General features: G+C 54.3%; 37 protein-coding genes across 37 annotated transcripts; 18 read left to right on the forward strand and 19 right to left on the reverse strand.

Annotated features, from left to right (window-relative positions):
• Positions 1–592: 592 nt before the first annotated feature.
• CTAM01_07277 (uncharacterized protein) lies at positions 593–1407 on the forward strand (the record flags this gene model as incomplete). The annotated part of the gene is made up of 2 exons (XM_060523300.1): positions 593–623; positions 1055–1407. 2 exons carry the CDS (start codon positions 593–595, stop codon positions 1405–1407), a joined length of 384 nt encoding a protein of 127 aa, XP_060382038.1.
• A 2018-nt stretch (positions 1408–3425) lies between these two features.
• On the reverse strand, positions 3426–3827 carry CTAM01_07278 (uncharacterized protein; the record flags this gene model as incomplete). The annotated part of the gene is made up of 1 exon (XM_060523301.1): positions 3426–3827. The coding sequence occupies one exon, from the start codon at positions 3825–3827 to the stop codon at positions 3426–3428; it is 402 nt and encodes a 133-aa protein (XP_060382039.1).
• A 614-nt stretch (positions 3828–4441) lies between these two features.
• Positions 4442–4810, reverse strand: CTAM01_07279 (uncharacterized protein; the record flags this gene model as incomplete). Its single annotated transcript, XM_060523302.1, has 1 exon — positions 4442–4810. The coding sequence occupies one exon, from the start codon at positions 4808–4810 to the stop codon at positions 4442–4444; it is 369 nt and encodes a 122-aa protein (XP_060382040.1).
• A 437-nt stretch (positions 4811–5247) lies between these two features.
• Positions 5248–5916, reverse strand: CTAM01_07280 (uncharacterized protein; the record flags this gene model as incomplete). Its single annotated transcript, XM_060523303.1, has 1 exon — positions 5248–5916. The coding sequence occupies one exon, from the start codon at positions 5914–5916 to the stop codon at positions 5248–5250; it is 669 nt and encodes a 222-aa protein (XP_060382041.1).
• Positions 5917–7031: 1115 nt separating this feature from the next.
• On the forward strand, positions 7032–8462 carry CTAM01_07281 (mannose-1-phosphate guanyltransferase; the record flags this gene model as incomplete). Its single annotated transcript, XM_060523304.1, has 4 exons — positions 7032–7038; positions 7188–7231; positions 7353–7499; positions 7566–8462. 4 exons carry the CDS (start codon positions 7032–7034, stop codon positions 8460–8462), a joined length of 1095 nt encoding a protein of 364 aa, XP_060382042.1.
• Positions 8463–9236: 774 nt separating this feature from the next.
• CTAM01_07282 (glycerol kinase) lies at positions 9237–12089 on the reverse strand (the record flags this gene model as incomplete). Its single annotated transcript, XM_060523305.1, has 3 exons — positions 9237–9655; positions 9711–10957; positions 11440–12089. 3 exons carry the CDS (start codon positions 12087–12089, stop codon positions 9237–9239), a joined length of 2316 nt encoding a protein of 771 aa, XP_060382043.1.
• Positions 12090–13413: 1324 nt separating this feature from the next.
• Positions 13414–14179, reverse strand: CTAM01_07283 (uncharacterized protein; the record flags this gene model as incomplete). The annotated part of the gene is made up of 4 exons (XM_060523306.1): positions 13414–13645; positions 13703–13777; positions 13834–13992; positions 14070–14179. 4 exons carry the CDS (start codon positions 14177–14179, stop codon positions 13414–13416), a joined length of 576 nt encoding a protein of 191 aa, XP_060382044.1.
• Positions 14180–14704: 525 nt separating this feature from the next.
• CTAM01_07284 (uncharacterized protein) lies at positions 14705–15352 on the forward strand (the record flags this gene model as incomplete). The annotated part of the gene is made up of 2 exons (XM_060523307.1): positions 14705–14992; positions 15050–15352. 2 exons carry the CDS (start codon positions 14705–14707, stop codon positions 15350–15352), a joined length of 591 nt encoding a protein of 196 aa, XP_060382045.1.
• Positions 15353–16960: 1608 nt separating this feature from the next.
• CTAM01_07285 (uncharacterized protein) lies at positions 16961–18088 on the reverse strand (the record flags this gene model as incomplete). The annotated part of the gene is made up of 1 exon (XM_060523308.1): positions 16961–18088. One exon carries the CDS (start codon positions 18086–18088, stop codon positions 16961–16963), a length of 1128 nt encoding a protein of 375 aa, XP_060382046.1.
• Positions 18089–19583: 1495 nt separating this feature from the next.
• CTAM01_07286 (ion channel protein) lies at positions 19584–21977 on the forward strand (the record flags this gene model as incomplete). Its single annotated transcript, XM_060523309.1, has 2 exons — positions 19584–19861; positions 19967–21977. 2 exons carry the CDS (start codon positions 19584–19586, stop codon positions 21975–21977), a joined length of 2289 nt encoding a protein of 762 aa, XP_060382047.1.
• A 745-nt stretch (positions 21978–22722) lies between these two features.
• On the reverse strand, positions 22723–28402 carry CTAM01_07287 (general negative regulator of transcription subunit 4; the record flags this gene model as incomplete). The annotated part of the gene is made up of 7 exons (XM_060523310.1): positions 22723–25169; positions 25448–25483; positions 25882–26115; positions 26182–27950; positions 28001–28113; positions 28189–28255; positions 28359–28402. 7 exons carry the CDS (start codon positions 28400–28402, stop codon positions 22723–22725), a joined length of 4710 nt encoding a protein of 1569 aa, XP_060382048.1.
• A 639-nt stretch (positions 28403–29041) lies between these two features.
• On the forward strand, positions 29042–29955 carry CTAM01_07288 (NADH dehydrogenase; the record flags this gene model as incomplete). Its single annotated transcript, XM_060523311.1, has 2 exons — positions 29042–29393; positions 29447–29955. 2 exons carry the CDS (start codon positions 29042–29044, stop codon positions 29953–29955), a joined length of 861 nt encoding a protein of 286 aa, XP_060382049.1.
• An 892-nt stretch (positions 29956–30847) lies between these two features.
• On the forward strand, positions 30848–31135 carry CTAM01_07289 (uncharacterized protein; the record flags this gene model as incomplete). The annotated part of the gene is made up of 1 exon (XM_060523312.1): positions 30848–31135. One exon carries the CDS (start codon positions 30848–30850, stop codon positions 31133–31135), a length of 288 nt encoding a protein of 95 aa, XP_060382050.1.
• Positions 31136–32677: 1542 nt separating this feature from the next.
• CTAM01_07290 (uncharacterized protein) lies at positions 32678–35164 on the forward strand (the record flags this gene model as incomplete). Its single annotated transcript, XM_060523313.1, has 1 exon — positions 32678–35164. The coding sequence occupies one exon, from the start codon at positions 32678–32680 to the stop codon at positions 35162–35164; it is 2487 nt and encodes an 828-aa protein (XP_060382051.1).
• A 1186-nt stretch (positions 35165–36350) lies between these two features.
• On the reverse strand, positions 36351–38121 carry CTAM01_07291 (uncharacterized protein; the record flags this gene model as incomplete). The annotated part of the gene is made up of 2 exons (XM_060523314.1): positions 36351–36787; positions 36855–38121. 2 exons carry the CDS (start codon positions 38119–38121, stop codon positions 36351–36353), a joined length of 1704 nt encoding a protein of 567 aa, XP_060382052.1.
• Positions 38122–39647: 1526 nt separating this feature from the next.
• On the forward strand, positions 39648–41719 carry CTAM01_07292 (serine carboxypeptidase; the record flags this gene model as incomplete). The annotated part of the gene is made up of 2 exons (XM_060523315.1): positions 39648–40073; positions 40136–41719. The coding sequence occupies 2 exons, from the start codon at positions 39648–39650 to the stop codon at positions 41717–41719; spliced, it is 2010 nt and encodes a 669-aa protein (XP_060382053.1).
• A 2561-nt stretch (positions 41720–44280) lies between these two features.
• Positions 44281–45733, forward strand: CTAM01_07293 (formamidopyrimidine-DNA glycosylase domain-containing protein; the record flags this gene model as incomplete). Its single annotated transcript, XM_060523316.1, has 4 exons — positions 44281–44299; positions 44350–44524; positions 44582–44631; positions 44685–45733. 4 exons carry the CDS (start codon positions 44281–44283, stop codon positions 45731–45733), a joined length of 1293 nt encoding a protein of 430 aa, XP_060382054.1.
• A 97-nt stretch (positions 45734–45830) lies between these two features.
• Positions 45831–46616, reverse strand: CTAM01_07294 (uncharacterized protein; the record flags this gene model as incomplete). Its single annotated transcript, XM_060523317.1, has 4 exons — positions 45831–45946; positions 46034–46048; positions 46126–46266; positions 46406–46616. The coding sequence occupies 4 exons, from the start codon at positions 46614–46616 to the stop codon at positions 45831–45833; spliced, it is 483 nt and encodes a 160-aa protein (XP_060382055.1).
• A 1591-nt stretch (positions 46617–48207) lies between these two features.
• On the reverse strand, positions 48208–48988 carry CTAM01_07295 (vivid PAS protein VVD; the record flags this gene model as incomplete). Its single annotated transcript, XM_060523318.1, has 3 exons — positions 48208–48618; positions 48668–48802; positions 48860–48988. The coding sequence occupies 3 exons, from the start codon at positions 48986–48988 to the stop codon at positions 48208–48210; spliced, it is 675 nt and encodes a 224-aa protein (XP_060382056.1).
• Positions 48989–50137: 1149 nt separating this feature from the next.
• On the reverse strand, positions 50138–50545 carry CTAM01_07296 (uncharacterized protein; the record flags this gene model as incomplete). The annotated part of the gene is made up of 2 exons (XM_060523319.1): positions 50138–50362; positions 50405–50545. The coding sequence occupies 2 exons, from the start codon at positions 50543–50545 to the stop codon at positions 50138–50140; spliced, it is 366 nt and encodes a 121-aa protein (XP_060382057.1).
• Positions 50546–52562: 2017 nt separating this feature from the next.
• On the reverse strand, positions 52563–54742 carry CTAM01_07297 (oxidoreductase FAD-binding domain-containing protein; the record flags this gene model as incomplete). Its single annotated transcript, XM_060523320.1, has 2 exons — positions 52563–53740; positions 53821–54742. The coding sequence occupies 2 exons, from the start codon at positions 54740–54742 to the stop codon at positions 52563–52565; spliced, it is 2100 nt and encodes a 699-aa protein (XP_060382058.1).
• An 898-nt stretch (positions 54743–55640) lies between these two features.
• CTAM01_07298 (uncharacterized protein) lies at positions 55641–57569 on the reverse strand (the record flags this gene model as incomplete). Its single annotated transcript, XM_060523321.1, has 3 exons — positions 55641–56980; positions 57029–57452; positions 57504–57569. 3 exons carry the CDS (start codon positions 57567–57569, stop codon positions 55641–55643), a joined length of 1830 nt encoding a protein of 609 aa, XP_060382059.1.
• A 174-nt stretch (positions 57570–57743) lies between these two features.
• On the reverse strand, positions 57744–59277 carry CTAM01_07299 (uncharacterized protein; the record flags this gene model as incomplete). Its single annotated transcript, XM_060523322.1, has 3 exons — positions 57744–58186; positions 58386–58537; positions 59000–59277. 3 exons carry the CDS (start codon positions 59275–59277, stop codon positions 57744–57746), a joined length of 873 nt encoding a protein of 290 aa, XP_060382060.1.
• A 1664-nt stretch (positions 59278–60941) lies between these two features.
• CTAM01_07300 (uncharacterized protein) lies at positions 60942–62390 on the forward strand (the record flags this gene model as incomplete). Its single annotated transcript, XM_060523323.1, has 2 exons — positions 60942–61790; positions 61854–62390. 2 exons carry the CDS (start codon positions 60942–60944, stop codon positions 62388–62390), a joined length of 1386 nt encoding a protein of 461 aa, XP_060382061.1.
• Positions 62391–63140: 750 nt separating this feature from the next.
• On the forward strand, positions 63141–63869 carry CTAM01_07301 (uncharacterized protein; the record flags this gene model as incomplete). Its single annotated transcript, XM_060523324.1, has 1 exon — positions 63141–63869. One exon carries the CDS (start codon positions 63141–63143, stop codon positions 63867–63869), a length of 729 nt encoding a protein of 242 aa, XP_060382062.1.
• Positions 63870–64369: 500 nt separating this feature from the next.
• On the reverse strand, positions 64370–66361 carry CTAM01_07302 (uncharacterized protein; the record flags this gene model as incomplete). Its single annotated transcript, XM_060523325.1, has 1 exon — positions 64370–66361. The coding sequence occupies one exon, from the start codon at positions 66359–66361 to the stop codon at positions 64370–64372; it is 1992 nt and encodes a 663-aa protein (XP_060382063.1).
• A 1805-nt stretch (positions 66362–68166) lies between these two features.
• CTAM01_07303 (uncharacterized protein) lies at positions 68167–69170 on the forward strand (the record flags this gene model as incomplete). The annotated part of the gene is made up of 2 exons (XM_060523326.1): positions 68167–68991; positions 69144–69170. The coding sequence occupies 2 exons, from the start codon at positions 68167–68169 to the stop codon at positions 69168–69170; spliced, it is 852 nt and encodes a 283-aa protein (XP_060382064.1).
• A 4250-nt stretch (positions 69171–73420) lies between these two features.
• On the forward strand, positions 73421–75201 carry CTAM01_07304 (major facilitator superfamily transporter; the record flags this gene model as incomplete). Its single annotated transcript, XM_060523327.1, has 2 exons — positions 73421–74459; positions 74537–75201. 2 exons carry the CDS (start codon positions 73421–73423, stop codon positions 75199–75201), a joined length of 1704 nt encoding a protein of 567 aa, XP_060382065.1.
• Positions 75202–76483: 1282 nt separating this feature from the next.
• Positions 76484–77716, reverse strand: CTAM01_07305 (uncharacterized protein; the record flags this gene model as incomplete). The annotated part of the gene is made up of 1 exon (XM_060523328.1): positions 76484–77716. The coding sequence occupies one exon, from the start codon at positions 77714–77716 to the stop codon at positions 76484–76486; it is 1233 nt and encodes a 410-aa protein (XP_060382066.1).
• A 1051-nt stretch (positions 77717–78767) lies between these two features.
• CTAM01_07306 (uncharacterized protein) lies at positions 78768–80155 on the forward strand (the record flags this gene model as incomplete). The annotated part of the gene is made up of 2 exons (XM_060523329.1): positions 78768–78959; positions 79043–80155. The coding sequence occupies 2 exons, from the start codon at positions 78768–78770 to the stop codon at positions 80153–80155; spliced, it is 1305 nt and encodes a 434-aa protein (XP_060382067.1).
• Positions 80156–80324: 169 nt separating this feature from the next.
• Positions 80325–84090, reverse strand: CTAM01_07307 (uncharacterized protein; the record flags this gene model as incomplete). The annotated part of the gene is made up of 3 exons (XM_060523330.1): positions 80325–82174; positions 82224–83772; positions 83824–84090. 3 exons carry the CDS (start codon positions 84088–84090, stop codon positions 80325–80327), a joined length of 3666 nt encoding a protein of 1221 aa, XP_060382068.1.
• Positions 84091–85143: 1053 nt separating this feature from the next.
• CTAM01_07308 (uncharacterized protein) lies at positions 85144–86755 on the forward strand (the record flags this gene model as incomplete). Its single annotated transcript, XM_060523331.1, has 4 exons — positions 85144–85216; positions 85284–85405; positions 85468–85630; positions 85686–86755. The coding sequence occupies 4 exons, from the start codon at positions 85144–85146 to the stop codon at positions 86753–86755; spliced, it is 1428 nt and encodes a 475-aa protein (XP_060382069.1).
• A 741-nt stretch (positions 86756–87496) lies between these two features.
• CTAM01_07309 (phospholipid methyltransferase) lies at positions 87497–88351 on the forward strand (the record flags this gene model as incomplete). Its single annotated transcript, XM_060523332.1, has 4 exons — positions 87497–87557; positions 87657–87696; positions 87760–87776; positions 87837–88351. 4 exons carry the CDS (start codon positions 87497–87499, stop codon positions 88349–88351), a joined length of 633 nt encoding a protein of 210 aa, XP_060382070.1.
• A 1135-nt stretch (positions 88352–89486) lies between these two features.
• CTAM01_07310 (metal ion transporter metal ion transporter) lies at positions 89487–91379 on the forward strand (the record flags this gene model as incomplete). Its single annotated transcript, XM_060523333.1, has 3 exons — positions 89487–89895; positions 89956–90469; positions 90527–91379. The coding sequence occupies 3 exons, from the start codon at positions 89487–89489 to the stop codon at positions 91377–91379; spliced, it is 1776 nt and encodes a 591-aa protein (XP_060382071.1).
• Positions 91380–95269: 3890 nt separating this feature from the next.
• On the forward strand, positions 95270–96180 carry CTAM01_07311 (uncharacterized protein; the record flags this gene model as incomplete). The annotated part of the gene is made up of 3 exons (XM_060523334.1): positions 95270–95618; positions 95713–95841; positions 95909–96180. 3 exons carry the CDS (start codon positions 95270–95272, stop codon positions 96178–96180), a joined length of 750 nt encoding a protein of 249 aa, XP_060382072.1.
• A 635-nt stretch (positions 96181–96815) lies between these two features.
• CTAM01_07312 (phosphotyrosyl phosphate activator protein) lies at positions 96816–98434 on the reverse strand (the record flags this gene model as incomplete). The annotated part of the gene is made up of 2 exons (XM_060523335.1): positions 96816–97259; positions 97316–98434. 2 exons carry the CDS (start codon positions 98432–98434, stop codon positions 96816–96818), a joined length of 1563 nt encoding a protein of 520 aa, XP_060382073.1.
• A 728-nt stretch (positions 98435–99162) lies between these two features.
• Positions 99163–99993, reverse strand: CTAM01_07313 (cutinase; the record flags this gene model as incomplete). Its single annotated transcript, XM_060523336.1, has 3 exons — positions 99163–99333; positions 99390–99569; positions 99628–99993. 3 exons carry the CDS (start codon positions 99991–99993, stop codon positions 99163–99165), a joined length of 717 nt encoding a protein of 238 aa, XP_060382074.1.
• Positions 99994–101134: the final 1141 nt, after the last annotated feature.

Below are 101134 nucleotides of genomic sequence, written 5' to 3' on the forward strand. Positions count from 1 at the left end.
CACACACACCACCTTCAATACTCCGTACACGCACACACTCACAAGTAACAACACATCAACACCCCTTCCACCGACTTTCTTCATCTTGTCCCCCCATACCTCTTCAGGCTTTTACTTCTCCAACCTGGGAACCACGAAAACATCGAGAAACTTGGCCGATTCCAGCTCACTTTCTCCTACCTTACATCTCGTTGAACAACTCATACCTTACATACTTGCCTACCCTCGACCACGCCCCGGATTTCTGCCCTACGCCTTACATACGACCCTCCCAGCATTGCTTTGGCGCGTGGTGCGTAGAGTGCGTGCCAGCTCAGCCCAGCCCATCCCATCCCATCACATCCCCGACCACAGATCTCTCTGCTCGCCTCACCGTTGGGCTCGATTGCATCTCACGGCGTCCGCATCTTTGGTCCCCTTGTCTGGATAGGAATCAACCCTCGTCGCATTGCTTCACTTTTTCTTCCTTCTTGCTCTGAGACAACTGCTCTCCCCTGCTACGGTCTTTCCCGTCTCCCCCGCCTGGATCTGGACCTGCATCTCAGAACCACCACCGCTTCTCTTAATCGACCCATTGGGAATAACTGCCAACATGGGCGGCTTCTACATGCAGTACCTCGAGAGTAAGTCATCAATTGAGTTTTGTAGATGGATTGTTGGAGCCCAATGCTTCCCTGAACCTCGTCATCGCCATTGTCCGTATAAGTGGGGCTGTCCATGATGACCTGGAGAACTGGGTCAGATCGTGTGCCCTACCCCTGCATTCTGTCAATGGCGGGAATGACATGCGTCTCCCGTTTCGTGGTGACTCTCAACGAGTCGGGACGTGGCATTATGTCCGGGGATCGACGTCAGCTTCTCGCTGCGGCTCTCTTCAGGAACGGCATGCAGGGTTCGCAAGGGGGGAAAAGTCTGTGAGAGTGGATTGGGCTCGGATACAGATGGCATAACGTCGTTGAGAGGCGTGTATCCGCTGTTCTCCCTCAGCTGTGCCATCAAGACTGGCTCAGAATGACTTGCAGAAGAAGATCTGGGGCTAACCGATCCAATCTAGGTCTTTGCCGGCGACGAGGATGGAACGACCCTTCTTACGAGTGTTACCGCGATCACAGCGGCTACACCTGCTTGGTTCTGGTCAACGGACGCGAGTACCAGACGGATCTCGCGTATCAATCCGACTCGTTGGCCCAGGAAAACGCCGCCATGCGTGCCTTCATGGTGTGCCGCAACTTCTCCGTCAACGGCGGCATGCTGGCTCGCAATGGCATCGTTCAGGGGCTTCCGGCCACTGAGCCTGCTCGCCGCTCCAAGAAGAGCCGCCACACATCATCCAGTCACAGCTCGCGAGACAGCCACCGTCGATCTGGTCACCATTCGAGCAGCAGCTCTACGGCCTCTTTCGACTAAAGATAGGCAGGTAGCCTGAATCCCTGCGTTACGTGGCGGCAGGGATTCGAGACGACGACTATTATAAGGTGGAACAGCTTCGCAGCTGATTGAGCCTATGAAAGAAGACGACGCCTCCAGACGGCTGCTCTGGGAGGTCACAGGGTCAAAGAGAGATGTTGGGGGAGAAAACAAAACGGGCAAAAAGCGACGCATATTTTCCAACTGCGACGACTCTTCACGACTTAATGAACTAGAATCATGGTTTCCGCGCGGCACATCTGATTTCTGCACTTCATAACTCTTCCGGCCGGTCTCCTTCGAATTTCGGACAAAATGCGTTTCTTCTCTCGTCGCCCATTCTCGGATTCGACTTTTTTTCTCTCTTTACTTTCAAGACTTTTTGATGACCGCGCGCTTGGCTGGGATTGTACAGTACCAGTCAGGGGCTGTCCTTCATTTATCCGAACGGATCAACAACCGGAGGCGACTCTGGCCGACCGACCATCTTTCCTTCTTGACAATTCTTTCTGCATTGCGCATTTTGTTCCTCCTGCTCAGGGTACGCCCTCGACTAAGCTGGAACCACATTCTTCCTTCATTGCTTGCTCGAAAATGACGAATTACCACACAGATTGGAACATATGACGATGATGGGGCGGTTAGACTCACATGAGCTTGAGACGTGGACTCGACATTTTGGTTTTTTCTTCATTCTCTGCTCTTGTTTTCGAGACAAAAATCAGGGGGTCATTTGGGGTGGGAGGATGGCTTAAAGACGGCCAGAAGAGCCACGCCCCCTTACGCATTGCCTCAAAAGCGAAGCATACGTTTTTTTTTCTTCTTCTTTCTCCTGCATCTCCGACGAAATTGATGGTGCCTGGGAGAGGTTCAGCATCTCGAATTACATCTTGATTCCTTTTTCAAGGGGGTTCATTTACGATTATTACGCTTTTCGTACGACTTTTTGGGAGGATCTGACGAGACTGGATGAGGGCCTTTTGGCCAAGCTGAGAGCACGATGGATATGATGAAAGACTGGCAGAACCAAGATAACATGACGAGAGACGTTTGAAGGCAACGAGGCTGATAAGACTGTTGGTGCGAGAAGAATAGGCGAGAGAGAAGAGGGGGGGGGGGGGGGGTGGGGGGGGAGGGGGGGGATGATGATGAATTTCTCATGATCCTACGCCTTTTTCCTATCTTATATGCGGACGCCTCTGCGACGCTCATGATGATGATAACGACCAAATTTTAACGACAAAGACTTCATGGTATGGATGGCAAGAACAAAGACGATCACAAAAGAAATAAAAACAAAACGCTTTCAAGCTCCTTTTTTGCAAAGACTGTTGAACTTTATGCTAGGTGACTATGACATGGGAGGGAGGTTGAAGGAGAAGTGATGAATCGGATGCTGCTGTGGTCATCTCGTAAACTTGGGTAGAGGTTCGTGAAATTGACATTGACGTGGAGCCTCGATGGAGCCTGGTACCGGCAGCTTGCCGGATTCCCCGGAGGGTGTAGAGAGGCAGGACGGGATTCAACGGTGATGGTCGGTGGTGGGGAGCTAAGTTCCACCGGAGCCGAGGAGTCGGAAAGTGGATGATGTCTCGGTGGTTCCAATCTGACCGGCAAGGTAAGGTACTAACTAAGGTATCAGGCGGCGCGGTGCTTTGCCATGTACGCACCCGCCATTTAGCGAGTAAGCCCACCTTGGCTTATAGTATCAGATCGTTCTGACGAACCGAGCAGGGGTGATGAGAGAAGGGAGATGGACGTGTGACAATACTTGGTGTTTGCATGCTTCTGTGTTCGCGAGAAAGTATTCGAGGTACTTGTAGCTTTGGATTGGGACGATACCGGTGCACTTGAGCAAAGTACCTTGGATAAACGTCGTAGATAACCTCAGCATGTCATCCGCATCATTCTTGTCCCTGTTCTGGACTGCCGATCCTGCCTTGCCAATTATGCATATTCACTTTTCCTTCCGTTCTATCCTGTGTGCTCGAGCTGGATGGGAAGAGGGCGGGTGTTGTTTATTCAATCACGGGTGAGAGGATTCGCTTGGTATGTTCCGTCCATTCCAGAACATTATCCTGCCTTGATATGCATTGACTATGCGTAAATGATCTCGCATTGCTCCACAGCGGGAGTGTACTCCCGGCATCTTTGCACAGAAACCACGCAGGAGGGAGAAGATGAAATGCCTGGCTGGAAGTTTCGGATGATCTGCTGTTTGCCTTTGGTCGTTGAAAGTTTGAGTGTATCCGTGGGATGGGACGGACGGAGCGGGAGTCCGTGTGGCGTGGTGCGGATCTCGGGCCGGGGTTTATTCGGATCTTAGCACGGAAGGGTGGGGAGGACCGGGCTACCCCTTCCAGAAGTTGATTAGTGACAGAGGGATCCAACGGACACGGTGAGAGATCATGGCTCGACATTAGGAAAGAAAACCAAAGATGGAACTGAAGGAACCTGTCACTGCCCACTGCCTACAGGCTTGCGAGACTAGTTGCAGGCTGGTATGCTGAGGAGCAGCATGAGAAGCCAAATGGCAAAAATGACCACGGCCGAAATTCGACGCCGGGCAGTCCCGGGATGTGGATTGTGGGTTTTCTTCTCATTCAAGTTTGAGGTAGCATGTCACGTTGGTTCAGTGACCCCCACTTATCGGCGGCGTCAAGCGTTCTGGAACTGTGACTGCCTACGTTGCCCCCTACTCCATACACAGCAGAGGCTTGGGATGATGGATCGTGGGCCGTGACGCGGTTGTTTGAAAGGAGAGGAGGTGAACACGTACGTCACGTCGCATGTTGAGCGATTTGAGGATCCTCTCCGCCGGGCCCATGGCACAAAGGCATTCCCCTCTCAAGGCCCCCAGCGTGGGTGGCTCAATTGACGATTTTCCTGGAAATCAATGTGGCTTTGCACAGAGGGGCGACTTTCCCTACTACTCCTCCACCCCAGCTTTCCTAGTCACGAGATGGGGATTTCTGCCGCGGCATTGGACGACGTGTAGCATGAGGTGGGATGAGCGACTCCACTAGCTGAGGCGTCAAGGCGAAATCTGTCCTGACTTGGCCATGATCATTGAGAGCTGTTGGCCTGTTGCAGCGCAATGTGGGCGAGGCGCTGCTTCTTGAACGCGCCGAGACATGCTCACCAATCGAAGAGGAAAAAGGATGCCAAGGGAGAGATGTGAGTTTGAAGGCTTGATAGCTCCAAGGAAGGGATGCGACGCTGGCATTCGTCGTAATTGCGGCATGGATTCGTAAACACAACACGAGCGGCCGAGCCCTGCAGCTGAAGAAAGCTCGTGTCCCGGGCGTGAGCATCCTCTTGTCTCCTCCCCAAGGCTTGATCTTCCCGGTTCCCCAGCATCTGTTCCCGTGATGCTGACGGACGGGCAGAGATGCGCATCCATGATCCGGGGCACAAGGGGAGGCAAAAGTCGCGAATTTAGTACGGGCCCGCCGGTCAGCTGTCTTCGAATCTGTAGGGAGAGCCCTTGCAGTCTAGGTTTCGAGCGAGCCAGACTCTAGAGACAGTGGCCCCCGCGGCACGTCCAGATGCGGACTTCATACGGGCGGTCCAGTATCGGCTTGCGGCGTACGACGGTCTACCGTTTTGACGTCTCTCCCCTAAGGATGGTAGAGATGCTGTGCACCGTCAATTGGCTTGGAGTTTGAAGACGAGACTGCGAGCGGCAGCGACAAGCAAGGGAGGGCGGAGGGCAGGCATGGGCAAATTCGTCAATCTCGGCAGGGGAAATTGGGGGTAAGGCTGGGTTGACGAGGCCTCGCGGAAACTCGAATGTGTTTGGCAGGATGAGGTGATGTGCTTGTGTGCCAATGCAATGTGCTATGCGCCAGGAGTTATGTTGCCATTGGGGCCGACGAGTCGCCGCAATCTCGAACTGGAACGTCGAGTCCTCAAAGTCCCCATCGTGCAGCTACACCTCCACTTTTTTCTCTCTGTTGCGGCCATTGAGAACCTGGAAAGGCTCGGAGGGCCGAGTATAGTGCCTCTTCCATTGCCGAACGTGTTGTGAACTTGTGATGGTGTACCTAGTAGGGAGTACCGGTACCTATCCCCACACACGGATCGCCGGGAGGGTATGTATGTTTTCGTGCTTGTATGTAGCTGTTTCTGTAGTCTCGTCGGCTGTGCTCGTGCTTTCGTGCGGATAGTGGTTTTTTTGAGTTTGGAAATCGATGCTTTGTACAGATAGAGTAGAGGAGCGTACTCGGTAGGACGGGAGCGAAAGTCGAAAAGCTGGAGAAAGTGATGGGTGGCAGCCCCTGACAGCTGGGCCTTGCCTGAGCTTGGGGCTGGGCTGGGCGTTGCGGCGTAGCGTTGTTGCATGGCAGCATGGTCCTTTCCTTCCCTAGACTTTGCGACTTCTTCTTTTTTTTCCCTCCTCTCGCCTCGGAGCCCCACTCTAGTTGACGGGATGGGATTGGACGATGGGATCACATGGGGGCGCTGCGCACGGGGAGAGGAGGGAGGCCATTGGATGGGATTCCGCATTGGCCATGGGACGGTACGTCTTCCGGTCTACGTACCCTGAATTTCGATGAACCAGGAAAGAACGTTGAACAGTCCTACCTTCCTTTGGTAATCAACAACCTCAAATCTCTCGAGTACCTCATCCAGCTACAAGAGTATTTCTGTCTCTAGGCTATAATTGGAACGTCAGAGTTCGAGCATCGCCAAATTATCTAGTCCATCCGGGCAGGCAACGTGGAATGGTGAATGGCTCTGATTGGGATAGGTATAAAAAAGTCTAGAACAACGTATCAAAATGCCAGACACTTTGCAGCCCAGCATGTTGGTGCTAATCCCGCCCGTTAGTGTACCCGTTCGAACCCCCCATTCCGCCCCTGGGCCCCTTCTCTTTCCCCCCTTTGGGTGCCCTGTGCTTCTTGCCGTGCTGCCCCCAATTGATTGCGATCGCAGGCAGCCCGGTCAAAGTACCGCACCATAGAAAACGCAGTGTTGAGTGACTTGCAGCTTGCAATTGACCGGGACCTTGGGGGGTACAGATGTCGTGTCATTTTTGAAGGTGCCTTCTCCCTCACCACCCTGCGCCTCTTTTCGCGTCTCTCCTGCTCTTTCTGCCTTCCCATCTGTGACCACTGACCACTGACCAACCGTGGACCTCTGACCTCCCTTTTTTCCCCATCCCAACTTTCTGAACTCCCCTCGTGGCTTCCTTCACTGCACTCGCTCAACCTCTTGCCTTTTGCAACTTTCTCCTCCCAAAAGGTCTTCTTCCACTTTCCCATCTTCGGGTTCTACTTTCCACAAGCAGGATTCCATTGTATACCCTTTTCGAGAAAAGGCACGCCTGTCTCTCTCTGTTTTAACAACCTTCTAATCGTCCATTTCTGGAACTGCAGAGCTACCCTTGTGGTCACCTCAATCAAATACACGCCTGTCCTCCTCTCCGAAAAAGCGCAGCTTCCCCTTGTTGCCAAATTCAGTCACACCGACCAGGCCAAGAGAACCTCTTCCCTCTTTCAACTCTTCACACACTCGTTTACATACGCACCTCACCCACGGAAGCTACCACGTCTTCCTTTCTCTGCGTCGCACAACGATATCAAACCATCACCTAACCCTTCAACTCCAATACCATCAACATGAAGGGTAAGCACTCGCCCCATACGAACAGCTACATGCGCTTCAGCCCGCCCCAGTCCCAGCCTTGCCCATCGATCTGCGATACTCGAGGCTGGCCGGCGGCAGGCGCAATATGTGGTCGGCAGTGACGCAAACTTGCTAACTTGCTCGAACAGCCATTATTCTCGTCGGCGGCTTCGGCACTCGTCTTCGCCCTCTGGTACGTTCATTCCTCTCCCTAGCTTGAACACAGCATACAGCAGCAGCAGATTTCTGCCAGCGGCTGCTTTACCTTCCACACTGATCGAATATGTTACTGACCTGGTATTTCCAATGCGCAGACCCTCACCCTCCCCAAGCCCCTGGTCGAGTTCGCGAACAAGCCCATGATTGAGCACCAGATCGAGGCTCTTGCTGCTGCTGGCGTCACCGATGTTGTCCTCGCTGTCAACTACCGCCCCGAGGTTATGGAGAAGCACTTGGCAGAGGTGGGTCTTTCCATGAGCTTCCCCTCTGCAGCTACCATAATAAATACTGACTTCCTCCATCCATAGTACGAGAAGAGGTTCGGCTTGAACATCACCTTCTCCGTCGAGACCGAGCCCCTCGATACCGCTGGTCCCTTGAAGCTGGCCGAGAGCATTCTTGCCAAGGACGACACCCCCTTCTTCGTCTTGAACTCGGATGTCATCTGCGACTTCCCCTTCAAGGACTTGGCCGAGTTCCACAAGAACCATGGCGATGAGGGCACCATTGTGGTCACCAAGGTCGAGGAGCCTAGCAAGTACGGTGTCGTTGTCCACAAGCCTAATCACCCCACCAAGATCGACCGTTTCGTCGAGAAGCCCGTCGAGTTTGTTGGCAACCGCATCAACGCCGGCATGTACATCCTCAACACCAGTGTTCTCAAGCGCATTGAGCTTCGCCCCACCTCGATCGAGAAGGAGACCTTCCCCGCCATCGTCAAGGATGGTCAGCTGCACAGCTTTGATCTCCCCGGCTTCTGGATGGACGTCGGTCAGCCCAAGGACTTCCTTACCGGCACCTGCTTGTACCTCACTTCCCTCACTAAGCAGGGTTCCAAGGAGCTTGCCTCCCCCTCAGAGCCTTACGTCCACGGCGGCAACGTTCTGATTGACCCCTCTGCCAAGATTGGCAAGCACTGCAAGATTGGGCCCAACGTGACGGTCGGCCCCAACGTCGTTATTGGCGACGGCTGCCGTCTTCAGCGTTGCGTTCTGCTGCCCGGTTCCAAGGTCAAGGATCATGCGTGGGTTAAGAGCACTATTGTCGGTTGGAACAGCACTGTTGGCAAGTGGGCTCGTCTTGAGAACGTCACTGTCCTCGGCGACGACGTGACTATTGGCGACGAGATCTACGTCAACGGTGGCAGCATTCTCCCCCACAAGAGCATCAAGGCCAACGTTGACATCCCCGCCATCATCATGTAAAACCAGAACCGAACAACCGGAAAAAACACTATACCCGGGCCTGGACGAACACTCTGAGGGTCCGCGCTCTTCACACTTCTTGTCTGCACGCCTGTTCTTATCGACTTTCTAATTTCAAGTTGCGATACGATTCACCACTCCACTCATGAGTCTTCAAACTTCAAGAAACGGGGGCGGAAACCAAACACTACATTTTTGGCTGGCGTCGGCAGGGGGAAATCATTTGGCGAGCACAGAAAAGCACTTGGCTTTGCGATGTTTTACTTACTTTTTTGCGTTTGGGAAAGATGATGGTCCCCAATTTCGTACGAACGGTGTCGAGGGCTGTCACCCAGCTTGGAGGATATCTCCCTCGATGTGCCGTGGACATGGAAGACTCCCGACCGTGGGGTCATCTGTGAGACAGATGAGAATAAAGATGATACCTCTGAATTTGAGACCGCGAACGTGCTTTGAAGATGGTGACAATTCGTCGTGTTGCTCATGCGCATGTCATGCGAGTATCTCGTGATTTGATGTGGGGGGAAGGAGGGGTGGAGGGATACCTGAGATGACGGATCACATTTGCGCCTTCCCCGTGTGGATGGGTGAGTGGGTGCGAAAGGCAAGCAAGACAAGAAGCTGACTTGATAGGTATCCTGTCTAAACGAAACCAACTTTCCCCCAATATCATACCACCATCCAAAAAAAAAAAAAAATAGGCTTCTTTCTCCTTTTCTGTATACCCAAGTACTCCGAACAAAATCTTCAAACCCACATGCTTTCTACACTTTTCTACTCCGCATTATCACGCACCCAACCCCTAGACATCTCGACAGCCTGCTCCCACTTTTTGAACATCTTTTGGCTCGTCTCCCTGTCGAGCGCGGGCGTAAAGATCTTACGCCCGTTCTGGTTGACGTGCTTGAGGTCCTCGAGCTCGTCCCAGACGCCCAGCGCGAGGCCGGCGGCGATGGCGGCCCCGAGGGCCGTCGTCTCGCGCATGGCGGGGCGGTCGACGCGGATGCCGCTGATGTCGGCCTGGGACTGCATGCAGAGGTCTGAGTTGGAGAGGCCGCCGTCGACGGCGAGGTTCTCGAGGGCGTGGCCCGAGTCGTTGGCCATGGCGTCGAGGATGGCTTTTGTCTGGTAGCATGTCGCTTCGAGTGTCGCGCGGGCGATGTGGCCCTTTTGGGTGTGGGCTGTGATGCCGACTGTTTTGGGCATGTTAGTAAGGTGAGTGGTATTGATTGGGAGATAATGACTTACACAGAGTTCCCTTTGCGTCGTCTATCCAGTATGGCGCAAAGAGGCCGCTAAAGGCCGTCACGAAGACGACGCCGCCGTTATCAGGTACGGTCTCAGCCAGCTCCGAGATGCGAGACGAGTCTTCCACGAAAGAAAGGTTCTTGACGAGGAACTTGACGCCCGAGCCTGCGACTGCGATGCTGCCCTCGAGGGCGTACACGGGCTTTCTACCCTTGCCGAAATCGTACGCGACGGTAGCCAGCAGACCCGACTTGGATATGACGGGCTCCTCGCCAACATTATACAACAGGAAGCAGCCCGTACCGTACGTGTTCTTTGCCTGGCCCGGGGAGAAGCCGCACTGGCCGACGAGAGCGGAGGATTGGTCGCCCAAGCAGCCCGCGATCGGTACGCCCTTGAGGACGCCGCGAGCAAAGGAGCCGAAGGCGGTCGGGTCAGAGGAGGGGACGATCTTGGGGAGGTGGATCTTGGATTGGTCGATGCCGAAGAAGGAGAGGAGGGTGTCGTCGTACTTGAGGGTGCGGAGGTTCATGAACATTGTGCGGCTGGCGTTCGTCGAGTCGGTGACGTGGATCGCGTCGTCGCCCTTGTCTGCGCCGCCATTGAGGCGGTAGATGAGCCAGGAGTCGACGGTGCCGAAGGCGAGGTGGCCCGCATCGTAGGCTTCGCGGACGGAGGGGACGTTGTCGAGGAGCCAGCGGAGCTTGACGGAGGAAGGGTAGGTGGACAGGGGCAGACCGCACAGGTCCTGGAGAGCGTCTGCGCCGGGGCGGGCGCGGAGTTCGCGGACGAGGGAGGTGGTACGGGTGTCGGGCCAGACAACGGCGTGGTGGAGGGGTTCGCCGGTGCGGACGTCCCAGAGGACGGTGGTCTCGCGCTGGTTGGTGATGCCGACGCCACGGATGTTGGCAGCGGAGTAGCCTTGTTCAGCGAACTGGGCCATTGCCTTTTCGACGCATTCTTCGACGGAGGAGAGGAGCTCGAGGGGGTCGTGCTCGTGCCAGCCCGAGTGCGGGTAGTGGTTCTCAAACTCGATCTGGTGGCTTGCCACAGGGTCACCGAGGCCGTTGAAGATGAGGAAGCGAGTCGAGGTCGTGCCTTGATCTATGCTGCCTACGAACCAATGTTCTTTGAGTTCTTCTTGGGTCTCTGTGATGCCGGCTGGGAGGTGTTCGGCCGGGTCTGCGGCCACGCGCGGGCGCTTGGTTTCTCTCGTCTCGGCCATTGTGTTGTCGGTGCCGCCGCTGCTGTGGTGGTAGGTTGTTGGTAAGTCAAGAAGAGGAGGGAGAGGAAGAGGAGGACAGAAGGGGAGTAGGAGTGAGAGTGAGACACAAAGAGAGGAAATACAAGGGGTATCTTGAGGGAAAAGGTAACGGAGACAAGAGAGGGGCCGAGGAAGAGAAGAAGAAGCTAAAGACTAAGCAAGCTGGGGCTCTGGGGACTTCAATGGGGAACGAGGAGGGTCGGGGGGACCACGGGGGGTATCACGCGGAGAGAAGAGCAAAATCGACAGCGCCCCTGGGGTTGTACGGGATTTGTTTCCGCAAGCACGCGCAAAAGCAAAGGGGGCCGTAGGAGCCGGCGTGGGAGGCGGGGCGGGTACGGGGGGAGACGGGAACAAGTCGGGATCGTGGATTTCGCGATGGAGCACGAGGCGATAGGACTCGGGAATAGGATACGTGTGTGTGCAGGTATAGGTTGTGGTTCTTGTGTGTGGATGATGACTGACTGTCTAGCTAAATATGCCGTCCCACGAGGAGGCTGGTTGGTGGTATTGGTGGTGGTAGTACGAACGGCGGGGGACTGAGACTTTGACTGAGACGAGGTGTTCTTGGTAGACTGTTCGTCTGGTGAAGCTCTGGCGTCTATTCCAGCCGCACGAACACCGTTGCCGTTGTTGGCCTCTGCCGTGGCATTATTTCCCAGGGTCGTCTTTGTTGTCTGTGTTGCCCGCCGCTGCGACGACAAATTTCGGACGGACATGTGCTGCAGCAGCGGCGGCCCCAGCTGGAGCTTCGCGCCGGCGCTCGGCATGATGTCAGAAGCGGGCGTGGGGCGCTGATTGGAGGAAGAATTGAGGGGTTTGGGCCTCGCGCGAAGCTCCCGCTGCTGCTGCGGCGTGCGACGAACCGTTTTGCACGTGTAATATCCCGTACTGACTATACCATTCTCGCCAGCGTCGCTTTCACCTCTGCGGCCGTGTATACAACGTCTATGGGCCGTCCATGGTCTCAATGGCTTCGTCCTCGTCCTCGGACTCGGGCTGAAGAACTTGTCTGCCGGCTCGCTGGTACCGGAGACGACGGGACCCAGAAAGGGGGAAATCCTGGGGAGTGATTGGGGGGTTTTAAGGACGCGTGAGAGGATTTGGGGATGCATTAGGGAAACTGGGCCCAAGACTGGGTCTCTGTAGTCGTAGATCGAGCTCGAGGGGGCTCGGGAATCGAAAGGGATTTGCTGCCTGCATACGGAGTACAACGCGGTAGCGAATGATACAGGCGAATCATGAATTGCTGTTGAAGGATGTGGTCGGTCGTTCGTCTTCGCGAAACTTTTTTTTGCGCCGCTGGGTCGCTGGTTCGCGGGAGGGAATCCCGAGGTGCATTTGATGGAGACATGGGGTGGCTCTGAGTTTCGGGCATGGTCGGGGTTTAGGAACCGAGGATTTCTCCATTTTTAGGTAAAAGGTAATGGGTCTGCTGGGGTCTGGGGTCGAAGAGTTGACGGGCCTTCACCGAGGTGAGGGTGGTGAACGGACTGTCACCGACGCTTGGTTTTGACTACATCGAGGCGTGAGTGGAAGAGGGAGCCAAGTGGGTGACATAATCGTTTGCCGTACTATGAACCATAGCTCTTTTTCTGCTATGTTTCTTTCTGCTGTACGTTCTCTAGTGATGATACATAGTGTATAAGTAACAATAGAAACGTAGCTAAAAAGGGGGGTTTTTTTTTCCTTTAAAATGAAATAAAAAAGAATGATGATGATGAGAGAGCTAGAAAGAATGATCAGGTCGTAAATAAGTATTACGATCTTTTGTTGGCCGGTATTTGATCTTGTCACCCACTTAACTACACCGCAGCCATAGTCTCTATGAGAGCGTTTAATTAGGGGGCCGCATAAAGCAAGGTGGTAATGGTCTATCCATCTATTCGGACCTTGCGGACGGGGGCATTCCCATATTTCAATCTGTCAATGGTGGGATTGGCCGCCCAGAAGGGGTAAGAATGTCCAGACTCTTCTGCTGCTGCGGTCTCGACTTGTCTATAGCTTGAGAGACTATTGCGATTTACCGTGGAGATGATGAACGACATGAGATTGTGAGTGTGGACTTGGTACCTGGTAGCGGCTGTATTCAAGTAGGAATGGAAGGCCTGGTAAGAAACGGTGATGGAAGTTGCTGATTGGATCGGTATTAATCCTCAAAAGCATACCAAGAAGCGCAACATCACAGTTAACTTTGAAAGTCCAATTGATTCCACCCCTGGACTTCGTCCATAGCTACTGTGAAAATCAAATATGTATATTTTAGTCATCAATCGAGCTGGTCAAGATGACCCTTCAGCTCCAAGACTCCGGTTTGTAAATGCGGTCTTGCCGCGACCCTTCTTTTACCCGACTGAAATCCCTGTTCTCCTAGTACTTACATCAAAATTACTAGAAGAAGTACTTCAACCCAGCATCTCCACCCAACTCCCAGCCCGCTTACACCAGACAAGAAGAAATCGCGTCCCAGGCAGCACGGTCTCCACGCTCCACGTCCAGAACTGATGGGATCATGATGCTTTCATGTATGCTTAAGAAGAGCGAGGCGAGGAATGCCCCTGAGATGGCAACAAGAGGGAGCACCGGCAGGACCCTGTCGAGGACCAGCTCCGGTCCCTTTAGTAATGTGGTTAGAGTCGCATAGGACATTAGGATGAACAGAATGGAGTAGCTGGATTCAGACTGTAAGTTTCGTTGTCTCTGTTATCGCTTGGGGGCTAACACGTACGCGTTGGGCATCTTGGACATGTGACGCCATGTGAGAAAGAGTACACTGTCCACAAGTGCAGCACTGCACCAAAGGCTGTTTACCCTCGTTAGTAAATAGATACCGAAAGCCTTGGTGAAGACCAGACAGACCAGTTGTAAAGCAGCGGGGCAATAGGCTCATCGTGCACGACCGCAATATAGACAGATATGGTTGTTCCCGCAACACCTCCGACTTTGCGCAGTATCGTGAGGGTACGGCCGTGGCGAAGTCCACCGATTCGACGCCCGATACCGATATGACGCCAGATTCTAGAGAGACAATTGGTCTTCGTGTCAGTAAGTCTCCCTTTTGCTCACGAAGTTTGAAAGAACAAATCAAAACGTACTCGATGCTATAGATTACCGGAAGCCCCAGGAGTCTCTGAGGCAAAGACACCGACCTTTCTGGTGGAGCCGGCTCCCCAAGCTGCTGGATCTCTAGGTCTTGCATTTCCATCAAAACGTAATTGACTAACTGTAGATTTACTGGGGAGAATGCAGTATTCGATGTTGGGTTCCAGTGTTGATAAGAACGATGGGCATGGCTGTCTTTCGAGATGTCAAAGTTAGGAGGGGAGGAGGCATAAAGAGGGAACCCAAGGTCTCTTTGGGCAGCTAGCCTGATTGAAATGCTGTGTAACGCGGTGGAAGTGAGGCCGACTATGTGGTTGGCCCTCGATTACGTGGCAGTGCTCAATACGAATACCTAGTGCAACAGTAAGGCTCGGTGAGGAGTTGGGCCGCACTTGAGTTCTGAAGAGGCGTTGAACCAGCCAGCAACATTGCTAAAACAACAAGAAGCAACTCGAGATACTCTGTAGGGACGAAAGCTACAGACAACCTATCGAACATCTACGAAATGGCTGATCGAGTCAACTCATCCGCTCCACGAGGGGGGCAAATTCGCATTGCTGCGCTTCTCGACAGGGCTCAACCAGCATATAATTCTCAGCATCGTGAACTCAGGCCTACATTCCTTTCCATGGACTTTGTGGAAAAACTGGGCTTGAAACCCTTGCCTTCGACACCTGGCGCCTGGAAGCAGAGATCTGCCCGCTATTCAAAGAGTCGCATGGCGAAGTTGGCAGCAGAGATGGGGACGATTTTTGGCTCGATGATTCTGAAGGAGAACGCTGTTCTTGGCCAGACGCGAGAACCTCTCGAACCTCCGACTTCTTGGGACGCTGTACTTTCCGCCCAATTTGAGGTATCCGGCGAGGGATGGCACTCAGGGATAGGAAATCTCTTAGGAAACTCCCCGAAACAAATGGTCCGTGGCATAGTATACTCTCTTCTGAAAACTAGCTAACGCATACCTTCTGCGCAGGTCATCCAGATCCTCGCGACCCCGACACCCCGCATGCTGATGGTCGGCCTGATCACCTATGGCATCGGGGCGTCGATGCTGTATCACATGAACGACAGACACAAACATCAAGATGCCGTTATAGCGACGGGAATCGTGATCGGGGTATGTCTGGGAATATTCATGGATATGGATGGACAGGCCATACTACTGCGCATTCTTCCGTGGGCAGTGCTCATAGCCTTATGGCTAAGCGATATGGGGCATCAATACTTCGGGACTTACAATGCTCAACTAGCAACGGTTAGCACGGCGATTTGGTGAACTTGAAGGGTTCACGATTTGGAAGGGGAAACACACGGTTATCGAGACAGCGGAGAGGCATCCACTCGTGTTATGGCCGAAGGAGTGAAGGATCCCTTATGTATCACACGTATGTTTGTGCAATATAAACCGGCGATTGAAAACCCATTGCGAGATTGCCCCCAGTGATTTTGGCAACACGCCATGAGATCCTCCCAGCCACTACGGGCGACCGTCATCAAAGAAGGCATAGCTGGAACAAACATTGGGGGAGTATTCAATAAAACGGCGATACACGATGGTACTAGCCAAGGAGTTAAAAGGGGAAACCAAAGGGTTTTCTGATAACTAAGAAGCCTGAGTAGGTCATGGCAGTCAAGTGGGTGACAAAATTGATTTCCTGCTATACATCTTAACAAGCACCCCTTTCACCACTCATATCATAATCATTACCTCTTTCGCATCAAAGTCTTTCTTATGTACGTGATATTACATACTCTTTTCAATAGATATTAATCCTAGTGATAATAGCAGTGGAACTGCTTGTCGGATGTGTCGAGCGGAAATCAATTTCGTCACCGACTTGACTGTATCCCAACATCCAAAGACTATGTATGAATTTCCCTGACGTTGTCGATAGTCTCCGGACATTAGCCGATCCGACGAATACTAAAGCGAACCACTTCATCAATAATCAGATCGTAGCTATACTATGATCTCGCTCAGGGGGCTCTTGAAGGATGAAATGAAGATCTGGCGTTAGGGCCGAGAGCAGGCGTCCTCGTGCCACCGGAATGAGCCATCGTCTTAAGATATACATCGAGCATTCCGTTCAAGCCTTGACAATAAGCAAGCTACTCGCGGTAGTCGCCTATATTCAGCTTAGTGAATCGCTTGTCCTGAGCTTTAGGAGAAGAGGAGGGCTACAATCACAACATGAGGCTATTCACAATTATTACCACTCACTCAAATTTGCCAAAACCAGTACGAAAGACACCTTTTACATGAAGCCAAATAATATTTAATACATTAACCGTACTTCACAACAGTAGATAAGAAATTTGAAGTCCGAAAAAACTGCAAAAGATTGGTACACGCCCAATTTCGAGCGAGGCTCGAACTTGCGCGTCCCGCGAGGCAACCAGAGAGGGCCCGATCGGGATATTTGCTTTCCCTCAGCATGCTGAGGTGATACCACTAGACCAAGTGCACTTGATCTAGCGGTACCGCCTCATCTGGTGAAAGCAAAGCGAGTTGGAGCGCCTCATGAGGGTATGGACGGGAGATGGAAAAGACATCCGGGTGTGGAGCATGGAGGTGAGGCAGGTAGGTGAACTTGCGCACAGCCTTGGGAAGAAAGGTATGCCAGTTCAATCCAAAACCTCCCTGCCATATAACCCGGTCGTCTATCTACCCAAGGTATATACAGCCCTAAATTGTGTGGATGGACCGGCTACTGAGAGCTCAAAGTCAACCCCCTGATGACCACGTCTTGCTACGGCACCATCAGCATGCCCCATGCCATGGCCGTACAGAAGGTTCGAGACGAAAAGCCCATTGCGCCATGATAAGTTCTGATCGGTGCCCTTCAAAGGGGAGAAAAAGAATTGAGAGGAGAATTGATGGGTATCACAAACGTATCCTGTCCTCCAACCAATTCGCAATGGCATCCTCCCCACGTTCACCAAGCTCAAGCCCCTCGTTCGCACCAACCTCGACGACAGTCACCCGCCTCTCAGCCTCGGCTTCCACGTCAAAGTCCTCGTCCCACTGCAGCCTCGCCTTGAACTCCAGCTTCTCCAAGCTCCGCCTCATCAACCCCGCCAGCTCCGTAGCCTGGGCTTCAAACGTGTGCCCTGCCACCTTCCGTCTCCTCGCCGTCTTAGAAGCGAGTTCTCCAGCCATGGAAGATGCCAAGCTGCTTTTCCTCGTCGTCGTCTTACGCCTCGTCACAGGTTCAGTCGGGGTATCATGGAGTAACAAAGCATGAGGCAGCTTGAGCGTCGACTTTCTCGGCGGGAACACAAGCGCACTCCGCCTCGGCGCTGCCATCATCACCCCTTCTGTAAAGCCAAGGATATCAGCCGGCTTCACGTCCGGGTTGACAGAGGAAAGCCGTTCCAATAACGACGACACGGCCGCCGCCTGCATGAAGCTTGACGGCGCGTTCATGCCGGGCGTCTGGAAGAGAAGACTAGGGCTCACAAACGGGTCGAACAGGTCTACCGGTGAGCGAAACAGGTTCTCCATCTTCATCTGCAGCATATGCAGCGCCGACCCTTCCTCAGGCCGTGGCGGGAGTTTCTTGCTGCGCGCGGTGGCGGGCCTGTTGATCTTGTGGTCCGGGAGAAACATGGACCAGTTGTAGATGCCGTTCCAGGCGATCAGTCCACGGACGGCCATGCGGGCATGGTGATGGGACTCAGTCAGGGCTAGAGAGGTGGCCATGCTGGCGCCGGCGTGGGAGCTGTATACGTATATGTCGCGGCGGGAGTTGGTGCCGGAGGGTAGGAGGTTTTCTGTGATCCAGGTGTAGCCGGCGAGGACGTCGTGTAAGGGGGTGGGCCATGTGAGCGGCGTGGTGAAGTTGAAGTCGGGTTCTGGGTCGTGTTCGGCTTCCGGTGGGGTGGAGACCGGAGACTCGGACCGGGACGGGGACCATCGGTAGTTGATGACGGCCGTTGGGTACGGCATGAGGAAGTGGGGGATGGGGGTCAGGTATCCCGGGGTTGGTGAGAAGGGCGGGATGTACACCATCAAAGGAGTTACGGCGGGATGACGGTTCACATTGTGAAGACTGATATTTGCGTTAAACAGAAGTCATGGCATGGGGGGATGGAGTGAGATATACTCTACTGTGATGGCCCCTGAGGAGCGACAAGGCACATCGACGGACTCGATGTCAGGCCTGTCAAGATGGAAACATCTTCGTTGAAAGACATGAGTTGGGCGCAGACGAGACGACAGCCAAGGTGCCGGCCATCTTCTCATCGTCTATGAATATGAGACAATAGCAGGACGAGCTACTGAAACACTCATGTCCAGTTGTTCGCTTACTCACTCACTCACTCACACACTCATACTCATGTGAGTACCTTGGATGTAAGTGTATGATTTTGAGTGAGTAAGTTATCCGAGTAAACAACCAACTGCAATTCCCCAGACGCGTTTTTTTCTCACTAAGTTGTAAAGGGACCACCCTCGGACCAACCAGCGGCCATTCCGTCTCCTCCACACCACCATCATCTCCCATTTCTCCAGCCTTCGTGTTTGCACCGCCGCAAACTGTCCCCCACACGTCACCTCTGCTAAGCTTCGAGTTCTGGGTCAAGGGTCCCCTTCGACTCCCACATTGTTGCAGTAGCGTCTACGTCGTACTACTGTGTCCTGGCACCACCTGAGAATTTGACCCCAAGCGCCGGAGCAACCACCGCTGAAATGGAGCCAAGGGATCGCTGTTTCGGGAGAGATCATGAGCTCTGTCCTACTGCAGGCATGGGTGACCTGATCTGTCTGATGATTGACACCAATCTGTTGGCGACATGCGACCTGGGGGGCATATTGCATGCCAAGCGAAGAAAGATATATATAAGTTCAAATGCCAAGGACGAATGGTGCAAACGGTCACGGCGTAACTGGCGGCCAAATATTTCTTCAAAGACAGAAGATCGCCGAATCTCGCGAGGGAAGCACACACTCGAGAATTTGAGATGGTCAGACAGAGATCATCCGGCCGTTTACAATCTAAACTAGGCCACGCAACAAAACGCCCGTCCGTTGCGTTCCTCGCTACGTATTGGAGCACATTTTTTGACATGTCTCAGTTATCTGATCAGTAGACGCGAAGAGGAAGAAGAACGAGAGGAAAAACAAGGCGCGAGTGCACACCCTCTTCGGCATCCCCCAAACAGACGTCATCGCGAAGTGCCTTCATCCCCCTCCGTCTGGGGCACCCCGGCTAGCACGGATACCGGTAGTATTTTCAGGAGTCTAGACTCCCGACTCTATGGATCCTCAACCTCGATGAGAAAAAGAAGATTTCGAGAATTCCCCTCTTCTTCAACTCAGTTACTAACTACGGCCAAGAATTGTCAAGACAATCGTTCACAAGACTCTAGCGTCGTGTTCTTGAGAAATCTTACCTAGGTAGCTTGCAGCAGTCGGGAATGCCTTCACCTTCGGCGGATCCACCACACCGCACCCGCTCATCTGCCCCGCGCGGCTCGCCGCTCGATCCAACCTCGACGCCGCCATGAACGACGCCGACCTGGGCGATAACATTGACGAGCGCATCGGCCAGCTCGAGCAGTCAAAGAACCCCCGCAGCAGCGAGAAGCGCTTTGCCAACGATGTCGCACATCTCGACCCGAGCCGATGGTGGTTCGCCTCCTCCGCATTTCCCATGATCGCCGGCACCCTCGGCCCCGTTGCCTCGGCGTTCAGTATTTGTGCCCTCGTCCGGCCTTGGCGACAGCACTACCCGCCCGGTACCGACATCACCACCGCCGCTTTTGAGCCGGATCCGAAATGGTCAGCCCCCCGTCTCATCCAGACATTCGTGTTATTCACGATTCCTCACACTCCTCATGTGTGAGCCATCCGTCAACACTGGCACGAGGCTAACGATGTTTGCAGGCTCATCATCGTCAACGCCATCCAGCTGGCGATAGCAATCATCTCAAACGTCTTCCTCCTCCTCAACATGGCCCGCCGCGTTCGCTTCTCCCTGGCCCAACCCATCACCATCGTGGGCTGGTACATGTCCGCCATCTGCCTTGTCGCTCTCAACGCCACCGCCGCGGGGCCTCTCGTCATCGAGCCCGCCGAGGAGTACATCTTCTCACAGGCCTTCTACTACGGCATGTTCGCCGCCATCCTCTACTTCCTCACAGCCTCCCTCATGGTTGTCACCGTCTACGGCGCCGCCACCAGTCACTACGCAAAGGACTTCCAGCTCACCACCGCCCAGCGCACCCTCATGCTCCAGACCATCCTCTTCCTCTGCTACCTGCTCGTTGGCGCCCTGGTCTTCTCTACCATTGAGAGCTGGTCCTACCTCGACGCCGTCTACTGGGCCCAGGTCACCCTCTTCACCGTCGGTTTCGGCGACTTTGCCGCCGCATCCCCCCTCGGCCGCGCCCTCCTCATCCCCTACGCCCTTGTCGGCGTCATTTCCCTGGGTCTCGTCATCGGCTCCATCCGGAGCCTCGTCCTCGAGCGCGGCCGCCGCAGGCTCGATGCCCGCATGGTCGAGAAGAAGCGCCGCCAGCTCATCCGCACAATGACGCGCAAGGGCAAAGACGAGATCCTGAAGCCCATCCACCCAGATACCAACGACACCTCCGCCTCGGCCGCCTCGTCTCCCTCTCTACCCGGCACGGAGCTCGCGCGCCGCGAGGAAGAATTCAACCTCATGCGCAAGATCCAGCACCAAGCCTCGACCCGCCGCCGCTGGATGGCCATGTCCGTCTCCTTCTCCTCCTGGCTCGTCCTCTGGCTCGTCGGCGCAAAAGTCTTTCAGGAGTGCGAGCGCCCTTACCAGAACTGGTCCTATTTTGAAGGCTTCTACTTTGCCTTTGTCACTCTCACGACGATCGGTTACGGCGACCGCACCCCAGTCTCTAACTCGGGTAAAGCTTTCTTCGTCTTCTGGTCCCTCCTCGCCCTGCCCACCATGACGGTCATGATCTCCAACGCCGGCGACACCGTCGTCAAGGCCGTCCGCGACGCTACCCTCGAGCTCGGAAACATCACCATCCTCCCCGGCGAACGCGGCTTCCGCAAGGATCTTATGTCCGTCCTCCACCGCCTCACCTGCGGCTTCCTCTTCCACCCCACCGACGGAGATTCCGATGAAGACTCGGATGGCGAAGACGACGCGCTCCCGCCGGGCTTTCTCTCCAACGCCCACCGCATACGTCGGGAAGAAAACGACGACGACGATAACGACGAAGAAAGCGACGAGACAGAAGCCTACTCCACCGTCCTAGACCGCGAAACCTCCCGCGCCCCTCCACCATTCTCGCCAGAACCAAAAGACTCCCAGGCCCGTCCATCACCCCGTGACCGCCAAACCACCACTACAAACAACAACACCAACACAACCCGCCGCCGCCGCCCCTTCTCCCGCGTCCGAGACCCCACCTCCGCCCTCCCAGCCTCCCGCGCAGACTACCACTTTCTCCTCATCTCCGAAATCGCCGCCGTCCGCCGACACGCCAAAGAGAACCCCGCGCGGCGATACACCTTTGCCGAGTGGGCGTGGTACCTCAAACTCATAGGCGAAGACGAATCCAGCTCCGCCACGCACCGCAAGGCGCGCCCGCACATCCACTCCAAGAAGAAGGCGAAGAAGGCAGCCAAGAAACGACGGCGGAACGGGGTTGTCGATGAGGAAAACGCAGAGCACACGGAGGCGGAGTGCCCCGACGAGGATAAGTGGTCCTGGGTCGGCTCGCAGTCGCCGCTGATGGGCAGCCAGGAGGAGTGCGAGTGGATCCTGGAGAAGCTTACCGAGAAGCTGCGAGACGAGCTTGACGTTGTCCGCGGCGAGGAGCTCGAGAGGAAGAGTACGGTGGATCGGAAGCGGGATCTGGCTGATGAGAGAAAGGGGAGGGACAAGGTTGATGAGTTGTTGAGGTCGTGATACCCCCTTTCTGAATTGTCATTTGTATTGCGATATTCACCACGTATGTAATTTTGAGACACACTTTGGCCGGTTCAGACATTTCATCACACTTAGTGCTCATACATGATAGGATAGCTACGTTTTCATGATCTACATAACATACAACATACATACATAAAAGAGGTAGCATAATTTTAAAACCTTGAGCATCATCCACATCAGACTCGTGTCAAGCAAAAGCAACTTAATCCACAAAACCACGGGTCACACAGGTCAGACACACAAAGAATAACCTTGATATCTCAGAGCGAGAAGGGGGGTATCAGTATCATTAAGTTTTATCCATCCCCACGTGAGGGTGCAGAAGCCTCCAACCGTGGGAAAGGCTATCTGGTATGCCAGTAGTCCTAGGGCATTGCCTTTCTCAAGAATACAAATATACATACACTACCGCTACACGTATCCGAACATGCAGCAAAAAACATGCTCATATCAAAACGCTTTCTCCAAACGCTTTTGAAAGGAACATCCAACAAACCCCCTCCTCTGTCTGTCCAGAAGGTGTTCTTCTCCACTTTCATCTTGTTAACGATATTGTTCTCCTATTCAAGAAGAAAAAGACGCTTCACCATCTCATTCCACTTCCCCCAGCGCCAGAAAGCAAATCCACCACGGTCCTAACCATGCCAACCCCCAGCACCAGGGTCTGCACGGCAACAGCCACAACGACTCGCTTCACGAGATCTAAAAGACTCACGGCTAGTCATCTACTGCCCAGCAGAAGCCTCCGGTTGCGCTTCATAGCCTGATTCAGCCCCTTCTCGAGCTTCTCCGTCTCCTTGCGCGCAATACCCAGCGCCGACTCGGCGTCCTCGACACTCATGAGCGACATGGCATTAAGTGGTGTGCCAGGCAACTTAGGGTGCACAGCCCCAGTTCTCTGCTGGGCGTCCACCTGTGCGGCGGCGGCCGCCATGGTGGAAGGGGAGGCGTCGGTGACGAAGCCCTCGCTACCCTGCTGGTGCTGTGGCGAGTCCAGACCGCCAAACGGTGTCTCGTCTTCGGGAATGTCCTTGCCTGAGCCACCGCTCTCGGCGGAGTAGATGCCTGCGCCCGCTGCTGCGTCGTGTCCATAAATGTATGGAGCGAGAGAGTTAAGGCTGGCGGCGGCTGTTTCTCGTGCAGATAAGGCGTCCTTGGCACCAGGCGCAGATTTCCAGCTGCCCGGGAACAGGTTGGTGTTACCCAAGTTGAGTCGCGGGAGAACAAACTGGTTGATGTAGCTGATGGCCTCTTCACGCTGAATCTTATTAACAGGGTCATCGGAGAACATCTTTTGTGCGTTGGGCGAGGGTGGAAAGTAGGATGGGGGCCCGTTGGGTACCGCTCTGCCTTTGATCAGGGAGAAGCCACCCGGACGGGCCTGATGACGAGGCGCAACAAAGCTGTCGGGCTGGTCACTACCAACTGCTACAGACCTCTGAAGCGCAAGATATCTGCCTTCTTCCTCTTCGGTGAGATTTCTCAGGCAATCCCCGTTAGGCGTAATGAGTACACGCTGACCTTCCATGATCTTGCGCACCGGCTGACCAGTAAGTAGGATAGCATGGTCTGCCTCGGACACCATATTCTTGGTCGTAGCCGTAGGAGGCGGGTTGTTGCTCAGGGTCGCAGCGGAAGGCCTGTCAAAGCGAGAGTGAGCGTCGAGGAAAGGCTTGAGGAGGGCAAGTAGTTCCGCGGTGGGAACCTCGCCCGCCTCATGCAGGGCATGGTAGACAACTTCAGGAAAGGTATTCGGGTTGTCGGCAATATCCTGAGACTCCTCTGGCACAGCAACAGCTGTGGGTACAGGAGGCGGTGGTGTTGGCGTTGAAGGTGTTCCTTCTTTACTCTTGCCCTTCTCCTCCGCTGCCTTGGCCATCTTGGCGGCTTGCTTAGCAGCCTTGCCCTTGGGAGGAGGTAGATCCACCACCGTTCTCTCGACGATAGGTTTGGGAGGCGGAGTTGGCTCCTTGGGAGGAGGGGGCGGGGTGGCGACACGCTCGACGGGCTTCTTGACTGGTGTGGGGGCCGATGTGACCGGCTTTTCCTTCTTCTGCTTCTTCTTGCGTCCGAGGATGGGAGCCTGCTCTTCGGTTTCCACGACTTTGGGCGCAACAGTAATGGAAGCGGACTGCTCCTTGTGCGCCTCCTTTCGCTGCTTGCGCTGCTGGCTCTTTGTTGTGTTGCGGACAGGTGCAGTTCCCACTCTGGTAGGGGGTGGTGAGCTGGTACGAGAAGCAGACACAGATGCGGAGACGATAGAGGCGCTATCGCTAATGATTTCGCTAGCCGGTGTTCCAGGACGTCCAGAGGCGGAAGAAACAGCCCTTGCCGCCGCAGAAAATGCGGCACCTGATGGTAGAGCTGGCGGCACTTCAGCTTTGGGTGTCGGTACAACTCGCAAAGTCTTGGGCGCTGCTCTCGCGACAGGTGATGCTACACTGGCAGTCGTTGGTGTTGGCAAGGCTGGGAAGGCCGAGACGTCAGATTGCTCCGTGGTGGTGGTCTCTGGTTGCTTTGGCTGAGCTGCACTGGTAGCGGCGGCAATGTTCAAGATACCCGGTACGGGCTTCTCCGTGGCCTTTGTAGTTTTGGGCGCTTCAACAGCCAGCACGGGGGATGGACCTGAAGCCGGCGTCGCAGCCTCTGCCGGTTGGGGCTTCTTGATGCTCGCTGGGGCGATCTTTGGAGTTGCAGCTGCTGACTTCGCTGGGGTCGCAGGCCGTGGGGCGTTTCCAAGTGCTGGGAAATCCTCTTCCTGCAACTGCAATACAGACTTCCCCTTGGAGGGAGATGCTTGAGAGGCAATGTCCTTTGATAGCCCACTCTCAACAGCCAAGGCTTTGATGTTCTTCTTGGCTTCTGTCCCACCGGCTTTCTTGCGAGAAGCCTGATCTGGTGTGCCAGTCCGCACGATATTAGCCATAGTAGGGACTGCTGGCTTGGGAGCCGAGGGCGTCAGTGGCGTGACTGGTATTACGGGGATTGGTGCTTGTCGTGGAGCCGGCGATGCGGTTCTTTGTGGAGGGCCGAGACCAGGTGGAGGGGTCGGAGCTGCTGGCCGTGATAGTCCGCCCAGGGTACCGACATAGCTCGGCAAGGGGTCGTCAGAGACTAATTTGTCTACCGATAGAGTGGCCTCATCGTCGAGCGAAAAGAGATCGTCATCTAGGGAACCAGTTAGCCAAGGGGTTCCCTAGAAGTGGTGTTTTCCTTAAAGACAAGTAAGGAAAAGAAGAGACAATAAAGCATGGTAGCAGCACGAGAGACAACAGTTTATATACATGGACAAATGTTTACAGGAACAAGACAAGTCACGGCTGCCATCATCGTCTTCCATGATGATTTGCGAGGACAAACGAGCGGTAAGTATGAGCAACGTGCTATATTGGTCCTTGTGCCACCCCCATCCTCATAACTGGAGGACGGTCTGCGAGTTAACGTACATTGAGGCGACTGGAAGACGATGATGGCTTGCCTGACTGACGTGACCCCATTAACCATGACGACGTGCGGTCCCAAATGAAAAAAGAGGTATAATGCCGAGACGAAGTGTAGGTGTCGGTCCTTGCTTGCCCAGAAGAAAACGTGAAGCGACGCCAAATGCAACCCTTTGCCACTCTCCCCTGAGCAGCCCTGATGTTTTCCGCAATGCTCGCTGAATCAATGCGCGTGTAATGTGCGGTGCGCTCTCGGTCCCTTTGAAGAGCGGTCGTCCGCCTGTGATATGCCGCGACGCCCTCCCCCTCATGATACATGAAGTGTAAAACAAAACCCGTAAACGACCAACACCGACACCTCATCTATCGCGTTGTCTCTCGAGGCTACCAGCCTGCGCCTGGGAAACGCGTATTGTACATCATGTTCGGGTTGTACCCACCTTGGCTCTGTCCACCGAACAGTCCCTGTCCGACTCCGGCATTGCTCTGCGACTGGTGTTGCATTCTCGCTTGCAGGATACTCGGGTCCGCAAGATCAACTAGACCACCTCCTCCAGAGGAGGAAGTGTTAGCATGTCTGTGCTTCTTCCCCTTCTTCTTCTGCTTGGGACCGAAGTCTTGGAATGCTCCAGGCTGGTTACCGTAGAGCGACGCCAGGAGGCCCGAAGCAGGAGCTGGGGTGGAGGAGGTAGAGGATGGGTACTGATTAGAGAAAGAAGATAACATGTACTCACGCTTACCAGCATCATGACCCTGTCCATTGGTTCCCCGACCCCGAATCAACGTCTGGAGAAGCTCGGCGGAATCCTTGGAAGTCGCACCGAAGGCGCCACCGAACTGGCCCTGTCCAAACATGTTTGGCGGAGTTCCTGTCGATTTGAGACCTGGAGGAGGTCCGGGCATGGAGGATGCATAATACTGGCTGCCTGGCTGCGAGTGGAAAGCGGAAGGCATCATGGCCGTCTGCTGGGCCATGATTCTTGGGTTGGCGGCAACCTTGACTGAAGCTGAAGTGCCGGCGGTGTCATTAGCAAAGCTGAACCTAGATCCTTGTCTGTTGTGGCCGCCACCTTGTTGCTGAACCGCAGAAGGCTGCGCAGTTGGGATCCCAGGAGGCAAGTGATCGCCGAAGCCGCTCTGAGATCGAACGAAGAGCTGTTGTTGAGGCGTCATGGATCGGCTGCCACCAACAGAACTAGCAGAGACGGAAGCTTGACCAAATCCAGAGCCAAGTGCGGGACCGAAAGGGCCGTCGTTGTTGTTGCGCTGGATGGGAGGCTGAGTGCCAGGTCTACGCTGCTCGAAGACGACGTCGCGCGCGACATCTCGGTCTTCGGGCTCGCCACCGAGCGCCAGACTGCCCCCAGTCTCCGGCTCGCCTTCCGAGGCCTCTTGAGGTTCGGATTGTTGCTCCTGGTCCACGCCGAGGCGCGACTCCTCTTCTTCGCGCATGGCTCTTCTCTTCTCGCCTCCGCGGGTGTCGAACATGGGAGGGTAAATGGTCTCGATCTGGTTCGTATCCGGCGCATTGTATGAGAAAGGGCAGCCCTGCATAGCCTTGAGCAGCTGTCTAAGAAGATTCTCTGGAAGGCTGTTGGACTTTCGGTTGTCAGCAGGAGCAGTCGGCTTCGGGGCCTTGGTCTCGGTCGGAGGTGCGGGGGTTTCCTTTCTCGAGGGGGTCTCGTCGATGGCCTCGGGTACTGCCTCGGTGGTGACGGGGAGGGCTGTCGAGATTGCAGGGCTTGAAGCGGCGCCACTAGTGGCGTGGCTTCCCCTGCGGCTGCGCTGAGGATTTCTTGCCCAGTTGGCAGAGGCAGGCAGAGCTGGTCCGTCGCCGCCATTCTCGGAGCCGTCCTTGCTTGACGATCGTGCCATGGGTTGAGAAGCGGGAGCCGCAGGCGGTGCGGTATTCTGTTGTCGAGAAGCGGTGCGAGACGGTCCGCCACCGCTGCTCGAGGAACCACCCCCAGGGAGGGGCCGCTGAGAGCTTATGCTGTTCATCGAGGATAGATCCTGTCTAGTGTAGCTGTCCTCCTCGTCACCCAGCTCATGCAAGAACATGCACTGCCTGTTGGTGCACTGCTCATGCCGCAGCCAGGCCGAGCAGTACTTGGTGGTACCGAGCTGGGCTCTGAGAACGCGGTCGCCATTCTGAGAACCGTTGACAGCTTGGATGCAACGTTGGGCGTCTTCCTTCTTCTCGAAAGTCACATAAATTCCGAGAGATTGGTGTTGGCCGTCCTGGCTCTTCCGACTGCTAATCGAGATTTTCAGGATGTTGCCGTATTGACCGAAGAATTCGGGCTTGCGAAGTGTCTTGAGTAGTTCGTCCTCTCGCACTGTAGGTGTCAAACCGGTCACGTAAACCAGGTTCTTCTGAACGACCCGGACGCCGATGAGGTTTTTGCGGTTTTCCTTCTCAACCTCGCGCTTCTGAACCTCCTTCTGCTTTTGTTCCACAGCTCGCTTCTTCTGGTTCTTCTGGATGTTTGCTCGGAACTCGGCGACCCTAGTGTTTGTCAGTGTGGCGTCGACCAAGGTGGTAGGAGGGGTACACACTCTTCCGTAGTGACAACCTTCCACTGAATTGTCTTCTCGTCGTAAGGTCTTCGGCATGCAGGACACAGGCCGTTCATGTTGTTCTTGATATTGTTGAAGCAGAACTGGCACACCTATGAAACTGTTAGAGGTCGAGGTTCTTCGTCCGAGGCAGGAACGATGGAAAATGGAAGTCGCTGTCGCCGTACCTGGTAGCCGCAAGGGCATGGTCGGAAATTCCGATCTGAGAGGTCGAACTCCTCGATACATAACGGGCTGTAGTGGAGAGAGTCAGTTCACGATGCCCAATACCTCAAGGTCTCACGCATGGGTTGCACGCAAGCAAGATGCGCGCGAGGTCAGAAATAAGATATCATACCATGTATCATCCTCCTCGTCGATGAATGTGTCTTGGGGTGCCATGGCGACGATCTGTGGCAGTAGGTATATTTCGTGGGGTTGCGGGAAGGTTGGGTTTCGATTTGTGAGTGGAGGTGGTTAGGAGAGGGAAGTTGTTCAATACCAGACAGAGGTGAAGCCAAAGCCTTTCTCGGATGGGTCGTCTGCTGCACTAGAGCGTGGTGCCTTAGGTAAGATGGACCCACTGGTTGCCGTCACGTGCTGGTTACCAATGACAAGCCAATCAAGGGACCGAGAATATTGCAAGTCAGCAGAATTTAGATCCACCCCTCCCAGTCGCTTGGGCAATCGTGAAGGAAAGAACGCTCTTGAGTAACGGCAGGTGCGGTTTCTTGGATTCTTGAAAGGAAATCATAGATTTCAGGAAGGTGCTCAATATTGGCAATTGTATTTTACCTAAAACTTTGAGTCCTATTGAATTTGCTGCAAAGTTTTCAATCGTCAAGACACAGAGGTTGTGAGCACCTCGTCCAGCCAGTTTGCCGGCACCTTCAGGTCCGCATCGAGTGTCAAAAGTACCACCCTGGGGGTGGACCTACCGCCGGTTAGCTTCTTTCAATCCCCAAGCATCGCGAATGCACAGCATCATCAATCAACTTCCCCAGAGGCAACAAGCCCCCCAGCACTGCAACAATCGCAACAATGGCAACGAAGCTCTATCGTAGTAGAGCTCTGGCGGGCTTGCGCAACTGCCGCCCCAGCGAGATCCGATCTTTCTCAACCTCAATCCCTCAATTGGCCGGCTTCCCGACCGGCTATCCCAAGGATGCCGAAAACCTGAGGAAGTCTCCTCGCGAGCACATTGGCACCCTCAAGGCTCCTCTCATCAACCCTGCCGACAAGTACGGCTCCAAGGCCGATAACCTCCACAAATACGGCTCTTGGATCATGGGCTGCTTGCCCAAGTACGTCCAGCAGATCTCCGTCTGGAAGGACGAGCTCACCATCTACGTCTCTCCCTCGGGAATCATTCCCGTCTTCACCTTCCTCAAGTGTAAGTGTCAATTGATCCACGATATAGCGTCACTCTCATCTAACAATACGTAGACAACACTTCGGCCGAGTACACCCAGATTAGCGACATCACTGCCGTCGACTACCCGACCAGAGACCAGCGATTCGAGGTCATCTACAACCTTCTCAGTGTCCGCCACAACTCGCGCATCCGCGTCAAGACCTACGCCGACGAGGCGTCCCCCGTTCCCAGTGTCACTTCCCTCTTCGATGGAGCCAACTGGTACGAGCGTGAGGTCTACGATCTTTTCGGCGTCTTCTTCGCCGACCACCCCGATCTGCGCAGAATCATGACCGACTACGGTTTCGAGGGTCACCCCCTGCGAAAGGACTTCCCTCTTACTGGCTACACTGAGGTCAGATACGACGAGGAGAAGAAGCGCATCGTTACCGAGCCCCTTGAGCTTACCCAGGCCTTCCGCAACTTCGAGGGCGGCTCAAGTGCCTGGGAGGGAGTTGGACCTGGCACGGACAGACGCCCCGACACCTTCAAGCTGCCTACGCCGAAGCCAGAGGAGAAGAAGGAGGAGCCGAAGAAATAGATCAGAAGATTCTGATGTGTATATAACTGACTCTAGAATCTTCTTTGTTGTACAACCATTCTGCGTCCCATTATTTACTTGAACCTTATGTGGCTGCACTGAAATGCTGGTGAGGAGCGTGGGCCTTGCTGGCTCTGCGCCAGTGACTAGAACGCCTCCCGAAATTGTAACGGTTTTCGAGTCCCATGGTCCTGGAGAAGTCTCAGAAAACGGACTAAAAGCCTTGATTCAAAAAGGGACCCAATTTCGAGCATAAGACTGATCTTCCAAGGTCGACCAATTTGGACTTGGTACTGACTGTGTCACCCTCTTCCGCCTACGTTACGTTGGCTGTAAACCAGTGCTCAGAACGCGTCTTCGACCGAAATGGCATCGAGTATGTTTTCAGGTTACAGTGAAGCATGATCAGGTGCCTAATTCACGATTTCAAACCCAATCCAGCGAGGGAAGTCCAGAGTGAGCCATGATGTGACTACGTGCGTAAGTAAAGGACATGGCTACTTGTTGTCGAGGAGGTTATAAGGGAAAGTATCATGGCTCGATACCAGCACTTTTAACGGCTTGTTGCCTTGAACCGCGAGGGTACCAGACATGTCCCATGGTAACGGAGAAACCCCCCGAGTGCCACCCAAACTATCAACCCAAACTATCAACCCAACTTCTAAGGCCAACCCAGTGTTGCACCTGACGTTGGTTGTATTTCATTTCCTCATCATATATAAGGGCAACTGGTCTGCTACAAAGTCGTCAATGGTCCCTGGTTCCTACGTCCTCGTCACTCATCTCAGACTCAATATCTCTGCTCATCACCTCTCACTGAATACTCCGAAGACATCACGCTCTCCATACCAACTACTTCTCTCCTCAAACTTCACTCCACACTACAGCCAGGATGTTTGTATTTGCCGTTTCCAGGTCCCAGCTCTTGTCTGCGGACATGCTGGAGGAGTTGAGATACAAGGCCAAGATGCAATACCACCAAGCCCATGTCCTCGACCTCGCATCTTGTGACGTTGATCTTGAGGACCATATCAATGGCTACATTGAGGGATACTGCAAGCAGCAGACCTGCGCTACTACATCATCGTCTTCAGTCTCTCTCGCCTCAAACGACACTTCCACGAAGTCCAAGTCTAGGCTGAGGCGCTTTCTTCACCGTATCACCGGGAAGAAGCTCTAGATGAACAGTCTGCTCTCTCTCAGAGCCACCAAACAAGTCACACGTACACAACGACGGCCTGCTCCTAGTACAGTCAACGGGCCTCACAATCTCTTCAATTCGTTGAAGAGCTGTGAGATGGGTTCTCAAGGACTCACAAAGGGTCGATGTCATGCCCATAGGATCTTGAACTCTGAGACACGACATTGACCCTAAGGAAGGGATTCACATCCTCTAAACAACAGAAGACCTTCCCGCTCGAAGCATACTCTACCATGTCTCGGAGGCTCATGAACAATATCCGACAGAGAAAATACCAATCTCGACGATCGTCACCTCAAAGAAGCCAAGTCGGTCGGCCATCTCCTCCGATCATCAACACTCGAGTGCCAAGGCATCGGTGTGTCCGGAGCAAGAGCCTAACGGCCGAAAGAGCCCGGCACTTTTGTCAGCTCCATTGCGTCGTCGACCTCCCTTGAAATCGCGGAAAGGAATCTTTCTCACGCCAGGTGGTATTCATCAAGAACATCTCCAAGGAGCAAGTCATGTGTTGGAAACACTTGGAGCACTTCTACCACAACTGGCACTACTGCTTCCACTACTACTGCTGGTATAGACATCAGCAGGGCATAGCCTTTCGGCCGGCATGAAGCTCAACAATCGTATGATGAACTGCGTATATCTGAGTACTGAGGACAGAAGGAATTGGCGAAGCCCACCGATTCCTCCGAAGCACGAGCAGGTAGATGAGCTGTTTGAATTGCCCCATGCCGCCTTATAATTTCACCTCTTTCCACCAACGTTCAAACAACTACAACCACCACTGCTACAACTGCTGTCACCATTACTACAGTGAACAGACCATTAGAACGGCTATCGAGTGGGCTTTTGGGTATGGATAGATAGTAGTCTTCGCGATCATGCAGCGGTACAACTGCAAGCTTGACCCTGATCAGACCTCAGCGACGATCAAGGCTGCTGTCACGCAGTCCACCCAACCTAAGGCTGGTATTATCAACGCGAATAACCAGCTTGCTTGAGTGGGTTCTGAGAGATACAGGAGGCTTGATTAACCGTAACTGTTCATACTGTAATGAAATGATTTCAAACGATTCAATTGCGTGCTTGATTGTGGATCACACAAATTGAAGTTTCATGAGATAGCTTACCTTATCTACCTTGCCTTACGTTCAGTATGTGCCTTGCGCATGTTCAGAATTGTAAGTTGAATGAGTTGAGTGAAAGGCCAGGAACAGAGACTATATAATGCAGTTACCCAGCAAAAGGAGGCACTATCTAGCACCCACGCATTTCCCCGCCGCCCCGTTACATGCATGTGATGTCACCACGTCCCACACGCCACTACACGCGTAAATCAATCCCACACTCGAGTACGCGACGCGCCCTTTGGACTGAACGAGGTCTAGTCTCCGAGGAATTGCGCTGACACTCTGCCTTTGCGTCTGAGTCAACGTTGCACACAATTGCTGATATCAACGATCTGCGCGCTCTGGAAGCGATCAAGCTCAAGTCTTGCGGTGACGGTTTGCACCATTATCCAAGATGCCACCACAAACTCGCTCCAGCGGCCGGACTCCCGCCGCCGCCAACCCATCTCCCGATCGAGTCTATAAGTCTAGCAAGCCGGCAAAGCAGGCAAAGTTTCCGCATCGACGAACTGAAGTTCGAACGTATAGCGCTCGTAAACCAACCGCTCGAATTGCCAACCACCAGCAAAAAACCTTGACCCAGATGTTTGAGACCACGCGCTCGTCGCCCTTGCGCCTTGATCTATCCGACGAAGAGGAGGAGCCCAAGCCTAGGAAGAGAAGGAGAAAGACCATGGGAGACGAACCGACGCCAAGCTCATCCTTTCACACGCAAACGTTGACGCAAATGTCGCGAAGATCATCCGAGAAATCCACGGCAGAAGAGGAAGAGGAGGAGGACGTATGGCAATTCCAGCCCTCGGAGGATGAGGTCGAAAAGGACCAACCGGTGCTGCCCTCCGGCAACGACAAGGAGAACCAAGTGCCTGGCAAGAAGCAGTCGAGCAAACCGCCCAGCAGGACATCCTCCGTCGTTCCGCAGACGCCAACAAATAAACGCGTTATTTATGAGATTCCATCGTCTATAGGCAGCCCGCTTACCCCGATGCTGGCTAGGTACAGCCCGGCGCCAAAAAGGTCTCCCTTGAAAGACAAGTCCACAAACACAATGTCACCGATCCCGAAGCCCACAGCATCCGTCAAACGGCCACGAACTCTGACAGTCCAGGATTCTTATGCGACGACCGGTAGCCAGAGCTCGAGCCAAATCGTATCTCCCAGCAAAATGCCACTGCAGCCCACCAAAAATGTTCGCTTCATCACGCCCCATCCTACAGCCAGTCTAGCTCCCATGGAAGAAGATGAGGAAGTGGAGGGAGAGCGTGAAGTCAGCCCATCCCCTCGCAGGCCACAAAGGTCACCTCTGGTCGAGATTGCAGATTCTGAGGATGAATTCGATGATCTTGAAATCCTGGATGAGGAAGCTGAGGGGTACGAGGCCGTCGGCGAAGACACGCAATTTCAGATGGACCAGGTTCTTGCTTCATCCGAGGAGGAAGTAGCATCCAAAGAAGCGTCTCCTGCGGAGGAAGGCGACTCTGATAAGGAAAACGTCGCCCCAGCCGCCAAAGAGGATGATGACGAAGAGGATGAGGAGGACGCGACAGTGGTTCTATCGAAGCCGTTTGTGTTTCCCAAATTGTCGCGCGATGATTCGGACCGTAGAGAGACCGTGGAGGTCATCACGTCTTCACCAGAGCCTACACACGACAGTGGCTCCAGTGTTCTTAAGACAGCGAGCAGGGAAACCAACGACGAGTCCGTCTCTCAGACGACGCCCACACCGAGTCAGAAAACTCCCAAGGCTAAAGGAAAGGCGGCTGTCGAGACACCAAAGACACCAAAGACCCCTTACACCCAAGGACTAGAGAGCCAGCGGCTACCCTACAGCGTCATTCACGGCATGGGGCGACAGGGCGATCGGACCGACATCTTTATTTCCATACATCCCGAGCACATGGAGGCTATTGTTGCCGGCGAGAAGAACCACGAATTCCGCAATTACAGAATCCCCCACACTGTCACCCGCATGTGGCTTTACGTCACGAAGCCTGTTGCGGAACTGCGGTACATGGCCTGCTTCAGTGAGGCCAAATCGCCTGGTGAGATTGATGAGAACGGGGTCGGCAACGCGGAGTTCAATCAGAACAATGGTTCCAAGTTTGCGTATCATCTAAAGAAGGTCTTCCAGCTAAATGATCCAATGTCTTTACGGGAAATGATGGACCTGGATTGGCTTCACGGACCACCGCAAAAGTACAACTACGTGCCGCCCGCCGTCGTCGGACAGTTGATGGCCAACCTGCGTTGCTGTGTTGTCGGTAAAGACGGAGAAGAGGAAGACGATATCGCATCGGAGCCCGAGATCGGCAGGAAGGAGTTTTTGCCGGCAGCCGGAGGTCCTTCAGAGGAGCAGACGGTCTCCCAGGAGCTCGCCGAGCAACTCCGAAGCGACATTGAGCACTCCACCCAGCACCACTCCTCCGACGCCGACCTGCTGGTACCGTCAAGCCAGACCCCAACCAGGAACCGCGGCGGTCGCGGCGCTCGAAAGTTCGGCACAGAGCTCCCCCAATTCACCAAGCCAGCTCTGCCCCCGACGCCCCTCAGCCGCCCGCCCAATCCAACGCCGCGGCGGGCGGTCCGGCCCTCGCAGGCGACGACGGCAAGTCAGGCGTCGAGCCCCTCCCAGTCGCCCGTTAAGTTCAGGTCTGCGCCGCGGCGGCCGACGCGCTCGAACAACAACTCGAGCCTGCCCATCTTTGTGGACGACGAGGACGAGGACGATAGTCCCGTCCACCTGCCGCCGGGAACGTTCCAGATGGATTCCTCGCAGTTGCTGTCCAAGAGCCAGATGCTGCCTGAAAGTCTGCTACGTGATGACAGCGGTGACGAGGACGATATCATTGTGTTTGATTCAGATCAGGATGATGAGCTGTAGGAGCTCGGTTTCGATTTGCCTTTTGAGGTGTTTGTTACTCGATTGTAATCGGAGGGGGGGGGGGGTGTTGGCGATGTTATTGGTATTATTATTTTCAAGCGTTGGAGTTTGGATTGGCCTCGGCCGGCTTACAAGGGTTTGGGAAACGGGCAACAAAGAATGGACACAATGGCTGGGCTAGGCAGGTATGCAACGGTTATTATCAAGAGCATGATTATTGCTTCGCTATTAGTGGTAGAATTGAACCCGCTTGACGTTTTGCTCGAATCAATCTCCGAACTACTACTCCATGAGTTCCTCTTATGTGATTACCTTGCCTTGCTGCCAGAGTCCAACCGAGATCGAAAAGGATTACTCGCTTTTCTATCAGTAAACCTGCTAGCGAACTGTAGTGAAAGCTTTCGAAGTTGGCACAGTGAAAGCGGGCGCCGCGAGGGTTAACGATAGGGCTATAGATACCGTATTCTACGAGGTTACGGGCATCTAGGTTAATATCTTCAAAACAGGTCTACTGATGTTGTTATAGTTATAGTCAGAGTATAGGGGGAGGGGGAGGTGTTATGGTCGATATAGCCGGGTGTAAGAGGTGTTTAAGTTACGAAAAGGCCCTTAGATCCCAAAAGCAACTCTCCATCCCCCTCGTCTTCTCTTTAATCCTCATCATTGTCCTCCTTGTCCTCCTCTTTAGCTTCCTCCTCCTCCTCTTTCTCTATTACCTTCTCTCTAGCCTTTTATAGCGTTGGGAGCGTACACTTATTCGAACACGGCTTTGGGCTTACCCAGAAGACACGGGTTAAAGAAGTACCCCTATAATAACTAGGGACGCGATCCCGTCAACGTATTCATCCCATATACGACAACACACCACTGCCGAAGCCTATATGTACCCCCTCAACCCCGTTCCAGTCACTAGCCAGACGGCGCCCGTCTAGGTCGACGGGTCAGGTCAAACTGGCTAGGTGGTGGAGTGGTTCATGGTCAACAATCAATTATCTACATCAACCAGCCTACTCGACGACAGGCTTAGCGAGAGTACCCGAGTTCGAATCCCAGCATGAGCACTAAGAGATGTAGCCACACCGGTGGTGAACTCTTTTTGCATTTCTCTTTATATTAATCAGAGGTTGATTTCATGGTGATTAATGACGGATCCATCAGATGTCCCCTACCTCTGCTCATCCATCCCTCATCCCAGCCTAACCTGTCGCCACATCCTCAAGCACTCCTGCAAATCCCCACTTACCGACCCCTCCGCCGCACCACCGACGTCACGAATAACAGCAACTAACACACTCGCGAGCGCAAACATCTCAAGCGCCTTCGGCCCTTCTCTTAGCGCCTCGAGGTCCGACTTGCGCATCCCGCCGTTGTCGGCCCAGGCCTTCCACGCGTCGAGGACGGCGCAGAGGGCGGAGGTGAAGGCGCCGTCGAGAAGCATGCGGTGCAAGAGGCCCGCGGCAACGGAGCGGAGGGTGATGATGTCGTCTGTTGGTAAGTGGCCTTGTTGTTGGAGCCAGGGGAGGGTGTGTGTTGCCACGAGGGCGGCGTCCCATTTGGGGGATTGGATTGCTTCGTGGGCGCGGGTTTCGCGGCGCCGGGCGTCGAGGCGCATTCTGTCTCGTACTGCGGGTTTTCGATGTTAGTCCAGTACCTTTCCGTAAGGTAGATGGGAGGAAACGGGAAAGCCTACCGTCGTCCATGTGCTGATCAGACTCCTTGCGCATGCGCTCCCGTACAGCCTGCTCCCTCCGCACCGGATCCATCTGCTGCTCAGCCGCGATGGCATTCATCTGATCCCGCATCCGCCGGTGCAAGAGATCGAGGTTGTCCCGCGTGTCGTTGTGCGAGCTCGCCCACTCGGGCGTCTGGGTTCCGTCGACGACGCCCAGGACCTCGAGCACGCCGCAGGGGACGGAGGAGCCCCGCGCAAAGGCGAGGACGTCGTCCGGGATGCGGTAGTTCCACAGGATAGTCGCGCTCGAGGTGCCGTAGGCCGTGGCGGCGCTGGCGAACCACGTGCCGGCCGTGTGGCCTGGCCGGATGCGGACGTGCTCGATGTAGAGGCTCGTCGAGGGGTGGTCGGCGTCTTCTGGGATGGCGCTTATGAGGCCGTGGGAGGAGATTTTGCAGGCGATTGGGTTTTGGGCGTTGGATTTTGTGGCGCGAGATATGCTGGCGACGGAGGATGACGGGGATATCGTCTTCTTCTTGATGCTTCCGCTGTTCGTTTCTGGTTCTGCGTTGACGTCGTCGTTGTCACTCTTCTCATGATCCTGCTCAATGGTCGTGGCTGCTGGACTAGGGAGGGGTACGAGCCGGACCCAGTACGGGGGCAGAGATTCATGGCTCCTCGTGGTCCAGTGTGAGGACCAATTTACAGACAGCGAAAGATGACCGTCAGAGTCGTTCAGAGGCGCAATGGTGAGGGCATTATGCTGTCCATCAGGACTCTGCATCAGGGTACAGCCGACGGGAGTCCACAGCCCTGTGCTTCTGAGCAGCCTCCATCCGTGAGCATCGGGCACGGCGCCAAGATCCAGGAGGTAGCTGATCAGCTCGTCAAAGGTGACATCGACCTGCGGTTGCCGCAGCTGGTCTGCGTACTCGACCCTCTGCGTCTTGAGGCCGATGGTGTTGGTGCGCCAGTTGAAGGTCGTCCAAGTGCCGCCCGGGATGGAGGAAGGGTGGCGGGCGAGGGACCAGTACTCGTCGCGGTGATCGAAGCGGTCCCAGGGCGTGACAGCGTAGCGGGGGAGGTCGACCTCGATGACGCGATTCACGACGTCGGAGCGAGTGAGAGCTGTTAGGCGGGCATGACGGAGCATGCGCCTGATTCGAGATCGCGCGGCAAGTGTCGCAATGGTGTTGTAGAGGATTGGAAGGACACCGAGCACGGCTAGAGGAACACCAATATAGGTGATGATGTCTGTAGGTGTTGTACCCGAGTCGGAGGACATTGCCTTGAGGAGGAAACCCCGTATTCTGAAGCCTTTGGACTATGAGACAGAACGAAAAGATATCTCAATACAATTGAGATATGAAGGCAAGCAATGGCTGCCTTGTCAAACACTACAAACGTGAATATCTTTTTGTAAAGGGGATGATGCTATGGTGTCTCTGTGAATAAAGCCATTGGGAACTACCCCTTACCGACAGCCTTCAGCCGCATGGTTTTGGGAAGTTGTTGGCGATGGCTAATCACCAACCTTGCCTGTTTAGTCCTAAGTCGTGCCGTGTGCCTGTCGTCCACGCAGCCATTGTCTACAAGTGCCGGAGACTTGGGGCTTGCGGTTTCTTTATGAGAGCCACATCGTATAGCTCGTCTGATGAAGGCTGTGACAACATGGGACTGAAATAATAGTAGAAAGCTGAGTAGTGATGTTCGTTGGTTGACAGAGCGCAGCAAACAAATGACTCTGATTCGTAGAATCTCAGAAGGACTGATTTTCTCAAGGCTTCCCGAATCCGGCCGAGCACAGGTGAGCGAAATGCCGAAGGATGCAAGTACCTTGCTTACATGAGCTCATGCAGGTTGCTGACCTCGAAGCACATGAGTGATGACTCTACGAGTCGAGAGCTTTCTCGGCTAGCAGAACGTCTAGAGATGATGCGCCGAGATGTTCATTTCATTTGACTGACCGTCTCTTTTAGTTGAGTTCAGGGCATCTTGAGCAGAGCTGAGTTTGTCTGTGTACTAAGGTAATCATCAGGCTGTCCAGCTGTCAGCTCTTAGACACGATGAATTGGGACGAACGAGCCAACAACAAGGCGTGAACCACTGCGGGTAACACGGCATTATGAGAGACCGCCTGGGCTGCACCTGGGTGTGTTGTATGTGATGCCGTGCTGACTGCTTGCAGTTCTTGCAGGTTATTGAGATGGAGATGAAGGTGGAAGATGTGAGAAGGAGGAACCTTGGTCCCGTCAGCCCTAGACCCCGGCCGCTGGGCGATCCCGCCAGCAATGGAACCTGGAAAACTCCCCGCGGGCCGCGTGTTCCAGGTTCCCTGCCTGTACGTGTAGGCACTTCCCAAAGTCAGAGCACTATGATACCTTTGCAGCAGGGCCTGGACGCCCTGCTCGTCTGGACAGTGGAGTGGGCTTGATGTTAAATTAGGTAACCCACGGGCAATGGGGCAGGCGTTCGGGGCCCCGTAAGGCCTGTGGGCGCCCGTTGACACCAAACATTGGCGCTAAATGCAGGGGCACGTCTGCCAAGCCGCTATCCGACGGAGCACTGGGGACCTTCAAAACCGACAACATTCCTCCCTCACTTCCATCGCACTTGTTGCATTCCACAACCGAACACCACACAACACCACACCAAACTCGCTCGTGTTGCGTCACTCTCGCTAACATCATCGATTCGAATCGCCTCGACTCGACACAAATATTGGCACCCGCGCATCGTCTCTGCTCCGGACCGACGACAATCGCCCTGAGCGCGAGTATGCGCCGAGGACACGATGCGGGACATCTCACCATGCGTCTCTTTCACTCCGTCCTCGCCCTTGCCGGCCTGCTCTCCGCCTTCGCCAATGCTCAATTCCCTTCCACCTCGGTCAACCTCACCACAATCACTTCGCCCGTAGACGGAAATGTCACCATTCGCTACAAAACGCCCAAGGGTGTCTGCAAGACCGCCTACGATACCCAGCAACAATACACAGGATGGATCAACGTCCCCGGCCCTTACCCAGCAAACATGTTCTTCTGGTTCATCGGCGCCCGCGAACCCACAGAGGCCATGACTATCTGGCTCAACGGCGGCCCCGGTGTCAGCTCTCTCTTTGGCATGTTCACCGAGGTCGGTCCTTGCGAGGTTATTGAGAAGGGCCTGAACCAGTACGACACTGTGGCGCGAGAATGGGGATGGGACCGCGCTTCCAACATGCTCTTCATCGACCAGGTAAGTTTCTGGCATCTTCTGGTCCGGCAAGCACTAGTTGGCAACATGCTAACACTCCCCAGCCGAACCAAGTTGGCTTCTCGTATGACATTGCCACCAATGGCTCCATGGATCTGTTCAACGCGAATCAGTCGAGTCCGCCTCAGCCGGTCCCCAATGGACAGCCCCCTGCAACGTTTCTTAACGGCACCTTTAGCTCGCTGAACTCCAACAACACGGCAAATACCACCGAGACGGCTGCGTATGCGATATGGCACATGCTTCAGGGCTTCTTGGGCGCATTTCCCCAGTACAACCCTCCAAACAACAGCTCTTTAGGCATCAATCTTTTCGCCGAGAGTTATGGCGGAAAGTACGGGCCTGTTTTCTCTGATGTGTGGGAGAAGCAAAATGAGAGACGGCAGAACGGGACGCTGTCGGCCAACAACACACTCGAAGTCCACCTCACGTCCCTAGGCATTGTTAACGGCTGCATCGACGATCAGGTTCAGGCGGAATTCTACCCCGCCATGGCTACCAACAACACGTACGGTTTCAAAGCGATGAACGACGTCCGCGCAAGCCTGGCCAACGGCAGCTTGTACACCTCGGGCGGCTGCCTGGACTTGATCAAACAATGTCGCACCGCCGAGTCCGTCTACGACGCCAACAACACCGGCGGGGTGGATACAGTAAACACCCTGTGTTCCAGGGCCTATCAGACCTGCAACGAGAATGTCATGATGCCGTACTCCGAGTCGGGCCGCAGCTGGTACGACATTGCGCGCAAGAACCCGGACTCGTTTCCGCCCAATACGTATCTCGAGTATGTCAACACTGCGGGCTTTCAGCAATCCATTGGCTCCGTCGTCAACTTCACGATGACGAGTCAGGCTGTCATGTCCGCCTTTTCTGGCACGGGCGACTACATGAGAGGACCCTTGATCCCGAAATTGGCCGGTCTCTTGCAGCGCGGTATCCGCGTCGCTCTGATCTACGGTGATCGTGACTACATCTGCAACTGGCTGGGTGGGGAGGCCGCGTCGACGACTCTCGCTTGGCAAGCTAGCACCGTATACGGACGCAACTTCAGCGCCGCCGGTTATGCGCCTATCATTGTCAACAACTCGTACATCGGCGGCGTCGTGAGGCAGTTTGGAAACCTATCCTTCAGCCGCATCTACCAGGCCGGCCACTCGGTGCCAGCCTACCAGCCGGAAACCGCGTTCCAAGTCTTTGCGCGTGTCATCATGGGCACGTCCATCTCGACGGGCGATCAGGTCAATCTGGCCAACTACAATACCTCTGGCGATGCCCACGCCACGCACACAGATAAGCTCCCAGACTCGCCTGCTGCCACCTGCTGGCTGCGCTACATGCAAGCCTCATGCAGCGACGAGCAGATCAGCATGCTCCAGCGCGGCGAGGGGACAGTCATCAACGGCGTACTTTACAGTGCTTCAAGTGACTGGCCTTTGGCCACCAAGGCTCCGACTTCTACGCAGCCTGCCGCATCCACATCATCTACGGTCCTTACGGGATTATTCACGGCGACGTCGACGCCAACGAGCGGGAGCTTGACGGTCCAGGCACCAATGATGCCTCTTGTGGCATTTGTTACACTTTCGATTGGCATGTTTATGTTTGGTGCGATGGGAAGTGGTTGATTGAAAAGTCATCATAAAGCTTTGGAGCATCGTCTACGTGGCAAAGCATTATACTTGCATCCTCGGTTGGGCACTAGAGAGCATGTGGACGGCCTCGAGAATCATCGTGGTTGGGCGTTTCTGGGCATTTTGGATGTGAAGGATGAAAACATGGAAGGGACCGAAGAAAAGGAGAGAAGCACTGCAGATATGTGCTGGATGTGTTTTTGATTTGTGTTGGTTGAAGACTTAATGATACCCCCTTAATGATAGTTGGAATACAAAGCAGTAAACATGCGTCTTGGCAATGATATTGGAGTGTGTTTACTCGCACCCTTGCTGAGCAGGCATGCGAGGAAAGAATACCGATTGTCACGAATGGACATAAGTCACGGACGCAGAAATCTGTCCCATAAACGACTCGACGGAAGTCCTTCCGGCCAGGAGGATATCCTGGCATCGTGACCGTGAAGCACCAGTGATCAACACGACAAACCTCGTGCGGTTCCATGATTGGAAAGGATGGTGAAATCGGTAGGCAAGTCACATTGTAGCAGTAGAGCACAGACGGAGTGAAGAATCATGGGTATCTTGTATTGAGAATATGTATATTAAAACATGCACGGCATAGACCTACCTTGGCTTGCATCATTGATGAAGATATAGTCATGAGAGAATCTGACAACTTCAGTTAGCCACTGTTTGCAATACACCACGACTCGTAAATCAAACAATGTGTGAAGCGTCAAAAATCAGTATGGGGCCTTGTCAAAGGCAGTATCATCAAAGCATATGGCTCAGGAGACCGTCGTGATATATATTATGATCATCACGTAGACGCGGGAGAGTGGGCAGAGGTAGAAGACGACAGATGAAAAAGGAGCTTACCATTTGATGCAAGGCCGTCGGCAGGGAAAAGGTGAAAAAGGATGTACTCCACATGGCTCTAGAAGGCGAATGTTAGCCAACTGTATTCACAAGTATTTCCCAGAAAGAGTGCAAATGTGAAGTGTTCGATCAGAATGACTGGTAGTCAACGTGTCTCAGCTTCGCCGTTAGGCTCTGACATATGCTTGTCTTTGGTTTATCGTTCATCAGAAGAACGGAGCCGTGGGTGGCTGGAGGGGTGAAGGGACAGGTAGGAGCTTACCACTTGAGCCATGTGATGGTGCGTTTTTGGACAACAGGTCAAGCCATGTCAGAGTAAAACTGTGATCTTAGAGACGGTCAGCGATGTTCATGCTCATCAAGTCAAAACGTAGTGTAATGAAGCCAATTCAGTCGTTGCATGAATGGTATAAAAAGTTTGTATCCGCATTGGAAAATCCAAATCAGACTCGTCATCTAAGTTGCTCATCAGGAAGGCATGTGGGGCAGCAAAGAAAAATGTGAGACCTACCATGACTGGACCGGAAGGAAGCAGGTGCGTCTGTACTGCACTGGCAGAAGACACCAAAAGATTGTGTAGCAAAGCGAAATCCATCTCGACACTGTTGTAGACGGGTCAGCCACCTGAAGAGCAAGGTGTATTCCCGACAAGTTGAGTGTTCGGATCGAAATCAGTGGGCGAGGTTTTCTAGGCCTGCCGCAAAGTGGCTTGTCTGCTCATGGCCGAGTCCCATATGGGTACTCTCGGAGCCCAGTGCCGCTTCATCATGTAAATGATGGGAGAGCGGGAAAGGGAGGGGTTGGTATGTACCTTGTCGATTGGATCTGAGATGGCTGGGTTCCATGTTAGCGACGAGGTTCGACGCGAGCGAAGGCATAAATGGAAAGAAGGGTAGTGAGATCAATCAGAAACAGCCAGTTGTTTTCAACAAGAGTGTTCAGCCGGTAATTCCAACTGTGCAAAGCACAAAAAAACTAATCATCCGGATCTCGAGTGGGAAGGTTGAGGAAGAAGTGTACCGTACCTTTTGTCAAGCCATCTCGAGGCAGCCACGTAGCTCAATGATGCCAGCGTCAGATTGAAATAAATCTGCCAAAGCCTAATTTGTTTGGTTAGCTACTTGTTCAAGCGAAGCGCATAAGATCCGTTAACAAATTTGCGACATTCTCGTGTCCTATCAGACTGACGTGTAAAACAGAGGTTTCATTCCATTTAGGTCAAAGACTCTAGTTTGCGGTGTTTGTCTGTCATCACCAAGGATTGGGGGTGTAATTCAAAGGTAAAAGTAAGAAATAAGCGCGAGCGCGGAACTTACCAGGTCATGCGAAGCTACGCAGCCGATTTGCTGCGTGTTGCAGTATGGAAAGAAAGGATCGTGAGGTTGAGGTGGTTTGCGAGGGAAGAGTTTTAAAGGTGCTGGGAAATTTTGAGCCGCGAGTGGGGGTGCGCAGCTGGCGGTCGGCCACGACCCACTCGAGGTGTACCTGCAGTCTCTTCACGTGTTGGGTCACGTGTTAGCGCGAACAGTCGGCGCGGATGGCCGGTCCCCAGTTGAAAGCTCGACGCGTCCCAGCCTGCGTCTGCGTCATGGATCCGCAGTACGCAAGTCGTCGCAGACCCCGGGAGACGAGAGACGTTCATCCGTGATCTCCTTCCTCCAAGCAAGTGAGACAGACAAGAAAACAGTACAAAAATGCCCGAGATTGCTGAAGGTAAGACTGTCATTGAATTGAGAAATGCAAGTTGGCTCATGTTCTCCCAGTCGCGCGGTGCGTGCACTTCTTGCGCCTTCATCTTGTAGGCAAGAAGATCGCAAAGGTCTCTGCCCCTGACGATGCCAATGTCTTTGGCAAAGTCGGCACCAGCGGCCCGGCCTTCGAGAAAGCTGTAAAGGGGAGAAAGGTTGTCTCTGTCGGAAGTCAAGGAAAGTATTTCTGGTATGTCTACTCCATCGATCAACTGGAAGCTCTTGACAGACACTCATTTCGTCTCAGGATCACATTCGACAAACCCCCTCATGCGGTGATGCATCTAGGCATGACAGGTAATGAGAATTATTCATTTCAGGTACTCTGTATCGAGACTGACACCACGCAGGATGGATCCACATCAAAGGCGACAAGACGGCTTACACAAACTACTACAAAAAGATGAAGGAAGGCGAAGCAGACATCTGGCCACCCAAATACTGGAAATTCCACATCGAGACCGAAGGCACACCCAAAGTCTCGGCCGCCTTCACAGACCCCCGCCGCTTCGGCCGCATCCGCCTCGTGGACTGCCCCGGCGCAGACATCCGCTCCCACTCGCCCCTCAAAGAAAACGGGCCCGACCCGGTCGTCGACGTCGACATCTTCACGGAGACCTACCTCCGCCCAAAGATGCAGTCCCGCCACGTACCCATCAAGGCCCTCCTCCTGGACCAGAGCCACATCAGCGGCATAGGCAACTGGGTCGCCGACGAGGTGCTGTACCAGTCCCGGCTGCACCCGGAGCAGTACTGCGATACCTTTAACGAAGAGGAAATGACGAGGTTGTACGAGGCCGTGCGGTATGTCTGCCAGACGGCCGTCGATAAGCTCGGCGACTCGGACGAGTTCCCGGACGACTGGTTGTTTAATTATCGCTGGGGCAAGGGGAGTAAAGGTGCCGCGTCTGAGCTTCCCAACGGGGAGAAGCTTGCGTTCATTACCGTCGGCGGGCGGACAAGCTGTTATGCTCCTGGGAGGCAGAAGAAGACTGGTCAGGTTGTGCCGTCGGCAAAGGAGGAGCCCGTGGAGGAGGACGATGACGGCGGCAAGAAGCCCAAGGGCGCCGCTAAAAAGAAGAGGCCGGCGAAGGCGAACGAGAGCGATGAGGAGGAAGAGGAGAAGCCCAGCAAGAAAGCACGAGGTGCCAAGGGTTCCGCCAAGGCAAAGCCCACAGCGGCGGCAAAGGTGAAGAAGGAGGAGACTCCAGAGCCCGCCTCCGAAGCACCGGCACCAAGCAAGAAGCAGCGGGCTTCAAAACAGGCTGCGGAGAAGCCCAAGGTCGCACCAACCAAGACCAAGAAGACTGCCGTAAAGAAGGAAGAGGCGTCTGGGAAGACAAATGCAGCGGTGGTAGAGGACACGGGTAGACGGAGGTCCCTCCGACTGAAGGGGTGAGCATTTATATCTTAATCAGAGTTATACCTCATATGAGTCCCGAACTCTCGTGAACACCAAATCCCATCCCCCTCAAACCCCAACATCCTAGTTTACTTCACGGCTCTGACTCCACATCCGGCGGGAACGTTCCAAACAGCGCCATGAGATGCTGCGTCTCGCCGCGGGACAACTTCTTACCCTCTTCGACTCCCTTGGCCATCATACGGAAGTCTACCGCAAATCGTCAGCTTTTTTCACACCAAGATGACACTCATCACGAGGTTCGGCCTCGGGACGCTGGGCCTTCCGAGTACTTACAGTCCATGTAGTATCCTGAATTAGGTCCCTTGTTATTAGCCTACCTTGCCACGATGGTATTCACGAAGGATTTCGATGAAAGAAGTACGTACCTGGGGTAGACGTCATGAAGAACTCTGCGGGGTGCGTCTCGGACGGGTTGGAAAACGTGTGGATCGCCCTCGGCGGCACGACCATCAACTGGCCCACCTCGGCATCCACGTTCCCCTCGGGCGTCGAAAACCGGATCGTTCCTATTGCCAATAACACAATCGAAACGTCAACGAAATAAACCCTCTCCATTCAGTCTAAACATGAACAGTAATTCGATTCAACTACATCAGTGGGGGGAAAAACCCCCCAACGCCGTTGTGATTTAGTAAAAGAACTCACCCTTGGTCACAAAAAAGCACTCGTCGTGGAACCGGTGCCAGTGCATCGGCGGCCCGGACGTCGCCGGCGGCAGCTCGAGCGTCATACACCCGACGCGGTTATCCGTGTTGGTCCCGTCCTCGAAGATGTAAATCGTCATGGGGCCCAGCTTCAGGCACTCGCTGTTCTCCTTTGTGTAGAGCTTCACCGGTACGGGTCCGCGGAGAGGCATCTTGTAATTTTGAAGGCCGCGTTGCGACAATTTTTGTTGTCTAGTACTTTTGTTGGTGGTATGTCGGAGGTGGTAAGGTGCCTCCCTTTTCTTTGGATGTTGATGAAGTTGCCCTTTGAAATTGGAAATATTGCGAGAACCGGACTACGTGAGAAGGACGTGGTGTAAAATGACCTCACTGACCTATCGAGTATCAATCCGTGACATTCATCTGATGATACTAACAATCTCCCCAAATGGACGTCCGGCGCACCATAGAGGAGGGGGAAGGAGGTTGAGGAGGTTTAGCAGTAAGCTTAGGTAAGACTACCAAACTAACCTACTTACCTATCGGATCTGCCGTGTCTTTCTATGGATGGACATCCGAACTAGTCGGTTGAGGCGTCTTCCTTTGTACATTAGTCTCGAAACTCACCCGGAAAAAGCAATAAGGAAGCAAGCAGACAGACGCAGTTGGTTGCACTATACGTTAAGAGAGGCAAGTGGGTGACAAAATCGCTTGCTGCTCTATCAGTACCCTCCCTAACTGCTATCCTATTATTTCTATTCCTATGCTTCTTTCGAAGAGTATTCTCTAATGAATATATCAAAGGTCATAACAAAAGTAGAAGTAATAAAAGAATAAGAATAGTAGGCATGATAAGCATGCAAGTAGGCGTTATAATCTTGTTGACTAGCATCCTATTTTGTCACCCGCTTGAGAGGGCCTGTCGGATTGAGTCCGTGTCCTCCCACGAGCCGTCGACCCGTTTCTCAGCTTGAGGTGTGTTTGGGTTTAGCAACATGTGCAAGTGTCTCACCGGTCTTTGATGACGCCAATAATGGTCGCAAATGAGGGGGGCGCCTTCAAGTATAACCTCTCCAGCTTGTGAAATTGTCCTCGATGCAGCCCTGATTATCAGACATTGATTCGTGTGCGGTGTTCGTAAATGCAGTGTCACAATGCAGGCGACAATCATCACAATCGTAAAGTAAGCCAAAATATTGTGTTCCCGAAATACAACGCCTGTAACTCAATTCGCCGAGGGCCTTGGGCCGTCTGCTATGCTATAACATTTCGTCATGATCAAGATATCATGTTGCGGACATGATATAAAATTCCCAAGAAGCCCCTCCTTGTACAGTCAAGGCCAGTGCCGACTGTCGATAATACGCCATCCCAAATGCTTTGAAGCTGGATTATTTCTCAATTCGCTTTCCCCTGCCATCCATCAACTCCAATGAGGCGGATGGTTGATAATGGTCTTGATGCACCTAAAAGTGACTCCAGATCTCCATGCAGTAGTAATTCGCTTTTTTCATCGTTCTTCGTATCCTGGTGGGAAACGCCGCAAAAACATCCCAAAATTGAAGGAAATAATAGTAATAGAGATTCGTATCGTGTCCCGAGATGCGTGGGCTCTAACTCGCATGCGTGTAATGTGGGTATCGTAAATGCCTAATAGCAGATGCCTCGCTCGTAATCAAGTCGTGACATAGTTGTTGCCTTTGTAAATAAACGTTTCGTTGCCTTCGCGGCCAGATGTTTACAGGCGCCGTTAACGAAATATCGAAACAAACTTTCGTGTTTCGTGGTGTGTGTTGCCGAGAATTAATCCTCGCGTGCGACCTGGAAGCCGACAGAGTACCGGAAGTGCTGGGAGTCCCAGCGGACGGGAATCATGGTGAGGAGGTTGACAAAGGAAGTGCCGTCTTTCCTGAAATTGAGAACGTCGGTCTGGAATTCGTCGTTTGCCTCGACTGCCTTACGCATGCTCTTGACGGTTTCCTTGGGGATATGCTTCCTGGCAGATTTCTTGCTGACCTTTCCGCCGGGCGCCTGAAGGAAGCGACAGTTCTTGCCAAGAATCTCGCTGTTCTTGTAACCGGTAAGAATGCTGAAGTGTTCGGAGGCGTAGACAATCGGGCAGTCGGGCTGTTCGAGGTCACAAAGAAGTAGAGCAACAGAACAGTCAATTGCGCCAAGTTCAACCTTGGGGTTGGGCCTTCCAGCGACGCGGAGCTGATAATTGTTAATTACCTCAACATCCATCGCCGACTTGGGTACTTACGAGAATGCTCATCATGTCGAATCCGCTGGGGCAGTAAAGTCCAGGGTACATGACGGGATCGGCAGCGGCTTGCGGTTGTCGCCAAGCACCACGCTTTCCACGCACAGCTTGCTCAGTCTCCTCGGAGAATTGGTACTAGAAGGGATGTCAGTACCGGAGCCAGCAAGCCTGAGTTGAGAGTCCCAAACGTACCTGGAGCGCGCAGGATTCCCACGGATTCATGGTTGTCGACATTTGGTTTTGTGCCCGAAATGATAGAATGCGTTCCGTCTTTTGCGGTTGAAGATAGGAGGCCGGGTATTGAAACTCTTGCATCGACATTGTGAAGGTTGGCTGAGCCTGAAGGCTGAATGTGATTATAAAGCGACGATGTGACGGGTGACTGGGAAGCAGCGGGATGTGTGACCGGGGGGGTTGGCCGGTACGAGCAGCGAGAGAGAGCAGGGTTGGCGGTGGGTGATATTGTACAGAGTAAGGCGGTTAGGCACTTTGCATTATGCGTATGTCTGGATGTGCTGGCAAGGAAGTCGATCGGGGACTATGAGGATTATTGCTTGAGAGCTGCTATAGCAAGTGTAAATCGTTGGTTGACAGAGTCAGGGAAAAAGTGACAGGTCGTTGTGGAAGGATGTAAGGTCATCAAGCCAAGATATCGAAAGGACGGTACGATGTTCGCTGAAAGGTGCGTTGGGTGGTGCAACAGACGTTATTAGGCAAACGTACAAAGTACACTTTGGGCAAAATTGATGGCAGAACGGTAGGGGCTGGTTGGAGATACCGTTGTCCACCAGCAAGCGGAGCGATCGTTGATGTTGCAGGACTGATCGCGAGTCGATGCGTGGAACACGGTGATCGGGAGCAGCAGTGTGGAGAGGGGGGTGGGTTTAGACCTGGAACGGCCTCCCGCAAAGTTAAGGGTCTGGGTCTCTTTGATGTCTTCGGCGTCTGCTTGCTTCCTCAGGTGGTGAGCTTGGTGAGGTAAGCTCAGCAAGGAGGAGTCTTTGAGCTTTGGGAGAGCAGAATGAACGGTCCTTGCTCCGACTTGTTCGTAACAGAGCGAGCGTTACCATCCAATCCTGGCGAGCCATTTGATCGTCAGATGGACCATTACATCAACGGAAGATGGCGGAAGGACCAACGACCGCTGCCAACAGGTCGGGCCCATGTCCTCGGTTCGTACTGCGTAGAGCTCCCACGTCTACGCTCGCCAGGGGGGTGCTCGCTTGACGAGGTGCAGAATATTGTACAGACAGAGTAGGTATGCGCTAAATGGGGAACCATCTTCGCGCGGGGTGAGGAATGATGGCGACGAGCGTCACCTCGTCATGTTTGGACGGCAGCGGTAGTGCGGCGGGGTTCGTACCAAGAGCCTAACAGCCGGCAGTGCCATTCTCCGTAGACTTGGGACGTGGGGAGGCGTCCCTGATGTTAAGCCGTTGTCAACGCAAGCTCTCAGGCTGGTTCGGGTCGCTATCTCTGATCGATGGCATTGCTGCTTCCGGCCAAGTGCCGCTCGTTGAGGACCATCGGTGACGAACTGGGTGGGCGCCCAGGGCGATGGCCGATGGACGTGTGTGTGGGAGCCAGGGTGATGAGTCGGAGCGGAATCCGATGCTCAGATTTGCGTTTGGCCCAGCGATCACAGCGATCGCCGCAACGGGTTTCCCATAATCTCGATTCCACCAGCATGGGCCCCTGCACCCATTTCGATCCCGCCTGGATGAGCTTTTTGCTCACTTGTGGCATGTTTTGCCCATGCTTTCCTTGTTGCGTACACCTTGGTGGTGTGGCAGGCCGGCCACCAGCATCGGAATCGGGCTTTTTCTTTGCTGGAGAAACGTTGCTCAGAATCCCCTGGTCGCCATCGAATTCTGACATGGGCTTTGGGGTGACAGGTCTCAAACATTGGCATCGAGATGTGGTTGTGGTTCCGTTCCCTCGTCATCCGCCTGGGAACGACCAAGTTCAATGAATCGCTTGCTCCTCTACACCACACAAAGCGCACGACGTCTCAGGCCCCGTACAAGACACTACAGGGCAGAATTGCGCTCGGCTGGCTGGTGCGATGAGGTAGACTGGATTTGGCCCTTTGCATCCATGTCTGTTGCTGCCCTGAAAGAATCGAACGCAGGTTGACAAGGGCGCCGTCTGAGTCTGTGCCCGGCCAAGCAGCGCGCATCGAGATCTCTCACTTTTTTGCCTGTCGAATTCATCCCCCAATCTCCGTATTCCGGGAACTTGCCCGCAGCCTGTGGTTGGCCATTGAGAATTTGAGAGAGCAATCTGTCTCGCTACGCAGAACGAGCCCAGGCCAGATCTTTGAATGCCCCTTGATCGATCTAGCAGAAGGAATCGGCCGAGAGACAGGGGTGCGACGGGAGACAATGGCGAGAGCGAAAAAGGTGATTCCGGTCGTTCCACGAGCACACAACGGATCCGGATCATGGCGGAATGTTTGCAACGCGAGAGTCGGGTGAGTTGTGTCCTCTGGCATCTTGCACGCATTGGAGTTTTGCGGGCATCGGTCGACCCGACGATGCCCTCAATCCCAAGCACTAACTACCGATCGAGATTTCCCAGTTGAGCAGGCAGGCGGGTATTAGTTGGGTCCCGGATTGAAAGGTGTCTCTCGATCCGAGTCGACGTGCCCTCCGGATGATTCCCCACTACCGAGCTGAGCATGAGCCAAGCTGCATGTTCAATTCATCGGTGAGAGCCTGACGGCGGGGCAGCACATGCACCTAGTGTATCCATAGGGAGTGTATCCCGTGAGTCCGTAGATGTTTGCTGTGCCTCAGTTGACAGTTCGACGTTGGGTAACGACCATCTCGATTGCACTCCTCGCCTGGCTGGAGCTCGTCGGGAATGCCGCTTGACTCTCGACTCTGAGGCTCAACTGGGACAATCAAGCTCGAGCCTTGGTCTCGCTTCGTCTCGAATGCAAATACTCTGTTGCGAGTGTCGCTCAATCGCAGACCAGAACGAAGACGCGATGATGCCAACGTGTGAACCGATCCGGCGGCAGAATGGGGTTCCAGAACTCTGGGGTTTGGCGGCAATCGGGAAAGTTGTGTGGCATCGTCGCTTGCGGTTGAGGATCGCGGCGATGGAAAGTTTGTAGCGCCAGCTGCTGCCAGTTGTGGTTTCCAAGCGCCGACTCTGTTGACTTGGGGCAGGTTCTCGCTTACACTTCCACTGCTCTTTCCTTTTTGGCAATGATACAACTTGACGTTACCTTTACGCCTTCCGCCTTCCGAGTCAATTAATTCTTCGCTCTTGCCCAACCAATCCCGAAACTGTGATAGGGTGATCATGCCTTTTCTGAGTCCAATTAGCGAGAAATTCTCCCAGATGCAATGTCTCAACCAGACGTCCTGCTGCCGGTAGTTGAACAGACTCCGCTCTTCCAGATTGGCTACATCCAGGATTAGACATTACGAAGTGTCTGTCGCCATTTGCCAAGGATCGTGAACCGACCCTTCCAGCAGCTCTGCCTTGATGTGATGAGATATCGTTTGGTCAATTGTCGTAGATACCATCTGACTAACATCGCCATGTGAGCAGTGGCTTTTGGATGCTTTAGACAGTCAAGCTCGTACCACACATAGATACACGTAATCCCCAGACTTCAAATGTACTGAAAGACCGAATAAACATACGGATAATTACACACGAAGACTTGAGAGTTGGCAGCATCAAAGGCCGCTGCATCAGATTTAACAAACAAGAGCAATGGAAGATGGTTCGTTTCGCCTCCCATGCCTTGTAATGACTGTCCATGCCTAATCAATAAGTAATGATTATATTGTCTTATTCCATAGATATAGCTAGAGCTTTTTGCCAGACAGCTTGGCTGGTAGAGTATACAGAATTTGAAGATATCCCCATTGCCTCCTCAAAAAGCAAAGTCCTCAAATGCCACATCCTCGCCTTCCAACCACCCATTCAAGACCTTGAGCATCTCCAGCCCGGTACACAAAAAGTACCTCCTCTTGCTACCACCATCCTTCACATCGCTAGCCCTGATCCTCCTCCTCTCTACAACAGCCCCAAACCCTTCAAACTCCCGCATCATCGCCTCCTCCGCCTCTCCAACCTCACCCGTCACAAACACCCTCAACACACCAGCCAACCCAGGAATCCTCCCAACAACATCCCTCACCAGCTTCACGTCCTCTCCCTTGACAGTCCACAACACCTTCATCCTCACCCCAGCTTCCAAAACACCACCAGCCTGCGCAATCAAAGGCGTGATCCCAACACCACCAGCAACAAACACCTCTTCAACATCATCACCGCCGCCATCACCCTTCTCCCCCTTCCCCCTACCCATCCTGAACGCCTCTTCTCCGCCAAACCCAAGCACAGGAACCTCCAACGGAACCCTCAAATTCCACCTCCACAACATATTCGTGACCGGACCATTCTTCCTCGCCGTAATCTCAAATTCCTTCCCTCCCTTATCTCCCGGCGGACTCGAAACCGTAAAAGTCCTCACGTAATCATCATTCAGGCTCTGCGGCTCGTCGTCGCGCATATGACTCCACCCGACGTCCAGCTCCTCCGCGAAGTCAAACGTGACGTACTGGCCCGCCTCCCACTGCGCCGCGGGCTCCAGGCCAAAGACGAACCGCGCAATCGTCGGCGTGATGATCTCGCGGCGCAGCAGCGTGGCCGTTCTGGTGCTTTCCGTAGACGAACTCAGGATATGCTGCTGCTCGGAGAAGAGCGGTCTCACGGGTGGGTTATACGGCGACGGCTCGAGAGGGGTGCCGGAGAAGGGTAGGCCGGACTGCACAAAGACCGCGGCCGACACGGTGATTTTGACGGCGAGTTTCGTGCGTGGTAGGTAGGCTGCCGCGTCTTGTCCAACGAGTATCGATGCCGATCCCGTGAGCTTTGCCCACCTCCAAGTGTTAGCCTCATAATCTTCCAAGTTCCAGGTGAGGCCGGGAAGAAATTGAGTAATACTCACGTAAAGGACGTCTGACGTCTCAAAGTCTGGTATCGCGATCCCGACCAAGGGGTTCAGTTTAAGGTTCCCCAGCGTCTGATATAACCGATTGCCGGAAACTATAAGATGATTAGCCTTCTCGTCATAACCATCGATCCGGATGCAAATGACTTAGAAAGGGGGTTGCCGTAAAACTCACATTCAGGATACATAATCTCCACGCCACCCTCATCGTTCCTCGCAACCCTGACAAACCCCCTCGACCCTCCCCTATGGTTCGTATCCATACTGCTGCCACTGCCACCATCGTCCCCTCCCTCCTCGTGTCCGCTCGTGAGGAAAAGCATATCCGCCCCGCGCACGACCTTCACAGCCTCCTCAGACAGCGGCAACTCCCGCTCCACTCTGCCCTTGACGAGCGACGCCCGCGGGATGACGTCCTTTTTGTTGAGGTACTTGGGGCAGTTTCCCAGACTCTCTTCGACGTGCACCGCGATTTGTACTTCCGAGGAGAAAGAAGAGCTCCGGTCCTCAGCGGCAGCAATGCCATCCGAGGGAACCGTAACCGCCCCGGCTACCATCCTCCCTCCGAACTTTACGCGATCCCGCGTCGTGAGGTCGATGGCCAGTCCGGAGACGAGTTTCCCTCCACCCGGACCCCTCCCAGGCTGAATTACCTCTTGCAAATGCTGCTGCTGCTGATGGTCCTCGTCTACCTCCCTTTCGACCCCCCAAAGTGCCTTGAACACCGGATCATCAACAACGTCAACCACGCTCCTGAGGCCAAGCACGTCCTCCGCAATCGGCCTCGCCACGTTGCCCGCCTCCCCGCCCCATAGCGTCGTCCACGGCCGGCGTTCAGCGTCGAGGGTGCCGAGGGCCAGGAGCGGGGCGGCGGCGATGCGGTTGCCGTAGGAGGGCGGGAGGCCCGCGGCTGTGGGGTTCGCTCTGTGGCGGGGGATTTTGAGTTGCTCGTGGAGGGCGAGTTCGCCTTGGTGGAAGGGTATTGTTCTGCCTGGCATGATGCCGTTGGTGTCTTGTAGTTGTGAGTGGAAGAACAGGTTTGAGCTTGTGAGGAGTTGTGATGAGAGGAGGGTTGTCAGGAGGAGGGTGTGGTTCATATGAGATGTGTATTGAGGGTGTAAGTTCGCAGGTGATCACGCTGTTTGCATTGAATTGTGAGAAGTTTGAGAAAGGTATAGTAATATCACATCGTTAGAAATCATCACCAACACCACAAGATTAATTGTAAGCGCATCTGTATGAGCCCTAGAGGATGAAATTGACATCTCCGGGTGACAAATCAGCACCGAAGGGCGCATGTCGTGATCAGCGAAGGCGGGATTCCAAAGCTGACGGCCTGACGTAGGTTGGCAGCTGGTGAAGACAGTTACTTGGCACTGTCAGACTCTGCCAGGGGTCATCACGACGGGGAAGCGGGGCCAAAACTTTAATCGCCTGCATGGCGTTGCGAGCTTACCAGGGGCCCTGGCGCCGCGGGGGACGTTAGTGAATACAGTGTCAAGTATGAAGAACATGACAAAGGCAGACGAAACCACAGAAAGTGTGAACATCGGATTGTCATCAACAGACTTTGGTATTCTTGAGTTTCTAAAAGTACATTTGGATTTTTGGCGGTTTCCTCTCTCTAGCGGCTCTTGGAGCACTTCTGTAGCCAGTAGACCATGAATTCCTAGTAGTACATGGACGAACGGAGAATGAAGCGAAAAGTTTCGGGGGTATCGAAAGGATGGTCGTAAAAAGAAGGAAGAGCAGCCTCAACCTCAGCCTCGACACTTTTGTGTTCTCCGAGTAGGAAGAAAGTGTGAGAGGGCTGGGCGAGGACGAAGAGGAAATGACGAGAAAGGCCTTTCGTGGAATGTGCGCTTGTTCCCAGCGCAAAAGTAGACACCCCTTTTGAATCATAAAGACATTATGAAAAAAAGAAATTGCGGGATGTAGCCGCATAACCCTATAAGCGCACGCGATCTATGAGCCTCAGAAAGGAGCACGGTACCCCTAGTACCGCGGATCCCTCTGAGATTCTACATCGTTGTTGTAGCCGTATCCCGGGCCGCGAGGGCTCGGTCGCTGGCTCTGTGAGGTGCCAGGACGGTTGAAGTAGTCGTCCTGTGGCCGGGGAGGCACGGGCGCCGTCATGTTCCGCGTGGGAGCATTCGGCGGGCCTCGGGGCGGAACCGGGCCAGTCGCGCTCCGTTGCGGGTTGAACGGCTGGTACGCTTGGTACGGGGTGTTGTTGAGCGGACCGGGGCCACGGGGCATGGGTGCAGGAGCGCGGCCCGAGTATGCTGAGGGCGCGGGGCTAGCCCGTCCATTCGACTGGCTCGAGTAGTCGTCGTAGGTGCCTCTAGGCGCCGGCGTGCCACGCTCACTCTGGTAAGTGTTTTGTCTTTGCGATCTGAAGCTTTCTACCGATCGGCCAGTGTTGGATCTCACAGGCGGAGGGAAGGGTGGCATCGTGTCGGGAGAGTATGTGGAAGGGCTCTCCGAGAAACCGTCACGGAGAGAACTCTGTGAGTTGGTTTGCACGTGAGAGATTTGAGGCCGGAAGCTCCTTTGCGAGTTGGAAGTGCCAGGGCGCTGAGGAGGGTAGTTGTTCAAGTCCATGGGTGGCAGAGAAGGAGCCGGAGAGCCTGAGCGCTGGTATCCAAAGTCGGCAGCGCCGCCAACAAGAGGTGCGCGCGACGAGTAGCTGGCCGTGGAAGTGGTGGTGCCCATTCTCGAGGGCAGGGGGCGTTTCTGGTCCATGGAGTTGAGCTCGATGCTGCCGGGGGTCCCGGGACGAGACTCATAGGCGGGCAGTGTCGCGAAGGTGTCGTTGCGGCCAAACATGGGCATCTCGGCCAATTTGTCTGGGTCTCCGACATTGGGTAGAGTCGGCAGAGTGGCCTGTCGCTCTAGGGGCATCTTTTCACCATTCTTCTTGGCCGCCTTCATTTCTGCCTTTCTCTTGCTTTCCTCCTGTCTCGCTAACGCCTTGTTGACCTTGACTGTAACGATCTTCATGAGGGCCTTGGTGACCTTGCGCTCGCAGTAGCCCGAGAGACCTCCATCGGCCTTGGGGATCCAGTGGAAGAGGAAGAAGACGTAGAAGAGGACAGCCATGATGAGGTAGAGAGCGGAGAAGACCCAAATGAGTAGGGTGAAGACCATACCCGACAGGATGAGAGCCTGCTGGTAATCCTCCGTGGCAAGCGTCTTAATCTTATCAAAGAAACCCAGCAGAGAGCCCTCGACGGAGACTTCGTGAACAGCAAGCTTGGCGTCGTAGACAGACTTGAGAGTCAATGCGTTGACGACCTGACGAGGTCCCGAACAGACCAGTACACGAATCCAGGCTACATAAGATTAGTAACGGCCCCGATGGGAAAGTAGGATTGGCTTACATTGAAAGCTGAAGTAGGTGAACAGAGCAATGTACTCGGCTCCCTTCTTACTCTTGGTAAGTTCGGCAAAGACCAAGAAACGCTTCCAACCCTGGCCCTTTCCGAATCGGATACTCTCGAGGCGAACGGCAATGGTGTCGAGGTAGCATTCAGCTACGTTTCCTCGCTTCATAACGCGGTGCGCCCGGAAATGCTCAAAGGCGAGATTGACAAAGGAGGCGATGATGGAAATGGAGAAGATCCACTTTGAGATCTTGAAGTCGATGGCGGGGTCGATTTCGGAGGACCAGCGGTCGAAAGCCAGGAGGTTGATGGCAGTGAACATATCGACGCCGTAGACGGCGAGGGAGATGATCAACATGAGCCACAGGTAAAAGTACGCGAACGGAGTGAGGCATCCTCGTGACTTGAAGTCGTTGAGGTTCTAGACAGGTTAGCACCAGAAGAATGTTGTACCGTATGAGGTTCTACATACAATATAGTCCCATTTCTGCTCGGCACGTTGGTCAATGACCTTTTTGCGATGAGTGAGGCAACCCATCTTGGGTAGTGGGCGGCGAATTGTCGAGTGTGACGAATGTCAAAGTTGTATTGATGAATCCCGACACAGTCGAGTCGGAAAAGAGAAGAAGAAGGGTGATGGTCGCCGAGGGACCAAACGTCGTGTGAATGAGTGTGTGATAACGCAACCCGGACCTGCCGCAAACACAAGTCGTTACTCGCCCGCGAAGTAATCGACAGTGTTTCTCTTGGTGATGACCAGGAGAGAAAGATCGATACTTGAGACGGGACGAAGCCGAAGGAGTAGAGGAAGAAGATTCGGTTGTTGAACGAGAGGGAGAACGGAATGTGGGTCCCAGGGTAGGAGGAAAGGGCTGAATGTGCGACGCAAGAGTTCGGACCGCGCGATTGTCAAGCTGGCATGGTCGAGCGACCGGGCGTTTGAGGGTGGATCAAGACTTGGTGAAGATTCGTGGCGACGTGACGACAGCGAGCAAAAGCCAAGTCGGCTGGTCGACCGTAGTGGGAATTGACAGACCCGGGGAATGGGGGTAAAGTACGGAGTAGTCAGTACTGTTGTCAAGCAAGCACTTGAAGTTAGGCGGTGACGGTTTTCTGGTTGTGGGAGAATATCCGCGTTTGATCGGCCGCCGTGGGCTGCAAGGCTGAGTCTCAGGATGTCGAAATGGGCGAAGAGAGTTACAGTGCGCAATGCGAGTGATTGAGTGATTGAGTGAGTGAGTGAGTGAGTGAGTGAGTGAGTATTGTGTGTATTCAAAGTACGAGTCTAGAAGGAGCGGACGTCGTGGATAATTCGCACGATCGGAATGTCTCGGTCGAAGACGTCGAGTCTTACTCTTGAGGCCATGGAAGTGCTTCGTGAAGCTCGAAGGAGGAATGTGTGTGGCGTGGTCAAGACGCAGAAGGTAAGCGTTGAAGCGTGTGACCCTTGAGTGAGGGAGAGTCTCTGAGAGGAGTGAGAGGGGAGTGGAGGCCTTCAAGAGTGATCTGCGAGAGGGGGGGGTCTGATAGTCTGACTAGGGTCTAGACACCGGGTCAGTGCCAAAAGGGAAGGAAAGGGGGGCCTTTTGGGTAAGATGATCCAATAATTGATGATTGCCGCTGATGGTTGCAGAGTCGCGGACGCGCAGACATGGGCAATGGAAGGGGAGACGAAGACAGGCGGTTTCGAGCATGCGTCCACCGTCCGAGGGGTCTTGCCCAAAGTGCCCAGAGACTGGGAGGAGGAGAGGCTTGTGGAGCAATAGCGAACGGAAGCGCGGCCTTTAACGCAGGTACCATGTCGCAAGGTCGACCGATTTGGTTTAGTGCATCAACAGAGCGTTTGAGGTCCCATTTCCCGTGACCTTCTAGGGAGTTGATTGGCTCAACTCAATTATAGCCCTTGATAAGTGCCCCACAACTTTCCACAGTCTCTCACAGTCTCTCACAGTGTACAACGGTACGTACTGTCTCCGTCGGTCTTCTTCCTCCTCCTCTCCTCCTCTCCTGCAGTCCTCCTCCTGTCTCTCCGCCACCTGTGCCTTGCCGTGCCTCCTCAGCCTCTCATGTTGTGCATCCTCTCCTGCGTTCAACCCATGGAAGAACTCGTCCCGCACCAAGCCTGCCAGTTGCTCTGTTCGAGACAGGCACTGGTTCGAGATTGACCATGGCGGCATGGCCACATAGTTCGCGGCCTCATCATTACAGCCGCGGCTCGGACGCGCCCGCTTCACCCATCCAACCATCGACCCAAGTACTGCGCCTCTCGAAGCAGCGGGAAGCCGCCTGGAATGCTGTTTCTTTCTCACTGACTTGTGGTCGCATTGTTTCGACCGTCCTGAACGAAGCTTGAAGGAATCGTGGACTTGTCGCTAACCACTCCCGCAAACTGCAACGTTAGCTTTCCAATACACTAGGTAGAGCCGCGCCGATGCGGTGGAGATGAGGCCGGCCACGAGGCCTCTTCTCGGTCCTAACCGATGTGGCTTGCAAGTGCAATACAACTGACTCTGTTAGACCCAACACTCGGGCATTCGACAAATGGCAAACAATTATCTCAGAACCAAAGCTATACTCATAACGACGCCGGCTGTTCACAGTCGTCGCAGCCAGAATGGATACTCAGCCTTTCAACACGGCCATCCCGTCTCAACTCTGCTCAGCTTTGCCCGGAGCAGTCTCGCTGAAACGCCGTGCCCTGGCCCATACAACGGTATGCATGACGGCGAGCTCGCGGATGCACGACCCCGGGGTTGCCTCTGTTGCTTCTTCTACCTCCTACATGGCCAGTGCGCCCTCTTTCGCATTAATTGTTCCTCCATTTATGTCATTCGACGGTTCGGCCGAACGCAGGGTGGATGGCAAGCAGTATCGTCGAAACGAAGAGTGACGCCGCGTCTGTGGAGTATTCGTACAGTGCCACACTGCGACGAGTGCCTCCTTACAGCTCCCTCCCACAGCATAGCCTGAACATCGCAAGGGACCAATGGTCCTACAGACCATCAGCACCGCTGCACCAGCCTCCGGAAACAACTCCAAGGGATGCGTCGACAAACGCTCCCGGATCAGACGGCAGGTCTTGGCCAACACGACCCAAAAAAGGGCTCAGTCAAATTTGATCGCCTCCCACATTCGGAAGACGCAGCATTTCGCTTCTCCACGACCAATTTGCTCGGCGGGGTGGACGCTGGTAGGTGCTGCATGCACGTGGATTACCCCGGCCATTCGGCTATCTTTATCGTCATTCTAATTTGAATGCGACAGGCCGACAAAGAAATGACGGTGGGTTCAAAAGTCGTGCGACCAGCCTACGCCAGGAATTCAATGGCTGTAGGTATGGGTAAACGCTCTGTGTCACCAGAGCATGCGGCTTCGGTGCGAACGACTAACATTGTTTTCTTGCATATGCCTCCTCCCGTTTGGCCAAGCCTGCTGCTTTGTTTGCCTTGGCAAACGATTGTACAGACGTTTCGACCGACGGGATGCAGGACGTTTATTATGAATATTCCGTGATATTTGTCTGTTGAGCATTGCTCTTGTGCTGGAATTGAGTTTTCAATTTTCAGCAACGTACACCATTGTGAGGTTGATTCTAAGGATGTCTTAAACATCAACGCTCATCACAATTGCCTGTCAAGTGGTGTACTCTATGACCCTTTCCGGAATGCCAAGGCGGCAACCGTTGAGTCAAAGACTACAATAGCCATAGGGCTATTCTTTGTTTCGACCGTGACCATGGTCCCTTCTAGTTGACGCTGCCTGGTGAGCAAACGACGATGCTGTGCTAGGAGGACCTACAAAGAAGACAGCATCACCTTTTTTCAGAAATATCAAGAGTTCGCCATGACCCCAACATCTACAAGCCCATCGAGTGACAGGTCCCAATTTGATACCCCCCAAAAGGTCCAACATGTCAACATCAACAGCCGAAAAGGCGGACCCAGACCACCCGCAGCCGCCATTCCAGCTCATCAAGAGAGTCGAGAAGAACATCTGGATCACCCGGCGGAATGCCCAGCACGCGGGCTACGCCGACGGCGAAGAGTTCATCGCGCGCAAAGTGGACGACTTTGACGAGTACTACGACGCCGGCAAGTACTCGATGAGCTTCACGACCAAGAAGCAGCGCCAGGTCAAGGGCCTCATGGACCTCCTCTACACGCACAACATGGGCCGCACCGTCTCCCACATCCTCAACCACGAGAACATCATCTCCCTCGCGGGGTACCTCCGTCAGCAGCCCCTAGATCCGCGCGCGGAGAAGCAGGCTACGGAGGACTATTTGGTCTGGGATATCTGCGACGCCGGCACGCTCGAGATCCTCTTTGCGGACCACCGGCACGCTGAGCACGAGCCGGGGTGCTTCCTGCCCGAGTCGCTCTGCTGGCACGTCCTTACTTCTGTGGTGCGTACGCTTGTTTGGCTGCATGATGGGTACCGGCAAGAGGTGGACTGGGTGACCGGTGAGAAGTCGTGGGCGGCGACTGATACGGAGTGGATGCCCATCCTGCACCGCGGCATTGATGCGCAGTCCATCTTTTTTCAGCATTCGCGGGGCAAAGAGACGTACGGCGTGTGCAAGCTGGGCAAGTTTGGCCGGGCTTTCGTGTCGGGGGTTCCGGCGCGGCGGGAGGGGGCGCTGGAGAGGGAAGAGCCGCTTCCGCATAGCGTTGGGTTTCCTGTTTCGCCCAAGACGGGGCATATGCGTCTTACGGAGATGATTGAGCAGTGGAAGGAGTATAAGGATACGGGGAGGAGGGTGAGCTATCCCGGAGCAACTTCGTACAGACACACAGCAGCTCGACTAACATCACGCCCACAGAGCAAACGCCTCTACACGCTCAGCGACGAGCACTGGGCCCTCGGCGCCGTCCTCTTCCGCATGATGACCGGCCGGCCCCTCCCCAGCCTGGACGGGTGCCAGACGTGCCAGTGCATCCACATCCGGCGGTGCGCAAAGATGCTCTGCATCTACGACGACGAGACGCACAAGGGCAGCCGCGGGTGCCTGCACGAGAACTTCCCGGGGTGTCAGTGCGTTGTGCCGTCCGGGTCGGCGCCGAATGCACGTGCGGGGCCCGGTCCGGCGTGTGGTGGGGCCGCTGCGGATGTTCATCTTGACGAGGTGCTGCACCGGTCCGGGTACTCGCAGTACTTGAAGGTTGCGGTGCGGACGTTGTTGGAGTATGATCTCGAGACGCCGGCTGTGCAGACGAGGGGGTTGCTGGAGGAGATGGAGAGGTTGTATAAGGAGTGGAGGTGCGATACGGAGGAGGGGAGGGAGTATGTTGATGTGCTGGATGATCTTAGGTACCGGTTCATGGTGTTGAATAAGATGTCTGGTGAGATCAAGGACTAGTGGTAGCAGTGTCTTATGGGTGTTTGGTGTTAGGTTGGTATCAAGCATATCGGGGAGAGTATGCTTCTATGTATGTCACGGGTCGCAGCGCATGAATGAGTAAGAGCTTCTCAAGCTAGTTGACCAAGGCAGTTCGCACTTGTCTCTCGTAGTTCATCCAATTTATCCATGAAATCACACGACACAAGCACGTTGAGCTGTCTAAGTACCTTAGCTGCAGTAGATTCCGAGCACTAACAGGAAACAAATTCCCTGCGTGACAGACCAAGGTACCTACGGTAGGTACGTACCCTTCGGACGTTTGACAGGGAGCCCCACCTTCCGCCAGGTGCTGCCCAAATTTTACTTGGCGCGCGACCTCGAATGGAAGCTCCGAGTGCCACAGCCTGCCCGCCAGCTTCCAGGTTGTCCACCACCACAACCTGGCAGTCGTGTGGACCTCTATCTTTGCCCGAGCCTCAACCACCACCCGATCATCCCCAATCCCTCATCCTTCCAGACGCATCTTGCCCTGGCTTCGAAGGTTCGACATCGATCACGTTCAGCAGTCGTGACGATACACAACACGCATTCACCAAACCGGAATCCAAACGAAGCAACCCGCATTGAACCATACACCTCTCCTCCCGAACACCGGAACCGCGACATCTACAAACCTCACCACACCTCAACATCCCAAACTCCTCAACACCCTCACCAACAGCCATCTCCCCCCTCGACAACCAAAACCACAACAGAAAACAAACAAACATGTCCCTAAACCAACCAACGCCCCTCCTCCTAACAAAACGCCTAACCTCCTTCCTCGCCTCAAACCTAAACGCAAACCTCCACACGGCACTCCTCGCGACCCCCTCAGGCCGCCTCCTCGCCCACGCCTCCCCGCAGCCCGTCTCCCTCCTCCGCACCCAGTCCACCGTCGCATCCTCCCTCTTCGCCCTCCACGCCTCCGCGACGCCCGACATCCCCGACGCGCTCCCCTCCTCGTCCTCCACGCCGCCGTCGTCGTCTGGCGCTGCTGCAGCAAACACGGAAGATGCAGGATACCACGCGGGAGGAGCAGCAGGAGGAAAACCCCTCACGATAACAGTCCAACTCGCCGCCGGGGTCGTCGTCATCCGGAGACTAAAGTGCGGGCTACTCTTCGTCTGCATCGGTCCCCTCGCCGAGACCATCGAAGCCCAGCAAGCGTCTTCCTCTACCGACCAACACTCTCACTCGCACCACTCTTCCCACGCGAACGCAGGCGCAAACGGCGGCGCGGGCACAGGCACGCCATTCCAGATCCCCGCGTCCCCCTCGGAAGCAGATAGCATCCTCAGCCTCGGCGCCCAGACGACCACCTCCCTCGCCAGCGTCGGGAGCGTGAATACCGCCGGCGTCGTGGTGTTGCGGCGGCATGCCGAGGAGCTGGCGCGGTGGTTGGACGATAAGCTTGGGAGTTTGCGGGTTCCCGAGGAGGGTGTGGGTGTGGAATAAGCTGGTGTCATCGCATTCTCTTTCTCTCATGGATAGGGAACCACGGGGAAGCTGTACGAGTAGAGAGATGGGACCTGGGACAGAGTGGCATGGATTTCGCATTGACTTATCAAAAAGGGGACGAAAGGGGGCTTTGGGAAGCATTACAGGCGTACACGGGCGTTTCGGGGAAGATACCACCGGCCGAGAATTATCCCTTCATCTTCGTAATCACTCTGGCGTGTACAATATCTTGCTCATTAAGGATTTCTATTCCATTTGCAAGTAGCCTGTGTGCTATTGTGAGTGCTTGTGTGTGTGTGTGGTGCCGAGCTCGGCCTCTATGGATATACTAATTTGCTCCTTGCTCCTTGTCCATAACCTCCCAAGATTCGTTCGCCTTGATACCCCCCCCCCCCCTTTCTCGCCGGTATTTTGTTCACACGCAAACTGTCCTATCCCAACGCCCAAGAAATGCAGACTGCGCCAATTCCACCCTTCCGAAGACACGCCTCAAGAAATCACTCGATGCTCATTCGCATCAGACCGTCGTTGGTATCAACCATGCCCTGGAATCCAACGCGTCCTTTGTTCCCGTTCACTACCCGGCCGTTGGCGTTGGCGCCGCTACCGGGCGTGCCGCCTCCAAGGCTTCCCGACTCGCTCGGCGCGCCACTGCCGCCCCTATCGCCGCTGTTGCTGCCGGGCCGTGACCCCCAGGGCGCCACGTCGCGTTGCATGGGGCTCTGCATGATGGGCGAGTTGTGCACGCTCATGCCTGGGCTTACTGCCCGGCGCTTGAGGCTGACGGGATCGTAGTCGTCCTCCCGCCTGCGCTTGCTGTTGATCCGCCGTGTGATTTCCGCTGCGCTGGGTGCCGGTTGCGGGCCCTGAGCGAGAAGAGGAGTATCTCCCTTTTGAGACTCCCCGCTGCTTGCGGCCATAGCAAAACCAGCCGTAGGGCCGAGTGACGGGGAGTCCATGCAAATGTCTTCGCTCATTCCTGAAGATGAGCCGCGAGGGAGTCCTCCGTTAGGCGGGGGCGGCGTTGTGCGAGCACCGCCGATACTGCTAGACTCGGAGAAGGTATCCCAGAACTTGGTGCCCTTTGAATTCTTCAAGGCTTGTTGCTTAAAGCTGCCCGAGAGATTGAGGGCCGAGTCGGTGATCATGCTTTCCGGTATGTCGTCGAGGGATTGGTCTTGGTTCCCTAGGTTGGGCGACGAGTGGGTAGTAGCGGGAGGGACGGTCTGTTGACGAGGTGCTCCGAGATCGACGTCACTCTCTCGCACTTGACGGACGACTTCGGCCTCTCTTTGGGTTTCCGTCTCGACTGGCGCACCTTCCTCGAATAAAGCCGCCCTGATACGAGCAAAGTTCTTCGTCTTGGGTAGCAGGTTTCTACGCTGCGTAACCACCCGTCGCATGACTGTAGGGCGCTGCCCATCACGACTGGGAGTCGAGAGTAGACCGTCGATATTATCACCTCGCTCTTCCTCGCTCCCAGAGATATGTAACTGGTTGGCCTGCCAGCTAATGCTCTCCCTACGTGAATGTGCCGACATGTCTTTGGGCACGTTGTTTGGCGGCGACTTTGAGACACCGGCATTTGTGCTGGGACTGAATCCTAGACCCAGTGGCAGTTTGTGTTTCTTTTTTGGCTGTTTCCTTTGCCGCTGCCTATGCTGGAAGCTCATCAGACTGTTCATTGCCGGAGAGCCTCCCCAGGGTGCCATCATGGGATGTGTGCCCAAGGGCGCGGCGGTCTTGTTGGCTTGCGGTGTACCAATGTACGGCTCGTCCATATCCTCATCCATGAGATCATCGTCGTCGGAGTCGGAAGAGGAATCTGACCCAATCTGATTCGCGCTGCCCAGGGAGCTCGACACCGTCATGCGCTCGTGGTTGCCCATCATGGACCACAACGAGTTGGTGGTTTGCTCGGCCTGTCCGTAGTCGTTGCTCCTGCGTCCCGGGATATTCATGCCCCTTCCTCCGATCGTAGGCGAGGAGTCGGGTGAGGACTCGGCGAGTGTTGAATGGTGCAGGCTGGTGGCAGCGCGTGAGAAGTCGAGGCCACGAGAGCGACGAGGGAGAATATTTGTCGGACTCGCATAGATCTGCGAGTGGTCGAGCTTCGGTGATAGCGGCGCGGGCTTCGTAAATGCGGTGGACGAGTTGGCTGCAGGGGAGGCAGGGTCGCGGTTCGCGGGCATCTGCAGCGAGAGACCACGGAGGGGGAATTCGGTTCGGTGAGGGGTTACGGGTGTGGTGGCCGTGTCTCTGATGTGGTTATCGTCCTTGGATGCCTGGCGACCATCCGCAATGTGCGGTGAAGGAGTGAGCTTGGAAGGAGTTCCTCCTCCATCAGACATGGAGCGCGTCTTGGACAAGGGCGAGCGGCCCAGGCGTTGTGGAGTATTGAGGGCGTTTACGGGGACGTCGGCGTCCTTATCGTCGTCCACGATGGCAGACTCAAAGTCCATGTCCCTTAGATCCATGGTTCTGTCCATGGCGGGAGGCAGTGAGGTTCAAAACTGTCGAGGTAGTCGCGAGAGCCAGATTCACGGAGCGATCTGGGATTTATTGTAAGTGACGCTTGATGTTCGGCAACGTTAAGTGGGTAGTGGACCAGGTGGTTTGGGTCTAGTCGTCGTTTGGGGGCTGGTTCTGGCGGGGATCGCGATTAAGGCTTTGGCGATGTCATTGAGATATTGGTTGTAACATGCGGAGTTGCAAATGGCATTGTTGAATGTCGCAAGACCATTTGAAGCGCTCTTTGTACCTTATGTTTGATGTCGACGGAAAGGAGGCTGGTGAAATAGTGATAGCTCAAGCAGCCACCTCTCAAGGTTGTTGTAGATGGATGGGTCGAGGTTGAATTGGAGTTTGGTTGACGAGCGAGCGCAGCGGGTAGGCGGGCAGTGCAGTTGGCAGGCGGGCAGACGTTGGAGAGGTCAAAGTACCTGCCGTCCATGCTCTGACTACATACTTAGCAATGTACCTTGCCTTAAAGTACCTCACTGTAGGATAACCTTTCCGGTTGGATGCGGCCAGGCTTGCCAGGGTTGGAAAGTGAAGACGCAGTAGGCGCCATGAACAGCGAACCGTGTTGAGCCGTCTGAGGCTCATTTGCAGGCTTCCCCTTGCGGGGAAATCAGAGGTATCAACGCACCCAAATTTGCTGCTGCGGGTACTTTGCAGTTTCAAAGTACCTAAGCACTGCCCATTTGTTTCGTCGATCCACAACGGCATTTCCATTTCCATTTTCATTCCCATTCTCATTCACTCACATTCCCGTCACTCACTCACTCACTCACTCACTCAAATAGGTGTTCTCTGGCTCCCGCCTGCACTTCCCCACACTAGCCCCGAACCGAAACGTCGTGGGAGACGAAAGCTTAAAATAGCAGAGACCTTTGGCCACTGCTCACTTCTGTCAGCCTTAGGTTCCGTTGGCTTTCTGATCGTTGAGTGTTTGATGGGTGATGAGCTGATTGTATCTGATCGCACTTCGGTGCCTCCGGCCAAGGTGGAATCCAGGGCCATGTTTCAAGGGAGAGAACCATAACAACCTTTTTTTTGACGTCTGACTTCGACGTGAATGAAGCTCTTCACTGATTGTGCAACTTGTCAGAAAGGTGGCAGATTACACGCGGAATAATCAGCCGCTCAGCCCCTTCTGCCTCTACCTCTATCTCCTATGACTACTGCTATCACTTCCACTGCTAATCCTAGCTGGTCATTAAGTATACTCTGTGTATCACTTATGCGCTGACCGGCGGATCGTTCCATCACCCACTTGAGGCTAATCATCTGGCGAAGCTATCTCCATAGCATTCGCGATGTTGAGTCAATAGCCCGTCGCAGGATTAACCATCACTGTGGTCATGGCTGTCCTTCCTCGTCCATGCCCCCAATGTACTCAGCCGGCAGGTTAGCACGATCTCTGTCACTTGAGAAGCTATCTTGCTATCTGTATGATAGAGAAATCCACAAGTGTATTCGTCTGCCGTGCGCTTCGGGCAGATCCCGGGCTCCGTTATGATACGCCTACTGCGCCGCCACCTAACCCTCCCACCTACCTAAGGTAAATTCACAACACCTTACCGACCTTGAAGACTTGGCCATCAAAAGAAGGTTCTTCGACCCAAACCATCCCATGGTATTGATGGTGATAAGGCTGAGTTGAATGTTGGCTGGCGTGAGCCTTACTCTTTCTACAGGTATATATATGTACATGTACAAGGTGACAAAAGGCGAGCAGCAAAGTCTTCTCGGACACACGCAACAGCAACCACTTGACATATTTTACAACATGGCCGCGGCAGGTATGATTCTCGCCAACAGTCGTCGTCATCAGCAAAGCTTGCGACGAAATCGTCTTCCTCCTGAAGAGGTCCATGCCGAGTTCCAGGTGCCCGTATACCCATCCGATGAACAGAGCATCGCAAAAACATGTCAAGAAACACCTCTACAATCAGCCTGGGCGTGGTTGGCTCTACTTTTCGGTAGAATGAGAAAAGACGCATTATACCAAGGACCAGGCCTCGATCAAATCATGCCTACCGAGTTGCTCCTCGCCATCTCCGCTTATCTCACCATGGTCGACCGCGCAGTCCTATCTCTGACGAGCTTCAGAATGTGGACTATTTTCGGAGAGAACAACTTTCTACTGAGTCTACCGTCTCAAAAGAAACTCGAGCTGCTGACGTTGCTGGAGAGAGACGTCGATGAGCACAAAAACGGCAACGTCCTCTGCAGGCCCTGTCAGATCTTCCACCACCCTTACTTGTCGATATCCACCGCCTATCACAGCAGCACCGGCGCCAAGGGCAGCGGCTATAATCGTCCCTGTCTTCAGGAACCCGCAAACCCGCATCAGAGACTAGTTTCACCCTATCTCCACCGCACCCTTCACTTCAACGTCCTCAAGCACTTCCATGCTGATAAGCGTTCTAAAGTGAATCTGTATGGTCCTGATCAACTTTATCTAGTCGATTCCGTTGCATATTGCCACGAGAGCGTTAAGGCAACGGTTAAACAAATCATGACGGGCCGTATCTCGACACAAGGCGAATTGCTCGTAAAGACCGTCACAGACCTTTCCGCGACCAGAAATGACGTCCCTTACCTTTATCAAGTACTAGAACGGAACAACCTCATCAAATGTTGCGGGCATATGTACTGGGCAGCGAGGTATCCTTTCATATTTCAGCATAATATGCAGTATTATACCGACCCTGTCGACCTTGCGAGATACAGACGAGAATGGGAATCTGACGATCTGAAAAGGATACGAAATATCTGGCATCCGGATGAGGAGCCCCAGCATTCAATGGACAATAGGCGTATGCGTGCCTGTGCCTTTTGTTACACTAACTATACGTATGAATGGAGAGATGTGGATGGGAACCGAATCGTTCGACTCATCTCATATAAAAACCTCGGAAAGGGAGAGGATATGAACGATGTGAAGTGGGCATCGCATTTTAAATACAGGGCCTGTTCAAGGGAGGACATCATTCGATTGCACTGGTGGGAAGGGTTCGGCTCAATATATACTTGGGTAGGACCTGGCGAGAGCGAGATAAAGGCATAGGCGGGGAGAGACTGATCGTGGCTTCTCGTTATGATCACCAGAGAAGGGTGGTGGGAGGATGAAACCACGCAAGAGAAGCTTCGATAGAATCCTCGGACTTCTCATTGATACTGTTTATGAGTAGGGCTCTCAATATCCTCCAGACACATGCCCGCCAAAGAAAGCAAAGTGTGCGGTAGGGACGTTGCATCTCGAAGCTGAAATTGCATACATATCAGAATTATGGCGACGTAACTCTGTTCCTTTAAGTAATAGCACGCGCAGTTGGGATTTGCTTTTATCCGTCTAACACGAGTCTTTGTGATGTATTAATGACTACTACGGATGAAATCTTGAATCAGTAACGCTTGCGGAGGTCATACTGATGCGAGCATGGCTAATATCAAAAAGTCATTCAGACTGACAAAAGAGTTCACCCCCCCGGTGCTGGACTGGGGGCTACATCTCTTGGTGCTCATGCTGGGAAATATCTGGTGCTCAAGCTGGGATTCGAACTCGGGTATGCGCTGAGCCTGTCGTCGAGTAGGCTGGTTGGCGAATTGATTGTTGACCATAAACCACTCCACCACCCAGCCAGTTTGACCTGACCCGTCGACCTAGACGGGCGCCTGCTGGCTGGTGACAGAAATGGAAGCAGAGGGGTATATGAAGGCTTGTTGTGTGGTTATTCAGGGTGTGGATTCGGGCCCGGTGGAAACCTGGATGGTTCAGGGGGGAAGTCACTTTCAGGCTCTGAGGGAAAGTCCTCCATCGCGGGTCACGCACTACCTGCCTTACCATGTTAAGCAACACTTATCAAGAGATCAGATCTTGATCCTGCACCTCTTTTCATCTGCCTCAGAATACGACAGTAGGGTACTTGCCTTCACCTACTCCTTCTCAAAAGACCACCTTCCCCTTAATGATCAAGGCAGATAGACCATAGCGCCTCCTAGGCGTATCTCAATTTTCGCGCGGGAAGAGTCTCGACCCCCTGGAATTCTTCCTTACCTGCCATACCTTCCAGTGATGTTCCCTTCCATCTCGAAAGCCTCTTCGACTTTTGTCAAGACGCGCTGAAGATTTTGGAATAAGAGATTCAACTTCTATTCTTGATCGTGAAGTCCGCTTATAAAGCCATGCCCTCTTCCTTCCTCTCAACTCAGGCAAGGGACCTTCCATACGACTCTCTCCTGGCAAAGTATAACGCCCGTTCATTTAAAGTAGGCAAGAGGGCCCCGAGCTCATGCAAACAAAAGCTTGTCTATTAGAGCCCCGGTATGCTCCTCGATGTGTCAATAAACCCTCTTCTCTCCAAGCCAACAACCATTCCAAAAGCTAAATCTACTTCTTTAACGACTTTTCTTCCGTCCTTACAGTATTGCCAAGAGTCCCTTACGTATTATTATCATCATCATAATACTCGAGGCCACAGACCTTGATGGCGTCAATGATGCGCTGGCCAAGTCTGAAGAAGCACCCGGCTTGCTTGGTGATTAAGATTACTAAGAAACAATCGGCACCGCGGTTGCTACTATTCGCCTCTTCTAGAGGCGGTCGTGGGAATTGTGCCGGCAGAGGTCCAGCCGGCAGAGCAGAACGGCTCCGGTCAGAGCGTAACTCATGACCAACGCTATAAGGTGAAAAGCAGTTTAACACCAGCCCTTATGGGTCTTCTAGTTCCTTAGTACTACTATAGTCATCATAACTACTCGACGTTATCCCAAGCGTATTCAATAAGGAATATACTAGAAATGCTGATCCGTGGTTGTGAACTTTATAAGAGGGAAAGTTAAAAAGGTAAAAGAAAATTTAGAAGATAGCCTATTGAGACAGTGATAGTATCTACCGATACTGTGTATTGATACTATACAAACTATTTCGAGAATCGCCCGAGTAGCTAGTAAAAGTAGAAATTAAAAACAAATACTAAAAATACAAAATAGTATTAAGAATAATAAGGATGATAAGAAGTTAGGCAGAGCCTATGAGTACCTTTAAAATGCGTGTAAGTTGAAAGATCGTTAGGGTAGAGGGCCTCAATTAGTTTAGACACTCCCTCTACTCTCTCTACTCTTTTCTACCGAGGGGTACGCTGTTATAAAGCGTCCTAGCCCTACAACGACCCTGAACTACCTCAGAAAGCGATATTGACGCCGGTAGATTGATCTAGTCAAGACATAAGAGATAAAATACCAGTGAGTGCTTGACAGTTTGTCGGGTCCGGGATTTCCGAATAACCTCTTCCGGCATGTGGGGGCCGGCCGTCGTAACGGCCACTCCCGTCGCCGTGTCCCGTCCCTGACCTCAACCTGCAACGGCGTTGAAGGCGTTATGTAATACAACTTACACACCAAAGGTAAAACCAGAGTCCCGGAGCAATCTATTACCTCACGGCTTACCCTGGTCGAGTCCGGTTCCACGAAGGAAGGAAACCCACGTCCGTCCGGTCCCACGGCCGACCAAAGTCCCATTTCGTGAATCATCAAAGGACCAGAGACGCGGCGGTCGGCCAGATTATGAGCCGCAAGCGATTCATCGGCCGAACGCACGGTGTGAGTCAACATTGGCACTTGTGTAGAGCACCTGCAAGTGCAAGGATCGCCGTGACTCTCGGAGCCGTCTACGGGCCTTTGGTCTACGGGCCCCTGGTCTACGGGCCTCTAGACTCTGCAAGAATGGGTTCAGCCGCAGCCAGGTGTTTGCGGTGTTGGTCGGCGCCCGCTAGGGAGTAGCGCCCCAAAGAGACGGGAGATGAACAGAGGTCTGAGCGGTTTGCTGGATTCGCGCTTGAAGTCCTGACGTCGTAAATCCAAAAAGAGGCTTTTTGGCTTATGAAATCAAAGTGCGAGGGCCGAAGGCGTCGGCTTACAGTTTGACCAATCACGGGCGCTGGTTACAGTGGGTGACCCACCCCGCGTAAGTCGGACAAGTTTTCCCTCCGACCACCGAGATGGGCCGACCGACTGGGCTGGAATTCCTGGAATTCGTCTGGATTTTCCGGTCTTTAGATTCTCTTAGATCCATCATCCATGGTCTACGTAGTAGCACTCTTGATCCACTGCCACATGGAGTCTGCTGCAGCCGTCGTAAACCGTAAAATAAGGTAGGGAGGATAGGTACCTACTACCAGGACTTTGTGCTCGGAGTGACCCCTGCCCCTGGCCCGATATCCCTCCGCCCTTCCTCCGGCACTGACACACACACACACTCACACACGCAATTGAGGCTCACGTAACTATGGTGACGAAGGGCGTTCCTCCTTCGGACATTTTCTTCTTTTTTGCCAATTTCGATGACCACAGTTTGCAGCGTGTCCAGGCCGAGTGACTCGTTTCCCCAATTCTCTCCTCCCCATCCCACCCACTCAAACGCAGACAAGCTCACGCTAAGGTATCCCACCAAGTTTTACCTCCTTTGCTTACCTGCCTTACATGACAACTGGGTATCCAAAGTATGGAGCGCACAAAGAAAAGATACCTTGTCTTGGTAGGCATTGACCAAATGACCAGGGGGGGAGCTTGGGCGTTTGGCTGGGCCATCCCTGGGGCTTACGAGTGTTCAAATCGGGTTGGGGTCTGCGATGGTGCAGTCTTACCCGATGGGATGCTGCAGCTGGGAAATTTCACGATCTCAGATGTCATTCAGGATGATTTACTAGTGTACCTACCTGACCTGACCTTACCTTACCTTACCTCGCAAGCGCGAGCATCAGCCCGCCTCGTCGGATGGATACATAAAACCTGCCCTGCCTGCCGCACACCATTTCACATGCGTCTCTTGCCTCTTCTGTATCATCCAGGGTCCTCCTTCCTTTTCCTTCTTCCCACACCCTTAGGTTTGTAAAAGAATAATATCGACGTCTTCTCTGCCTTTTACTCTATAGATACGAAAAACATACAAACCAGCGGTTGGCCCAGTGTATAAGTTAATTCTCCCTTGGAGCAAAACCACGACAACAAGAATTTTCATCACAACCTACACTATCACCATGGGCTCCAAACACCCCGACGAGAACCTCGGTGACACCACCTCAGCCGATCCCTCCATCTCCACCGAGAAGCACCACGTTCACGATGACCCCAACATGCCCGAGACCTACGAGAAGCAGGACCCCTCTCACGCGACCGGCGACGAAGACGTCGTCTACCCATCTGGCCTCAAAGTCGTCCTCATCCTCATCTCCCTCTGCCTCGCCGTCTTCCTCGTCGCCCTCGACCAGACCATCATCGCCCCAGCCCTCGGCACAATCACAGCGGAGTACGGCAGCGTCAAGGACATCGGCTGGTATGGCGCGTCCTACCTTCTGACAACAACGGCCCTGCAGCCGATGTACGGCACCATCTACAAGCTCTTCAGCATCAAGTACGCCTATCTCACTGCCATCGCCATCTTTGAAATCGGCTCCCTCGTCTGCGCTCTTGCGCCAACCTCCACCGCCTTCATCGTTGGTCGCGCCATTGCTGGTATTGGTACTGCGGGTCTGTTCTCCGGATCCATCGTCATCCTCAGCTACACCATGCCTCTCGAGAAGCGACCCCTGGCATTCGGTCTTATTGGGGGCATGTGGGGTGTTGCGTCCGTTGCTGGGCCTCTGCTGGGTGGTGTCTTTACCGAGAAAGCGACCTGGCGGTGGTGTTTCTACATCAACCTCCCCATCGGCGGTATCGCCATGGCCTTTATCTTCTTCCTCCTCACCATCAGCCGAAAGAACAACCCCAGTGGAGAGTCTCTGATGAAGCGCATTCTGCAGCTCGACCTCATCGGAACGGCCATCTTCCTGCCTGCGATTGTCTGCCTCATTCTCGCTCTCCAGTGGGGTGGCGCCGAGTACCCCTGGAATAGCTCCAAGATTATTGGGCTATTTGTCGGATTCGCGCTCATGATTATCGTCTTCATTGGTATTCAGCTATGGCAGGGCGACAAGGGAACGCTGCCTCCCAAGCTATTCAAGAACCGCAACGTCGTTTGCGCCATGCTGTTTGCCTGCTTCTTTGGTGCTGCATTCTTCCCGCTCCTCTACTATCTGTGTAAGTGCCTTCCCTACCCCTGCTTCTGCTTCCACAGAGTCATCACACTCGAGAACCAGCATTCTAACAGATTGTAGCTCTCTACTTCCAGGCAATCCAAGGCGTCAGTGCCGTCCAGGCCGGCATCAAGATTCTGCCCCTTCTCCTCGCAACCGTCGTCGCATCCATTGCCAGTGGCGCCCTGATCTCCATCATTGGCTACTACAGCGCCATCATCCTGCCGTCTCTGGTCCTCTTCGCCGTTGGCTCAGGCATGATCACCACCTTCGACCTCGACACGCCCATGCGCGAGTGGTTCGGATACCAGGTGCTCGCGGGCCTCGGCATCGGCGCAGGTTTCCAGATTGGTGTGCTCGTCGTCCAGACGGTCTTGCCCCAGGAAGAGGTTCCCGTCGCGACCGCATGCGTGCAGTTCTTCCAGTCCTTTGGCGGCGCCATCATGATCGCCGTCGCCCAGACACTGTTCCAGACGGGTCTCATTGACGGAGTCACTAAGAACGCTCCGGATATCAACCCTCAGATCTTCATCAACGCCGGCGCTGACCAGGTCCGCAACATTTTGACGCAGATGGGCCGTGCTGACGCCATTGACGTGGTCCTTGAGGCCTACATGGATGGACTCAGGCACACCTTTTATGTTACTGTTGCTTGCGCCTGTGCTGCTTTCGTTGCCTGCCTGGGCCTGCAATGGAAGAGCGTCAAGAAGGAGGGCAAAGGTGGTGCTGCTGCTGTTGCTGTTTGAGAGTTTCAACGTCTTGTACGATACGAAGTAAACGGTTACATGAGATTTAGAGGATACCCGGTTTAGAACCCTGCTCTACTTAGACTAGAAATTGTAATGTCGGATTGTTATTGTGTATGAACGTAAACTTCTAGACGTGATTGATATGCTCTACTACGCTTTCATATGACAAAACCAAGAGTGGGTGAGGCCTGTACTAGACATGCGGGTCCTGAAAAACGGTATCATTGATGGCTTTTTGGCTATCTGGGCCTCATCAAAGATGGTGCGCTGCCAGATGCGGTTGTATGACTTGAAATAGGACTTGAGTTCCCATCGAGAGATATAGACGTTGTTGATCTTTTCCGAATCGGTCTCGTCTACGTACTTATTCTCGTTAATATAATCGATGTTAACGATAGGACGGTTGTTCTAGAGGTCATACGTATGGATCTTACCGGTATGGTCATGCGGCTCGAGACTAAGTCCGGCGCGCTTGATCTGCCTGCTATATTTGCGGTCCGTGAGGCGGATGCCCACATGCACTTGATGTAGGAGGCGACGGGTAGCGGTGTTGGGAGTGGTAAAGATCACTCTCTAAGTGAAAATTGTGCTCTCATACGGTGCTATGTAGCTCTCTCATTATGACGGGGGATATGTCCTCTAAATACAGTTGGCGGTCCTCCGAGATGTTATTCTCCTGCTCGATGGGCTTCGGGATTGTAGTGAGAGACATGTTGGGGGTTGTCCCTTGCATATTCTCACCAGAATACTCGAGGTAATAGAATAGCCGGATAACAGCCTTGACTGGTGGCGTGGGCGGGGAGGGCCTGCGAGGTGGAGGATGGGGTGTGCGGCGTCAGGCGAACACTGGTGATGAATCGGACGTTGAGGAGGAAGTCAATCCATTCTTCAAGCTCATCAAAGCAGTTTCAGGAGAGAGACGACCGCAACGCAGAATTAAAGCGTGAGGCGATGCATAATCCTATTATGCAGGCTACCAGACAACAGGGGTTTGGCGGCGGTGGCGCGGATGCCAAAGGTTGAATAAGTACTACTTCGCCCCCGGTTATAATAGGTTAGAGGAAGATCCCAAGTACGGTACGATATTCTCACCTGAACATGTCGATCATGCTGCCAGCTACGAGGTATCAAGGTTGTTTGTACGATGGGCTTTCTATTTTGAGTCGTGTACTCGACTGAACGCCAGCGTATAAACTAGAATAACCCATGCCTTCCGAGCATCCATCAATACAACAATTCTTCCCTTTCCCTTTTCCGAGCGCGAAGTGGTTCTTACACTTCACTGGGTATCATCAGGCAACGCATCCCACCCCCTCTTCACAACCCCCCTCGCCGTCGTCTTCTCCTCGCCGCCGCCAACAAACCTCATCACCCACTCCCACACTCTCCTCGTCTTGGCAAGCTGCGGATGTACCGTGCTCGGTTCCCCATCCCCATCCCCTCCTCCTGCAGCGAGAGACCTCTCCAGGTCCCTCGGACGATAATACCCGCCCTCATCCCCCTCCCCCAACTTCCGTCTATAAAGCACCGTCGTCCTAGTCAACCCCTTCCGCAGGCTCTGCCCATACACCTTTCCTCTAAACACATGCAGCGCCACATTCTGCAGTAACACGACGTCTTGTCTCCGGAGATTCGCCGGCGACGTCGGATCTGCTGTTGCGGGCTTACCGGCGCTCTTTGCAGCTGCTGGGGGAGGCGGCGGCATAGCAGGCAACCAAAACGTGACGCCGAACCCGGCGCGCGTGTCGTCTCCCAAGAGCACCTCGACCAGAGATAGTTCGTTGCCCCAGCGGGTGGTCACGCTTCGCGGGGTGGAGACGGAGATTACGCCCGCGATGAGGTTTACGGTGACGGTTTGCGGGGCGAGGCGGAGGAGGGAGGGGGCCGGGGGGATGTCTTCTAGGTCGGAGAGGTGGTGGGTTGACGTCAAAAGGGGAGGACGCGGGGTTGAGGTGGAGAGGTCTGCTGTGGTGTCTTGGAAGGAGTCTGTTGTTTCGGAAACGAAGGAGTCTGTTGCTGTTGTGTTGAAGGAGGTGTTGTCTCTGTGTCTGGATGGGTTTTGCTGGGGTGGAGGTTGTGATGAGGATGGAGGGGGCGGGAGTTGGGAGGATGCGAGGTCGTGGTGGAGGGCTAGGGAGTGGTTGTAGAATTGCTGGGAGAGGGGGTCTTGGGAGTCCGTTGTGGTTGTGGTGTCGTTGTTGGTTGTTTCTTGGTGGGCGTCCCTGGAGAGGGAGAAGAAGTGTGCTGGGGGGAGGAAGTTTGAGGGGAGGCCGTGGGGATGGGAGTAGCCTGTTGTTAGGGGCTTGTGGTATAAGGGGAGGGATCGCCAGGAGGGGAGGGCTATCGTGGTTGTGTCTGCGCCATTCTGAGTTGCTGGTGTTGACGTTGACAACGAGGTTGACGTTGAAGTTGGAGTGGAGATGGGTATAGCGGGTGGGCCGGAGAGGAGGAGGGAATCCGGGGATGACCAGTCGGCCTCGGGGGCGCCGGCGAAGATGATGAATTTCGGCATGCAGGGGTGTCTTGGGGCCGGCTCCGGTCCGGCGGCGGCGGCGGGTGTGTGGGTGTAGGTGACGGGAGTGGACTCGGTGAGTGTTGGTCGGGCGAGGTGTGGCAGACGAAGTGTTGCGGGGCACGAGAACCTGGCGGTGCGGCGTGCCTGGAAGATTGGAGATTGCGGGGTAGAATTGGGTCATCCAGTCCGTCACAGGTCCCTCCAGAACAGAGCTGAATTCTGATGGCGAGAGACACGGGAGCGAATGGATGACAGGCGGGTGACACTCACACACAAATACAGACACAAACACGACACAAGGAACAATACTCGCACAATGGGCAACAGGGAAAAACTCAATTCATCTCAGATGGCGAGACTGCAGCATCTCAAACGTGTGGCTGATGGTGTTAACCATTGTCAAACTTGTGTCCCCCCCCGAGTCGGTTGCCTCCAAGACATGGAATGGACACGCCAACACGGTCGATTCGGTGGAGTTTGCTTTTTTCTTCTCATTTTGCCAGAATTCTCGGTTGCCAATGCCATCAAATAGATGCCTTTAGAGTGCCACTTACATGGATGATGTCTACAGCCCCGGGGATGGGAATGAGCCGAACTGAGGTACAGATACTTTAAATATTAATACAGCACAGGCAGTGTTGGCCAAGCTACATGGCAGGGGGCGTACCCGTACTCCGTACCGGTAACCGCTGGTACCTCGGCATCTACCAGCTCCACACAACACCCCAGGACCCCAGACTTTCACCTTTACTACGTCGACCCGGTCCCTTTGTCGCAAGCCTAGTCCCATCTTCTAACCTCGTCAATCTTGCCTTGCCTACCTTACCTGTGTAGCCGATGAAGCTGGGAGACGATATTTTGAGACCTGGCCTCACCTTGACCTCTTTTCATCTTATTTCTCCTTACTTAATACACGTACCAGACGCACGCACTCTCTCACACATGAACTGAGTGTATTCTGGCTGAGCAACAGCAGTCCTTCACTCAGTGAAACTCACTCATCTCACTTCATCTCAATTCAACCAAACAGCCTCACTAAACAATCAACATGTCCTCCGTCTTCCACATCAAGGAGCACGTCCTAGACGGCTCACACATCCGCGAGTTCCCCCGCGCCCTCTCCCGCTCCCAAGACGACGTCCTCAAGCTCGCCGTAAAGGAGTACGTCCCAAAGGACAACCCGAACCCCAAGCCCGGCGACGTCACAATCATTGGCGCCCACGCCAACGGCTTCCCCAAGGTTTGTCACCTTCATCTCACTTCATCTCATGTTTCCTCATGAACCATACACCTCACGAACACCACGCTCACTAATCATCACAGGAACTCTACGAAGCCCTCTGGCAGGACCTGCACGCCCAATCCCTCCTCCCAACCTCGACCTTCCGCATCCGCTCCATCATCATCGCAGACGCAGCCTGGCAAGGCCGCTCCTCATCCCTCAACGAACCCCTCCTCGGCAACGACCCGGGCTGGTTCGACCACCCCCGCGACCTCCTCCACCTCATCAACACCCTCCGCCCGCCGCGTCCCCTGCTCGGCGTAGGCCACTCGTTCGGCGGCAACGCAATCGTCAACGTTGCCCTCATCAACCCGCGCCTCTTCTCCGGCGTCGTCCTCTTAGACCCCGTCATTTCGAAATGGTCGTCCAACGCCAAGGGCACCATCGCCGCGTCTCCCGCAGCAGCGAGCGCCCGCCGCAGAGATCTCTGGCCCTCGCGCGAGGAGGCGCGTAAAGCGTTCCTCAAGAGCCCGTTTTACCGCGGCTGGGATGAGAGGGTGTTCGAAGCGTGGATGGACCACGGCCTCCGCGACGTGCCCACGCAACTCTACCCCTCCACCTCTAGCACCAACAACCCCAAAACCCCCATCACAAAAGAAAGCGTAACCCTCGCAACGACAAAACACCAAGAGGTCTTCACCTACTTCCGCCCCTCTTGGCACGCCTACGATTCTTCCGGCACGAACCTCGTCAACCCAGACCTCGTTCCGGACCTCGACCCGGCCCTCAACGAGCGCTACTACACATTCCCCGTCTACCGCTCCGAAGGCGCATCCACCCTCGTACGCCTCCCGCACCTGCGCCCCAGCTGTCTCTACGTCTTCGGCGGCGCAAGCGACCTCTCCACGCCGGAACTGCGCGACGAGAAGATGCGGTTGACGGGGACCGGGGTCGGCGGGAGCGGTGGGGTCGCGAGGGGGAGGGTGAAGGAAGTTACGCTCGAGGGTGGCGGGCATTTGTTCCCGATGGAGGTTCCTGGGACGAGTGCAAAGTTGACGGCTGAGTGGATTGAGAAGGTGGTGGGGGAGTGGAGGGTTGAGCAGGAGGAATATGAGCGGTGGACGAGGTTGAGCGTCGAGGAGAAGACGACGCTTACCGAGGAGTGGATGGGTAAGATTGGGGGGTCGGCGCGGCCACCCAAGGCGAAGATCTAGAAGCATGTGTGTAGTTCACGAGCGACGGAAGTTTAGAACCAAGAGGAGCGAGAGCATGGTAGTGTTTGGCACCTTTGTGGAGCTGGATGTTTAGAGACACCTTTAGATGTAGAGTCTATGTACACAAGAAAGCCCGGCAGCTTGATCGTTTCATCATCACCGGCCCCTCCTACTCCTCTTCTTCGCCCTCCTCTGGCGGTATCCAAACCAGCAGGCCGTCCTTGTCGATCTTCATCCCCTCCGTCGGTATGATCCTCAATACCTTTTGGAAGTACTTGTCCCGAACCACGAGCGTGGGCCGGATGTAGTCACCCCGTATCAAAGGTAGCAACCGGTACGTAATAGTACGTCTAGACACGGGCAAGACGTGCGCCGTGGTCTGCTTGGAGCCGGAAAACGCAAACTCGTCACTGGGCTCCATGTTCAAACCAAACGTCAGGAAATGACTCGACGGGTTCTCAATGGTGATGTCCAAATGTATCAAACCCGTCACGGAATTGGCGAGAGAGTACGAAGCTAGGACGCGAGGCTCGGTGCCCAAGACGATGTATCTTGGGACAAGCATCCTGGTCGTGTTGACCGGCGCTGGTGACGAGGCTGTTGATGTGCGGCGCCACTTGAGGACAAAAGCCACGTCGAGGGACGCAGGCCCCCGATCGTCGAGACTGAACTTTTGAGCCACCAGATCGAACTGGGCCTCCTGCATCTGCTTTGGTGGGATTCGGAGCCCGCCTTCTGCGATGTCTGGGCGGGTCGCCGTGGTGCACCGTGCGTGATTCTGGCACGCAATGACTTCGGCGTCCATGCTGACAATCTCCAGGTCTTCCGTCGCGAACGATGCAAAGTGGCACACGAGACACCACTTTTGTGCCAGACCGCGGGGCTGCATCGCAGCTTCGTCTGCCGAGGGGTCCTGCACGCCCTCATAATCAAATAAGCTTGGCCAGGGATCCGAATGGAGACGCGGAATAAGATCGTAGTTTGCTTCAAAGGGGTTGACGACGTTGAGCTGGACGGGTAGAATCTGCATGATCAAGGTAGCCGGGTCGGCGGCGAGATGGTAAAACACCCTCAGTGTGACATCGAAAGAGGTGGTCAACTGTACGGGTTCAAGCCTGATCTTGACACGTTTTGACTGCGATATTGCCAAATTTCCAAGTGTCAACCCCGTAAGTTTGGCCTCCTCCTGACCAGCTTCTGCAACATGTTCTCCTTCGTCTTCAATGTCCACGCGGAAGGACGGGATCTGTTCGCCAAAGACGTGAGCCTCGAGCTTAGCCACAGCCTCAGTCTCCTCGGCATTGACAACATCCACAACCAGGTCCATTGGCTCGTTTGCGTAAAATTGATCCAGAGGTTGCGCCAGCTTGATCTCCAGCTTGGGCGGCCTGGCCTGGACTTGGATAACATGCGCGCTCTGCCGCACGATCCGTCTCCGTGAAAGAGATGGTCCAAACCAAAAGTCCGTCGCTCCCAGATCCCGGAAGGTAACGGTATAATTCAGCAAAAAGGTGTCCGTCTCCAGGATCAACGTCGCCGAGGATGCGTGCGCCTCGCCGGGCTCCCGCAGAGGTATGGCCATTTCGTAAACGTTCGTGTGCCCAGGCTTCAGGGTCAGGTTTCCAGATCCGCTCAGCCCTGATGAGCCTTCCTCTTCCTCTTCGCCGTCTCGAGCCTGCTCGGTCAGGGGCACGTCCGCAAGCGTGACGTTGCCCTTGCTCTTTCCACCATTGGACTCCGGGTCATGATCTAGTGTGATGGTTTTCAAGCTACCTTCAAAGTCGATTCTCAGGCCCTTGAGCGTCACCGCCGATGCATCTGGGAAAGCGTCGGATCGAATGGCAACTTGCGCTTGACAGTTTTCGCCAGCTTTACCATCTTCGCTTTTGAAGATGAAGGATGCGGCGATGAAGGAGGAAACCACATCATCATTAATGGTCACAGTTGGTTTGGGCTCGATATCGAGTCCCTCGAGTGACCTAGATATGTCGTAGTGCCAGTTGGGCCGCCGTGTGAACTCTGTGTTGCAGTCAGTGTCCGTAAAGATGAAGAGAAGAAAAGATCTTACTCCTGTTCATCAGCTCCCAGTCAATGGCGACTACAAGCTCCCCGTGACCAATTCGGGCGGCCGCAGCACGCAACACCCAGCTCAGGTCTTCCGTAATGTTGAGCCATCCCTCTGATCTGAACGACATGTCTTCCCAGAGAGGTCGCAGCAAAGCAACAATGTCGTCCCAGGCCTTTAGGTTCACCATTTCTTTCGCGCATTCCAAAGACAATTCGGCCGATAACCGCAGTTGACGCCGTGCCTGGAACTGGGATCTAGCTGCCATTAGAATGTCTATAATGAGCTTAGGATGATTGACGCCCGTCCCCTGCAGAGGAAACTCCTCGTGAGGATCTGGGCACATGTACGTGTCGTATTGGAAGGCCTTGCTCGCAACTGCCGAAGCCGGAGTGGTATCTGGCGAGCGCCGGTCTTCTTCTGGAATAGACCGGGCGAGTCTTCGCCGGGTCATCAGATGCTCAGCTGCGATGCGATACCAATATCCCGTGTGATGCAGCATTTCCCATGGTCGTAAGCGATCGGCTGCAGCAGCCTTTTCAGGCTGAAGAAATAACGTTCGCGTTGCTGGCGCCAAGCTGCGAATGTCCACTCTCTCGATTAGATTCGCCATCACTACCGCCCACCTCGATTCCCATGCAGCCCATCCGTAGTTATTCGTTCCCCGGCCGCGTCGGTCGACAAAGTCTGCTATCCTGTCCCGATGTGTGTGCCATTTCCGTACGGCAGCAGTGTTCTGGGATCCCCAGAGCAGGCATCGAATGCTGCGTATCGCCAGCACATCCGCAAGCATGCGCGCCTCGTTCCATCTCGGGCTCCAGCTGGGGATTATGTCCATGACGTCCTGACTGAGGAGCCCCTCATAAGCTTGTTCATACGAGCGCAGCGCCGCGTCCATCTCCTGTCGGAACTCGGCGAAAACCCCCGTCTTGTAATCGTATCGTACATTCCAGTCTTGCACCGAGGTCGTTTGGGAAGTGCTCGTAGGCGGCACTGTAGGGTGCGGAGCAATTCCGCGGCTGCGCTTCTTCCGAGCATGACGGCCGAGATCGCGATAGTACTCTATGGCTTGCAAGAAGACAGCCGCAAGCATGGAGTCTGCAGTATGCTCTAAATCTGTTGAAAGGTCCTGGGGCGACAGGTAGAAGAAGGACTTGTTGTCCAAAGCAACGCCTCGCCTGATGTTCTCGAGTCTCTCCTGCATGAAATCTTGCATAGAAGCCGAAGCAACGCCATCGCTCAGGAGAACAACGGCGAAGCGTGTCCTGTAGCCTGACCTGCTGATAGCGGTCTTGGAGTTGTTGATGTCCGTTTTCAGCTGATTGTCGTGAAGGGTAGCAAGTGTCGGATCGGTCGTCAGGGTATAGAAAGATACATAGACACTGGGAACCATGTCCTCATGCTTTTGGAGCCAGTCTGTGTTCATCAAGCCATCGGGATACAATGGAGAGACTGGGCTAAGAGGAGAAAAGGGCGAATGCAGCACAGCGGGCGTCTCGGGAGCTTCTATGCCGTCTGGAAGTCTAGCACGGCGAGGAGGGAGAACAAGAGACTATGCAGATGTTAGCCCTGACTTGATGCAAGTAGGTGGTGCGCGCCGTACTCGACCAGCAACGGCGACCCGCAGCCTGTACGGCTTCCCGCTGTCTTTGCCATTCCATGGGTGATTCCTTCCATCTTGACGAACTATGTAATCTTTCAAGGCTTCGGCATTCGGGTTTTCTATGCTTGGCAGTTCGGATCGGATCAAGAGGGCTTGGTCTCGAAGCTCTGCGTTCAGAGGCAGGGCTTTGGCGGGGCTCGAAGTCAGGCCGGCAATGACGATGTGCGGGATGTTATGATCCAGGCTTCCAACCGGGTATCCGTCCATTATTATCAAGTTGGAGCATGCAGCGCAAGGCGACCATGAAGATATCGATTCTTTGGGCAGGGGTCGACCGGATCGCAAAGCTACTCTAGATAGACACTGCACGTTAGAAGCATGTACTCCTGGTGATGGCAGTAGCTAGTGGGCACTCACGGAAGCAGTACTCAAGGGAGCATGACCGCTTGGATCAGGAAACCAGGCGATTGCAGCAAGAGAGCGTGCAGTGAGCAAGACTTGCACGTTGTCGCGAATGGGGAAGCTTCGTGCAAGTTGAGGAGCGCGCAAGCATGGGTGTCCTGCGTCCTCCAACAGGTCTGTGAGAAGAAAGATACATGTCAAAAGTATCACAGCTCTCGTCCCGCACCTCACCCCATTCCCAGCCCACCGCCGGTAATCCTAAGCTACGTTAATGTGTTCAGGCCACAGGTACCTTATCGTCCCGCTGTAGTGATACGGGCAGTGACCACAAAGCAGGTGGACACCCCCCCTGGAACAGCGCTGGAGGCACAGGGCAGCCGATCAGCGACAGCAGGACATCTCGGCATCGGGTAAAGTGGCTGCCGATGCTGGGTGCCATGATTGGCTGTACACCTAAATGCGGTCATGGTCGACCCACCTCCAAAGAGCGTGGCAGCAGTGGAAAGCGCAGCGCAGTCGCTCTGTACCTAGTAGGACGCTCATCAGTGTGGGAGCGCAGTCAGGTACCCTCCACAGGGCCAGGAAATCCAGCCTCGCCCGCCCGCGTGCTTCTCCTCCCGCCTCGTCACAGAGGCTGCGCGCAGAAATTGAGGGCTACCCATTCTACCTTTCCTACACCTCTCCCACACCACACCATTCTCCGAACCGGTCTCGTAAATGACTTCCTCTCGCACCTCTCCCGATCCGCTTCGAACTCAATAACCAGTCATTTGAGACTGTTTAGTCTCTTTACTCGAAAAAGGCTCCAATCGACCCCAACTCTGTCTCCCCTCGTCCTGCTTCTCGCTGCCGCTGCCACCGCACCCACCTCCGTGATCGCTTGGGCACGTCGCCAGGGGCAAGAGTCTGAATAGCGCAATGGCAACCCAACAGATCCTGTTCGCCGAGACGGTCGCCGCTATGAAGAAGGCTCTGAAGCGAAAAGCCTATGGTACGCAGACCAATCACTTCCCGTCGTGAAGCCTTGTCGACCTCACATTCTAACGAGCACCTGGCAGAATCCGACTCGGACGACGAGATTGACCACTACGGCAACCGCGGCCACAAACTCCAGAAGCGCGCACTCTTTGCTCACAAAGGTCAACTCGCACCACCCTCCGGTCCCGAAGTCTACAACGAAGTACGTCGCGAGTTCCTCCCGCATACCCGCCCACGGCGTCCGACCAACACTAACCATCGCAGGTGATTGACTACGCTGGCCAGCAGCGCACGATAATCAGCCGCAACCCTCCCATTGTAGACGAAGAAGGGTACGAAATTGACAGCGACGACGACGAGGAGCGCATTCAGGAGGCTGTCTCCTCGGCCACAGAGCTTGACCCCTACGCCAATATTCGAATTGAACGTCAGTACCACAAGAATCAATCGCGGTCCCAGGCTCTTAACTGACCCCGTTCCAGAAATCCTAGCTCCCTTGACTGCCTCAATCGATCTGCCACAACATCCGACCCTTTCGAAACCCTTCACAGCCAAGACCCTAGACGAGATAGCAGAGCAAAGCTGCGACGTTCGACGGAAAGAAAATGCATCGCTGTGGAGAGTCAGACATCTCTTCACAAAGATTTGCGGCGACTACACATGGGTCCCCTGTGGCATGATGGTCGGCCCGGACGATGCCGACTTGTACTCTACAGACTACGTCGAACGCGGCTACCTACAAAACACGAAAGCCACCACTGCCGGATCAAACGGGGACGCCTCCTCTGGTACGTTGAGCGGCGATGCGAAACCAGAACATGCGCCAAACGGCACGAACGGCGAGGCGTCTGGAGACAAGGACAACGAAGATGGGGACGTAACAATGACTGATGCCGGCTCCGAGAAGGGGGATGCTGCGAAGTCCGCATCTGAAAAGGCAGACAAGGAGCACACTCAGCCTGAGGCAGACGCATCCCAGGTAGCAAACGGCGAAACTTCCAAACCTAGCACGGTAGCCAAGGAGGCACAGGTTGAAAGCAAAGCCGACAAGAAGCAGAAGCAAAAGGCGGTTGACGTTGAAATGCACGATGGCAACGCGATACCTCCGTCACAGCCCGGAACAGAACTGGCTGATGGCAACGGTACGCATGCGCCGTCAATGGCGACGGCATCGGAGACGGCGGACGAAACCTTTGTCCACCCATTTTTCCGGCCGCCGGCCAACGCTCGCCCAGACCGAGATGTGGGTCTACCAGAGGCAGAGGCCGAGGATATCCGCCGCCTGTTAGCTCTGTACGTCCAGAAACAAGAGGAGGTCTGCCGCGGTGCTATGAAGCTCCACGAAGGCCTTCTCAAGGCCAACCGGCTACGCAACACAGTTCTCGAGTGGTCCAAGTCGGAAGCGCACAGTGGTGCCAACCGGGATATGTCTGACGGCGAGGACTGGTACGACAAGGAGAAGTGGGGCCTCACGGAGGATCTCAAGAAGGGCCAGGACGACGAGGAAGAAGATACGGGCACCGTGGCCAAGAAGACTAGGAATCGCAGGTGAATGGGTGCCCGGGCGTTGTTGGCTTACTTTGAGGGATTATCTCCGGGTCATGGTGTTTGGCGGTTGACGTTGCAATTGATACCCCCCATGTTGCGAATTGGTCAAGGCGGCGCGCTGTTTTCTAGTCAGTTATATATATATATGCTGAATTCCTTGATGACCCTTTTCAGTTCATGATTCTGTACTGCCTTCCCTTGCGTCTCAGAGTCTTTGGAGGACTGGATTGCGTTGGATGCGCTGGCAAAGGAGCTCGTTCTCTCGAGCTATCGCTTGCCGCGTCAAGGATCGGATAGCTGCGGCGGGGGCTGGAGGGTTCATTTACCCCAGCCCCGAAGACCGTCGAAACCCCGTGAAGAAAAGAAACCTAAGGCTACCTACCTTAAGATCAAACGGTAAAGGTACCTCATGGTAGGTACGGAAAGGTACGTAGGTAACAGGATGAAAAGTACTTACCTAAGGACGTAAACCGTACCCTTGGACCCCCAGCGGTGCATTACTGGTACTCCGTTATGACGAGACGCTATGGCCAGGTGTCCCCGCTAACATAAATACCTGGGGTGGAGCAAGCTTCTGTCACAAGCCTGCGAGACTTCCCAACCCATCCTTCTCTTCTTCCTAAATAAGCTACTCTCTGTCCTCAACGGTTTTCTTTCTTTTGAGAGGAAAACTACTCGTTGCATTGCCTTGCAGATTTCTCTCGTTCTACAACAGCATTCCTCTCCATTGACATTGGTATTCGCCATGGCGCCCGTCCAGATTGACAACAAGGCCCTGGTCGACTTCAACCAGAAGAGCCTACTCAGTACGTCATGTCGTACCCGTGGAGCTTGGGCCCTTCCTTTCCTCTCGAGCTCCTCGTCGTCGCCTCTTTCCCCCCGCTGACCCAAATCGTTGCAAACAGTTTCTGCCGCTGCAATTGCCTTCAACCCGTTGTTCTGGAAGTAAGTTGCTTTCCTATGTTCGTCAGCGTGCCTCAGCTAAGTTGTGTGCTAACATCTGCGTAGCATCGTCGCAAGACAAGGTTCGTGAAGCCGCCACGGTCGTGTCCCAGTAGCCACCGTCTAACCTGCTTGGTTCCCAGAGTACAAGAACAAGATCCTCACCAAGCTCGCTGGTGGACGTTCGCAAGCTGCATGCTACGGTCTGGCTGCCACCATCTTTTCTCTCGGCATTTTCCGTGATCTTCTCTACGAACGGGCCCTGCGCTTCCAGCCAGCCCACCCACTTCTCGCGTCCGATGCGGTGACCTATGTCGGATACGCCCTCGTGGCGTGTGGCAACGTTCTCGTTCTCTCTTCGACATGGCAGCTGGGTATTACCGGCACGTTTCTCGGTGACTACTTCGGCATTTTGATGGACAGCATCGTGACTGGCTTCCCCTTCAGCATTACCGACGCCCCGATGTACAATGGGTCCACCCTGAGCTTCCTTGGCGCCGCCCTCATCTACGGCAAGCCCGCCGGCATCCTGCTGACTGTCTGGGTCTTCATCGTTTACCAAATTGCCCTGCGCTATGAGAACCCCTTTACTGCTGGCATCTATGCCAAGAGAGACCGCGAACGTGCTGCTGGCAAGGACACCAAGAAGATTAGGTGAATGCGAAAAGAGGCCCAGCTTCAACAGCACAAAACCCATCTCCACATCCCGTTCCGGATCGGGGCCGAGCGCAAGACCGGACGACAGGGGGTGTACGGAGCCACGCAGGTCCCCGCCGGGATACTGCGGTGATATGGGTCTCGGTGAGCCCGGTCAGTCCGGTGAGCTGACCGTCCCACACACACATCTTCCCGAAGGCGGCCGGCCGAGTCAAGCCCAAAACGGCCCGCCAAGGGAGAAGAGAGAGAGAGACCAAATAAAAATGGACATCAGCCTTCAACAAAGTTCGGCTGTCGAACACCTATTACTTTAGTGATTCAGACCAGAGAAACTTCGCTTCTAGTCAGGCCAACCAGAAGATGCAATTTACATGACATGGTTAGGCGCCTCCGTTTACGCCACAGCTTCAACTTCTGCTTTTATCCACTCACAGACTTGAAATGGCAAGCCATGCCATAATCGTTGATTTCGCCATGTTGGTTAACATTAGCAAGTGCCCTCTCCCACCGGCTATTCCGAACGCGGACAAAAGGTCTCAGGAAGTCTGGTCCAGAAGCATTCTCCCAAGACTCGACTGACTGCTAGTGGCGGGCGCTTCGTGGAGCGCCCTTCTTTGCTCGTCCCGCCCCGTCCGCATTAGCCAAGAAAGACCCTCGCACATCTGGACCTGTTTCGAAGAGAAAACCCACTGCCCGGTTCCATTCCGTCTTTCTTGGGCGTCCCAGTAGCTCGGTCGGATGTTTCCCAGGGCTTGCTCTCATGACGATGTGGTGTCTCATACGGAGGCGCCGTAGGCCTTCGCGGAGACCGCATTCGGAATGTTTTTTGCCGTCGAGTGAGGATCTGGTAGTGTTTCCGGCTCCGTTTTCAGCATCGGCACCTTTGGACGTGACAAAACTATGCTGTTTCCCGTTTCCCTCCTCAAACCCTCAAACCGAGGAGTCTTTTGTTCCCCTTTCCCTCCCCCCCTTTGATGCTCTTGCAAAGCGTTCAACGCTGCCGCTCATAAGCGCTCCCATGGCAAGTTTTGACGAGTCTGCTTGTCAAGGTTACACATTGGCATCAATTCTAATCGTCCCCTTGGAATGTAGCATCGCGGACCAGATCAAAATCTGTCGTTGCTACCTGGGATACCATGAAGCCTACATGGCTGGATGAGCCTGTCGCTCAGCAAGGTGGCAGTTCCCGCCGATCCAGCGTCAGTCCTTTCACCGCCGACTACACCATCAGCCAAACTCTACATGGCCAGTCACACTCGGAGTCCAGGCGACTGAGTGACGTGCCACCGGATTTCATCAACCTCAATGCCATTGTATCGTCGCAGGGCACGTCGGCCAGCACTGAGGATTTTGCCCCGAATACGCTCAAGAAGCAGACGCGGATCGACGACGAGGGCCCGTTTTCGCTCCTTGAAGGACCGACACTTCCCTTGCCAGGCCATACCGTTCACAAGAGGGAGAAGAACTGGATCAACAGGCGATGGAGCGACCTCATGACATTTGGCAAGTTTGTGGGACCCGGGTTCATGATTGCCGTCGCATATAGTAGGTATCCTTGGAGAACGAGGTATTGAAAGTGCAGTCGAGACTGACCATCTGACGCAGTTGATCCCGGAAACTACGCCACTGATATCGCCGCCGGGGCTTCCTATCACTTTGACCTGCTGTTCATCGTTCTGCTGAGCAACATTGTTGCGATATTCCTCCAGGCGCCGTCTATCAAACTCGGGACCATCACAGGCCTTGACTTGGCGACCGCCTGCCGCGTCTTCCTCCCGAGATGGATGAATCTCATTGTCTACGCACTCGCCGAGATTGCCATTGTCGCGACGGATATGGCGGTCGTCATTGGAACTGCAACGGCTATACACCTGCTTATACCAAAGTTGCCGTTGATCGCCTGCGTCGTTCTCACCATTGTGGACGTTGTCTTCATCGTCGTCTTTTACCGCCCTGATGGTTCGATGCGCGGCCTACGGCTGTTTGAGATTGGCGTCTGTTTTCTTGTTTTGGGCGTCGTCGTTTGCTTCTGTATTCAGCTTTCGTTGATTGAGAATACGACCGTCGGTCAGGTGTTTCGCGGATACCTCCCGTCCAGCTCCATCATCCAGACTCAGGGGTATGTAGAGAAGGCCCTCCTGCGATCCAATGGTCGTGCTAACATGTACTGTAACAGATTATATCAGTCTTGTGGAATCTTGGGCGCAACAGTCATGCCTCACAGCCTCCACCTTGGCTCGGGCGTCGTCCAGTCCCGCCTCAAAGACTTTGACATGAAGGAGGGTAACCTCCAGGAACTCCCCCGCTCCGACACAATGACCACCGTCGATAGCTACAACAAGGTCTTTTACTTCCCCTCCATGGCCGCCATAAAGCACTGCATGAAGTTCTCCATCGCCGAGATCGTCTTCTCCCTCTTCATCTTTGCGCTCTTCGTCAACTCGGCCATTCTCATCGTGGCGGGTTCAGCGCTCTACCAGGGCCAGACGTCTCTCGCCTCTGACATCTTCGGTATGCACGACTTACTTGCCAACAGCATCTCCTCCGCTGCTGGGATCATCTTTGCCTTTGCCCTCCTTTTGTCAGGCGTATCCGCGGGCCTGGTATGCACCATCGCCGGCCAGCTCGTCAGCGAGGGAGCGCTCAACTGGCGCATGCGGCCCTGGCTCCGCCGCCTCGCGACGCGCCTCATAAGCGTCACGCCGACCGTTGTCGTCGTCGCCGTCGCGGGGCAGTCCGGGCTCAGCAACGCCTTGACGGGCACGCAGGTCGTGCTGAGCACCGTGTTGCCCATCATCACGGCGCCGCTGATTTATTTCACGTCGTTTGACAAGTACATGACTGTTGTACCCGGCGCCGCGAGCTACGGGTCTGATACGGGCGTCGTGCCGGCGCGGCGGTTTAGTGCTGTTGGGGTGAAGATGGCGAATTCGTGGTGGGTTACGGTGCTTGCTGTTTTGCTTTGGTTGATGATTACTGTCATGGTTGTGGCGAATTTGGTGTTGTTGGTGTTAAATGCTCATAATTGAGCGTTTTTGGTTTTGCTTATGGGAGGAAACGGGGAAAGGTATACGCACATTTTGGACGTTTTGACGACTGATGACTTGATGACTTGCTTGTATATTCGATACTATCATGTATGTAATGTACGAGACAGTTGGAGTGGTGGTGGGATTTAATAAGGGGATGTATAAAGGAGGCGAGCACAATTCTGACATGACAGACAATTTTCAAGTTCACTTCTCTCGATTATATCTTATCTAAATGCTTGTGAGATTCTACTGTCTTTGATTCAGCTCAGTTTTTCGTATGTTGCAGATTTACGAGGACTCATTGTGTATTGCCTACTTACTTACATATGGTACCGAATGTCGGCACAAGATGAGATGTGAATCACGAATATTTGATCATCGACAACTTCCCCTGCCCGGGGAGACGTGGATATACTCGCATTTCGGTCCAACCCTTCCTGATTCTTACATGTCAAAGCAGGATGCGGAATGCCATGTGGGAGATGGCTATGTCGCCGGTCTTTGATGAGATTGTCGATGACAGAACCTCTTCTATCTAGAATAGACTGGAGATAGTTGCGTGATTTTGGGACCCTTCATGATCTTCATCCATGGGAAGAAAATATGGGCGTCAAGGCGGGCTTTCTCTACTGAGATCTTGGAATTGGATCGATTAGGCATATAGGCATGTAGATAGGAGCACGACTTGATAATTTCACTGAGTTTACCTAGTACAGTGAGCCTGCGAGCTTGATGTGTAGACAACGTCGGAAGAGAGCCAGGTCGTTTTTCCTACTTTTGGGCTTGGAGGCGTCATCTGATTAGGCCTAGGACTTAGCTACTTGACTGTGTAAGTTATATTGGCTTCGAGAAGGCATTCGCTTCCATGGGGTTATTACCTTACTGAGTACACTGGCTGTTGACAGGTCATGATCTTCTATGAGAACGACGGAGTCTTGCTCGCTAACTGCTTCTTGCGCGCTGCGCCTGCCACTCCCCCAAGGAGTCTATACACAGCTTGCTTCTGCGATCTGGAAGTTCACCGCCGGATAAATGTCACTATGGAGGCAAATAAGGTAGTCGGTCCTTGGCCAGGGAAACCATATCGGCGGGCGGAGACAGGCTAGATATTGATTGGAGGATCTAGCAAGGGCCGGCTTGCCAGCTCCCGAACGCTTCATGATTAATTTCTGCCACCCAGCCAAGAAACGAAAAAATCGAGATTTGTCTTTTACAACACCCGGAAGGAGCCTCTCTGATTTCTATCGTTTTCCCTCAAACCATTGACTGCGGCATACAAGGAACGAGATTCCCGACACACCTAGATCTACAACCTTTTGAACTTCCTTCTCTTCGCGCCTTGGATTTAGCGGCAGGCTGGCACACTGGGGAAGCGAGCAGCAGCACCACGGACGAAAAAAATAGCTGCCCCATTCTTCCATTTTTGACAGGGGACATAAGCGGTCAATCGAACCTCCCCGTCATCGCAGCCCCTGCATTCCTAGCCGCAAAACGGCTTGGTTCGGCTCAATGGTCTAGAGGTATGATTCTCGCTTTGGGTTCTTGATTCCGTCAAGTCGTCTTCTGCGAGAGGCCCCGGGTTCGATCCCCGGTTGAGCCCCATTCTTTTGCTTTTTTGGCCATCTTAACCTTACCTCTCGACTCTTGTTCTCTTTTGTCGCATCTTACATACACTCCTCACTTTTGTCGGTTTCGGTTCTGAGCCTGGTTTTCGCCCTGGCTGAAGTTGACGTCGTGGTGCATACAAATTATGCAGTAAGTGGTGGTGTGCAAAGGAGTGTGTGTGTGTGCGCCCACCCACGTGCCGACAGATGAGCCAGACTTTATTTCCAAACCTACGGAGTACTTGCATCTTAGCCGTGGAGTCTGCGTAGCAAAACGTCGAACCTCCTGTCAATGTGAGGATCAACAAGCGAGTCGAGATGAGCAACGTCGCAGCGGGACGAGGGAAAAGCAGGCAGGCTTGGCCAGGGCCCCCTAACGATCCATCCGCGCCAATTTCGAGCAATCTCGAAAAGCCCACCGGGCGAAATCGATTATTCGATCCAACCTTTGGTCTTCAGTGGTTCGTACTGATTGTTGCTATTCCCGCTATTCTTTTTTGGGGGATAGCCATCCCGATAATAGATGGCAGAATGAATGATGAACTAGACTACGTAGCGCCTAGGCTGATATGCCCTGGCCACTGGTGCGCTGGGTTGCCTCGATTGTGTTGGACCCTGGTCCTGAATCTGGCTTGAAGTGAAATGACGGCATTCCGTCAGGATTTATGTCTCTCTCTTTAACCCACGCAGGCGACGCTAAGGTATCTCATAGACACACACGCACATCTTGGAAAACCCCCCCAATGTTGGATGCGTCTGGATGCCACCCTGCAGGGCAGAGCAGTCTGCCTGGTCTGCCTGGTGCAGTGAGTGGGATGGGACGAGATGCCTTGGCGAGGGCAGATGCGCAGGATATTGGGATACGGCAGCGGCGGCGGTAGCAGCAGATACGGCGGCAGAAGATGGGAATATTCTTGGCTTGCAGCTGCAAGTGAGCCAGCAAGCAGGCAAGTAACCGACGGCCAGCCAGAGAGGTACAGAGGGCAGAGGAAGGATGGCAGATGGGGGGCAGAAAAGCAGGGTTTCAGCATCCCGTCGAGTGCCCATCCTGTTCATCAAACTTACAGCGGGAATCGATACGAACTGGCGTGCGAATCTCCGATGACGGATGAACTCTGAACTTTGGACTGTGGTCCGTTGGACTCTTTCCCGACTGATGCTTCGTTACGGAAGAGGGCTCGACAGTAAAGTGACTCTCTAGCCCCTACGCCATGAGATATGTTTATCTATACAGACGGATGCCAGGGCAGTCTCTTCTTCGATGAACGGAGGGATCAAGCTCAGGTGTGTGGTGGATAAGGTGCTCTCCACGAGTCTCTCCAGACTGATGGACGGGACTTGACGAGTTCTCGCAGGCTAAGCTCAGATACGTACCGCCGCTACTGGCCCCGTGCATCTGTTAGTGGGAAGGCCGTGCAGCTGCCATCCCTACCACACTTCACTACCTCTTAGTACTGAGCCCAGACAAGAAAGAACCTTACAAGTTCCAGACAATGGAACCCGAGATGGCCAAAGATGTGGTTCTTCCTGATATTCCATTATCTCTACTACTCCAACAAGACGAGAAGCAACACCACAGACTGGCGTTTGTTGGAACAAGAAGGACAGAGAAGACGTATGAGAAGTGACGAGGATCGTCAACAAGTACCTACAGACACAGGCCATGTCCCATTCCCCCGAATCCCCATTGATTGTCACTGCCTCAGCCAGGGAGGTCATGCAGCCCATTGGTTCCCACCTTGATCATTTTGCCTTTGGCTGGAAAGTCCCGGCATGGCATCCTGGGCTCTTCCCTTGGTTGCCCACCTCACCGCCGTCATGCCTCCCACTGCCTCTTAAGGTACTTTATACTGTACGGAGTACATACAGAGAGAGAGAGAGAGAGAGAGAGAGAGACTTATGCCAAGTCCAACGCGTGACTGCCATGCTGTGCTGTGCTGTGCTATACTGTGCTGAGACGAGACCTGAAGACGAGACCCTTCCCTGAGGCCTGCGGTGGGCGTCTATCTGCACCGTCTATTTCCATCCTCTCTGAGAAATGGGAACACCCCCCGGCCCTTGGCCCTTTTTGCCCACCTCATCGTCGGTGGCCTCTTTTTGACTTTCTTGCTCTTTACATAGACCTGCCCTGACCCCGTCGTCGTCCCAACTACATCTCTCCAGCATCCATCGTCGCCGAGTATCGTAGCTCCATCGCCGCAATCGCTTACACACGTACATACATAGCACATACACGACTACACCAGCTCTTACACACACATCCTCTCTCGAAAATCAGCCATCATGCCTGGAGTTCGTAAGTCTGCCCGTTTCCCACCCTTCCCCAAGTTCTCCCCGGTCGTCCTACTGCGAAAGCTGCCGGAGAAGCTATCAGAGCTTCTCAAAGATACGCGACGACGCAACAAATATCTGAGTCAGAAGTGCCAAGAAAAATCACTAACATGCGATGCTTCCCAACTAGCCATCGACGCCCTGGACAACCTCAAGTCCAAGTTCAAGGCCATCTTCAAGAAGAAGGACGAGAAGAAGGCCGAGGCAAAGCCCGCCGAAGCCAAGCCTGTCGCGACGACCACCACGCCCGCTGCCACCGAGCCTACCAAGACTGAAGCTGCCCCCGCCGCTGCCCCGGCCAGTACGCTCCCTCCTCTCGCTTCTTCATGTTCGCGTGAACAACCTCTCGCCAGGTTATCGCCTCAACAAGCTCTTACTGACTGACTACGACACAGCTGAGCCCGCTGCTGCTCCTGCTCCTGCTCCTGCTGCCGCTGCTGAGCCGGTCAAGGCCCCCGAGCCTGAGGCTAAGAAGGAGGATGCTGCTCCTGCTACCACCGAGCCCGCCAAGGCTCCCGAGGCTGGTGAGTCTCCCCAACTACGCAAAATTCACGAAGGAAAAAGATGACTGACCCGATGCGCTTCGCACAGCTCCCGCTGCGCCCGCAGCTCCTGCCGTAGCCGCCGAGGCCCCCAAGGCCCCTGAGCCCGCCACCGCCCCCGCTCCCGCCGCTGCCCCTGCTGCCCCGGCCGCCACCGAGCCCGCGAAGACGGAGGAAACTCCCGCGCCCACCGCCCCGGCCGCCGCTCCCGCTGCTGCTGAGACCGCGCCCGCGCCCGCTGCTGCCCCTGCTCCGGCCGCCGCCGCTCCCACCGAGGCCGCCAAGCCCGAGGAGAAGAAGGAGGCCGCTGCCACCGCCTAGATTGCGCCGTTGGATTTCGGCCCCAACGACTGGTTTCGGAATCACAGTGTCATCTGGTTGAAGAAGGACTAGACTCGACTAGAGGTCAAGGGGCTTGGGTCGGCAGAGGAGCAAGAGAGCAATTGATGCAAGCGATTCAGCCCCGTAACGTCATCTCTCGAACCGCTGTCCTCCACGACGATGACGAAGCCACTCCAGTCACAAGGGGAGAATAAGCGGCACATACATGCAATTGGGGGTTTAGATGGTTTTCTTGCTTTCAGACCGTTGGTCTACTCATGTTCATTTGCTTAATTGTCGGATACCCATTAGTCGAGAAGTTGAATCGAGCGTACTTTCTTAAACTGATATGATATTTGTCTTTTCTTCTCGTCCACGGGCTGTTGTCTCCAGACGCTACAGACACACCGGAGCAACGAAAGCGGTGTATCCACAAGTTGTATCTCCAGGCTATGCAGATATCATTGGTCTCGTTTGACCACTTCCCGGCTCACGTCTTTACCCTTTGGCTTTTTTCAGGTTCCATCTCCACCCATGCGTTCAAACTAACCTCTGCTCAGCTTGAGCCACAATCAGTCGGGGTATCTATTCCATATAACAACTCTTGACATCCTCCGTGTTCCCTTTCACTCTCGTCACTTTGCCCACGGCGCCTTGGTCAACGCAATCTGCGCATCAGCCGTGCCCTGCCTCGCCTCCTGTGCGCCAGGAGGCATGGCCATCATACCCGGCGGCGGCGCCCTCGCCGAAGCCGCGGATGACGGTGGCGGCGGCGGCTGTCGCGAGTAGGGTATTCCCGCGCTACCAGGGGGAGGAGGGGGCATGCGACCTATCGGAACAGCACCAGCACCAGCACCACCTGCTGTCGCCCACGGCGCGGCCGTGCCTGCACCGGCTTGGGGTGGGGGAGGCGCCGTTGTTGCTGGGTAGTTGTACGAGGGCTGGTTCGCGGCGTGGACGGACTGTGATACGGGCGCGGCGTTGGGGTCTTGGTCCCAGGAGAAGAGGGAGCCGAACGTGAAGTGCTGGACGACGGGGAACTTTTGGAGGACCTCTGCGTTGAACATTTTGAGCATGCCCTGGGAGGGATGTCAGTTATTACCCTACACTGGTACGAGAAGAACGTGGGCTTCACCTTATTGATCTTGCCCCAGCCGTCCTTGACGCCAGACACGTCAAAGAGGATGGGACTGTGTTCCCAAAACGGACCCTTTTTCACGTCGTTGATGAACCCGACGGCGGAGAAGTACATGTTCTCGGAGCGCTGGTCCTCGACGACGGCGGGCTTGACAATGTCCCCCGTCTTGGGCGCGCCGCGGACGGAGCCCTCCGTCGGCATCGGGTCCGAGTCCGCGGACACGGGCGCCGCGAGCTGGGCGGAGCCGAAGATGTAGGGGAGGAAGGAGTGGTCGTCGAGGCCCCATACGCCGTGGGATCCTGCTGGCTCGAGGGTGTATGTGAGGATGAGGCGGCGGACGACGCGGAGGTAGGGTTCGATTACGCCGAGGACGATGGTGCGGTCTAGGGCGGATGTGTCTGGTGCTGCTGCGGCTGCGGTAGTTGGTTGGCCATTTTCTGAGTCGGCGACAGTGTTGTTAGTGGTGGTGGTGGCGGTGTCGTCGGCGAAGTAGGAGAGTTTGTAGAGGGAGCCGAGGAAGGCGAGGAAGGCGAGCTCGTGGCCCGTTCCGTAGTCCAGGCGCTGCGCGGAGCCAAAGGAGCCGAGGAGGTACGCCAGGAGCTCGGCGGCGGGCGGCTCGGAGGACGGCGTCGCGGGGAAAGCGAGGACGGAGTCGGGGATGTGTTTGGACAGCAGGGCGGGTGCGCGTTCGGCGAGGAGCTCGTGCCACTTGCGGAAGGAGACGTTACCGAAGCGGCGGGGGCCCGGGTCTGGGGGCGCGAGGTCGATGAGGGCTTCGGCTTCGGCGAGGAGGGCCTGGAGGCGGGCTATGGAGGGCGGGAGGCCGCGTTCGGGTGTGGAGGGGACGGAGGAGAGCGGGTAGGTTGTGGAGGGGCCCGTTGGGCGGGTTGGGTTGCGGCGCGGGCAGAGGGAGCGGTTGAGCTGGAGGAGGAAGAGGAGGATGTCGCGGTAGGCTGTTGTTGTGAGAAAGGTTGCAAGGTCGGTGCCGGTGTTGATGCGCTTGGTGGGGGTTTGAAAGGTGCGCGGGGTCTTTGGGAGGGGTGTGATGGCGGGGAAGGATGGTTTTTCGGGTGGTTTTGTTGATGAGGTTGATGGTGATGGTTTTGGAGGATCCATTTTGGTTTGCTTGTGTGTGTACTCGTGGGTTGGGACGAAAGGGGTTGAGATATTGGGTTGGGTGTGGCTGTGTGAGGTTCTGCTCGCTGTGACTGTGGATGATAGCTTGGAGCTCTAAGCACAACGTCCCGTTGTTTGAGATGATGGAGGGGTGAACATTGTGGAGTGACGACAGATTGTGCCTTAGTCAGCGACCATGACTACAGCGTACAGGGTCTACGAACAATTAAAGATTCTCTCCCGCTTCAAGCTTATTTTCTCCCGAATTCCTGATAGAACTTTCTCCAAAACACACCGAATTGACTTTTGGCTCGAAGCAGACTTTTGGACGTGTCAAACGGACTCACACTTTCTACTACTTGTGCGAGACCGAGACGAGACCGAGAGTATGTATCAAATTGTATTAATTACGTCTATGCTTAGGTTCTATCCAAACCTCGGTCTGTCTGAGCGCCGTCTATGGCCTCCCTATTATGAACTGTATGTACCTCTGGTTGAGCTCTTGGTAAAGGTGTGAAAGAAAAGGTAAAAGTCTGATGACAAGAAGGACTCGGAAATGACTCAATAGCCCTCGTTTCGAAGAGGCCGTCTATTAGATCAAAGACCGCGCGGCCCTGGCGTTGGTGGTACGCCCAGGTTGAATGGTTTGCAAGTGTAAGTCTGTCTCCCTGGGTCGAGGTTGATGGTCTACTTGGTAGGATGGGCTCTACCCTTCTTTCCCGTTTCCTCTATTTTAGTTTGTCGCTCACAAACTGTTTAATCTGGTCGCCGTAGATGCTGGGATACTGTAGATGAGCAACGGGATCATTGCCGTTGCAGCAAAACGGGTCTGCTGAATCACAGAATGACTTGATGTTGCCTCCGTTCGGGCATTGAAACCCCTGAGGTCGTGGTGCAAACTGGTGTGCGTTAGTAGCTGCTTCTTCTCTTTTGTATATTTCTTCCACCACCTTACCCCTTGCGTTTTGCATGTGCCAACCTCGTAAGGAAGGCCAGCGACGTAACGTGGGTCACCCATGAAGATGGCGACTTTCACCGCGCCGAGTGCCTCATTGGAGATGAGAACATTGACGTCCTTGACCCCTTCAATGCTGTCTCCACCACCGCAGTACGCGTTGTCCATGATTTGAGCACCCTGGTTTTCATCAGTCAGATCTGTCTTTGCTAGTACAATGCTAACAGGCAAGACACACCTGAGAAAACCCCAGCATAACAATCTTCGTCTTGGGGCACTTCTTGTTGAAGTCATTCACGACCGTGGCAACAGCCGCCGTCCCATTCTTCACCGAGTCCGCATAGCTGATTCCCAAACAGTCTGACGACCCTCCACATGCGGGATAATTGATGGCCTCGTTCGTGGCCCCCTGATTCGCCTTGGTGAGGTCGTCGACGATGCCAGCCGCGGCACCAAAACCCGGCGGTGCCGTAGTCTCTCGCGCTCCAAAGATATGAATTGGTGGGCAGTCTTTCTTGTCTTGTCTTTGCTGGAGTTGCTGGAGCGAGTGAGGTGAGGCCATAGCCTGGCCGAGAAGGAACGCAATTCCCACACTGAAACGCATCTTGGGCGACGGCGCCGTTCGTCGATAGGACCTCGTGAAGAATCGACCTGAAGGACAATCGACATTAAATCAGTCTTGTTGCAAAGACAACTAGCTGGCATATGAAGAGGGGTTCTGAAAGCGAAAGTACAAAGTCAAAACGAAGAAACGATGATAACAAATGCAAGCCTCGCCGAATGAGAAATTGCCGACCCCGTTTGAACTTTTCTTTAACTCTGAAATGTCAGAAAAAGCCAAAAACCTGCTTTGTAGTTGTAGATTGCTTGATCGAGTAGACCGTTGCTTCCGGCAACAAGATTTATTTGCCTCGTGTCCGGGACGGGAAGAACCTACCTATTGCCCGGCACCTCGATACCCACACCGGCAAGGACGGCCTCATTCTTCCTTGCGCTTCCCATCACAGTTTTGGCGCGTCTGGCCAAGAATCGAGTAAGGACGAAACGGATGCGGTCGCCACCATAAGTCCATGGCAAAAAGAAGCTCCGACACTACATGACGGCATGAAGCTCTAGCTCCGGGAAGCTGAGGGCGGGAACGGGACATGTCGCAGCTTTTCAGACGAAAATAAAAGGCTGTGGGCCTGTGGCTTCCAGTTGCTGAGCCGCATCATGCACGATCGGCACGATTGTTTCCAACTGTTGCCAGGTAGATAGAAGAGACCACTTCAGCTGAAAAAGACCGATGAACGAGTGAGAGCTGCAGAAGGAGATCAGCGTCCGATAGGTTATGGGTGAAACGCAGTGGACTTGGATAGCGATCTGGGTTGGAACACGTCGATGTTTGACATGGACCTCCATGCTCGACGAGTCTGTGTGTTGTTTAAAGAGAGTAAGCTCCCATCTCGGGTACGCTTCGAAGTGGTGTGAGGGTAAGGGTTGCCTCTGCCATGATGCTGGCTTCTTTCGCCTCGTCGGACTACCTTGAACTCATCCGCGAACCTATCACGAAAGCCAAATCTCGAGGAGCCCATGTCAGACCATTGCCTTTGGGCCAGACTCAATGACACTTTGCATTGAAGAGATTCCAAGGTCATAGATAGGGATTGATGAGAAACCTGTTCATGATGCTAAGTGTTGCACTTGCAAGCCTAGTTCTCGTCAAAAACTGTGTTGATGACGTCTTGGCGGAGGATTCGCTCCTG

Source organism: Colletotrichum tamarilloi (assembly GCF_030869305.1).
Source record: "Colletotrichum tamarilloi strain Tom-12 chromosome Unknown Scaffold_22.1, whole genome shotgun sequence".
Lineage (NCBI taxonomy): Eukaryota > Fungi > Ascomycota > Sordariomycetes > Glomerellales > Glomerellaceae > Colletotrichum > Colletotrichum tamarilloi.